General features: G+C 35.0%; 7 protein-coding genes and 2 long non-coding RNA genes across 14 annotated transcripts; 6 read left to right on the top strand and 3 right to left on the bottom strand.

Annotated features, from left to right (window-relative positions):
- Window positions 1–778: 778 nt before the first annotated feature.
- LOC124445681 (tripartite motif-containing protein 45-like) lies at window positions 779–6,615 on the bottom strand. Its single transcript, XM_046996431.1, has 4 exons — window positions 6,279–6,615; window positions 4,373–4,570; window positions 3,354–3,727; window positions 779–2,972 (listed from the first exon to the last, which is right to left on the bottom strand). The coding sequence occupies exons 1-4, from the start codon at window positions 6,279–6,281 to the stop codon at window positions 1,166–1,168; spliced, it is 2,382 nt and encodes a 793-aa protein (XP_046852387.1). The 5' UTR covers window positions 6,282–6,615; the 3' UTR covers window positions 779–1,165.
- On the top strand, window positions 4,515–6,710 carry LOC124445691. Its single transcript, XR_006948225.1, has 2 exons — window positions 4,515–4,578; window positions 6,122–6,710. It is a non-coding gene; the product is annotated as an uncharacterized LOC124445691 (long non-coding RNA).
- Window positions 6,711–10,073: 3,363 nt separating this feature from the next.
- LOC124445772 (mediator of RNA polymerase II transcription subunit 12-like) lies at window positions 10,074–46,228 on the top strand. Of its 2 annotated transcripts, none has more exons than XM_046996535.1 (41): window positions 10,074–10,293; window positions 10,375–10,446; window positions 12,352–12,396; window positions 12,472–12,576; window positions 13,491–13,577; window positions 14,008–14,094; window positions 16,234–16,309; window positions 17,213–17,361; window positions 19,664–19,771; window positions 20,762–20,955; window positions 22,600–22,873; window positions 23,018–23,111; window positions 24,037–24,161; window positions 24,698–24,829; window positions 24,961–25,084; window positions 27,248–27,471; window positions 27,597–27,747; window positions 28,236–28,572; window positions 29,189–29,386; window positions 30,042–30,150; window positions 30,225–30,361; window positions 30,700–30,816; window positions 31,445–31,592; window positions 31,876–32,005; window positions 32,360–32,590; window positions 33,352–33,459; window positions 33,806–33,954; window positions 34,354–34,470; window positions 34,965–35,036; window positions 35,744–35,985; window positions 37,073–37,205; window positions 37,533–37,601; window positions 37,768–37,880; window positions 37,967–38,096; window positions 39,413–39,577; window positions 39,802–40,087; window positions 40,512–40,959; window positions 41,456–41,642; window positions 41,749–41,908; window positions 43,070–43,309; window positions 45,773–46,228. In XM_046996535.1, exons 1-41 carry the CDS (start codon window positions 10,180–10,182, stop codon window positions 45,958–45,960), a joined length of 6,375 nt encoding a protein of 2,124 aa, XP_046852491.1. In that variant the 5' UTR covers window positions 10,074–10,179; the 3' UTR covers window positions 45,961–46,228. The 2 variants fall into 2 exon arrangements, with proteins under 2 accessions (XP_046852491.1, XP_046852490.1); XM_046996534.1 differs by having other exon boundaries at window positions 29,024–29,386.
- Window positions 46,229–48,502: 2,274 nt separating this feature from the next.
- LOC124447410 lies at window positions 48,503–65,696 on the top strand. The gene is made up of 4 exons (XR_006948722.1): window positions 48,503–48,513; window positions 49,740–49,743; window positions 50,348–50,350; window positions 65,630–65,696. It is a non-coding gene; the product is annotated as an uncharacterized LOC124447410 (long non-coding RNA).
- Window positions 49,248–50,061, bottom strand: LOC124447409 (ATP synthase subunit g, mitochondrial-like). Its single transcript, XM_046998320.1, has 2 exons — window positions 49,931–50,061; window positions 49,248–49,618 (listed from the first exon to the last, which is right to left on the bottom strand). The coding sequence occupies exons 1-2, from the start codon at window positions 50,016–50,018 to the stop codon at window positions 49,359–49,361; spliced, it is 348 nt and encodes a 115-aa protein (XP_046854276.1). The 5' UTR covers window positions 50,019–50,061; the 3' UTR covers window positions 49,248–49,358.
- Window positions 50,113–55,346, top strand: LOC124447408 (quinone oxidoreductase-like). The gene is made up of 9 exons (XM_046998319.1): window positions 50,113–50,215; window positions 50,880–51,036; window positions 52,279–52,431; window positions 52,592–52,755; window positions 52,888–52,939; window positions 53,301–53,450; window positions 53,970–54,071; window positions 54,198–54,293; window positions 54,598–55,346. Exons 2-9 carry the CDS (start codon window positions 50,941–50,943, stop codon window positions 54,757–54,759), a joined length of 975 nt encoding a protein of 324 aa, XP_046854275.1. The 5' UTR covers window positions 50,113–50,215; window positions 50,880–50,940; the 3' UTR covers window positions 54,760–55,346.
- On the bottom strand, window positions 55,202–62,767 carry LOC124447407. Of its 4 annotated transcripts, none has more exons than XM_046998315.1 (12): window positions 62,635–62,767; window positions 62,088–62,272; window positions 60,227–60,263; window positions 59,254–59,312; window positions 58,786–58,812; window positions 58,401–58,529; window positions 58,075–58,169; window positions 57,826–57,891; window positions 57,678–57,738; window positions 57,525–57,587; window positions 56,654–56,827; window positions 55,202–56,206 (listed from the first exon to the last, which is right to left on the bottom strand). In XM_046998315.1, the coding sequence occupies exons 6-12, from the start codon at window positions 58,417–58,419 to the stop codon at window positions 55,668–55,670; spliced, it is 1,017 nt and encodes a 338-aa protein (XP_046854271.1). In that variant the 5' UTR covers window positions 58,420–58,529; window positions 58,786–58,812; window positions 59,254–59,312; window positions 60,227–60,263; window positions 62,088–62,272; window positions 62,635–62,767; the 3' UTR covers window positions 55,202–55,667. The 4 variants fall into 4 exon arrangements, with proteins under 4 accessions (XP_046854271.1, XP_046854272.1, XP_046854270.1 ...); XM_046998316.1 differs by lacking the exons at window positions 62,088–62,272; window positions 62,635–62,767 and adding exons at window positions 59,476–59,576; window positions 60,719–61,115; XM_046998314.1 differs by lacking the exons at window positions 62,088–62,272; window positions 62,635–62,767 and adding an exon at window positions 60,719–61,115.
- A 223-nt stretch (window positions 65,697–65,919) lies between the features above and the next one.
- On the top strand, window positions 65,920–89,604 carry LOC124447405 (arf-GAP with Rho-GAP domain, ANK repeat and PH domain-containing protein 1-like). Of its 2 annotated transcripts, XM_046998312.1 has the most exons (45): window positions 65,920–67,377; window positions 67,500–67,550; window positions 67,621–67,712; window positions 67,881–67,919; window positions 69,206–69,249; window positions 69,720–69,795; window positions 69,940–70,011; window positions 70,104–70,176; window positions 70,361–70,413; window positions 70,862–70,924; window positions 71,193–71,242; window positions 71,375–71,423; window positions 71,718–71,830; window positions 71,982–72,066; window positions 72,316–72,376; window positions 72,653–72,792; window positions 73,400–73,488; window positions 74,201–74,294; window positions 74,366–74,434; window positions 75,215–75,254; window positions 75,422–75,462; window positions 76,071–76,104; window positions 77,466–77,536; window positions 77,844–77,930; window positions 78,228–78,290; window positions 79,015–79,100; window positions 79,585–79,654; window positions 79,795–79,885; window positions 80,055–80,132; window positions 81,337–81,468; window positions 81,786–81,894; window positions 82,611–82,695; window positions 84,262–84,345; window positions 85,078–85,107; window positions 85,475–85,519; window positions 85,652–85,729; window positions 85,933–86,041; window positions 86,282–86,409; window positions 86,523–86,651; window positions 86,941–87,020; window positions 87,358–87,408; window positions 87,669–87,732; window positions 88,268–88,336; window positions 88,642–88,665; window positions 89,033–89,604. In XM_046998312.1, exons 1-45 carry the CDS (start codon window positions 66,114–66,116, stop codon window positions 89,126–89,128), a joined length of 4,551 nt encoding a protein of 1,516 aa, XP_046854268.1. In that variant the 5' UTR covers window positions 65,920–66,113; the 3' UTR covers window positions 89,129–89,604. The 2 variants fall into 2 exon arrangements, with proteins under 2 accessions (XP_046854268.1, XP_046854269.1); XM_046998313.1 differs by lacking the exon at window positions 88,642–88,665.
- A 2,794-nt stretch (window positions 89,605–92,398) lies between these two features.
- On the top strand, window positions 92,399–97,453 carry LOC124446883. The gene is made up of 8 exons (XM_046997765.1): window positions 92,399–92,532; window positions 93,892–94,044; window positions 94,151–94,379; window positions 94,731–95,023; window positions 95,536–95,996; window positions 96,192–96,624; window positions 96,865–97,086; window positions 97,180–97,453. Exons 1-8 carry the CDS (start codon window positions 92,451–92,453, stop codon window positions 97,221–97,223), a joined length of 1,917 nt encoding a protein of 638 aa, XP_046853721.1. The 5' UTR covers window positions 92,399–92,450; the 3' UTR covers window positions 97,224–97,453.
- Window positions 97,454–109,488: the final 12,035 nt, after the last annotated feature.

Here is a 109,488-nt window from a genome sequence, read left to right as displayed (position 1 = left end):
ACGCAGAAGATCGTTCCTCTGACTCAACAATAAACGTTTTCTGTTTTCAAACAGGCAATTTTTCATCAGCGAGAATCATTTGTGTGAGCCTCTATTTGACTGCGACAGGAAGTACAGCCACAAGTAACTACAAAGTGACAATCGCTAGGTACGTTTCTCTCGAGTGTGAACATAGAAACTACCAACAACTGCACAAATACATGCTTCGGAATTATAATATTTAGCATAAACGATGAGAGTTTAGAAAGAAAACACGCAAATTCAAGAAACGTTGTTGCGATAACGAGAGACTACAGCAGGTAAATACAATCAAACATGTAACACGAATAATGAAACTTTGTGCGATGGGCCAATAGGAAACGCGTTAATTACACGAACGAAACAGCTGCTTGCAGTAATTTATTTAATGCATGAGCTAATGAAAACGAAACGTAAGACTATCTTGAACTCGATCTTGTATTTTAGTAAGATAACTGATTATCGCACCGAATAGTTGAATATATTTGGCTTGGCGGTATGCAACTGCTGTTGGTTATTCAAAACTGATCCTTATTTCTTGCACTAGAATATTCCTGATATTACGTATCGGTAAAGTAAGCATGAAATCCTGATTAAAACTATTCAAATGACCTTGTGCACTATTTTTTCTTCTTTCAGAGGATATTAAAAATTCATTTGTTCGCACTTCGACATACGTCATGTTTAATTTTTGAGAATTATTTTTTCCCCACAACCTCTCTCAGTGACAAGATAATCCCACAGTAAAAGTCACACTCAATACGTTTGTTTTTATTTATTTATATCATTGAGTTTCAATATGAACAAGGTATAATTCATGTTTTGCGTTCTTATATCATTTTAGCAAAAGGAGCAAAACTTGATATTGTCATATGAGTTACAATATAAATTAGTAATTGCTTCTTTCCATTTTTCATAGCGTCAATAATTGAATCCCACGTATGCTACACATTGAGCAGCTGCATAAATTACCCGAGTATTGCTTCGCACTGGCTCTGAAGCCAAACAACAAATAGAGCTCAAGAATACAACCCGATGGCTAGCAATATGATGATGACGCACGTGTACACTTGTTTAGTAATACAACAATGATGCTGACGTAAGACTGCACATGTTATAAAGTTTGAAATGATTGGCAAGACATATTTCATTCATTTTCGTCCTGCTTACTCTTCACAAAATTTTTATTTTCATTGGCAACTGTTGAGGAATTTTTCATATCTATATCATCCAAATTTTGGACGGGTGCCATTGTGACTTCAAAAGGTTTATCGTCATTCATTTCACTCAAATGATTTTCCAACGAACTTTCTTCGTCAGCGACATTTTCTTTTGAATTATGCGAAGAAACTTTTCTTCTCTGAGTGAAGTCTTTCTCCGCAGAATCTGTTGATGGGCTTTCTGATTCTTGAGCAAATTTATGTTCTGGAGTGTTCATTTTGTATGGGAAATTGTGAGTTTGCGGATCACAGACTATGGACTCATCGTCCATAGATGGTTTCGTGTCGTTAAAATGATGTACCGAAAATTCTGGCGAATCAAGTTTTAAGTAGTTAGCTGCATTTGACTCAGTGACATGATCGTTTAATAAGACTGAATCGGGAAACTTATCTTTGAAGTTTTGTACGTTTGAAATTTCTTCTAAATTATCTGTCAAGAAGTTTGTATCTAGCGGCAAAGATTGCTCTTCAATAACAGGCCTTTCGGGAACAGGCTCAACGGTACTTTCTTGAATCCCGTGAGACGGAGATGAGATTTCCTTAACGGTAATAGCAGAGTGCGTCGCTAAACAACAATTTCTTGGAAAGGTTAACTTATCTACGGTGCTTTCCTGCTTGACACGTACCACATCAGGTGATGTCGCAAACAATTGGTCCGGAAGAGATTCAAAGTCGTTTGGCTCAAGCTTAAATTTCTTTGGAAAATCTTCACTCTCAATAATATCGTCTGGTTGCGCTTCCGCTTGACGTTTCGTACCAGAACTACTGGAAGAAACGCTTACTTCAAATGATGGAGAAGAGTTAACAAACTGTAACAGCGAGTCGGCATCTTCATTACTTTGAGAAATGATACAAGATGTGGTTGTTATTGTAGAAAGAACTGCTTCACTGTTATTGTCTAATACATTCACGGAGAATGGGCTGCCTTTTAGTAGCATACCATTAATAAAAATTGTGATTAAATGTTCTCCAGAGTTGTTGGTTGTATAAGTTGCAGAATAACAACCGTTTTGACGGTCTACAACTTGTGCTTGAAAGCATTTCTCGGTCTTTATCAACAACGACGTGTCATCAGCCGCTTGTACTGTGACGACAATACGATCCCCGCCTTTATTTCGAGGATTACCACGTCCGTCATAGCAGTGCACTGTAAAGCCAGCCATTTGACGAACAATGACTGGGGTATCCATGCCTTTGACAATGGAAGCTGATGGGCTAGTATTCGTGTCCTCGACTCGGCCAAGTTCTGAGAGGAGTTGCATGACCCTGTTATCCACTGTGAGACGAATATTATCATCCGCAACTGGAATACAATTGTGTTGAGCGCCAGTTAACTCCTTCATTCGATCCATGATGTATTTTTTCATGGCGAGAACCTCAACCTGAGTGCTATTACGCAACGTCAACTCCGTAAAACCAATGCTACTTTGTATTGAGCCGAATGCGTACTCCAGTTCCGACTTTTGAGCGTCCAAATGCAACAATCGTTCGTTGCGGATGTTCTGAACTTGATTGTAAAGAAAGCTGTATCTATCGTTTATTGTTCGCATGCATTGGGTGAAGATGTCGTTGAGTTCTTTTATCATTGATCGTGTTCTTTCATCGACGTTAGCACGCATCTTGCTCACTGCTGCTAAGCCTTGCTTCAGTAACAAACCAGTCGATCTTGCTTCACTGAGCTGTTCAGCGATTTTACTTCTTTCCGTGTTGTAGATCTCTTTTGCAAATGCGTATCTAACATAAAATCAATGGAAAACGTATCGGTTTTCCCTTTTCAAAAATGAGAAGTAAACTAATATGACTAATCATGGACTTGAAAGACCTATATGACCTATATGACAAAAATCATTAAATTTTACTTCCTATCGTCCCAATGGACAATTTATACAATTTTCTCTTCCCTTGCTTTCATTATTTTTGAATTTAATTAAATTGAGGCAAAACTTAAATTGAGCAACTTGAATTGCAAAAAGTTTCTTTTGGCAATTGTGCAGACAAACTGGTTCAAATGGCGAATTCAACTAGAGCATGTGACAAAACGTAACGTTGAATATATACAAATCGCTATCTTCTAACAATGTTGCTTATAATGAAAGCAATGTTATTTGCACTTACTTATGACTTCGATGCTCCATCATGGTGCAGTCTCTACAAACTGCAGATTGACACGACTCGCAATACAAAACCAACTTTTCTTTCTTATGAACGTTGCAAAAAAGAGGCTTAGCTAATTCTCCTGGAAGACACGAACGAACATCGTCCAGACTTAACAGCGGATGGTCTACAGTATCCCGAGAGCGTCGATGTGCCGTTGTGCAGAAATTGCAGAGAAATTTACGACACAGATTGCACCTTGACACTGGTGTCTCTTTACTGATGCAGTTCTCACAACTGATCTGATTCACGGTAGAGTTGTCCAGTGCGATTACGGTCAGCATGTTTTGAGCAAACAAATTGGTTTGCAGGGTTGAAACTCCTTCGCCAGGAATCTATGACGACATTAAATGAAGTTGTAATCGACTCAGTTTGACCATAAAACATACACCTTCTGCGGATGAAATAGAGTAAGTCGTTCTGACTTAGATGATTCTCTGAGCGATCAATCAGACAAAGGAAAAGATTGTTACAAAACCATGCTTTTGACTGTTCAGTGATAATTACAGATTTCAAAGTTTACTTCACACATCAAAAGACGAATTGGTAACACTATGATAAAAAAAATCGAAGCTCCAACAGAGAGGTAAATCTACGATATAAATTCTCAAATTTCACTAAGCAAATGTTCCAATGCGTTATGACAATTAAAACTTGCATTGTTTAATTAATAAAAAAGATCTTCATGAAATGTGGCTGGACCAAAATTTTTTTCTTAAGAGGGGAAAAAGTAGTGTAATAGCCCTATATCAAAGAGACATTGTAGTAATTTACAATCAGATGCAGGTTTTGGGTTTTAAATCAACTGGTCGAGTAGATAGACACCGTCATCGTAACATGTTTGCAGGTACATGTTTAAGTGAAACTTAAGAACATATTGCCATTCTAACATCGTTCTTTGTAAAACAAAAGAATTGGTAATTGTCATAGTTGTCTGTATGACAAATTGCATTTTCTTATACAATACTATTACCGTTTACCTGCACTCTTCGGCGACATTGTGGGCATATAAGAGATGACCGTTGTTGAGCATCAAAAGTAACCAGACTTTCCAGACAAGGCGTGCAAAATGAATGAAGACACGGCAGGATCTTGGGCTCACGGAACAGCAAGGCACATACAGGGCAGGTCATCAAGTCTTTCATTTGGTTCATGTCAGGTCTCTCGCGTTTTTCTTCCTGTCAAAGTAAGTATTCCATTGCTATAGTAACTTAAAACTCTCTCCATCGATGACGTCTTATGTTGAGCTGATTATTATTTTTGTGTATAGAAATTTCAATGGTTAGAATTGACGTTGTTTAGTCCCTAGATTACGAAGTTAAGACAAGTTTTCATGTACGACATCGTGCGTGCATATGTACGTACTGATTTCTGATCAGCTGAGTGTTAAAATTAGTATTTTGCCTAAGCATGCATGCAAGTGGGTTTACAGCGATTATCTCTCATGGACCGAAAATGATTATTTGTAGTAAGAATGCTTGTTCAAATGGTACCCACTTGTGGAGTATGTGTCTTTGATAGCAATATATTGCTATGCAATTATGCTACATCTTAAACAACTGCATGAAGGTGCAATAGGTACGAGTCAAAGGACAACTAATGAGACTTGAATAATCATCGTGACAAATCAATCACTTACTCCGATTTGAAAAACTTGCATCCTTCGCCATACTTTATATCGGAGACAAATATTTCTGTTTTAAAACTCAAAAAACTTTTAAAACGTGGAGGAAACAGTGATTCGTGCTCAAAATCGACAAAGATTATGGAAAAAGTTACCGTCACCGGAGAAGCCTTCTTACTATAAATGTTATCCGAAAAAATGCTCATCAGATTACTGTCAGCCTTTTTCAAATATTTATCAATAAATTTCATCACTATATTTATCAAGAAAGCATCATCATTGTGGATAATCTGCATGTAAAAAACTTGATAATTTTAACTGTTAAGACCTTTAATGACAAGTTCCATGCAATTTCTTGCTAAGTTTCTGAATTTATGTATATAAAATACAACGTATGCTGTGGACTAAATATATACCTCTGTTTTTCTGAAACTAGTGTCTTTGATTGAAATAACAAAAAAAAATGCAATGAGCTAAGTCAGTTGTGCAAATAGGCTCAAATCAGAATAAAGGAAAATAGCTTTTTAATACTCTAAATGATTTAAGATTAAATTAAAGAGCCTGACATTCTTTTCATTATTTCTCATACAACATATGAATAAAGTTTGAAAATAACCTTTGGACTGTGTACAAACATTGTCCTTATTTCGTAGTCGGAATTTGCGCAGGCGATACACAATTGACTTTAGGCCTATTTAAAACATCAAAATTGTACCGACCGCATTAGCAACAAATGTAATAAGGGTTCTAATACACTGGGCACATAAAAAGTTCAACATTTGAGAGGGTTAAATAAGATCAGCAAGTTTGCAAGAATGCGTATAAAACGCGAGTTACGCTTTATGCATTTCGATCATTTTTAGATATATGCTCTTATGTACAAGGTACTTAGTAGATTATTCACATATTAATTCCATGGCCAGCATGACAAATCAATATAATATTTAAAATTTGTGTTAAGAAAACCAAGTATTTCCTTCAATAAACAAATTTCGGGTAGAATTGAAAACGAGTGAAACCGAACACATTGCTTTAAAGACAGAATTATTTTGACAGCGTCTCGCAATACGTCAAGTGTATGATGTCTTTACGTTTCCCATTACAGCCACCGAACTGAAGGACGTTGTATGTAAAAGTACAATATTTCCATATTTGCGCGCGTCGTGAAAAAGCTTTTTCACAATGTCAGATATGTGGTCCAAGCTCAATGCATAAAAAATATCAGACAATGGTTCCTTGTAACGGAGTTATTGACAACTCACCATTTTGAAAAGTCTACCGACTGAAGCAACGATGGCAGTTTTGATCCTTTGCTGTTCTTCAATGTACAAATGATGGTTCGCAATTTACAGTCAATTGACTCGAAAGGACGTCTTGTTGATCCGTAAATGTGAGTTTGGCAGTGTTGAAGAAAGCAGAAACAACATTAGTTTGCGTGTTTTTATTGTGGTGTATTGATAAGACCTTTCAATTGAATGAAATTTGATATGCTGCTTCCCCAGGTCAAGCAGTTTTCTTGGCGGGTTCTCAATCACTTTGTCTTTTTTAATTTATTGCAATTGACAATGTAGAAGATTCAAAGTACATCAAACAAGCAAAATTCCCATTAATATAAAAGAGAAAATAACATGCAAATAACACAACATCAATAATGTATGACAGACAGAGAAATTAATGAATATTCACGACAATGATCATTGGTTTTAACTTCAAAATTTTAACTTCAATGACGGAGGAAGAACAAATACATATAGAGCAAAGCTCGCTGTGAGAGCACACGTAGGAGAACATAAATCACTTACTGATTTACATTCAAATACTTTAAAACAATGATTAACTGAAATCATTTGCATTTCAAAAAAAAACACACAGAATTATGCATGTACATATCGAATTAGTTTGCTTCATAATTTGCACAATTCTTGGATAGCAACCAATCTCCACGGAATGACGAAACAACCTGACCCACCCACGTCGGCTGGTGCCAACAATGGCATTCATAAAATATTCTTTTGTATTTGACCACCAACATGGCTGTCGTGACGTAACATGTAGCCCACGGATATTTCAAGGAAATAAAATTACTTTAGTGCATTGACAGTTTTTTCCTTTTCCACGGGAGGGGTTATAGCTTTGTTGATGCATGAAACTGACTTGCGTTTCATGAAAATACTGTTTGATTTATGTACAGCAAACGTATTCGATAAGCAAGTAATAGTATGTGTGTTTTATTTTTGCTGATACAGTCTGTTTTTCACGCTCTTAAGTTTATAAATTATCAAAACAACACTAAAACGTGTCACACGCGCATCAAATCATCGCCCTTTCCGCTGATTGATTGTGCCAGGTGGGCACCAAAAAAACTATTGGACAAAATCTCAAAATTGTACGGTTATCGGCTTTAGACGATTGATTTTCTAAATGTCTGGATGCTGACTTATTTTCCTTTTCTTTTCTCTTTCATTTCATTGCGTTTTGAAGATGAGTTTTTTTTTGTACTTCGATAACAGTACAAAATTTTCACACTTCTTGCATACAAACGGCCTCTTTAAGCCGAGTGCAACTTTGATGCCGAGGCAAATGCCGTCGCCGCTAGTAACACAACCACATTCGTTGCAGCAATATTTTCTCTACCCTGTATATGTAATCTTGTGCAAAATGAGGTCCTCACCCCGCACGAAGTCTTCGAACACAATTTTCGCTTATAGGGTCTCTTGCCAATGTGCGTTCGCATATGTTGCTTAAGACTTTTCACAAACGTCACATTTGTAAGGTACTATTCCAGCGAATTGCCACTGATGAGACAAAAGACTTAGATGATATGCGGAAACGACTTCTTGCATTAACTAAGTTCATATGGTTTATACACTGTATGCGTTCTATTGTGCAATTTGAGGTTTTGCTTTTCTTTGAATGACATGTCACATTTATCGCACTGGAAGTTGATGTGGTCAATTTTTTCTTGCCTCTTTAGATCGCTAGCGTTTCCGAAGATTAACGGGCACGTCTTGCATTCATAGAGCTGCATGGTGGGTTGCTTTATGTTTTAGGAGCTGTGATGGTGAAAAATACTTATTGCACAGGTTGCACTTTGTTTCAGGCGAATTCTTCCTCGTTCTCTTTTTTTCTTCTTTTTTAATCAATTTCTTTTTAGTCTTCGGAGAACGTAGAAATCTTGCAGCTGCCGATTTTCTTTCATTCCAAAATGCTTTAGTTGGTTTGCGCTCATACGAATGAACAGCAGATTGTTCCCATGCACCTCTTTTCCACAAGTTTCTTGCTCAGCAATGTTTAGTTGAGCGGTGTCTCGCTCCTCAATGGATTGCATTTCTTGTAGGCGTTTTTTGAGACATCGATTCTGACGTATCACTTGAATATACTTTCATTACTTTATTAACAGTTTTATCAATTCTCAATGTTAGATCTTCGCCAGCATTTTCTTGTTTCGATGCTTCACATTTCAAACTTTCAAGTTTTCCTTCTTGTTAACTGTGGAAAGACCTCCCATTTTACGTTGAATGGGATCTTCTTCTGATGTATCGAATTCAATTTGTTCTTTAACTAGTTCCACGTGATCTGTTTCTACTCTACAATCTTTGCAATCATTGATATTGATAATCAAATTTTCAAAAAATGATGGGATTTTACAATTTTCAAATATTGTTCTAAAGTAATCAACGGCAACCATTTCTTTTTCTTGGCTAGCTAATATTCTGTTTTCGGATTTCAAACGCTTCTTTCAAACGCGTGTTCCTGTAAAATTCGTTTTTTCTCTCTCACAATCTGCTCTTTCTTTTTCATGATTTATTTTTCTTCTTAAGAAATCTTTATTGTTTCTTCGGCAATCCTTAATTCTTCTATTTCAATCAACGGCAACCATTTCTTTTTCTTGACTAGCTAATATTCTGTTTTCGGATTTCAAACGCTTCTTTCAACTTTTTATTTTAGCGTGTTCCTGTAAAATTCGTTTTTTCTCTCTCACAATCTGCTCTTTCTTTTTCATGATTTATTTTTCTTCTTAAGAAATCCTTATTTTTTCTTCAGCAATCCTTAATTCTTCTATTTCAATTGACTGTAACATTTTAGAAAATTCTTCTTTTTCTTTTTTAAGCCTTTCCTCCTCATGGCTATATGGTCTTTCAATACTCTTGTGATGCTTTCTTCTTCCTCAATTATTTCAGATACAATGTACAAATTTGATAACATGTTGCTGTCACTCATGCTGCATTTTTGAAATTTCGCAAACTGCAAAAAAGACTTGGTTTTAAGTACACTCTGGCGAACTAAGGTAATGTAAACTTGAGATAATATATTCAATTAACAGACTTTGTATTCAAAATTTGTAGATAGAATGTTTTCTTATTTTTATCAGAAGTTTCTATCTTCAGTTATGGTCGATGCACTGCGTGAAAATATATTTGCAGGAGTGTAGTTTTCTAAATTTTTTCTGCTTCAACAATCATTGAAACCTTTTCAAATTTCTCGTAAATCTTGTTAGAAGTCTTTGACACAACGTGTGCATCACAGTACTAGTAAATGCTACTATGTTCATTAAGTGATTCGAGTCGTGTTCAATGTTTATCTGCCATCCATTTGTGTATCTGAGAAATTATTCATCATAAAATGCATTGTTTTTAACCATGTGCACTGTGTGGTAATGGTCGACATCACTCGATGCAGGGGCGAAACTAGAACGTTAATGGGGGTAAATATTCATATATTCATCTCTGCCATGCTGATTTCTTTTGAAATTAACACCACAAACAGCAGAGCAGAGCTAAATATATGAATATTTACCCACCCCCACCTCCCCAATTAACGTTTTAGTTTCGCCCTGACTGATGCCGTAGATTAACAACGATGTTTCCAATTTTCCATGCACTAAAATGATACAAACGCACAACCGCTCATTCGTCGCACACAACTATGCCCACAAACCTTGCTGAACCTGGTGCTCAAAAAAATTAGGAAACGTATATTGTACGTAAGCGCGTTGTCATCATCATTTGTTGGATTTGTTGGTACATACTCGTTCACAGCAACTCTCTTTTAGTGGATGGAAAATAATCGGAGTTCCAAGATGGTGGATTTAGTAGGAAATTTGCACTATGTAGTTTGATGTGCTTTTAACTTATTTGTAACCGTGTTCACGGTACTTTTAAAATGACAGAAGGGAAAATGCATCTTACTATACAGATGCCACCTTCTAGTCGATCACTTAGACGAGGCAAGGATGAAATTCCCGATTTTTACCCACAAAGAGATGGACAAAAAGAGGTGACGTACACTAAATTTCAGTTTATGGAAACTGTGAAACCTGTCCTGATTTACAATATGTTTGAAACTATGTATCTTTAGGATGAGCTTACAGAAGACAATGTCAAACGTGGATTCAGCAACATTGGTATTGGAAGTTTTTCGGCTCATGAGGTTGTTGAATTGTAATTTATGATTTATTTTAATTTGGCGTACTGTTGAAAATTCCTTAAAATGTGTATGTTGATAGCTTTTTTAATTTACAAAACCATATTCATTTTTTTGACATCAGTTGACTGTGACATTGCTCATGTATTTCTAGATAGATAGAGTTATGTAGATAAATTTTGATATATAGGCAATTCCATGTAATGGACATTACCATGTTCGCCAATAATGTAAGTATGAATTACCATGTAATTGTGGTGTTCAGGAGTTTACTCAGCTTACACAATAATTGGCATACTTATGAATGTAATGAACATTACACCAGATTTGACATGCAGTGAAATGCAGTTGTTTACCCTTATCTATTGTTTCATCCAAACAACTTTACATCACAAATAATTTAACTAGATTCAGGATTGATAGCTTGGAGCAGCATTCACATCAATGTTCTGTTTCCTTGAATAAATTATAGTTTTCTTGGTAGTTGCTGTAGCGGACATTACTCATTTGTCAAGTATCGATTAATATTGGTAATAATGCAAAATTTTATTTTGTTTAGCTTATTTCAATTTTTACAGTGAAAACTGAAAATTAGTGATTAAACATAGTTGAAAAACTTGAAATTGGCATTTTAAACTCAATAACAATATTCCTTATGGCACACCAACTTCAACTATAATATTATCTTAATATTTTTAAAAAGATGAAAGTTAACTTAGTAATTTAGGGGCTCTAGGGAAAGCTTCGCATGGCAAAGAAAATGAGTAATAATACAGGCCTAGGACATTACAATATAGCTAGTGTACAACTCTTCTACAGAGATTGCTTCTATCAATTTTTTTGTATTTGGTAATTTTTTGATTTTTTCAATTTATACTTATTTTGTAAAAGAGCCCTGCAACGAATTCTCATTGTCTTGTCCCTGGCCAGCACACACCTGAGTTTGTCTTAACAGTGTTACCATAGTATTTCATAATTTTATTTGAGGAATCATGAAGAATATCTTGCTAATGAAGAGTGTATAAGTTCAGTCATTTGAAAATTTTTTCTGTGATTGATTAGTGCTATGTAATTTGTCAATTAAAACAATTAATTAAGCCATTCGATTGTGTATTCCAATGCTTGTTTTAAATAAAACAATTATGTTTGAAAAGGTTTGTGAAATAAGTAGGGCATTTTGAATTAAAAATTAAATGTCTTGGTATTTTTTGTTATCAATTGAATTATCAATGAAACTTTTGATATACCTTACAAAACATGAAAACTCACAATGCAGTTTTAAATTATGTCGGAAATGTTATCATTTTGAAAACAATTTGTAATGTTATACTATATGAAATAATTAATTTAAATCATGGATCAGGATAGTTGGAGAAAGATAGAAAGATATCATTTAATGGTCCACTTGCAAATATGCATAACTGACAAATTGATACAAAGCCTGTAGCCTGATTAATCTCTTGGATACTAAAAAGTCAATCATGTGTATGTTAATAAATCAAATTGTGAGTTGTTTGTCTTGCTTTTAAAGTTGATTTGAAGTTTTCTTTGATTTTCAGTAAATTTTAGGCGTTTTTTTATTCTTGTTACCTATGAACCATTGCCTTGTTCATTGCTTATTCTGATTTGTGCATAGATCTCATTATACTTGTTCATTGGTCATTCAGATTTGTGCATAGATCTCATTATACTTGCTCATTGGTCATTCTGAGTTGTGCATAGATCTCATTATACTTGTTGGTTGGTCATTCTGATTTGCGCATAGATCTCTTTATACTTTTTGCTACTTATGTTAAATAACTGATTAATCTTTTAGTACAATTTAAGTAAACAATAGATATCTCTTTTTGCTCCTTAGACCATGTCATGTGCAGATTTTTAAATTATATCTCGTGTTCATTTTTATTTCAGTGTTCCTCAGCTCGAGATAAAATATCCCAGGTTCCGATCAGCAAGGTAAAACAATGGTCTTCCTAGTCAATTGGAAATTCTATCCCGTTTGTAACAAGTTTCATTTTCATTCAATCTTAGTTTGCTGCAGCTTTCAATAACATTCTTTCCGAGAAGCAAAAGTGCAACACAATTCAAGATACAAAAAGAAAACCATCGGCGCAGAATAAAGAATTGTTTTCACCGGTTAGTGTTTTGCTTTTGTTTTGACTGTCATGTGAATGTAACATAAAAGCAGTAATTCTTTTAGACAATTGTGAAAATATGTTTTAGAGTACTTTATGTTACGTAGCAGTTGTTTGAAATCAAAATCAAACGCTACGTGTGGTCAAGACGTTGACGATACCATTCACGAGTAACATACAGCTCACTTGCGCGTTGTGAGTACTCGCATCACTTGTTTGACGAGCCACTCGAGAATGAGCGAGTATATCTGAAACGTGATACACTTGCTTCATTCGCAAAGCAAATTATACTCGCATAATAGGTACACTCGCGAGTGTTTTGAGTCGATTGAGTCTAATCTGGTCTAATCTCAGATAAAATCTGGCTTACCCTAAAAGCACGATTATGTAATGTTGAATTTTGTAACATTTGCTCCAAACAAACAAACACCTGGCTTAAGATGTATGGCTAAGATGCTAAAAAATCTCACTACCCTCGTTATTCGTAGACAATTGGAGCAGAGGCATTTTTACCCAGTTTCGTCCATCTTAGTTAAAAAATCATTCTTTGACGTGTCTTTTTTATTTTAATTGTGCTCGTGTGTTTATTGTGTTCATTTGATTATTTGAAGTTTAGCCTCAAAGAAAAATTTGTCACGTGACAAGGTGAAAGCGTTGATGTTGAAACTACTGAAGCATTCGCTTTGGTATTCTTTACATTTAATTGTGAGTTCGTTTATCTCAAAATGCGCATGAAAAATCGCTGCTCAGTTCAAGTATAATGTAATCTTTCTATGAAATAGAACGTTTTCTTCGGGAAAGAGTAGAAGTGGAAAAGCGATTTCAACTTCGTTGAAGTTTCATCGACGGTGTACTCCATCAGTGGGAGGGGGAACACCAACATTGAAATTAATTTAGATATATGCTCCGATGTAGATCACTTCAAAGACCAGAGGCTCCTTTTCTGATTGGCTGCGAGATCTTGCTGGAAGTAAGCCGCTCACGCTTCTGGCCACTAAAAAAGTAAGTATAATTCATTGTGCATTCCGCTCATGCATTTAGCTATGAAGTAATGTTTTTTCATGTATATTGGGCCGTTGAAGATCAATTTTATCGTCTTTTCCTGGCTGCCCAGTGAAGTTCAAGCTATTGATTTTATCCCAAAATACATTTTATTTTACTTTCATCATTAAAATATTGAAGTCCCGCACGTCTGTCGTAGCTGCAAGGATATCCTTTTTCAATTTTCATAAGACTGGCAGGGGTACAATAGTTGTGGGACAAATTCCACACGCACGAGTCCCTTCAACTGAAAAATGAAGGCGGCACAATACTTTAGCTTCCTTTATATAGCGGGCTCAGCGTTTTGGGGTTGTATATGACGCTTAAATAAGCCCGACAAGCTTTTCACCCTCTCTTCAACATCATTAAAGACTTTGCGCTTCTTTTGTAGGTTCCAGTTTTTAATAAGAAAGAAGAACTTTTAAACAGCATGTGTGAACACAACGTGCCACTTGTCCGCGCTACTTGGTTTATTAAGGTAATTTGCTTTAACTTTTGCATTTATTTCTTCACTTTTATTGTGTTGCACGGCTTTTTTAGAAATGTGTTCGAAACTGCAGTATGTATCTTCAAACGGAGGATTATCATTTTTAGTGTTTTAGAATATATTTTTTTTGAAACTGGATCTTACTAATTCGAGGCGTTTTTTGAATGATGAACTGTTTTGTCTTTTCAATTTGTCACTAATTTTTTCGTGAAAATTTTGGTTTTCGACTAAGGGCCTGATTATATGGAGGCAAGCTGGCCCGGATAGCATAGCAAGCTAGCCCGATTATTTCAAAGGATTGAAAGAGGCCGGAACTTCAAGGTTAAAAATTAACACTGTTTGCAAAGCGCCACATGTCATTCCGGTTGTAATTCTCAAATTAGGGCAAACTGGTTGTTTTAATTTTAAATGTTTTAAGCAGTTATTAAATCAGAATATTGTGAAATAGCTTGAGATGATTTATCTGATGATAAGTATTGCACCGTTTCCATTTGCCAAAATCATTTAACTCTTGGCTGAATACCGGCTACCGGGCTCATGTAATCAGCCCCTAATAAAAACTAGTTGTAATATAGAATTTTTTATAATATGTTTCTTTATTCATTATATTACGCTCTGAAAAAAAACATGTATGCAAGCTACATACACGTTAGCCGTGTTCATAATATTCTGAACAACCTTATTCAGAACTTGGTATGCCATCCTGTAGCTGTAACAACGGCTTTTATACGACGAGGCATCTACTTTATGTACGTATTTAATCAGTGTGTTGGTGGGATTGTTGTTCCAAATGCGTTCTGTGTTTTTGAACAAATCATTGGCATTAGAGGCAAACATATGTCTGAAAGATCTTATTATTTTGCCTATCAAACATCTCCAAAGAAGACGGATGATTGTCTAACCCATTATAGTTATTTGGCTTAAAAACTGCAGCTTTTTTTTTTGTCGATCATGACGTTCGTTCATGCTATACCTATGTGGTAGCTACTTCTCCAGAAGGTTTCTCGTTTTGTAGAAAAGTTGTAGAAAAAACGTTGCAGCATGCAGCATGATTTGTTGGTTGCTCAATTTTTCTTCTGGAGAATAAAAGTACACCATTGTTTTTGTACACCATTGAAACGCTTTGCACCAACCTTTGTACGTAGTTATCATATGATATCCCATTGTAAGATCTTGAAACCTTGCATGGCTGAAGCTTCTCAAGCTGATAAATTTCAATGCCCAGAACAGCCATGAACAAATTTTCACATACATAATAATAGTTTTCAAATACATACATAATAATATTTTTCTTTTATACAAAAGTCCTTTATCATCTATTGTTGAAATTCGTCTATCATCTATTGTTATCAGAACAATGCATTCTAACTCAATTAACTTAACTAAGCTTAAACTGAATATGATTTTGTACTTGTGGAGCTCTGTGCTATACTCAATGCAAAAAAAAATATATAAGGAATAACTAACTCAGCGGATAACCCAAGACCTTCCTCCTTCTCAAAAGCTATCGAGAGTAATAACTTTAAATAATAGAGCGAACACGTTAATAATTACATATTGTAATTTCCAAAACTTCCAACGTCTTCATGTTGTACCGTATTACGCCCAGGCTTTGAATTTTTCTGTTGCATTTGACATGACACTTAGATAGCTGGAGCATGTGATCAATTTTGTAGCGATGGATTTTATGCATAAAAAATAAGTGAAGTAAACAAATAATGAATGATTTGTTTTGATTGGTTGTGTCGGCGTAAGTCTAACTCGTGAATACCAGAACAAACATACACCAACAACTATCATAAAATCTATAAAAACAGTTGGATAATCTGAAACAGCGGTCTTTTGGTACGATGTGAAAAGTAATGCTTGTTTGAGATTTTCTTTGTTTTATGCAATTACAGTCCAAAGCAAGATAAAATATCTATATAAGATCGTTTTATTGTTTTTGTTCATAATTGATGGTATGATAGCAAAATACCAGCTGGCATTTATGAACACATTTTACCCTTACTTACTGACACAGAACTTATTGGTATATTAGCAAATGTTGCCATAAAGTATTTGTGAAAGGAGAAGGAAAAGCGTGTGATTGTTTGTGATATCATGTTCACGCTTGTTTTATTGTTGTAGATGACTTCTGCTCATCAGATGGCTCTGGTATCAGAATCAAGAAATAAAAAACGGCAAGCGACAGAACCTGCTCAAGGTAATGAACTGTGTGATGAACATTACACGTCTAATGAAATGCGGTAACTTTACCTACGACACGTCTAATGAAATGCGGTAACTTTACCTACGACAAGACTACTTCATGCGGTAACTTTACCTACGACACGAGTACTTCATGCGGTAACTTTACCTACGACAAGACTACTTCATGCGGTAACTTTACCTACGACACGACTACTTCATGCGGTAACTTTACCTACGACACGACTACTTCATGCGGTAACTTTACCTACGATACGACTTTCATGCGGTAACTTTACCTACGACAAGACTACTTCATGCGGTAACTTTACCTACGACACGACTACTTCATGCGGTAACTTTACCTACGACAAGACTACTTCATGCGGTAACTTTACCTACGACACGACTACTTCATGCGGTAACTTTACCTACGACACGACTACTTCATGCGGTAACTTTACCTACGACACGACTACTTCATGCGGTAACTTTACCTACGACACGACTACTTCATGCGGTAACTTTACCTACGACACGACTACTTCATGCGGTAACTTTACCTACGACACGACTACTTCATGCGGTAACTTTACCTACGACACGACTACTTCATGCGGTAACTTTACCTACGACACGACTACTTCATGCGGTAACTTTACCTACGACACGACTACTTCATGCGGTAACTTTACCTACGACACGACTACTTCATGCGAAAAGTTACACTCTTCTTGGGACACATTCATAGTTGCATATGACTGTATCATTTAAATGGGTTTCACTCTGAATTTCTGTACTGACTGAAAAATGTTATTTGTATTATATGTATCATACATGCAATTATACAAAAAAGAAGTTAAGTGACACGATTCATTCACACGAATAACTCCATCACTAAGACATCGTGTTTCTGTAGAATGGACGAGCACCATCACTAAATATATGAAAGACCAATTAAATAAACTCAACGACTATCATCAACCGTTTTCACGAATGACTACAGAGAGTGATGTACCTCAAAAACAGTGGAATTACATGATGCGACTAACGGATTGGTTATATGAGGTGAGTACCCGTTTTTCGTGAATTTGAACTGCTAGAGTGTTGATTATTGAACATGCTACTCTATTATTTCGTGATATCTGTCGCAGAGTTGGTCGAACACATTAATTTACTCTCTGATTCTTTAAGTAGCTAATGGAACTTGATTGAGAAAAAATTACGGTACTTAAAGTAATCTCAGACAACTTAACTTTCTTATGGAATAAGTTGGTCGAACACATTAATTTACTCTCTGATTCTTTAAGTAGCTAATGGAACTTGATTGAGAAAAAATTACGGTACTTAAAGTAATCTCAGACAACTTAACTTTCTTATGGAATAAGTTAGTCGAACACATTAATTTACACTCTGATTTTTTAAGCAGCTAATGGAACTTGATTGAGAAAAAATTACGGCACTTAAAGTAATCTCAGACAACCTAACTTTCTTATGGAATAAGTTAGTCGAACACATTAATTTACACTCTGATTTTTTAAGCAGCTAATGGAACTTGATTGAGAAAAAATTACGGTACTTAAAGTAATCTCAGACAACCTAACTTTCTTATGGAATAAGTTAGTCGAACACATTAATTTACACTCTGATTTTTTAAGCAGCTAATGGAACTTGATTGAGAAAAAATTACGGTACTTAAAGTAATCTCAGACAACATAACTTTCTTGTTTAATAAGTTAGTCGAACACATTAATTTACACTCTGATTTTTTAAGCAGCTAATGGAACTTGATTGAGAAAAAATTACGGTACTTAAAGTAATCTCAGACAACCTAACTTTCTTATGGAATAAGTTAGTCGAACACATTAATTTACACTCTGATTTTTTAAGCAGCTAATGGAACTTGATTGAGAAAAAATTACGGTACTTAAAGTAATCTCAGACAACTTAACTTTCTTATAGAATAAGTTAGTTGAACACACTAATTTACACTCTGATTCTTTAAGCAGCTAATGGAACTTGATTGAGAAAAAATTACCGTACTTAAAGTAATCTCAGACAACTTAACTTTCTTATGGAATAACAGCTCTAACAAAAATTCTACTTAATTATACCTCTATTTATAGTCATTGTTTTGTGAAATAGGAAACACGCTATTTCGAGCAAGAATGACTTTAAAACATTAATGATGAAACTATGTTTGAGTGACTAGGAAACAATGAGTACATACGTACTTTGTTTATCATTTCAAGCAAAGGAAAGTACACTTAAAATTTCTTTACATAAGTGCACATAAAGCCATTTCTTATAATGATTTTAGTTAATGTATTCTTCAATAGTAAAACAGAAACTTGTTTGCAGAGACTTATATTCGATAGAGTCATGGTGGCAAATGAGAACTTAAAAAGCATGCGACGTTTGTAATAATAAGAAAAAGTTAACGTCATCTCTAAATTAGGAGATGGCGCTGAACACAGTGATAAATTAAACACGTAATCCTTTAGTCGGCAGAGGATGTAATTTGTCGACTTAATTAGTATAGCCTCCATGACGCATCACTAAAAGAACGAGAGTCGAGAAACATTTTTTATCAGCTCCAAAAATGTCGTAGGAATAGGAATTGGCACAGCGAGTGTGACTCAAAAGATGTTTCCCAATCGCTGAGTTGCGAATCAAATTTTTACTCCTACAATCACGTTTTTGTTGTTGTCATAAAGGGACAGTTTTATTCCTGATAGAAGCTTGTGCATGCTGCTTTATCCTATCACGCAACCTTTGTGAAGTTCTATCTACATAGCGAGCATTACACTCACATTTGATTCATAGCGAGCATTACACTCACATTTCATACATAGCAAGCATCACACTCACATTTTATATGTCGTGCATTCTAAATTACACAATAATATCTTTGTACATACATTTTTTGCATATAATATCTATTTTACTGTTCAGACTGTCTGGCTTGTGTATAGTTAAGGCATGTTTTTGTATGTATGGCTTTACAGGGCTGTGCTGCCCTTCTTTGTATGTGGGGCCAATTTCCATAGAAAACATTAATAGACCAAGCAATCAAGCTTAAACAATTGTGATGGTATAAGGGTATTAGAATTTAACAAAAGTATTTGACATGGTGCGACAGCATCCATGCACAAATTAGCCACCGAAATCTAATCAAAACAAAGCACTCTTCCTAAATATCATCCCGTATTCGTCCCTGGTTGTTTGTTTGTATAATGTTTTCTTTCTTTTGATGTACTTCGCAAGTTATAAACGAGTCCTGTGTGTAGTTTGCTTTTGGTTCAAGAGTGCGAACATCACGGTGTTTTGATGAGGAAGATCTTTATTAACTGATAAATCTTTGATGTAGGAAAATTTGCTGGATCGTCAAGAGTTTTTCCAATGGCTGGTGGAGCAAATGGATAAGATAAAAAATGATGATATTGTCCTGAAACTTATTCTACCTATTGTTCTTAGAGTAAGTGAAATGCAAGAGTACATTTTTGGACAACACTTATGGAATTCAGTTGCGTAGCCAGACATGAACTTTGTAGAGGGCATACTTTTTAACGCTTTTTGGGCTTTTCTGGGGGTAGAGGGCATGCACTCTTGCAAAATTTCTAAATTTTGAGTTCCTCAATAGCAATTTACAGTGTTTCTGCTGGGTGACTTTGCATAATTCTGGAAGTTATTTGCTACAAAAAACGTGATTTTTAATGTTTACTTAAAAATAGCTACTGGCAAAATGCTTGGATTTAATCTCAAAATTTCTTAGGGAGAAAATTTCACTTTAATAAGGCGACTTTCAAAATAAGTAGAGCATGACTGAAGTGAAATTACTGTCTCAAATAGTAATACTTTCATCAAAATCGTGAGCACGGTTATAATGGATTTAAGTAGTCACTGTCAACATAAACAAACATAAATACATGTTAAGTGTTTGCTCTTCGACACTCGCTTTTTAATAGCGTGAACTTTCTCGATTGAGAAAACAACAACAACTCGTTTTATCTTTTATAAGTATTATATAAATTACAGGTCTCAGGTCCGTCTTCTGTGCACTTTGTGATTGCATGGCTGCGTTAGTTTTTGGCCATTTTTTCTTTCTGTTTGAAGGACAAGTAAAACACAATTCTGATTGAGCAATAAATTTCGTTAGATATGTAGAAAACGATTAGGGTTCGCACTTTGAAAAGTCCTTCGAATCGGAAACTCATACTTAATACGCGTGAAAGTTTTAGAAAATAGGAAAAAATCTTAATGTCCTTGAAAACTACAGTACTTGAAACTTGACTCATTAATTGTTCTTTTTTGCACCGCACTCTGATTTCTTTGGTTATTTTGGTATACATTCATAGTTTGTGTAGTATGTTTGACGACAGCTTGGAGGGAGGGAGTGGGATGAGCCGATAACAATTTTACACTATCTATGACGTATTTAACGACTAAAAGTACATTGGCTTCTTAGTATTTGGACCAAATCGTACATTCTCAAGTTCTGTCAAGAACGCTTGCAATGTATTGTGCCAGAAAATTATCAGTCCTACTTTCTGCTGCCGAGCAAATGCGTGATGAACAGAAGCAAAACCAGCTCAATAATGCACCGACCGAAAACGAATCTGCATCGCCCTCAACGATTACGACAAAAGGTGCTCTGGAAGGGTAGGTAGACTTATCGTAGGCTTTGTGTGTAGGCATCTTTTTTAATAGTGATGAAATCAAGCCTAAGAAAAGATATGATTTCTAAACAGCAAAGAGTTTCTTCCTGAATTTATTTACGTATTGTATTAGCTATTATTAAAGTAAATGGTTTGAACCCGGGAGTATCGTTATATGTTTGTAAATGATGATCGTCCAGGTTAATAAAGTCCTGAGAAGGACTGTTTTTGATGTTGTTGACTGACGTTTCGACAACCTTAGCGGAAGTCATCTTCAGAGTCAAATGAGGAGTAAACGTCAGGTTAGCCGTATTTGTTGTCTGGTTCTTACGTCATTGTATTGTGTGTACAGGAAATGTGCAGGAAATGTGTATTGTCATTGTGGATTAGTGTGAAGTGAAATATTTTATTTTAGTTGTGATGTGTGATTTAGGTGTGACGTTTTTAGTTGTAGTGTGTGGGTGTCAATTGTGTATTGTCATTGTGAATTGGTTTGAAGTGTAATGTTTTTAGTTGATCGTTTGTTTGTATTGTGAATAAGTCGTTTGTAAGGTGCCGGTAATTGCTGTGATCTGTTCAGGGGGGTTTGTTCCAAGTTGGTATACCAACTTTCTAATGTAAGCCGTTGTCTATAGTCAGTACTGTAAGTTATGCATTTTGCCGAGTCCCAGTCAATGTTGTGCTTTGTGATTCGGTGATGTTCGGCAATGTGATTAGTTTTGTCTTGTTTCTTAGTAGCTCGTTTGTGCTCAGTAAGTCTTATGTTTAAGTTCCTGCCAGTTTCCCCGATATAGGAGGCGTGGCAGTCGGAGCAGTTTATTTTGTAAACTGCACCTTGTCGTTCGTTGGGTTGTTCTTTGTCCTTTATGTTCGTTAGTACTTGTCGTAATGTTGTGATTGGTTTATGTGCGACACGTATGTTGTATGGTCGTAAGATACGCGAGATAGTCTCAGACGTACCTTTGATGTAAGGTATCGTTGCTGTTGTCACTGAGTTGTTCGTTTCGTTGGGTTCGTTGGGTTTGTAAGTGTTGCGTTTGATAAAGTCAGAGTTATAGTTGTTTTTGTCAAAAACACGTTTGAGATAGTTGTTTTCGTTTTGTAGAGCGTCCGGTGAATCACATATGATTTGTGCACGTCTTGTTAATGTTCTGATTGTGGTGGCTTTGTGTGATGTAGGGTTGTAAGATGATTGGTCTAGTAGTCGGTCAGTATGTGTTGGCTTGCGATAAACTGTTGTTCCTAGTTTTTGATTGTCATGTTTTACCAAACAGTCGAGAAAAGGAAGAGTTCCGTTTTCTTCGACATCTTTGGTAAATTGTATGTGGCTGTTCTGTTTGTTGATGTGAGTATGGAAGTCATCAATCTCGTCTGCATGTAGTGCTGTAATATAGTAATAGCTATTATTATTAGCTATTACTATATTATATGTTTGTAATTGATGATCGTCCAGGTTAATAAAGTCCTGAGAAGGACTGTTTTTGTTGTTGTAGACTGACGTTTCGACAACCTTAGCGGTAGTCATCTTCAGAGTCAAAGTCATCAATTACAAACATATAACGATACTCCCGGGTTCAAACCATTTACTTTATTACTATATTAGCTATGTAAAACAAACACATTTGAATTTCGATGATGTCACTTTTAGCGTGAAACTCCAACCACCATTGTTCAGTCAGTACAAGGGTTGTTCTCAACACCAGTCTTTGGTAAGCGGATTTTCTTGCATACTTCAAGTGATCACAATATGCTGTCCAGGTGCATTGATTTGGAACCCCGTCCTAATGACGACGTCGAAGCCGGGATCATGTAATGAACAATCCAAAAGACATGTACCTGGTTCTGCTTTGGACAAGCTAGCATTATCGCCGTCAGAACTTCCTCTTCCTTCAAGTTTTACATCGCCCGTTATCAGAAAACAGGTTACTTTATATGTTTGTTTGCTAAGGGTCCTATTGGATTCCGAAGTTTGTTTGCAGATCTTTGTCTGAGTGCTTTGCCGATGCATAAGTTTGTGTCGGTTGGCAGTAGTGTAAGATCTTTGCATGTGTTATAAATATCCATAGATTGAAGACCTTCTTATATCAAAAGAAGAAGAAATAAAAGCTCGAAGTAAGGCTGTTGAAAGAAAATGGGCTGTAGACAGTAACAGAAAAACTGGTAAGAAATCGTTGAATTTCATGTGTAAATTTTGCAACTGAGGGGCATGTGTATGGCTTACAGGTTAAGAGGAAAATAGAGCAGATTTTATTCATCAATCCCATCTAGAGTTTTTTACACACTTTAATGACGCGACACTTGTTGACAATTATCGCCAGAATGTAACTCAGGAAAAATATTCCAACCTTGAGGAAATGTCCAAAGGCCCGTTTTCATTTAGGAAAATTTTCCGCGGAAAGTATAATTTTCCAGGTTGCGCATGCGTTTAGTAATGCAAGAGATGCGATCAAATTTTCCAGTGGAAAAAAAATTGAATGTTCATTCAAGTTGAAATTTTTCAACTTTGTGTATATAGTCCGGTGGAAAATTAGAAGTCAGCCAATCAGGTCCAAGATGTTAGAAACAATTAGTATAAAGTAATACAAAATGGTTTGAAAAGTATTCATGGTCTGCAACTTTATTTCTCCAATAAAAGTGGCAAAATCTCCGTTAGTTGTTTTTCAGCAAATATTTGTCGTACCACATACTTTTCCTGTATTTATTTTGTTTGTCTAACCTTGTGTAGTAGCGGTGACTTAACAACAATAGAAGTACTATACGTTAATTTAGGGCATGACTGGAAAATTGAAATCATTCATCATCACAAATCATCACAAGTGGATACGGGCCTTAATGAGAGTAGACTGTCACCTAAACGTGTAAACGTTCGTGCTGTTAAATTTACAACTGATTTGTGCATGACGAATTTTAGAGTCGCATATTATCAACAACAACAAAAACAGTCCTCAGGACTTTACCAACCTGGACGATGTACATTTACAAACATGTAACAAACATCAACGTTGTTTATTGGAACAAAGTATAAACTGTAACATGTTGGTCCTCTTAATTAACAAAATTGTTTTCCTTTGTTGTTATTCTGCAGTTATGGACGCCAGTAAGGTTCTGGAGATTTTGGAGTACCTTGACGAGGGGGACCTTCAAAGGCCTGTCAATGTAGATCTGCTTTACACCAAAGTCTTTGGCGAGCTGCCAGAAAACTGCCTTAGGGTTTGTTTTCTTCACTTTTTGTAAAGGTTTTCTAAGATAAAAATTAGAGAAGTATTTTTGGATAAAAGGCTCTCATCTTGTTTCATGTTATGTCAAGAAAACACGGAGCAAATGTTATAAAGCACCCTATTCATTTGTGGTCGTCGTGATAAAGTGAAATTTTGCTTGGAACTTTTTTTATGAAACAGCATAAACTTTTCGAAACTATAAATTACTATAAAACTCTTAGACTTCTATGAAACTGCGTCAAGCATGAATGCAGAGAACATCTAAGTTTCATAAATTTCTAGAAAACTTTATAAATTATGCTAAAACTGCATAAGCTTCTAAGAAACAGCATAAAGTTCTATGAAATTCTTTAAAATGCTGCTCGGTCACTAAGTATGTTTACTTTTACTGATTTTATCAAGGATTGTCGTGCTACAAAGTTAACTATTAGCTACATTTACATGACTAAAATCACGTGTTATTGTATTGTCAGTTGGATAGAAGTTTTCATCATTATTGTAAGATTTAAGTTTATAAATACTTTTAAGGTATCGGCAATGGATCAAGCAGTAACCATATTACTTATACATTGGGCTACGACTAGCCACCGTGTTGGAAAGTTTAGAGTGATAGTTGCGACTAGATTGATTAAGAAAAGGCTTCAGACGCTTCGTGACCAGGTTTGCAATATCATATGTTCAGATGAATTGTCCAGTTTTGTATCGACACTTTAACTATTTCGCTTCACGTTTGTAATTGCTAGTTGTCTTTGTCGAAGAGGACTAATTGCCACTTACTTACTAATTTCCAGGAACAAAATGAAGTTGCTGACGAACAGGACGAAGCATCGTCTAAAGTATCCCAAACATCTCAGAATATTGCGTACTTTCAAAACATCGCTTTGAAATACTTGGATAATTACGCGCCAATTTGGGGTTTGAAAATTCATTGTCATTTGTGTTGCATTCTATTTTCCGTATTATAAAACATAAATATTATTATGGCCGGTTTACACGTTCCTATTATTTCGGTTCCGACTTTGGTTGCTTATTCATACGGTCCGATAATTTTGTTCACATTTGTATTCGTTTAAATATTTATAGACTTGAGAGTGGGAGCAGCCATTTGTATTATCCAGTACATTTATCGATATATTTGCGTACTTTTGTTCTTGTGTTCAAGTCTTTTTAAAATCTAATTTTTCGCGGCAAATCAAATTTGTGAAGTATAGAGAGTAAAAAGTTTGAGGCTTGTCGGCTTCCTTTGATCTTGTAAATTATGCTAAAACTTTATAAATTATGCTAAAACTGCATAAGCTTCTAAGAAACAGCATAGAGCAAATTCTATTTCCATCCGATTTTTAAGACTGACAAATAAAAACTGTCGGGTGCTCACTTTATACGTGCTCAACACGATCCGTTTTTTTGGGATACGACAAAATCGGTTCCGACAAATTGGATCGTGTTAACGGGCCCTAAACTTGTGCGGATCAGGGATTTCATCCAGAGATCTGGGTGCGCAAAATTTTCACCGCGAAATTTTATAAGAAGAAAAATTTCATAGGATTGCATGCGTTCATGTTCTGGGTCTATAAATATGGCCGCTGGCATGAATTTGATTCTCAAATAAAAATGAAAGAATCGCAGCCGATAATCGTTACGTATGGATAATTTATTTCATGATAATTGTGGCGCCTTGCTCTATCGAGTATTACATTGCAAGTGTGCATTTGAGAAGCTAACAGTTCAATAAGTTTATTCAAGTCAATTTTCTTTACCAAATAAATTAAAATTTTGTAACATCAGGGTTGAAAGTGTGGTTCAAGTTAGACTTTTCTAATGGCCTGACTTATAATTTTTATCATTGTAAAAACTTTAAAGTCTGCTGGAATCACTTATTTATTTCAACATTAAATGAGACAAGGAAAACAGATAATTCGTGATTGTTATAAAGCCCATGAGTGCTTTTGTTCATGATGCATTTAACACTAAACTAGAGAGATATATTGTAAAACATATCAACTAATTAAAAGTGTATAGACATGTTTAAGGTTGGCTTAAATTATAAGTCAAAAAGGAACCATATGCAGTGTTTTTGGATGCTATAGTTTATTTTATGTCAAGTTTTCAGTCTTACGGTATGGGCACAGAATAGATATCTTAACACAAGTTCCACTTGTGTCGGAACCTCTGATGTTTGTGTCCCCCACTTTTCTGAAACAAATTCTAAGCACACACGCCTTCCAGCAAAATACTTCCGCTAGATCGCAATAGAAAATATAGACTTTTATACAAATTTATTGTTTTGCACCACAAAAGCTTGAAACCTTATCTTCTTCGCAAGATGATAACTCTTTGTAAAAATTTCGGCAAACTTTTGCTTTAAACGTGAATTATTAGTAAAATAGGATTCTCTTGCAATAATATTCCATATTGATTTTGCGGAAGTATCTTGCTGGGAAGTCACGCATGCGTAGTGAAAAAATACGCCACGATTTTAGCGTAGTGGGCCTTCTGTTAGATGTCTATCCTGTGGTATGGGCATGTTTTGTGTCTTCTTCAGCTTGTTTCACTAATGCATTTTAAAACTTCATACCTCAATGACCGTTTTTGGCCTGGCGTTCTCCCACCATGCATAAAAGGAGAGTAGGCATTATGCAACCATTATGATGCGGAGAAAAAGAAAATAGCTTACTTGTAAACCGTGGAAAACAAGACAACAATTGGTTATATTGACTATAGCTTCAGATTGGTTTATTAAGAAAATTTTTGTCCACTTCGTCAAGTGAATGGATGTTCACCTCATAATGCACGAATAGAAATTATATGGGAGTTTATGGAGAAATGATGAAATTAACGCTTAAAACATTTTCATGTTGATACAAATTACGAGTCGAAGGTCGTGTATTTTTTTAAACTTTGCGCGAACCTCGGATCCTTAGTCATTTACGAGCTATCATTTTGCACCCCTACACCCCCTAAAGATCCGCTCGTGTTTAATGTGTTAATCTTACTCAAACAATAATTAAAACTATGGTGTATAGTATCGCTACATCGTTCATCATTTTTAGGAAAAACTGATCGTATGTTTTTCCACAGGTGACGACGAAGAAAACGACAGTCGTTTCCGTCAGTTAATAATGTTGTATGGCGAACTTATACGGTTGGACATATTTTCACATAACTCTTACATGTGTACCTTGATATCACGTGGAGATCTGGAGCCCGCCTCAGCCAGCCAGATTGGCTGTGAAACGACGCCGGATTGCTCAATGCGAATGGATTGCAGAAATCAAGAATTTGTGAGTGAGACAGTAATCGAGGTTTGTCATTTTATAAAAACTTTGTCATTCCACTCTCTTCTAAAGGCACTTGCATGGTCGGTCGATCGGTCGGTAAGTAAGTAAGTAAGTAAGTAAGTAAGTATGTATATTTTCTCATTTAAAAGGAAAGCCGTCGTTCATCGGACAGTGCAAGTGAACTAAACAAACAGCAGTTAGAGCTTGATCACGAATTGAGGCTTCATCGTGAGCAATTACAAAAGCTGTTATACCAAGATACAGAGCCTCCTGACGATGGGCTTGAGTCGCCATTTGCAAGTATGTTGTCTGTTTTATAATTATAAATTTTAGATACACTATGTACTCATGTTTAGCTGCACCTAATCAAGACTTTTAAAACAACTTATATTCCTACGAATACCTGAAAATGTTATCTGAATGTTGAGACGTTGTTACTGAAAAGTTGTAGAAGTCTTAAAAATGGTTTATTTTGCAAGTCGTATGCTCTTTATAGTTGCATTGTATCTTGCGGTAAAATTTGAGTTAAAAGTAAGAACTCGATCTCCAATTACGTTTTTGCTACGATTTTCATCGTCTTACAAGCTTTCAGTTTTATAAGTTTAAAAATAATCACTGTACTTTGACTTAACTGGCCAATCTGTATAAAGTGGGCATTCTATTTTGAAAAGGTATGTTTTTTGTGGGTTTTTTGTTGAAAGTCATTGTTACAAAAGTCAATTATGTCCGACAATTTGGCTTGCGAGGAAATGATGCTAAATTGTAACTATGTATTTATTCGCATGTAGCAACAGCTGGATTCAAATTTGACGAATTTCGAAATGAAAAACCAAGCCAAACTGGCGTTTCTGTGAAAGAACCGTCTGCGAAAACAAGAGGAAAATCACGGCACGATCTTTATGTTAAACATTTTCCAATTATGGGAGAGGAAAATACTCACGAATTGAATCAACGTCTTGTTCTATTGTATGGCGTAGGAAAGCCGCGAAACGTTGCGACAAAGTCGATCAAAGATTTTGGCAAAGAGCTCGTGGCGTTCGTTAAGGAACTGGGTGAATTTGATGGCAATGATCTAGAGGATGATGCAATGAAGCATTTAGTCTATGCAAAGCAAGCAATCTACAGGTGACCACATGTATATTGTACAATTACTGTTTTAAATCAGTAAATGGCTACCGTCTGGCTTTGCTTTATGTAGCTTATACAAAAAAATTAAAGAGATCTATAGCAGAGATGTTATACACTCATTATAGTAGGGATAACAAACTCTGTACTAAAGATACTACGCATTTCATTGTTACTTTCAAAAATTTCATTGTACCCAAATGTTGGACGCAAGTTTGGTTACACAGTTTACCGCTTTTCACTACAAAGTGCTTATCTTTTGCGCGTATATGTAGTGTTTGACGTTTCTTTGGAAACACTGACTTTATTTTATAATCGGTAACCAGGCTTGTGTCAAATGCTGTTTGGCTTGTTGGAGAGAATGAAATTTCCCAACGCACATATGGCTTGGAAATATAATGCAGTAATTTCCAGCTTTGCTCTAACTTTGCAACGACATTTCATTTTTAAGGAAATATCGCTCATTTCCAGTATTTGATCAATGCACATGGGCTTCGAAATGTTTGACATCACTAAAGGATCTAGTGCCGGCCGGTAGTGCCAGTTACGGCATGTCCGAGTACTATCCCACGTACTGTCAACTGACTTTTGTAATCGATCTCTTCGATATGTGTAGCAACATACCTGACTTACTGGATTTTCTTGTCGAGCTGCTGGAAACCCGTAATGAGGTGAATTATAATCCTAACGTGCCTCAGGAAACTTCTGTGTATGGAACACTGCCCACAAAGTCTTTACTTGTGCTTGCTGCCTTACAAAAACATATTGCTGTTCTTCTCTTGGACTCTGAATTGGCTTTGAAGACATTTTTTGGGTAGGTTTGCTGACTGTTCTTGTTTCGCGTTGTTGAATTCTTTGCCATTATTGTTAAACACTTTCTTCATTCGCCGTTTCCTTTTACATTAAATCATGTCTCAGTTTTGAAAGTTATAATTAATCGCACTGAGTTGACATGTATAGGGCACATGTTCTACGTTAGTTGTAAGTAAATGCATAGGAATAAAGTTTGTGAGCATCACGTACGACATGAGTGATTCTATGGAATATAAATGTACGTGGTGAAGAATAAGTTAATTTTTTCAAATAGACTTAAGCGGTCTCGCTAAAGTACTTGACGCGAAAATTCTTTTAATGGAAAGCTCTCCTAAAACTTAATTGTGACTTCTATCAAATATTTTTCATTGAAAATTGTCTTAAAAATCGCATATACCATGTAATGAGTGGTTAAAAATACTAAAATAACTGTTTTAAGCCAAAGCACTAACTCAATAGTTCTAAAGGAACCGTTTTAAAGCTAAAAGACACGGTGCATTTCTGCTGACTATTTGCCTGGTAAATTTGATATTTTTCATTGTATGATCTATATGTATGTATACGACTTGCATTGCCTGCAATTTTTGAACAGTTTTCTTGTGTCTCAGTTTAAGCTCCCCAGACAGCATTTCTCCATATCATATTTAATGCTTTAGGCTACTTCGGACTGTGGAAAATATTTCGGATCCTGCATTTTGTACGTCGTCAGAAAGATGTGTTCTTACTTTTCTATATCATTTATACACTGGCTGTGCCTATGTTAAAGTAAGTAAAGACTATTGAAATTTATTTATGTCTACCATTTCAATTTTGTATTTGACGTTTTTCTTTTGTTGTAGAACAAATCATTTCATAGTTTTGACACTGCTTGCAACAGAATAAAAGAGACAATTTGTTATTCTGCAACGTCCCTGGTACCTCGTGGGCTGCAATGGGATTCGTCGCCCATTCTCGACACATTCCTGGAGGATTCGAGGTACGAGAGCTGTTTATCGAAGTATTTTATTTATTTCGTAAATTTGCAAAACAGAAAGTCTGAATTCTTTTAAATTCTCAACATAATAAGTTATGAGTATTTGTGACAACTACTTTCAAAAGAGAAATATGTATCAAAGTTAAATGGTAAGATTTTTAATACATACATGCACATACGCATAATACATACGCGACAAAAAGAGTACTTTGCAATTTTGTTTTCCCCACCCTACGACAAAACTGTTTCATACTCGTTCTAATAAATCGGGTCATGATGACGTATTAAAGTTCTCTGAGCATTCGCTAGCTGTGAAAACATTTGACGACATCGCATTGCAGGAGGGAGAAGTTGGACGTGATATGGAAGCATATAATTTCTCCAGAGAACGTTGTCCAACTTTACAGTGTGGTGTGCAACGCATTCGTTAATGTTGCCATGTGTCAAGATCGCGAAAGGTATAAATACTTATTAACTAAATATATAAGTATTAATTATGTTTCTATGTTTAATTATAATTATTATATATGTAAATATAATTAACTAAATACGATATAAAAGCCTTTTCTTTCCTTTAATCTTTATTGAGTGTGCACGTCTGAATGTACCATTTGTTGAAGTTATCCATGCTTAAATGTATAATATTTTGAGCGTTATCTATGCAGATTTAAGATTACAATGCATTCAACAACTGAATAAGCAACGCATATAGCATATGTCATTAACCTGAATACAACTGGACGGCTGCCTCCCATTAAAATTTGAAGCCAACAATTTAATTGGTTCCAATTTTGTCCGCGTCCGTCTAAAAGAAAGATGATTGCGACACTAACTTAAAATGCAGGAGTTGAAATCTCACTTCGGGTTACGCATGTCTCCCTTAATTCATGAAAGTTTCGGAAAATTTACTCAAAAGGTAGCCTTCAAGTCATAATTGAGTTCAGTGGTAAGTATTGACCGCAGTGCGAATATTCAGGACAATTGCTTTAGACGCGCAGCTTTCGAATTTTACGTTTTACCTTTGATTTTCAAATCGGTACCTTGTATTCCACAGCTCATTTTGCCACATTTCAATTTTGTTCACAGAACGTTGTACGACATTGGCGTTCTGTGTGCGGAGATCACTGCACACTTTCGTGGTTTATCGTCGCAATGGATAACTGCTGTCAAGGCTTTATGTTGTTTGGCTGGCTCTGCCGATATTGGATACATCGAGCTGCACGATGAAATCGATGTAAGATTATATACACTCTATAAATTAGTTTTTTTAATTAATTATTAATTAATTAATTATTGTTGATACTAATAATAGTATTATCGGTATTATTGATCTTGGTAATATTACTAATGTTGTTAATATTAAATATCAATCAATTGTTCTTAATTATTATTAGTTCTTAGTTATATATACTCCTTAAATTGGCTTTTGGTCTATTCATTAAAATTATTAATAAAATAGTTGATTTGAAATGGCATTACAAGTAGGTTTTTGTGCTATTGAAGTTCATTCTTTTTAGATCAACGAATCGTCGATGCATGAGTGTATATGTACCTTTATGTCCATCTTAATTTCAAGAAGCTGTTTCTCCCTCGATGATCTCATTGAGTATGCGTTGTTACCAGCATTAAAGGCTGCAGTTGATGAAAGTACGTTTCTGTAGTGTACGTAACAGATACCTTTTAACTTCTGCACGCTTTTCGATGTCGTTTGACATTTCATGTCACAGGCACGAAAATGTGTTTCACTAGTTTTTGATTTCATTAGGATTACTCTCGCGCATGGTCAGCAATCAGCCGACAAAGAAAACCGGTTCGCGGATTTTTATGTTGATTTTTCCCAAAGGAGCTCATGTCAAATTTTATCGATTTTTGATTGGTTTTGGACGCTTCACATGTCCATCATTCTCTTGCCAAAAAATTCATACTAGCAATTTCGCTGTGTTATTTCTCGTCTAGCGATGGAAGAAAAGACAACATTTTGATTCAATTTCTATCTTTCAGATAATAAAGTTATACCGGAAGCTGTGGGTGGCGCTCAACTTACTTGTCAGCTGCTTTACAGATTACTTGACTGCTTTCAAACCTCGTCCGTCTCACCATATCAGGGTGATAGATATTCTTGTGAAACCTCGCCGGACAGTGTTTTGCTCTCTGCTGCACAAAAGAACGTCGAAGTTAAAATTTTGTTTGCCGTGCTCAAAGCTCTCATGAAGTTCTCTGAAGCGGAATACAGTAAGTAACCGTCAACAAAAATGTGATGTAGGTAATTTATTTTTGTTGGTCAAGAAGTATGTTTTCTAGTCTGTTTCATCTTTGCGTAATGGACTCTAGTGGACGCAAGAAAAATAGACAAAGAGAAAACAGAACTACAATAACTTCAAAAGTTTGAAGTCAAAAATCGAATGTAATAGTAAAGGCTTATTATACAACACAACCATATTAATACATGTCGTCAATACAACACGTATCGCGTGTTGCCTTGACAAGTGCATATACTCCATTAAGCAATAGTTGAATTAGGTAAATATAAATGACGTTCATATCATCCGTAACTTTCTGGTATAATGGTTACAAAATGCATAGTGTTTGCGATAGTTATTGTAGTATATTGACGAACGGTGTCATTAATCAAACTACATAATTCTTTGTCAGAAATAACTGAACCCACTGCTTATACTGACTAACAGTGTCATTAATTAAACTACATGTTTCTTTGTCAGAAATAACAGAACCCACTGCTTATACTGACGAACAGTGTCATTGATCAAAATACATGTTTCTTTGTCTAAAAAAACCCGAACCCACTGCTTATACTGATTAACAGTGTCATTAAGTAAACTACATTTTTCTTTGTCAGAAATAACTAAACCCGCTGCTTACACTGACGAACGGTGTCATTAATCAAAGTACATTTTTCTTTGTCAGAAATAACTGAACTAACAGCTCATACTGACAAACAATATCTTTAATCAAACTACATGTTTCTTTGTCAGAAATAACTGAACCCGAGGGTAGCTTTGGCTATTTCAACAACATGGACGATCTTATTGACGTTGTACCAGGACAGTCATCTGATGTCTTTTCCATGTCGTCGAAGACAGGTAAGAATGGAAGAACTGAGGATGTTCTATCAGCAAAATTAGGTTGTATAATAAGCCGCGGTGTATAAAATCTTCAAGAAATCACCTGTTCTATGATTCCTCCTCTTGTAGCTAGTGATCAGTAAATGATTACCATTCATTCATATAACTTAGTACTTGATTTTGTTTCGCTTTTTGTATTTATTTCTCTATTTATTCATATTTTTGTGAATGTTTTTATTTGTTTATTTTTGGTTGTTGGATGTAAATGGTGCTGTCTAACGTTTGTGATTGTTTTAACGCACTAAATATGTAAAGGAAGGTTGCATTTACTTTGTGAACGATCTTTCTCGATTTTTATCTTCAGTCATAGAAACCACAAATGTGTGCACATTTGCCAACAGTGTCGTGCAGAAACTCTGCTCTCAAGATTGGTTGAAAGAGAATTGTCTGCGAAACGAAAAATTTCTCTTCTCGCCTGAAGGTCTTTTAGACCCGGAGATTTCTGAAGTTCAGGTAGTGCTCTATAGGAAGCTCAATGCAGCTCGATCAGCAATGTTTTTTATAGTGTTATTGAAACGAAAATTGTGTTGTCGACAGAACTTTTAAAAGGACAGTTCACAACTAAGTGACCCTTCTTGATTGAAGAAACATGTCAACAACAATTACACCTGATCATTCAAGCTTTCATTATTCGATCATTACAAAAACATCAACACCTCGAGAATGGATTTGAACAGAAAAACTCTCTTTTTTCAAGCATTTGCTAAAAAATAATTTACTTCACTCACAGCGAAGGGACAATATAATTGATCTTTTTTCGTAGTTTTCAATAACTCTCACTAGCCGATTATGAAAATTTTTCATTGTTCACATACTTGGCTTTTTTGGCTCATGACGCAATATGTATTTCAGGCTAAGAAACTGTTATACTTCATGTGTCATCCTAGCAGTAGTAACCAAAGCTTTGGCGTGAATGTGGACTCTTTTCCACCAGCGTCTGCCCTGGAGACAGCCAACAAAGTGCTTCAGGTAGCTATATGTGCGTGGTGTTAAAAAGAACATCAGAAAGCAATTATTTTGCTTAACTGCTGCAGGTGTAGCATTCCTTACTCACTGGCGCAATCACCCCGCTTATTTAGTCTTGCTGTGTTAATTTTTTGTGTCACTGTACTTTGAAAACACTAGATTGTAATGGATAATTCTAATGTACTAAAATTTACTTTGCACAACTAAAACTTGAAGTCTGGCTTCTTCATGCAGTGAGCGTACTGTATTCTATCATTCTTTCATGTTTTACTCATTGTTGGTTTTTAGAATAGAGGTTAGTTCAGTGTGCAGTATTACAGGTATATGCTAAATGGGACTGGTTTTTTTGTTTAATAAACCTAAAGAACAACTTCTATACAATAGATGTATCATGTGGCTGTTGATAAAGATTTGAGATTTATGCCAATTCAATGAACTATCGTGCTAGTGGAGGATCTTGCTCTGAACTTTGTGTTTGTTTTCGTTTTTCTACTTAGAACCTTGATCAATGGTCGTTTCGCAACTCTGTTTTTGAACTTTCGCTTCTTTTGAAGAGAAGTGAAGACGAGGTACATGAACAACACAATTTTCAAATGAAAAACGGCAGTTTTGCCGTGTAATGCATGCATTGATTTGATTTAATGGCTGAATAAGGAGCGAGGGGCGGAGGAAATCTGTGTTTATTGTCATAAGTTATGGGCCAGCTATATTGATCTAAGTTTATACCAAAAACCATGACCAGCCGACAATTTTTTAAAAAGAGTAAAAAACAAATTCCGAAGAAACAAGACATCTTGAGATTACAAAATATGAATCAGAAGAAGACGAGAAGTGATATTTAAAACCATACATACACATATATGATGTGTATGTACAATGTAAACACATGTTCATATAAATACATGTAAACACAATGTAAATATTTGTTCAATGTAAATATATGTTCAATTGTAAATACATGTTCAATTGTAAATATATGTGTATGCATGGTTTTCGATATCATTCTGTCTGAGAATGACTTTGAAATAAAGTCGAAAATTTGCAGTTCACTTCTCGTCTTGTTTGTATTCATATTTTGTAATCTCAAGATGTCTTGTTTCTTCGGAATTTGTTTTTACTATCTAAGTTGTTCATACAGTTCTTGAAATGTTTATGATCTATGGTCCTTTCCATGATGCATTTGCTGTGTGGGCTCAAAGCACTTATACTGAAATGCTCTGAATATGAAATTGCCTGACTAACTCAAAAGTAATTTTTTTGAATGTTCTATTCGTAGAAAACAGATGCTATTGCGGATTCTGTTTCATCAGCCTGTATTAACCTGTTTGTGAAACAAGGTGATTGCTCATATAAAAAAAGCGATGAAAAGCAAGAAGACTTTGATAATGGTCCGGAGTCACTGATTGAACCGTTGTTGAAGAAATTGCCCCAGAGCTTGCATGGACGTCTCCTAAAAGCTGCATGTAGTCAGGTGCTTGGGGTCAAAGGTTGGTGGAAGGATCAAAACGGTTACGGAGGGTAAGTTATTGATATGTTGCAGGTTAAATTATTTAGTAAAAGTCCACCACGTCTCTTTTCTCGTGGGTCTTCTCCAGGGTCTTTCCGCAGATTTTTTATCGAGGGTATTTTCCCTAGGGTCTTTTCCCGAGGGTTGTTTATCGAGGATCTATTGTCGAGGGTCTTTTCTCAAGTGTCTTTCTCCATGGGTCTTTTTCCTCGAGGGTCTTTTCTCGCTAGATTTTTGCAGAGGGTCATTCTCCGGAGGTCTTTTACCGCGGGTTTTCTCGCGAGGGCTTTTTGGTGAGCGTTTTCTCTCGCGGTTTTACCTTGATTTTTTTGCATCGAACCTTTTCCTTTCTTTATTCTTTGCTTTGTTTTGTTATTCTTGAATTCAGAGAGTTGTAATTAGAGAAATCTTTGTTTGCTTGCAACTCGCGCCATGTTTTTTTTTTCATTTGAAAAGAAGCTTTTTAGTTTTCAACTCTTTCCATCCAATCAAGTAATGGCTCGTGCCGTTTAATTATACATTTTACAGTGGTATTACAGTTTTTCACTGTGAAGTTATACATTTTTGCTGTGAATTTACAGATAAAATGCATTGAAATCAAGCAGTCGAGATTTATCTCATAGTGTATTAGTTTTGTAAAATAAAATTATTGTTAACTATCGCGTGAAATTGAGACATGTCTTTTTGGGTATTGCCTTTTTTTGTGTATAAACTTAGTGATCTTTTAAACGTATCTCATGCATTTAACCCCATAATACAATTTGGGACCATGCAATCAAATCGATCTTAAAAAACTCTGTTGCACATAACAGTGCTGTATTTTAATTGCACGATGCTTTGGGCTTAGTAATTTGGATATTATCACTAAGTCAAAAAGGGATGCATTGCTGGACGTGTGATACATGCGACAAAATCATTAAAACTCAGCAAGAAATAAGAATTAAGGGAGCGAGCAGCCATTTTGTTGTATACTCACTAGGGGTTTTCCAAAGGAGCAGTTTTGTGAGTTTGTTGCTTGTCAAAATTTACAAGCTAACGGCGAGTGTGCGGAGTTGCACCTATTTTTATATAATTAATCGTACGTGTATTTATTTCTAGGTCAACTCTAATTCATACCCAACCCTTCCTTCAACTCATATTGTCATGTTTGCAAACCTTGGATGATCAAAGAGAGACTTTATTACAGTCTTTACTCCGACAGTTTCAAGATCTTGTTGAAGCTCCAATTCAGGTGTGCTTCATTTTAATTGCATCGTTGACAATGTATTTTACGTACACAATGAGCGTACAGTACTTTTCTAAGATTTCAAACTCATATATAAACGCCAAGTAGGAGGTATTAATACAGCGTTTGCTATAATTAAGTATTATAAATTCATTATAATGGTGTGCTATTCTTATAATATTTTGATATGGATAGAGGTAGAATGAATGAATACTGACGATGGACATCGGATAAAGTGATATTAAGCGTTTACATGCATTTTCCTTTGGTATTTTAATGGAGACGGACAAAGTATTTTTAAAGTATGTTTACATTCTATTGTATATTTTACAGGATAATCATCCTTTGGACCAAAACAGCAAGAAGTTCTTGAAAGAATCTCTTGATTTACGTCTTCGTTTAGTGAGTGGATACACTTTAACTGAATCACACAAAAAAAGGCTAGACAAAAATTTTGGCCGTGGAAGTTGTTTTTCTCAATTTATATTAACTGGAGAAAATAAGATGTCCTAATTTGAAATTCCGTTTTCATTGCAAAGTGTTTGTTGTACCAATTATTTTTTATTAGGTAGGAGTTATGTTTGACTCGATTGCTAATCCTAAGAACTTACATTTGGCTACTGAATGGACCGTCGTTTTGTTTCACTTGATCAGCAGTGGCATTTTAACTATTGCCAACAGGTATTGTTGATGACCCAATCCTAAAATCTATACGTAGGTGAATTTTTCTTCCTTATTTGTATGCGTGCACTATACCAATTTTTTAGTCATCATTACACGAATATTCTCGATATGCTGTCCGTATTAATCAATTTGATCATTTCAACGGAATCGAGCACGAACCAAGTAGCTGAAGACGGAAGAAAATTCAGCTCTGGGTTGTTCAAGAAAATGAAGGTGCATTATTATATCAAGAAAGAAATATCGTAACACTCGAGTTTATTTTTTTTTTAGTATACGCCTAGGCACAAATTAGTCACAGAAATGCTTTTGTATTAGCTACTTGGTTGATAGCCAAAGACCAGTGCACGTGTCTGGAAATGCCTTCAAAGTTAGTGAGCAGAGACTTTGCATGAAAGGGTATAGTGACCTGCATGCTCTTAACAAAGTACATTTACCTGAGATATATCAAGTCTTATGATATCATGTCAAGTTATTGGTGTTTTCAAGTGTAGATCTATTGTGGTCAGGTATGCAACGAGGCAGTTTACATATGAATGATAACTGAAACGGACTTCATTTCCAACTGAACGTACACTCACGTGAATATGCATCCAATAAAAACATCGGCTCGGCGGTGGTTCGAGGCCACTTTTTTGTTCTTATCACACATGACGTCATACCCGTGTATATATAACTGAACTGACAACGGTTAGATGTAATCTATATGTTAATTACATATAGCTATTTACATCAACAATGATCTAATGAAATCATTTTTATCCATGCATGCACTAATCTACCCTGAAAATACTCAAGTCTTTACTATGACCTGTTGACAGATGCTTCAATTTGTCAGGCCATGTAGCCTATGTAACTTACTGAAAGGTTTAAACACTTAAGTAAGTTCTAGTAGAACTTATTTTTACATATTTTCTCGATGTTACCTAAATAAATAATTATCATATTATTAACACCCGTCATTAAAGTAAAAATCATAATATTCATAAAGTTCATAAATTTCATATATTATATTACGAAGCACCTATGTAATCATTGAAAGTGACTTTTTACGGAGAAAAATGCTTCCATTTATATTACTTTGAAATACCCAAATAGTGATTATTGGTAAAGACCCTATCTCCGTGCTATTTTTTAAGATGAGATTTATATGATATGATTGCCAATAGAAAATCGGGTGTACACATTTAATTTATGCGCTTGCATTTTCACGATCGAAGTGGTCGCCAAGAATTCTTGTTCGTTTATAGCGTATGTATTATAACAGGATTACAACACTCATAACCATCACAATAATACATTTTTTTTGTCAAAAGCAAAGAACTACAGGCACTAAGGATGATACTAAAAATCATTTCAACGCTTCTGATCTACAGTGTTGTATTATACCGAAAACATGTCACAGCGCCAACCTCTAAAAATTCCATGTTGACCTCGAAGGATTAATGGACTCCGTCGATTTCGACATATGAGGGTTCCACGAAGTGGAACATCCTGATTACTTAATGTCATCACGTTTTCCATTACTTTAGCGCGTGCTCGTAGAGAACCCACGTGACATCGACAATTGCAAGCAGTTGCTTCCATTTCCTGGCCGCTCGATTGAAGTTGTTACTGTTGAGAAGCGTCAACAGAATGATTTCTCTGTCGTATCAGAGTCACAGCCCTCTACTTTGGAAAATGATGAAACGAGTGAGGTTAGTACAATTCGCATATGCACATGGTCAACTGTGTATATAATGCGAGTATTTTATCAGTTGGTTGACTTTGAAAACAATTTTTCTACTTGCTATTCAAATGTGCAGTTTTTTATTTGCTCGACAAAGCAGAAGTTTCATCTTGTATAACAAGGATTTTTCTGGTATTTGCTGGCAGATAACCAGATCTTGAAACAAGTCAAACGTCGATGCCTTTTTTTCAGGGATTGCAGGTAAAAGGTCGACAAAAGATAAGTCCTTGGGAGTTGATTGAAGGAAACAAGAATCCGGCACCCATGCTTTTTTCTTGGTTTGGTGCCGTGCGTCTTGAACGCAAACCACTTCCTCACGAGACAGACCTGCCTCGTACTCGTTATCACAATTTTGTTCAGCGGAAACCGCTTAGTTACTATCTCAATCCTACCGATGATTCTGATGATGACAGCCTCGATTTACTTACTGGATCGCAATCTCCTGCTTTAAAACTTCAAACTCCTATTGAACAAAAAGGTAAAGAATTGTTATTGTTTACTTCCTTTGCTGTTACAACATTTGCTGCTGTATGTGGATATTCGGCTTTATATCTATGCATTTCTCATATGCGTGATTCGAGATTCAGTTGACTAAAAATTCCCCACAGACAAAGTTAATATGTATAAGTTTTGCAGCGCTGTATTTGTGGTGAGTCCGAATACGTTATGGCGTCTATTTTGAATTCAAAATACGATAACAACATCGTTGTTGGTTAGAAATTTCTAAACAATATTTTGGAACAAAATATTACCAATACGGCTGTTGTATAAAGTGTTTCCAATGGGAACTTTCGTTATCTTAAATATAATAAGAAATCATTTTGTTCGATTTTGTGCTACAAGTTTTATAAAACAGTGCATCTAATTGCTCGCTTCTGTCTGTTTTCAATTACTATGTGAAGGTTTGGAAAGGCAATATAGTTCAATGGTGAACCTTACTGAAAGTGCGAAACGGGAAAGGTTGGATATTGGTGAAATTGGTCTCGACTCTCTGATAACTGATAATCTTTCATCTCCAAAAAGACCAAAAACCATGTCAAGACCTTTAACGCAACTTCACCAACAGCACCCACAACATTTACAAATACCATTGCAATCCAAGCAACTGCTTCAACGGCAACAATTTCAGAAACAGCAGCAACAACTATTACAGCGAAAACAATTTCATCAGCAACGCCAACTACAACAGCAACAATTACAGCAACAACAACAAATTATGTCACTATCGACACTGCAACAGCAACAACCACAAAATAAATTGCCACAAGAACAGCAAAGTACTTTCCTGAATAAGCTGAGTGCTCAGTTTCCCCCTCATAATACCGTACAATCACAAATTGATGGTAGGAGGTCAGTATTAAGGTGTCAAATAGTTTTAAAATTTTGTGTGCTAAATTTTTATGTATGATTGCATTTGAAGAATAACTCTGATTGCTTATCCTATCATGCAATAGATAGCGAACAGAATGATTATGAAAGTATGTAAAGCAGTTGAGATAGAAGGGTCAGGGGAGGTATGTCTAAACTAAAGTCGCTCCAATTCGAAAGAGGACCTAAGATTTACACAATTTTTGTAATTTTGATTTCTACTTTACGTTAGTGCTGTTTGTCGTAGAGGTTTTTTCATTGAACTTCTTACATCGCTTTGGAATAGTTAACTTGAAACTTTGACGTCTTAGTGTCCCATGACAAAAGTTTCTTTCTCGGTTTTGGCCTTCTTATTGGTTGAAACGACTTTGTGTATTTCTAATTAAAGTGTCTTACCGTTAAAAAGACTATTTTCTAAACGTAACAGCGTCCATTATTGTTCATAAGAGGATGACGTGTATTTCTTTCATCATTTTAGGTTTCAGACAACTCAGCCGAGTCAATTTGCCGGCGTTCCTCAAAATGTTTTTATAGCAAAGTCTCAGGGAGATAATTTACGTCCACAAAGACCTGGCATTCCTATAATGTCGAACAAAACCCTGGTCAACAAGGCACCTCCAAACGTGAAAGTTCTGCAGAACAGAGGAAGTATCCATTTCAACAATGTATTTATAAAAACTACATGCTTGCAATTATGTCTTGTCAGTTTTCCCTAATTTTGGTTCACCTCTTTGCTTAACCGTATTTCTTTTCTTTCCATTTGTTTTGTAGATCGATAATTCTATGCAACAGATACTGCAATCTGGCCATGGTTTTGCGTTTACAAGTAATCAAAATACTCAGCTTATTAGTCAGTCAGGACTATCGGCTTCCAATACAATTGGTACAGCACTCTCGGCTCCAAACACGTTTGCAACGCAATCTTTTTCTGGTATTTTTTTATTTTTTCTTTACGCTTAAATTTACAGACATTATGAAAGCTCATTCTCATAGTAGATTGGTTGTATATTTTAGTATATGACAGCCTTGATTTAGTTGTCGTCGTTATCCTAGTTGAATTTATTCGCATGAATAATCGGGAATTTAGTATATTTTCACCTGCACCTGAGCTAGAATTCGACGCTGTTGTCGTACACAGGAAGCTCTTATTTGAGCTATACTAAATTTTTGGTGAATGTCTGACTCAATGAATGTTCGAAGTCCGAGGAAAAATTGTCCTGAATTTACAATATACGACGGATCATGTCCATAGCACCTTCATTGCAGATTATTTTTGTTCTCTACCTTACCGATCAGATTATGTTGTAGTTTTAAAGAGGCTGGAAAAAGCACTTGCTCTGATCCAATAATCTGTACACAGGGTTATTCTCCAATGATTTATAACCCAATCCCCACGATTCCAAACTACCGTGTCAAGATGAGGCAAGAAAGCCATCTTAAACGATGGCAAAAAGCAAAACTCTCAGTCAAATATAAGATAAAAGAAACTTTAAAAAAACAATTCTCTCAAGCATTTTAACAATCAAACCTAAACTGGAATCTCTGCAACTGTACATTTATCAAGCAAGAAGCACAATTTAGTTGCATATGTCGTTTTGCCTTTGTTCAAGATGGCGGCTTGCCTGGTTCGTAGCTCTTGAATTTTGGCGGAGTCAGGTGTTTAGTATATTAGGGTCTATATCATTGGTTATTCTCAGAGTCGCCTAAGCTGGAAACGTAAGCTGTTGGTGGATATCCTATCTATTATAGTTGACACAAGATAGGATAGTTGTTCATTTTTCTTATATGGAAACAACGCTCGTATTCTAAAAGCTCATTCGCACTCACTCTCACGGTGGCACACTAATCGCAATTCCACCAAACAATTACAAACTCTCTTCTCCACTATTGTCAAGAATTTTTCTAAAATACTTCAAATCGAGCAGTCAGTGGAGTAAAAATACCATCTTCGAATAATTATGATGTTATTTCAAAGCCCTACTCGGTGTGTTCGAGTGTGAGCGAGCTTTTACAAACGTGCGTAAGTTTCGAAATTATGTTCCATCATGAATAAAAACATTCTCGTCAGTTGACATGATTTTTCTGTGTTTAGCTGCAAACAGCGTTCAGACATCACAACAGTTGCAAACTCTGGCACATCAGAAATCTCTGAATCAAGAAAGCCTTCAGCAAACTTTCATGATGTCACAGCTAAACTCATCACAATCAACCACGCCCCTGCAGCATCCGAGCACTGGATCAAACTCGCTAAGAATGAACCCTCTTATTGCCGTGCAGAAACCTTATACACAACCTGGTATCGACTTGAATAATATTTTGCGTCAGAGCGGAGGTAATGTAATGGTATTTAATCCAACAAACTGTATTGAGTTTGATTCTGTAGATTAGACAATGGGGGACACTTGACGAGATATTGGTGGAGAAGGGCGACGAGCAAAATGAGTCAAACGATAATCTGAAATTTTGCCCGAACGACGAGTCTTATTTGTTAAAATTAGTCATATCTAAATGACTAAATATTAATAAATGTTAAATTATCAGCTTCTTCTGAATTGTTCAATCATGAGAAAATAAAAATAAACAAAATATGTTCTAGAGTCTAACGAATGTAACGGTAATGATTCCATGTTCGTGAAACGCAAAATCAATTAAAAAACCCCAACATCAAAGCTTCGTACAGAAGAACAAGTTTTCTTTGGCAAGTTTTGTTCGGAAAAGACACTTGTTTGACAAGCTTTGTTTACTTGTTTAGCTTAAAAAATTAACTAGATTAAGTTTTGGGTTTGGATTAGTGATCAATTATGTCATTTGTTCGAGTTTTTTGATGTTACTACACATAAAAATATTACCAACGTAACCTTGACATTTCAGGAACTTTCAGAATGCTCACCATATACGGAAAAAGTACTGGATCGTTGGGTAAATTAAAACGTCCACGTTGCCCTGTTTAGCTAAATTACGTGCTGATTACTCTATTTAAGGTTTAAACCTCGGAAATGAAAATGTTCCAGTGTTTTTTCGTTTTTAATGAAATAGTTGGTTAAAACATTTTTGAAAAAACATAGGGAGGGTTACCGCCCCCTCTCCTCCCTCTCCAAGTGTCCGCCACTGAGATTAATATTTCATGTTGTTTAGAGATCACTCTTTAGAAAGGTCTTTAAAAGCTGATAAGACCCTGATTGTTTCGGTCTTTACCTTAGTATAAGCAATAAACAGTAGGTCCACTGCGCATTGCAACACGATGCTGTATATTTAGCCAGTCTAGCGGCAGCAGTTAGCCATCTCATCACTCCTATTGTTCAGAAATGCAAATGACTGGCTGTCATGGTATAATCTCGTGTGTTAAAAGATATGCATCATCAAGATAATTTCATGATTTGCTCCCTTTCTTGTTGTTTTCTCCTTATCAATGTATTTTTCAATTGAGATCTCAAATCATTGTTGATCAATAATAGATGACTTCGTAATTGGGAAATTAAATCGACAACCGCGAAATTGGCGGATCCAGTGTACGTCAAAATAAATTATAGCTCCTCAATTTTAAATTCAAATTACATTCAGAAAAACACTATTGGTTTTTAATTTCTAAAGAACATAATTTTACCAATGGATTTTCTTCTAAGGGGTTTAGAAATGTAAATATACGCCAAAATGTGCTGCAGTAATTTATTTTGACGTAGTTTGGATCCACCACAGCGAAAACACTCTGTTGCTATTTTTTGACCTTGAAAGAAACTTGTTTCCTGTTTTTTCATAATACTTTTAATCAATTGAACCTCAAGAGGCATGTTAATGTTTCATAATGAAAAATACGTTTATCGCGTGATAAACGCATTTGTCGACGGGCTCACTCTCATGTGATCAGTCGATGAAATATTAGTAACCATTATTTATTTTCTCTTGCTGAAATGTTCGAATTTAAGTAACGCAAAGGTCTTATTTCGAGGAACCTATTCTTTTGGTTGCATAGCGAGACTTTCAACCATTTTAAATTCTCAATAGATAACTTTGTAGTTTGAAAATTCGTTCAGCAAATAAAAAAAACATTTCATTGTTGTTTTTTTTGACATTCGAGAAACGTGTTTCATAATTTTTATATTTTTAATCAACTTAACGTATATTGAGTAATAATGAACAAATTAAAATAAACTTGATCTTGTTCTCGAACATAAAAAAAGTCTCAAATCGACCTAAAGTTTTGGTTTTTGTTAATATAGCTATAGAATAGTTTAGAGGCAGCTATCACTAAGTAGCCCATCGTGCAAGCTTATTGACGGCTCCAAGAGATCTCTAAGCTCTGATAACATAAAATTAGGACAATATGAACGACCCTGCTAGTCAACATGAATTTAAAATGCGATGACCAACTCATTTTTTTTTCGACTAAAATGTTTAAATTGCGTTAATTTCATTATTAATTTCATACTGGATAACGTGTTTTCAATCAAGACCTCATGCCATTTTATAGATTTTGATACTGAATGACTTCGTAGGCTCCTAGTAAATTAGTATTACCTGTGATGAATAAATAAATTCTTTGCAATAGGAAGGGTCAGTAGGTGTGACATTTTCTACAAAAAACTAATATACCCACTAGCTATAATTAAGCTATTTCGATTTGAGTTAAATTCAGCACATTTCCAGTTTAAAACAAAGCTCAACAAAAAAATCTGACACGGCTGGGTGACACTCAGCAAGTAAGCCGGGAAATCTTATGCAAATTGGAGCCATCTCCCCTAATAATCCATCCCTGTCAGTAAACATCTAATTAAACTTTCTGTTTTATTGCATTTAGTGTCTTGTTCAAGTCCAGTTACAACTCAAGTAAGTATTCAACGTCAGATATCAGCACCTGCAAAGATCGCTTTGACAGAACAACTGACGAATGATTTGGGTCTGCAAGGACAGATTTCTCAAGCTCAAAATTTAAACCAGACATCTCAAAATCAACAGTATCCCAATTTCCAGCCACCTTTTCACTAAGTGCATACGGGCTTTTAATTTGCTCTCAAGGTCCTGAGAGTTCCATAAAGACATGTTTCCATTTAAGAGGTCCAACTTCGCACAACTTGGGTAATTGCATGCATGGATATTTTTTGAGAATTGGACGTTTGTATAAAGTGTTGCGCGTAAGAATTCATGGCTGAGTTTAGAATATTATAAAGCATAATTGTACATAAATGCCAGGCGTTGTATGTAGTGTTCAGAGGCAATGAAAACAATGTTAAAAATTTTGTGTGACAGTCATAAACATCGAATTCACTTTGGCTTCGACTATTGCCTTGCTAAAACTAACGCATCCAGTAGTACATTAATCTTCTGGTATATGCATAAAAGAAATTATCAGGAAAAACATCACTCGTCCAACTTTGTAGGACTTCATCGGTAAAAGATAACTTCCATAGAAATAATCCCATTTCTTTACTTTCTCTTTGTTGAGATTGAAAAAACAAACCCTTTCTCCCCACAACCTTACATTTAATTTGATCCGATAAACTCAACGGATACACTTTATAATGCTTGAGTGAAATTGACTCTTAGCTTGAAAACATTTCCTTGAGAAGATTATTCTTAGCGTGGAATATATTATTAATATATATTACAATGTTTTATTTATTACCCAATAAACGATACAAAAGTAAAATTTCTTCTAACAACGCACACGGCATGCAGTATGACTATATGAGTATAAAGTGTGCTGTTTAACTTATTCATCTGTGCAGCTAACTTGCTTACTTATCATAACCCAATTTAGATGTCATTTGTTCTACGAAATGGTCTACATGTTATTAATGATTGTCAGTGAGAATTACGTTATTCTTTCATCGTTTCATTGCTTTAAATTATCTTACTTTAATGTTATATTTTAAACAAATGAAATCTTGCCCCTGTGTTTTAATTTCCATCTTGACGTGGACAGTAACGTGAAAATGGGAATTTGGACCGTCCATCGACAAGGACATCGTTACTTCTTCGCCGGCTTTAAGTGGACATTGGAGTCCGTGATGGCAGATGTTTTTATCGGGGATCTCGACATGATGATTTATCATGCCCACTTTTCCTACAATCGCAATTGTTCCATTCTCAATATCTTTATTCGGTATCATCTTAAGCTCACTAGTATACTTATGGCCTTTTGAGACTATGCAATAGTCCTTGGTAGAACCTTTATCACAGTTGATGCTAAATCCTGTAACTTTTCCAAGATGACTACCGCAATCCGTTGTCCTCAATTCCATGGCGATCGATTGCTGAAGGGCAACAGCTAGCAAAACAAAAACAACCTTTTCCGACCATTCTTGTGATGTAGAGTACTTATACTTTACTAAGACTTTAGTGCTCAAAATGTTAACCATCTAACAGAAGAATGACCTCATCTCATGAAATACCACTGTATTTATAATATAGATTCGTGCCCAGTCACCCCGTGCTTTTTGCAATGTTGACAGGTAAGCTGACAGTTTATGTGGACTTTGACATCATATGATGTTACGAGTGGCGTGAATCGTTCGTTAAAAAATTATCGTACGATTCACGAGATAATCTGCTATTCAAGTTGAAGTTGATTTCTTTTCATAACAATTCCACTTTCAAAAGAAATCAGCCTGGCATAGCAGAATATAGCTATAAGTATGTTTCCCTCAATCAAAGTTTGCGTTGACGCCAGTGGATGTTGGCGTTGTACTGGCGTTGCACAGTTTCAGTGGACTTTGACTTCATATATTACAAGTGGCGTGAATCGTACGTTAAAAAATTATCGTACGATTCACGAGATAATCTGCTATTCAAGGTGAAGTTGATTTCTTTTGATAACAATTCCACTTTCAAAAGAAATCAGCCTGGCATAGCAAAATATAGCTATAAGTATGTTTCCCTCTCGATAAACGTTTGCGTTGACGCCAGTGGATGTTACTCATTTACTTAAGAAATACGTTGTTACAAGTCATCGTGTTTTCACATGTTTTCATTTGAGACCTCTTAAACTTTGTAATTGGGAAATTCAGTCTGCAAAAAAACCCTCGTTTGCTATTTCTTGTCGTTCAGTAACTATAAACAGCACAAAGAGAATTTGATTTGTCTTGCTTAGATGTCTCATGATTTCAGGCACCTATTAGTAGCTAGAATTAAACAGAAAATCTTCTCGAACATTGAAAAATCTCTTTCATGTGAATGTAGTATGGAACCCATGTTACCCCTTGCGCAAATTCATTAATGACGTCAGTGATGTAGAAACCTTGATAACAAACAATATGGACAATCGCGTGATAATCATACATGTTGATGGGTTCACAATCATGTGATAAAGGCATTATAAATAGCGATAAAATGACCAATTCATTATACATCAGTTATTTGAATAAAACGTTTAAATTGAAGAAACGTACATATCATTAAGCCATAACTTTCCACAAATTGCTTGAAGGAGAAAGGACTCATAGCGCCTTCTAGTTATTTCAAACTTTAATATTTTCTCATGTTTCAGATGTGAGATGTCTGTATTCCTAAATTTAAGATCACTAGCCAAAACGCAGACTAGTTAACATGATGATATGCTAGATACCTATGTATGTGGCATGGCTGTTTAGCCAAGAGCTAGGCGTGCTTATGATGCAACAATGCAATGTGAGCAAGGTCATAGCACAGTATAAAGAACTAACAGCACGCAGTCCTTTCTACTGGAAATTTAAAAAAATTTTGTGCAACGCATACTTCTTACGCATGTGATTATCATAATGGAGCCTGGTCAATTAAATCTTTTCTGACAGATAGGAGCGAAGGAGATGGTCAGCCGCTGTCTTGCACACCCTGTTCAAGTGGACCTACGTACTGGTTGTTCTGTATCTAAAGCCACGGAGCGTTTTAAAAACTGACAGGGGCGAGAGAAAGAAATAACGAGATGATAGATAACGAGTTAAATAAAATCAGAGGCTAGTTTTGAATTTACCATAATATTGACTATCTCCAGCACTTGGAGTAAAATTGAAAGTGAAAAGATCATGCAAAATTGTTTTCTGATTTATATTTTAAAACCTCTTCAAACAACAAGTGTACAGTTACATTTTGGCAAAATTTTTTTTCAAAAACTCCTTGATTGTGTCTTGTAAATGATTATCATATGAGTATTTCTACGTAAACATGTTTTTGATGTGTCACCGTTAAAACAATTGATTGGAAACAAAGTAATAGGGTGTATCATATGATAAACCATTGTGCATGAAAACTTAAAATGAGTGTTGTACAAAACTGGTTTCACCAAAAAGTAACATTGATTTTTAACACTTAACAATTTCAACACTTTTTATTATTGTTTATTTAAAAAAACAACTTAATATGCTCAAAGTAATGTGAAAACAGTGCATACTGTCTAATGTTCTTGTCCATCAGACTTTGTAGCCAATGATGCTGCGTCTTCCAATCATTTCTCCAACAATGAACCAGAAAAATATTTCAACTCCAACAAGAGTATTTGATGCAGCTTCTTTCATAGTCAAATTCAGGAACTTCCCTTTTACCAGACTATTTTTCACATTCACAAAGCTTTTTTGAATGAGTGGAAACTGAGACGGCATTGGTGGAGCCAATTCGACCTTGGCTGTGCTCCAAAATGTGGAAAGATGAGGGCGAGATCTTTTTCCCAGCTCTAGGAATCATAAAAACAACTGACGACAACCATTGTTGATATTTATGATTTTAAATTATGAATGCATGATAAATAAAATACTGTATATCAATGAAAATCAAAGGAAAAAACCTAAGTGAAGCATGGTTTGTAAACTTCTCAAAGTACATCACATTTACAGCTAAGTTGGCCTTTTTTGGGAGCAGTATTATAGCTTCATTATATTTATATATTAAACAATAGATTATATATTAACCATAATCAGTGTAAAAAAGTACAAATTTTGTATTAATTTTTGTAAGCACATGCAAACACGAATTTTTTCAATCTTACCAAGTCCTTTCATTCCGATTTTAGTAGACACAGAGATGCTTTTTGTCACAGCATTTTCGGCAATTTTTGCTATCTTCGACGCAGCCATTTTGAAGTTACATTCGCTGTGATGTGCCCGCAGTACAAAGTAAAAATAAGCGGTTGGTTGGTTTAATATGTGATACTTCATTGCAGATAAATACAGTTAGCTATCAGTGAGTTTTTAACGAATATTGGGTTCCGTTTTGCTTTCAAAGGGAAGAGGAAGTGGAAGATTTATATTTGCCAGCTTACCATCGATCCCTAGTAAGAATGAATTTTTTGAAGTGCAATTTGAAAGTTATTTTTGAAATACTGTGTGGTAGAAACTAGTAATGGCACACAGGAAATCAATGGGGTGTTAATCGTTTTTAAGACACAGAAAGTGGGAGGCTGGAGGGGGTGGCCTGTGATGTAGCTGCTCAATGGCTACTGGCAGTGGTGCAGCGGTTCAGGGTTGGTGTTACTAAATGTGTGTAATTCATATTTATTACTAAACAAATCTGATGTTTTAAGACTTGTCTAGCTATTATTAAATTTCCAGGTTGGATTAAAACAAAGCAAAAAAAATAACTCCAACCTTGTTGAATTGTTTTACTCAGGGGCTAAGATTTGGGTTATGGTGAGAATAACAGTTATATGTTCAAATTCAAGATGGTGTCCGTGTCAAGTGTGAAATTTGGTTGTCACTTGTGTCAACTACAAATAGTAGAAGTCACCTGTGAGCAAATCTGTTTACATGTCACAATGGCATTGTTCTCAGTTTGCCCAAATTTGAAATACCATTTACTTTTTTTATTTCTTGGTTATCCTCTCCTATAAACATGGTTTTAAACAATTTTCCTTTCATAGAAAACATCTTTAAAAAAGAGACCAGTTTTGGTGTGTGGAAGGAGGTGTGGAGATAGTTCTGTTTTTTTTATTAATTTAGTAATACTTGGGAAATTGATTTGGTATTATCTCTCAAAAAATCTGGTTACATTGATGCCACAATGCAGACTGCAAAAGCAATTTGTGTTGCTACATTTGGTGGTCCAGAAGTTCTCAGAGTTTGTAATGTTCCCATTCCGAGCACTGGTGCAGGGCAGGTATTGTTGTTTCTTTTATAGTTTGTAATTGTCACATACCTATATCTGAAATGTTGTTTTCACTGACCAACTTAGAAGTCAGAGATGAATCAAAACCAAGATTTATCTAGTTGTTTTAGTTGTACTAAATATTAAGTTTAAATCAAATGTCAGCAGCACATGGAACGTGATATCATTTCAGAAGTATAGTTCAAATGGTTAGCGCTTTCAAGTACCTGGTAATATTGTCATTCAATAAATGTTAGACAAGCCAAGAGCATAATAGTTGTCAACTTGTCATGCAATGCTAGCCTAACAAGTTGCGTGCTCGAGATGATTCACATATACTTTGTACACTCCATAGGATCATCACAGCCTGCTCTAATTTACAGTAAACATGATATCATTTGTAATCAACTAAGAAAGGCTATGCTCAACTGCTTTGCATTGTATACAAGAAATAATGACCTGATATACATCTTCTGTTAAATTGTAGATTTGCTAAAATTATGTGCGATCACACTTTTTTCTTTTTCAGTTTTTCACAACATACGGGGTGCATAAAAAAAGAAGACTTGTAGAAATTTATTGATAATGATAATTTAAATGCCTGATCACTACAGTATGCTAGCTCTGTGGTCCTATAAAGTATATTGTCAAATAAGTGCATATTTTAGATGATATTTTATCACAAAATCTTTTCAGCTCCTGGAAATTTGACATAAATGTCTAACAGAAAAGCATAAATGTTAATGGCCAGTACGTACATAGGATTATTTTCACATAAGATCAATTTCTAATTTAAGTTTTTTTTATACATACTGTACAATTTGGAATTTGGACTAAAAATTAACTAAATCCATGTAAATCTGGTCTAATTTTGTTCTAAGGGCTTTTTATGTATTCACTTTTTGTTTCATAAGCCATTTGATTTTTTCTTTTACTACTTGTACACATAGCATTTTGTATAAAAATAAAAGATTCTCCGGAGTTTATAAAATAATTAATATGATTGGACTCCATCCAATCACATTAATCCACCTGCTAATCCAATTAGACGATCTAAGCATCTACAAGCTAAAAGCACATGTAAATAGTAATTCCTCATTCTGATGAAGGCTCAAAGCAACCAGTCGAAAGCTCAATAAAAATCATTTTATACAATCCGGAGAATCTTTTATTATTATACATTAAATATGCCTGGATTACCAATCTTTCAACTTACATAGCATTATGCGTATCAATAATTTTGTTTATTTAAAGGTACTTGTAAAGTTGTATGCTGCTGGTGTAAATCCTGTTGACACATACATTCGAAGCGGATCATATGCTCGTAAGCCAACCTTACCTTACACTCCAGGTGCTGATGGTGCAGGGGTTGTCAAGTCCGTAGGGGATGGGGTTTTGGATTTCAAGGTAGACATTTGAATGATTCTGTTAAAGCCAATGACATCATGTGAAGTATTGTGGCTAATGTTGCTTCACATGTTGCAATGAAGGCTTATTGGGGAAGTTACAACATAGCATATTTGAAGTGAAAAAATTGAAGCATGTTTATAATCTCATAATTTTAAAGGAAGGTGATCGAGTTTTTGTGCATCAAATTTCTGTGGGAACATATAGCCAGTATGCAGTTCTTCAACATGAGAATGTGCATCATCTTCACCAAAAGTTGACATTCGACCAAGGAGCAGCACTTGGTGTGCCTTATTTGACTGCATATCGAGCTTTATTTCACAAGTATGTCAAAGTGAAGTACATACCTAGTTCAGTACATTTGTGGTAAACATGTTTGATTTGAGGTGACAGTGAGATAAGTGTGAAAAATTAAAATAGTTTTCTATTTGTTTATTTGTTATTACTTTTATTTAGACTAAATGTTGAATCAGAGAGGACCATATTTATTCATGGGGCCAGTGGTGGGGTGAGGTCATTTTTTCATAACTAGATTCCTATGCGTCAAAACTTGACACTAATTATAATGTATTTATCTCTTTTTACAAAGCCGACAGTAGGAAAGGGGATCTTGATTAAGAAAACAGTGTTTGAAAATGATGAGAATAGCAATCTGTTAATGCTATCAATGTGAAAAAAAATGCCTGAGTTTAAACCTCTTTTCAACAAGTCTGAGTCAAACTTCAACAACTCAAAAATATGATAACTCAAACAATTTTCTTCTGTGTGGTGTACTAAGAGAGGTCAAGCACAACTGCCAATGCTTTTTCTGCTTTAAATAAGTTGGTCTATATTTTTTAGTTGTTCAAAGTATTTTTCTGTGTATTAAGGTTGGTGTGGCAGCTGTGCAGCTTGCCAGATCTCATGGCATGCGAGTCTTTGGCTCGGCTGGAAGTGCTGCTGGCTGTGCTGTAGTTAAGGAAGCTGGTGCTCATGATGTGTTTAATCACAAAATCGATGGATATTTGGAAAAAGTTATGGTATGTTCTGTTATTTAATCACTAGCTTTGTAAAGAGACGTGCTTTTTTAACTAGGCAGGCCCCAACACACAAAACCCTATTGACTACTTTGCTGTGCTAGTAGATGCTGTATACGTGTTTAATTAGATTAATGGCTGCAGTTAACCATTTTATCGTTTCTATTGGTCAGAAAATGAAATTTACTGGCTAACCACTATGGTTAATAATATGATAACGCGTGTGTCACAAAAATTCAATGAAGTGTCTCTACTGCATATTCCCTTTTCTGTGGAATTACTTAAAGGGGCAGAACATGCAGAAAATACCCCCAAAGGATGGAACTGGCTGCAGCATTTTTTTGTTGATGCTGTAAAGGGAAACCATGCAGTACCGATAGTTAGAATATACACTCAATTATTTCTCTTATTGCTAAAAATCGAAAGATTTTCAGATGATATGAAAAAGGCTTCCAGTTGTAGATACAAGTAAACAGTATTTACCCGGAGTCCCTCTGGAGATAACTGCATTTTTGGTTTCAGGAGGCGACGGAAAACAAGGGTGTTGACTTTATCGTCGAAAATTTAGCAAACGTTAACTTGGAGAATGATCTTAAATTATTGGCAGAGTATGGTAAAATTGCGGTAGGATAATCATCTATTCTTTTAGTTATTTCTCTAACGTGAATTTTGTACGCTTTTCGTACCAAAATGTTGGCTTCCAATTCTTATTGCGGTGAATATATTTATCGACCCGTGATTATAATACAGGTTGTTGGAAATCGTGGCTCGATTGAAATCAATCCTCGCTTGATGATGATGAAAGAATCCAGTATCGTTGGCGTGATGCTATCTAAAACAACACAAGTAAGAAAATTGTAAAGTTTTATTTTGCGCAGTGTAAGTCTCGCATCTGGGGTAGTTTCACCTCGTAAATGACCTGCACTTGCTGCTGTTAATTATTAATTTTGACATTTTTTGTTTCTTTCCTTTGCTGTAATATAGCTGTTATAGTGGGCTTCGATAGTATGACGTATGTTTTCAATGTTTACTTTCAACATACTAAGTTTTACTTACGTGACGAAAACAAAATTATTTAACTCCTATGGATAACGTTATGTAAGGTCCGTACAAGTCAATGTCTGGTATTTCAAAATCGTTATTTTATTAGGATGAAATTAAGGAGGCGGTCTTTAAGCTTCAGAAATTAGTTGAAGGTGGACACCTTAATCCCATCGTTAAAAAGACTTTCAAATTGCACGATGCACCTAAGGCCCACAGAGAAATAATGGAGGGTTGTGCCAAAGGAAAAATGGTGCTGGAGATTGATTGATACAGCTCCTCTCAATGGACAAATGACAATCCTTGAAGAAATCCAATTATACGATCCGAAGTAAGCAACGTTTTACTAGATTTCACCCAAAAAACTTTTCGCTACTCAAATATTGACTGTCGCTTTCGATAAGAATGACTCAATTATAGATTGTTGCCTTGAATTGTTTTGAACTGAAAAAGTATTAGATCGAACTGGTGTGCATTTGAAGTGCACTTGATGTCAAAATTCAATGAAAGTTTTTAACGATAATTTTACGTACATACTAGTAGTTGGTCTTTAATCGCGTCTAAGAAGAATGGGGATAGTAATCTCTGTGACGTGAATTCCGGAGAATGCCTGCTGAATGATTCTATTACAAGTAAATCGTAAAATCAATGTTGCAACCCGCCATTCAATGCTATATAATTTTTTGTGTTCAGTAACTGTGAAAAACAATAGGTTTTCATTGCAATGATTACACAATTTTATTATTGCAGGCATATTACTTTCTTTATAGTACATCATAATTGTCTGCAATATACAATTTTATAGTTGGAATAGATTATCCAAATTTTTCTTGTAGTAATTATATTCATAAGATCGTATTCATACCTTTATCCATTTTCATCATTATATTTTTACACATACTCAGTTATAGTTAGAATATTATAGTTGGAATAGATAATCCAAATGCTTCCTGTAGTAATTATATTCATTGTATTCATACCTTTATCCATTTTCATCATTATATTTTTACACATACTCAGTTATAGTTAGATTATTATAGTTGGAATAGATAGTCCAAATGTTTCTTGTAGTAATTATATTCATTGTACTCATACGTTTATCCATTTTTCATCATTATATTTTTACACATATTCAGGCAAGCGAATGCAGGAAAGAACATCAACTGAAATTTCCCCCGTTTAAAAAAATGAGGATTTCTTGTTTTCGCTAGCGTTATTGACTAAACCTTCGTCTATTACAATTTTGACGAACTTGTCGGTCTTTCGGTCATCAGGCCATTTTACGATTTCCGTCAAATTCAACCACTTTGGGAGTTGATCCTCTGAGACTTTGATCAAAACAGGAATGAAACGTATACGTTGATGTTTCGTGGTTGTGCTGAGCTCACTCTTGATGAGGCTTACCTCGCTGAACAGCCTTTCTTCGTTTAATGAACTAAATCTCGGCACGGCCTCAATATTCACGGTTTCGTCCCATCGGCATATTCTAAGGTAACTCTGTGTCACGATCATAATTACTTTGCCTGCTTGTCTGAGGAATTTTTCACCGAAACGTTTAGGTCCGAGCGAGTGGTAGAGCTTTTGGTCGGCATACATTTGATCCATCACCACATCGATGTGGTTCGATTTCAGGAAATGGTAAATGTCATTTACGTGATTGATTGTCCCCTTTTCCGGGAGATAAGACACGTAGATCTTCCCTTTCCCCATTGTGTCTTCTGCAAACATATGAAATAAATAAGAAATTGTGTCTGGACATTATATTAGCGCCACAAGAGGATGTCACGTGCATGTTCAATCTCTAAATTTGCCTTTTATATTGTGGGAAAGTTGGGAAATTTCTCGTTGCACAGCCATCGCGCAACCTTGTTGAAAACACGATTGTGCTCCTGTTTAACTGTAAACCTTCCCCTCCCCCACCGTCGCCTCGTATCATGCCGATGTGGCCTATGACTGAAGACAGCATCGTAGAGAAATATGGAGTCGTTTTAAAATAGTTTGGTTAAGGGGAGGAGAGGGAAAACTTAGAGTAACAAGCTCGTGATTAGTATGCATGAAGTCTTAAAAACATGGAGGGCTTTTGACGAACGTGATCTATCCACTTGTATTGCACACACACATACACACATTAGTCTTTTTTAAGCTAGTTGGGACAATGAACTTACCCTTTTGGGGCATTTTTAAATCATTGTTATCCGTACGCCTTCGGTGTATCCATTTACCCAATAGTCCTACCGTAGCAACAATGACAAACACCACCACACTGAGCGACAATATGATCGTTATTGGTAAGTTTTTGTCCGGTTTCTCGTTGTGTTTTCTCGTTTCATTTGATGGAACTACAAGATGGCACATGATGAACTGTTATTCACATGAAATGCAATGTGGTAAAGTTATGTGTGAGTTCTCAAATATGATAGCTAATTTGCTTCAATTTCCGTGCACTAAGAGTGTGTTGTGAAGTGAAGCCAAGTGAACGATTTCAGCTCGATAATGTAAGATTTTGTATCACGCGAATAAGAGCAACTGCAAACTCTTTGCCAACGGGGTATTTGCAAAAAACTGAAATAGCCAAGACATCAAATGAAACGAACGAAGTACCCAAAATAGTATAATTTAACAGCCCGCTGAATTACCATGGAGAACGCTTATCATGGAGGACAAAATAGCGAAACTGGAAAAAAGCAACTTAATTCGATTCAATAAACGTCACAAATGGTATAGAATGGGCTGACAATGTAGAATTTAGGTTTTTTCCGAATATGTAGAATGGTAGGTTGTTAAATTAAAATTACAATTCAATTTGACAACCTAACTCATTCATACATAACTGTCGTGCAATCCTCGATAAATCGAATGAATGCAACACTCGAAAACAGGAGATTTACCAACATGAACAATCTTTGGACTGTCATTAAAGAGGATAAAGAAAGTACATCCAGTAACAAGTGCGAAACACCCATACAGTGTTGTGATATAATTGCATATTTGGACGTTTACGTAATGCTTTTGCTGCGTGTTATCGCCATGACTTACCATTTGTAAAGATAGCGGTTGACGGATGGATTGGCTTGTTACTTCTAACGTTGCCATATTGTTCTAAAAATAAAATAAGTTGTGTACAACAGTACAAATTAAGGTACTTTAATAATGTACAGGTAGTCACGCAAGAAAAGTGCTACTTCTTACCTGGTGGAGTCAGATAAGATAAATTCAATTTGTTCTTCTTCCGAAACGGAATGACTTTTACCTTGTTAAAGGAGAGTAAAATTCGTTAATGTAATATGCTCTATGTTAGGTCGTAGACGAGTCTGCACCGACTATACATCAATCTTACAGTGACAGCAAAGTTTCTTTTGTCTCCATATCCCATGGTTTCGTTCAGAATGAACTCGTTAATATCCTGGAAATGAGCGAATCAAAAATGAAAAATATAGCATCATTTGTCTGCATGAGCAATGGTTGGCAATAATAGACTAAACTAACTTGACTACGCGATTCCGTTGCATTCAACTTGCTTTAATAATAATTTACTTACATGCTAAGTTCGTGTCACCTAAATCTGCTTTGTTACATAGCACATCACCTTAGAAACTTTATGGCAGAAAATTCTCTCCTTGATGAAATCTACTCCCCACTTTATAAAATATCCTTTGCAAAGATCTTGCTGCTTATTGCACTCTATAATGGAAAGTTCTGTATTTTAATGATACTTTTCAGGCCGCAGGATTATCGTTGTTTGTACTTTTTAAAAAACAAATAGAACTTGTTTAAAACGCCATTTGACGATAAGTTTTTTCCAAAATATTAGAGCTCTCTATTTTATATTGTTGGTTAAAACAAAAATTTTGAATGTTTGAGCTGTATCGCCAAGTATTCAGGATTCTAAAATAGATTAAATGCAGTACATACCTTCAGGTGGCTTCCACATTATCTTTGGAATTGTCTTATTACGGGATGTTCTATACTCGATCCGAAGTGGGACATTTGGGTTTTCAATACCGTTCTTCTTTTGGAATTTTAGATATTCAAAATAACAATCTGTTTTTAAGAGCACGCAAAACATATATATTAATACATAACTATTGTAACTACATATATTAGTTTTTACTGTATATATTACGATATTACTATATTATTTCTATGAATGAACGATTTAGTTCAATACTTATTTTTGTACTTTCATAACGTATTAGCTGAGGTAATAAGATTAGTGCATATGACAGAATTAGAGATAATATTTATATAGGGCTTAATGTTTATAAAAAACAATCCATAAAAATAATTTATTTCTCACAATTGTGATTTCTTTCTTTACTCGCATCTAAAAATAAAGAGAAAAAAAAGTTGGCCAGTAAGTTTACAAAAAGATTCAAAACTTGCAAACGACTTTGCAAATAAAACAACAGGTAAGAAGGTAATAAAAAGTTTTCAAAGCAAGTGCTCTTGGGGTAAAATATTAAAAACAAATTTTCGAAACTTATGCCGATTAACACATTGCCCTGCCGAGAAACATGACAAATTTTGCCGGAAGTTTTAATTAAAACGACAAACTTCTTCAGCCATCGTCTTTCTCAAAAGTTATCAAAACTTTACCCATGCAAAGTTTATGTTGTATGGTCAAATACATTGTCCTTTAATTTATTTTTTTAACGGAAATACATCAAAATTTATTTTAAATTTCAATGATTTATCTAAAAAATATAACGCATAAATTATTTCAAAAATTCAAAAATAACAGAAAATGTCAAGGAATCACAAATACCTCATCTTTAATAGGGTTGGTGTTGTATTTCGTCTTTCGTGGAATGCCATGGGATATTGCTAGTCATAACATTAAAGCATTAAAGATTGTAATTAACAACGAAAAATACAACCAGTTATAGTGACGTTTTATTACTAATTTTTACAACTTGTTACTGTTACAGCTTCTCAATGATTACATTTAACGATAATTACTTGTGTTACTAACTACACAGATATTTACCTGGCGACACCTGAGCATAGTTGTAATAATAATGAATTGTATGTTCAACAATTGGGTGAAGATGACATGTTTAGCTGTTGATCTGCTATTTTATGTACAACCTTAAGGAATTAATGTACGCTAGTTGGTATACGCTACTTAAGGGTAGTATAGTTTAAACTAGAAGTGGCGTTTTTGCCTGAGGCTGTTTTACGTTAATTTGTTCTCTACAAGATTCAATATTTTTCCAGGTCCAGGAAAAAAACAAAAAATTGATTATTCGCTTCTTATTTTTGTTTTACATGATTAAATAGAATCAACCGTTTTGTACTTTTTGGGATGACGAACCTAATCCCTAAACACCTACGGCACTGATTCGTTTGCCTCCTCAATTATACGGTAGTTATTATCTCTGCAATAACTACAGTTATTATTTTGGGCTCTTTCGGAGCTCGTTCATGTAGAAAAGAAACGCAATTTACTATCATTTTTCACATCACGTATTTTTCACAGTTTCACTTGGACGGCAAAAAATGGGGAATGGAGGATCGAGTAGAAGTCAAGTTTCACTCAAGGTGGAAATTAAACATTCACCCCATCACTACATAACTAATGATTACGATAATGAGAATCTTCGTTTTGTAGTTAAATGCTTGTAAATTGTTGTACACTGCAGTCTAGCGTTTCAATGTAACACCATATATGTGCATAAATTATTTAATACTATATCATACCCATGCCTTTTATAAAGCGTATCACGCAGCCTGCTCACCTGTCTCATTGCATTTGCGACGACATTCATTTGAAGTCTATATTAAAAGGACAAAAACAAAGGTATAGCAACAACAACGAGTGTCAGAATATCAAATTATCTTCAATCTATAAATTCATTATGAATGTCGAGTTTTGAAATTTGTTGTTATTATCCACCCAGATCAGCCGAAGAAACGTGCGTTTCTGTATGAGCAGTTGTGTATCGTATAAAAATACGACGGCTTTGAGAAACAAAATATAATGCAGTATTAAACGTATTTTTAAAACATAAACGCAGGTACGTCCTTCAACTTAGCAATGTTGACGTCAACGGTCGACTTCTGGATGTTAAGTACTGAATTGAAATTATCATTTATACTAAATACTCATGAAAAGGGCGGAATGCCTCGACATGTTTCGAACACATTCATCTTGAACGTAGTTCGCCTTGACGTAGATGCTGATATTTATACAATAGACAGTTCATAGCAATTTATTTTAAGACTATTACGGTTTTATTCCATGTCCTGTTTCCAACTTTGGATTCACGAGCGTGAGAACAAAGACAGTTAAAGTCATTGATCATTGTCGCACATTGCTTGAGAAAAACCAACAGAATCCAAATTATCGGGAGAAAGTATACGTTATATTTGCGCTGTAAAGCCATGTTTTAGTCTTCCGAGTTACTTCAGCTTCTTGGAATCACTCAACAGAGTTGTGAAATTTGACACACAGTTTCAAGGTCAAGAAACACTCAGACGATCGCTGCAATGCCATTTTATATGTCTTAACATGATACAAGACTGTGAGTTATAAAATTGACTTCTCGTTGCTACACCGCAATTGGAATCTTTGTTAATCGTTGGGAAGACTTTGTGTTTCTTCTATAGTCTTTCACAATATTGTAAACCAATATATCATCTTATATATTCCCTTATTTGACATGAAATTATTAGGCAATTTCCGTTTCAAAAATCAAAACAGCGTAGAATGACGATGTTATTACGAACTTTGTGCGGATGCATCATGTTTTTTTGATGCTTTTACTTTAAACATCGCTCTCTTAACTCAGCCATATTCCAAATGCAGGTAAACTTTTTTGCTAAGGTACAATTCACTTGTCAGCTTAGTGACAGACTAGTCGTTGATGTAATGATAACTGTTTTATTGCAACACTGTCTAGTTTTATATACATACAAGTTATTATGTTATTGTTGGTGTAATCATTATACTAACTACATATATTGAAACGTTGGATTCATATCAGCGTCAAATCGGTATCATCGATTGATTAATTGATTGATTGATTGATTGATTAATTGGGTGGGAGATATTGATATTGCGTGATTCGTGTAGGGTTATTTCTCGCTTTTGATCATTCAATGAAAAATAAAATAGTACTGAGTTCATTAACATTGAAATTTTAAGAAAAGAAAGCTTTTGAGCTGCTCTATTGATTTGATTGACAGTATATATTTTTTCAATAAATTTTGTGAAAAATTGTGTTTCTTTATCGACTAAATTTTGTTGAGCTCAATTAGGACTCAATTTACTGTCGACAAGTACGTATTTTCAATTTTGTTCTATCATACTTTGTACTTGTAGTATCTAATAAACCCATTGTGAATGGTAATTGGTGCCATGAAGGCATTACAATGACAGTTATGACACGAAATGCGTGCAGGCAACTGACGAAAACCATTCACAGGAAACTTAAGATGCAACTATATATCAGTTATGAAATATGGCTATTCCATCGTGCCTCCTTCATCATATTCAGACATTAAACTTCATCTACCACTACGTACATAGCATGTTACTCCTGCACTCATTGGGCCGATAGTTGTCACAACTCAGATAAAACAACAAAAATCACTTACGTCGCGAAACTGGTCACATTTTTTCTCACATGGACTAGTCAAATTTTTAGTTCGAACTTGATTCCTTACGCTGGTCATGTCCAAAACATTGCCAATCGCCAGTTGAATGAAACAAAGTACGATAGTGCTTCTGTTGAGATGCTTCATGTTTCTGGTATTCAGTTCAACGCTCGAACTCTCGCACTCTATATAGTAACATATGACGCCAAATCTTCAATTTAAGACCGGTTTCCATGGTCGAATCATCAATGATCAATCGTGCGAAAAACTCATCTTTCTATTTAAGCCCTCTTGATTAATGTATACAAAGTTCTTCGCAAATTTACGCAGTACAAAATGAACTTGTAGAACAAGTTACCAAAAATTAAAACCTGGTTTGTTAAGCTCGCCAGGTAGAGTATCTCCCGCACAGCAATTGGCATTGAGAATAGCAATAAAGAGGAACACATGTGTTTAAAAAATGAATTTGCTCGAACGATTGGTTTTCGCACTGGTCTGTGTCATCAATGAACGCAAACGTGAGTCAAAGTATGACAACTTTGCTTACCTGTTGCCAAAATTTCCCTTTGATATCTTCAATAATTCTAATGGTTCCAGTAAGTTTATATTATTTAATCTTGTTTGCTCGTAAGGTCGGTTTGAATACGGAAGGTTATGTATGTAAAACGACGTCAACTGCAAATGTTACCACGTGTTGCGAACAATGGAACACATGGTTGGAAACTTTCATAATCATTTAGGCATGAAAACATGTCAAGATGCTTCCTTGGAACAACGGGAACTTTGTTTGAAAGGGAAACCCTAACAAACGCTGCCACAGTATAGGAATAAACAGTAGGGTCACTTCACTGCACAACTGGCTGTTGTACATTAAATTAGTTCACTGGCTGCCGTTTGCCATATCGTCAATCCTATTGGTCACACAATGCAATTTACTGGCTGCCAATATGGTAATCACATGCGTGGCACGAAAAAATTCAATGTAGTGGCCCAACTGTATGTTCTCTATACTGTTGCGACGCTCTGCTATATTGAAATATGAGTGGACAAAAGACTTATTGCGCAACTTACCAGGAATATCGATTATCTGCGCAACTTTGTCGGGGATCGCCTGCGCAACTTTGTCGGGGATCGCCTGCGCAACTTTGTCGGGGATTGCCTGCGCAACTTTGCCATTAAAGATAACCTGACAATTTGAAAGTAGACTTAGCATAAATTTTTAATGGGTGCTTTTCCTCTAAAACAATTTAAGAAATTTAGAAGAAATTATTTTCAAAATATTGTTTGTATGTTGCGTTATTATTTTTACTATTATTGCTAAATGATGGAATCGAATAGTTTAAAACAACGCTTACCCTTTATTGTCCACTTTTGCGATATATGCAACAGTGACGAAACAAAATGAAATTCAACTGAAAAAAATCATCTATTAAAGAGTTAGCCAGGTTAATCCATCTCAACCTGAACCAGTTGAATAAAATTTGTCATTACATTCTGTCATAAATAAGTGTTAGCCTTTGAAAACTGATCTTCAAGGGGGGAATTATCCAGTAGTCTGAGTAGGTTTAAACCTACGGGCCCGGGCTTTCGAGAGTCCCGTTGTATCTTGATATAATTAGAATTTAGACGTTTTTACTATTATGGGCTACCTAAATGTACTTAAGTTAGACCATTTATGCTGTTGAAAACCTTACGGGCAATCGAGTGCAGAGGAAAAATGGCTTTTGTAGTATCTACTGTTAAAATGCGCAATGCTCAGAACTCATGAAGTAGTGGGTTTTTCCCAGTTTCCCTGACGAAGTCAATGATTTTCAAAATTTCGTTTGAGCTTTAAAATGAATTTTCCCCCATTTTTTTACCTTATATGGTTACAAGCAGGAAACGTATAAGCAAAGAAAACTGATCTTAGAAGTATATAGTAGTTTGTTGAAGTCGCATTGTGACGTCCATAAAACAAAAAGAAATGTAACATCAATGATACATTTATGTATAAAATTAGTCACAGAATGGTCAGCCCGGCGGGCCGTATATGGTGTATAACAAAAAATATCATAAAGCTGCAATCATGAGCGAAATGAGTGAGTATTGAAAACAAATTTTATCAGCTCATTTAAATGTTGAAAATGCTGAAATCGGCTTAGTGAAACTGAAATTTATCGATTGTTTGTTATAAATTAAAGACAGAAGAGTTGTACATTATTCTCCCCGGCGACGTACAGGAATGTGATGCTATTGGAAGCAGCCATTCATAAAAATTTCACTGCCCCGATTTTTCTTGTTCGCTTTTTATTGACATATTCCATAGTTTAAATGTACATTACCGCCCCCTAAGAATATTTCTCTGCACAGGAGCGCTACAGCCACAACACTTTTTCTGGCAATTTTATGCTAATGCAAATATTTTCAAAAATGAAACAGTAGCAATGTTTTACTTTATTTGAGTTCAGTTGAAAACATAGTAGCGGTACTCTAGCCGTTTGCCACCTGATGCACTGCATTTTTCATTACGCTAATTTACAATTTTTACATGTAGTGTTGCATTTGAAAAAATATGCAGTACCTGATGGATGCTTAAACAACGTTTATTTCTACAATTTTATCTTACTGGGAAGATTTTGCCCTGAAGTGATGAAGTTCAGCAAACAACCACAAAGTCGTAAGATCCTTTGAAAGAATAGTACGATTTTTAAAATTACTAATGTTGTACAGAAATAAATGTTATCCTCAGGCCTTGCAAAAGAGCGTAAGAAACTTATAAACTAGTTAGTCTTTAGAGATAGCCTCAGCCTAACCTACTTGATTGTATGAACAAGAAGACCAAGACAATCAGTTAAAATAAACAACACGAAATGATAATATTCGAGGCTTAGCAAGTTTCCCTAACATAGCAGCGAGCATTCAAATTGAGGTATTCTTCACCCTGATAGTCGACAAAATGACTAACAGATGTCTGATGAAAAAACCTTTTTATATAATTTAACGCACAAAATGAATTGTTCGGACGAAAACTTTAATGTTTGTTTCTTTTATTCCCACTGTTTCTTATGGCTGCCCAACTTGCAAAATCGTTCCCGCGGTCCTGCCCATGCTTTTCATTGTAACAGGTGTATTTTTCGTTTTTTTTTAACTCCTATGAATATTGAATATAATGCTAATTTATTTCTTTTATTATCTTTTATTTTTAAAATCTGTAACACATCATTATCAATAAAGTACATCGCTCCAAAATGCTAAGGCTCTCATCCATGGGTGATTATGAAAGTTTGACATTTACTAACATTATGGATTCGGATTTTAACTGTTTTTATTTTGTTTACTGTAACATTGTTGACCTTATTTGCGTCTTTCCCTCATATTGAGCAAATTGAATATATTTTATTTACTGGCTGTAAGGTCCGTATGGAAAAAATATTTTCACGAGGTTTAAATGAAGAAATTCTCGATATAAAATGGCCGATGCGGCTTGATGTTGAGACTTAAAAAGTGTTTTCTACAAGTTTCACTTCGTTTTTGATAGTGAAATTCACTCTTGCCATGATAAGTACTATCTGAATACACTTTGCGCAATTTCAAAAATTTAAATTTCACTTTGTAAAGAAATACATTGCGATAAAATATCACTTTTGGCCCACGGGCAATAAATCGTAAAAAGCTGCCGCCGAGGCACCCAATCAAATTGCAGGAAATTACACATTATCGCTTCGCATACATAAATAAAAAAATAATAGGTGTTATTGTTGTTGTGGTTATACCATCATCTGCGACCAGCTTTTTGCCATAATTACCCAGTCTTCGTGTATGTCACGCGTGGTGAGTGATTCGACCTTTCAAGTTTCGAGTCGTAAATTATCATTGTGGTATTTCGTTGTTTTGCATTCCATTTACTAAGAATTTATCACTTGTGATGAATATTTGTGACAATTACGATTAATGATGTCCAATTGGCAACGGATATTTTGTTGGGCATCGCTGAGTTGATAAACAAAGAAAGTCAAAACTATGATTATATAAGTACGTCAACGCCATATGATGAATATATCTACTCCGTGCACCAGGAAGCAATTTGATGTTAGCGAATGGCTTACTAATGATGTAAAACTGCCACAATATGTCAATGCTTTTCTTCAGAACGGATTTGAATTACCATTAGAGTGCTCTCGTATCGATGAAAAGGTGTTAAATGCTTTGGGGATCGACAAAATTGGTCATCGAAAGCGACTACTTGTGTCGTGTCAAAGGCTTGCAGAAAAGTACGGTTTGAATTGTTCAATAGAACAACATAAAACAAACGATGTACTTGAGAAAAGTCAAGTGAAAGGAAAATACAACAGTATAGGTTTCAATCAAGTGAATGACGAAGATATTCCTCCGATACTGCCACCGAAAAAAGGAAAAAGATTGAAGCCTGTACCTACTCCTCGAGATATGGATGGAAATGTACAAGTATTTGATGATAATACCACAGTCAATAACAGTGGAAACTTTTCATCTTCTTCACCGAACCTAAATAGTTCTAAAATTGGAGAAGTAACCATCATCCAGAAATCTCATTTAAGTAATCCTGTTGATAAAAATGAAAGGATTAGAAGCGAAGATCCCCACTCACCTGGTTTTTCTCCCGAGGAAAAAATCAGTAGCTATGAACACTTGTGGCAAGCAGACGAGGGAAAGCCACCTCATAACAGCTCTGCCATACCCTTTCCTGTGACAACCCCTGAAGGTCAGAAAAATACTTTAGATGAGGATAACAGTTCAAGCTTAAAGAATATGCCAAATGCTCAATACGAGGACAGAAAAAATGAAAACAGTACACAATATGAAAATATTTCGACTTCTAGTGGAGTAAAGTTTGCACCAGCTATTCCACCACGATCAGACCTTGAAGAGGATATCTATGCTAATGTAACTATTGTGACTTCTCAAGAAAGAAAAATACCTCCTTGCAAGCCACCTCGACCATCTAAGCCAGTTTTTGTTACATCATCATCGTCATCCACTGAAACATCTATAACGATGAGTCGTAAGAGTGCTAGCAGTACTGATCTAGTTAGGAACACCACAGATACCCCCACGAATGATGAAGTGATAGAAGCTGTTCCAGTGCCAAATCGTCCACCATCAGCAGATAGTGCTTTTGCTAATTCAAATCAACTTCTTAAAGTGACTTTGCGACCATCACATTCTGAAACAAAAGAAAATGCTTGCAACAGGAGACCTCAACCTGTTCCGAGAAGTCGAACATTATCAGGTCAAAATAGAAATGATGAAAATCTTTATGAAACAATTCCAGGTAAACAGCAAAAATTATTTTTTATAATATTAACTTAAATCAATTTAATTATGCTTTTCTTATGATAATGAATATGCTACTATGTATTTCAAGCTTATTTTCATATTATTTCTGATGTTCAGACAAAGTGCCTCGATCCAGCTCTGTTGCTACTGGTGCTCAAGAATTTTCGGGTACCTATTTATTCACCATGACTACATGGCTTGTTTTCTTTCCTTGCTAACACTTAAAATTTTCTCTCAGGTCATTTGCATGACAATGGCAGTTGCACTGAAGATGATTTGTCTGGAAGTGATGAAGAAATGCCAGACAAAGATGTCTCCTCTGAATATGAGGTACATACTGTGGATTTTTTCATGATGATTGCATTGTTGTGATGCATGCATTCATTTATGTTTTTATAATTTAATAAAATTTGTCAGCGCAAGGTAGGTAGTTTAAAAAGTATCAAAATATTTTACATGTGATAAATGTGATTAACAATTATTTTATGTACTTTTCAGATTGTCAGCTTACCACCTAGAACTCACAGTATGATTCAGGTTAATTAAATCATTTTTGTTTTTTATTTATTTGCATGTTTTATTGTTTTACAATTTGTATGTTTTATTGTTTTACAATTTGCATGTTGCTTAAGATGAATTGCACTTCCAATAGTTTGACAATAGCATTGAATGTTCCTTAGTTGTATCTTTTACCCACTGTACTTCTATAACCAACAATGAACCTTATTTGTATATAGGCATCGACAGTGTGCGAATTAACGGTGTGCAATGTGCAATTTGCACATCGTTTTAGCTAAAATGAAAACAATTGCACATCACTTTTTCAAACGATGTGCAAAAATCAGCAGTTTTAACGAAAAACACTGTCGTAAATCATATGAATTTGTTCATGTTTAAAAATATTAATTTAGCAATTAGCGCTATATAATAACGTAATATTGATTTGATTATGCCTCTAAAGAAACACTTTGTCAAAAAATTGCACATCGGTTTTTCTGAACTAATTCGCACACTGGGCATCGATACTGTTGTTTAATTACATTTTTTTCCATTTTATACAGTCAACTAAAAATAAACCTTCACAGTAGAGCAATTCTCTGAAACTGAATCTTCATGGAAACATTATAAAACTACTTGTAGTGATATGTTTTTTATGTTATGTTATTACACCTATTAAGGATATTACCAGTTTAAATTAAGGATTGTTGAATGTAGTGTTAATTTAGGAAATGCCAATTTTAGTGGGTCAGCATGTTTTTCTTTGTACAATATCTTCGAGAAAGATAGTGAAAACTTTAAAGCATATGTATGTTTTCATTTATAGTTACCCTAATACACAATAAATATATATACTTTGTGAGGTCTTCATTAGTGTCTACACTTGAAGCCAGGAAGAACTACAGAATCACAAATTACAATGTAAATGTCACACACTTGGTAGGGGAATCGCCTAGTCGTTTAACTTCCATATTTAAGTCCTTATTTTGGCACTGGTTTTTTGTCGCACTGGGAACCAAAATACCAGATTGTCATCACTCAGTATGTTTGTGCTATATATCTCCTGTAATATGTTCACTATTTTAAACTAAGTTGTTACCAATTAGGGTGAAACTTTTACTTGTTAACTTTTACAATTAGTTGTTACTGATTTTCAATGGTTGACATAATGACTTTCGTGAATCTGTAAAGTACGTTTTATTGAAAGATTTTTGAGGAAATTTGATTCCTTATAAAAAAAATGCAGAAATAGACTACAATTGTTTCATTTTTTTTTTTCATCCTGCTTTCCTTGCATGCTTTGATTTTAATTTGAAATACTTTAGAACCGTCACACAACAAAAGAAGGATATCTTTACAAGCAAGGAGGGTGAGGCTTTTTGAAAATTGTCAACTTTGCACGTGTGCGACAGTTTTCGTCGACCAGTTTTCTTAGCGAGTCTGCGAATTCCTCGCATTTAGTACTGTGTGTGTATTTGCAATTATTGAATGAGATTAAACACGTTAGGAAAAAATTTGCCATTCTGATGACTGGTGTTTCTTCGTTCTATATACGAATTTTTACGTCTTACACTAACCAGACATCGGAGCAGTTGCTTCTGTAACTATATACTACTTATACGGCTTACAAATCGTATGTAATTCGATGAGTTGAACAAATGTGCAGCTATTTGTTGAACATATACAGAGGTACGGACGATAAATAGCTGGAAGCATTCCCATAAAAATCGTATCAACGAAAACCTTGTCGTTCAACCGTGATTTTTACGATTGTAACGTTCAGTTGCCAACTCTTGGCTAGCGCGTTCGTAAATTCGTTTTGGCAATTCTTTTTTTCAGGCAGCAAAACAACAAAGGCTGGAAAAAAAGATGGGTGGTTTTCGATGGCCAAGAGCTTCGATATTACAAGGATAAGGTGATGTTTACGTATACATTTACCCGATAATTGCGACATCTATTTGGGACATAATTTTGTCATTTGCTGTACAAATCAGATACTGATGGTAATAAAAGTTATGTATATTGGTCGTCTGTAATGCTTGTTGTCCTTTTTTTAAAGGATCACACTGACGAAACCCTTCAAGTCGTTCCAGTTGCAATAATGAAGGAAGTTGCAATTGTTACCGATGATGTAAGTTCACTGCATGGCTTCTTATATAATGCCTCTTTTGGTTCTTCACTATTGATATTTTTGCCATTTCTGTTTTCTTCGTAATTTTTCAGGCCAAACGAGCAAGATTCGATTTATTTTGCGCTGGTAGAACGTACATGTTTGCACGAGAGACAGACGAGTGGGGTAAGTAATTTGTTATAACATGTTTAGCACGAAGTGAGGTGTTTGTTTATAAAAAATGGATCAAATTGCAACTCCTATGTAAGAATGATGTTTGAATAAGGGTTTAAGTCAGCGGTTAAGACATTGAAACACAACAATATTACTTACGTAATTTGCTTATTAATAAAGTACTAAATCTTTACAGATGTTATTCAAGTGTGGGCGCAATGTCTCATGGGAGCAATCATTCAAGTTCGAGTAAGATTTGGTTTGGAAAGTAATTGCAAAATTAATTTTAAGACAAATAAATACGATCGAAAATTTATTAATTTACAACGTTTCGATGCTTATTCCTCCATCATTTTCATGTAATAAAATAATAGTTATAGGATGCATCAATTTATTCAATCAATAGTTGGGATTCATCATTTTATTCAATCATTGCCCATAGCTTGATCACGAATGTAATAAACTAGACGTTTGTGCGATAAATTAATGCATTCTAACTATTATTTTATTTGTTGAAAATGATGCAAGAAGCATCGAAAGGTTGTCAATTGATAAATTTTAGATCGCTTTTATTTATCTTAAAATTATGTTCTGAAACTTTATTGCTTAAATAATTGCCAAATTGTGCTTAAAACTGTTGGAAAACGATTATCGTTATCGAACAATAATAGTCCCATTTTATGTTAATGTCGTGTAGAAACAAGATCAAACGAATGTTACACAACCACCTGGTGGAAATATGTTTGAATCAGATAAAAAGGTACATACACATGTTTCAGTTTGAGACCTTTGGGTTTGCTTTTTGTCGTAAATTAGTCGCAGATTAAGTTGGGATGCCTTGAATGAATATATTCTCAAAAGTATATGCAAAGTTCATTTTTGCAGCATTATGTTGTCAGTTTAGCTACTCCATGTCCTAAACATTGTTCGAATTTGATTTAAATGAATTTTATGAATTACAAGATCTTATTCCCGTCATGACATGATTACAAAAGCTTAACTGTGTCAACTTGTCCACGGACGTTTAGGGATATCTTAAAAAGCAAATGAACACTGTCGTTGGGGATTTCAGAAAGAGGTAGTAAATGGTGAATTAGTGTAGTTTATCATTAAATAAAGTGCATATGGTGTTTAAGTCGTATGCATTATAGTGATGGTTTCAGTTAAAATATCACTAATACTTTGATAAAGTTTTGGATATTTTGCTTAGATACGTTGCTGTGAAAGATGAGATGTTTGCATACTACCACAATTCTGAGGTATTTAATATTTCTACACACAATGCCGCGATGTTTTAACGTGACAAAAAAATACGGCAAACCTGACGTACGTATACTCCTCACTTACACTTGACTATGACGATCACGAAGGTAGTGGAAACATCAATCAACGCCAACAGTTCTCAGGACTCCACTAACCTGGACGATCTACATCTACAAACATGAAATGCCATGTATCTTATAGCCGAATAAAGTACATGTTTACCTTCTACTTGTACGTACACAATTGATAATCGTATTGTGGGGAATGTAGTTATGAACTTTATCTTTCAGGACTTTCTCGTTGCAAGCCCAATTAATACAATCGAGATGAAATTCGCCAAAGTGAAAGTCGACCCGAGAACCCCGAATCGGTTTCAACTAATAACCAGTCGCAGAACTTACCTGTACGTATGTCGTGCTTTATTCTCCATTTTACACAATTTCTCTCGTGACTCGCTTTTAAAACTACATACCGCAAAATAATTCTTTTTTGACCAGCTTTTTGTGTAACGTACATTGGTACCGTACTATTTTTTTTCGATACTGTTTGCCTAGGTTCCAGTGCGACGATGAGAACGAGATGCGGCAATGGGTCGCTGCTTTAGAAAAATCTATACAACTGGGTCTGGGGGATAAAACGGTAGTGATTAGTTACGTAGGCGTCCCGTTAATTATTTTGTGAAATTAATTTTCACTGGAGAAATGCAAGGCTTCCCATGGGCTGCATCAAAAAACTTTGATGCAATGTAATGAAGAGATTTGCTAAAACTAAGAGAAAATGTGACTTGTGACTTGATGTGTGAACGTTTTCGTCCAAGCCTCCCTCGTTAAATTTGCATGCATGTTTATTGATTCGATATGTTTTGTTATTGTTTTTTTTTTAATAAAGGTACTCAATAAAATAAGGGAAAATCCTAGCAACAGAAGATGCGCTGATTGCGGAGCCAAAGGTAAAGTTTGAACTGTTTTTGAAAGCATGTTTTGTGAATAAGACAATAAGTATATTCATATATCTGTGTGTTATTTGTTGTGGATGTGCCATTGTGATTGTTATCGCGTTTTAAATAATGAGCTGATTATTGTTGCTGTCGTTTGCTTTTGCATTTTTTGTATGCTTACCGCTGACACTAACCCTAAACGTATTCTTCTGTACCGCTTCTTACGATATAACCTGCTTTTTGTTTTCATATTTGAATTCATGTTGACGACGTGGTCATTTTTTAAAGATCCTGTTTGGGCATCAGTCAATCTTTTGGTGTGTGTATGCGAGAACTGTATTGGCGTGCATCGACGTTTGGGCGTTCACGTATCAAAAGCAAAATCAATTTTAATGGATGTAAAAGTTTGGACTCCTTCTCTTGTGAAGGTTTTTGTACATATTTATTTTTTATTTGTCAACATTGCAATAAGGATTGTTCACAACAGATTACAGTAGTTATTTTAAAGAGTTATGGGTTCAAATCTCGTCCAAGTCACATGTTTTTCATGTGCGTATGAAAACCGTGTTAGGATTTATATTATGTGTAGTTATTTTGATGTCAGGCATTTCAAGTGAACGTCAAGTTTTTTTAAAGTAAACATGTTTCGGCATGCTTATGCCATCTTCAGTACAAGGAATGACTATGCTATCTATTTACAGTTTTATTTATATTATTAAAGGGAGAGTGTATCGAATTACTTTAGATGATGGAATTATTTTTGCATATGGCGTGCAAAACCACGAATTATTTTTGTCGTTCACCTGATATATATAGTGGTATTAAGAAATTATTTTGATGTAGTTCTATTGAACCATCCTTTTTTTGGAAATCACTATCAGAGAAAAACTTACGTAATGATTTTGCTAAGGTTCTATTAATCCTTGCCATCCTTTTTTACGTTTTTTTTTCTTATAACATCTTAGTTAGCGTTCTACGTTTTTTTCGGTCATTCATTTGCCAATTTTTCTAAGTGGATCTCTTTCTCACACTTAGCTCTTTGTGAATGTTGGAAATGAAGTATCAAATCGATTTTGGCAGCACAAATTACCTGAAGACGATGCAATCACACCGAATTGTTCGAGGTGTGTATTTCTTTTCAAAGTAATTCATACTCAACAACATGCTAATAAAATAACATCATTGGCGAAGTCCTTTCGAATTTCTACTCCTGCTATGCTTACATTTTAGCGAACTTTTTATTTACTTCATTGTTGTTTCAGTGGGGGAATCCAAAAATATTTGAGTAGCGGAGTCATTAGTCGATACAACCTTTGCCATTGAAACATCCAACATTAGTTTGAGAATGTATTTGTAAAGTATTAACGGCTTAGTACATGAAGTAAAAGACGTTATTGATTCACAGATTTGCTCTCTGCGTACGTAGTTTAAGATAGCCTTCAAAAAAATCCAAGGGAAATAGAAATGTTGACTCATGGAACATTTGAGACTTCCATTATTAAAACTTGAAACTTCAAGGCAAAGCTTCTATTTGTGGAGCCAAGTGTTTTAACAATTTACGTACATATATCTCAAAGAAAATCTTTGGCTTCGCCTTATGGATTTTTATACTGTTTTTATATTTATTTTTGTTTCTACAGTCTTTACTTACGTTTTTGTTTAGTTCTGTTCATTTTAGTTTTCATTTTTAGTTATATCCTTAATTGTATTTCAATAGGACAAACATTGATATTCTTTCTCAACTGACTGAAGTTTCTATCCTGTAATAAACATTTGTTAATAACAATAATAATCATCGGTGAAATTAGTGATATAAGATTTTCTTTGGTATTACAGTGAAGCAAGAGAAGAGTTTATTCGTAAGAAGTATGAGCGACGACTGTACCGTAACGTTTCACCATTCTATGGCGACCCCGATGCTCTTCGAAACGTAATTTTATTATGAAGGAATTTCATCGTTGTTATTACACATTTCATGAACATTTTAACTGGTTTATGCAGGAGTTAAAAGCTGCTGTTTGTACAAACGACGTTGGAAAAACGATGCTACTCGTTTTTTGCGGTGCAGATGTAAGTTTTTTCTTCAGTTTTTCTCGAGTGTTATTTGATAATTTTTGTGTGTGAAATCGTGAATTTCGCCGCAAAATGTTTGTCAGTTGTTGCAAATTACATAGCTGCACACAATGAGTTGTATTACTGGATAGAGAAAAAGATCATGAATTTTTTTGTTGAGTTCATTTTTGTATCGTTTTTATTTCTGTTATATAATTTTTTTGTATTTTTATATATGTTTTTCATCATTACAGCATATAGTTTTGCATTACATATAAAAAGCACAAATACACGTGCTATATAAAACTCAATTACGTACGTGCCTTCGCGCTTCGGTTTTACGCATGTTGGCCTCTAAAAATTGCTAATGTGTAGCGAAAAATACGCCGATGCTCGAATCAGAATTATTGGTAGAAAGCTGGTCGAAAGCCAAAACTGCAGTTTATAGGATTGTTTCATTAATGAAGAGTCGTCCTTGTATATTCATGCATGGTGCCTGGTTTCAATCAATGGGAAACCCTATAAAATGGATTTTTTTACCATATGAGTTAGAACCAGTTAATACGTAAGTCGAATGGCCCTCATGGATGCGTGATTGAAGATATTTATATGATTTATAAGACATCACAAGACATCAATTGCTGTCTAGTTAAACTATATATTAACGGTTGAACAATCGTAAACATTGATTTTTAGGAAGTATTATATGCAACTATTGTCTTTGTTGGTCGTTAGGATTGACTAAAGTAGATTCGACAAGATAACAGTACGTGTTTCATGTGTTTTTATTTTTTTTAGGTTAAAAATGAATTTAACGGTGGCTTAGATACTGAAACTCGTGAGTTTTTTATCCTTCATTAAATGCAGTTTTCTGTGCAGTATATTTTGCTTAAAATTCTGTAATTGGCGGATTGCTTAACCTGCATGCAAATGCATCCTATACAACTGTGATTATGGCGGCATTTACGATAATTCTAATATGTTATGGATTTTTTTGTTGTTAAGCGTATGATTTTGCCCGGGCAGCTGGACAAGAACTTCAAATGGTATGATTGCACAAGACCTGTCGAATTGTCTATGTTGGGGGTTAAAATTAATAGGGATGGATCCAATATGGTTTGACGAGAGGGGAGGGGGTTGGAGTTGGGTTAGAGGGCTCTCTAGTTTGAGTTAGATTTCGATGGATACTTGTTGCCGTAGCATGCCAGACTTAGAGATTTTTGAAGATAAAACACTAATCCGAGTTGCTTCTGCTTTATTGTTTGGTACACATATGTATTTCGTTATCAAATTCGCACACCCCTCTTGCAACCCTTCCTGTCAGGTGTAGGTACGTCCTCCCCACCCAACCGCTTTCCTCCTCTTAGTGATTCCTGCAAAAAAACTGTCGTTCTGTTGGAATCGAATTTTCATCGATTTTACCAAAATTTTATGCCTAAGTTTTTTTGCCTAAGTCATTTTAGGGAATTTTGAAAAAAGGAGAAAAGAATGTATGCAACTTTAAAAACAGTCAAAGTTTTTATTGAACATCATATGTTTAACGTCATATGTTGAGTCGTTTTGATTGATGAATTTACTTTGGCCACAAATGTCAAACACGCCATTGGGGCTAGTAACGTGACGATATTTATGAGTGAACTTCTTCATTCCTTAGGAATTTCTCCTGCAGAACGGAGCAGTCACAAAAGGTACGTTGGAGATCTCGCGAAAATAAAAATGACGCAACTTGTTACGTACATGCGTATGTGATGATGTGTGTATTTTCTCGTGATTTAATGCAGTAAATCGGTATAATCAATCACATCGAATATTCATTAATCAGTCCACGAAGAAGGGCTCGGGCAGCGTTGTTTTCGGATGTAACATTTCAGGCGTGACAATTAATTTCATTTAAGTAAATCTTCGAGAATTTACACATTATAAATTTTGTTATGTTTATGTTTTATGCGCATTCAATCCTGAATGTAAGTGCCAACCATTGACTGATAAATCACCTATAGCTTGAAGAGATTAGATATAATTTTGGCTGAAAGCTAACAATATTATTTGAACACAACAAATATTTACGTAATAATTCGACATGGATTATGCTTTATCGATACATCTCAGTCTTCTAGCTGTTTATATGAATAATATAAACGTTTATGTGTCGTACAATGTCAAATATTGTGGGTTTTTTTTTCATAAACAATATAAGACGAGGAAAGCAGTCAATCCATATTTGTGATAAAATTCGATGCATGCTTTACTCGTGTTATATAGATCAACAATATATTGCCGAATTGTTTTGTGAAAGATGTAGGCTTAATACAAATTTTAAAACTGTTTGAGATCAACTAAAAATGCAAGTCAAAAAAACCTTTTGTTTTTTAAAACTTCGCACTTCCTTGGACCCTACAGTTTACGAAAAATTCGTTTGTACTATTTCATCAATGATTGCCGAATCTTTGTTTACATAATATAAGTCAATATTTTCATTTAATTATTTCAAAATTTACATAAAAAGCAAATATTTTAAATTCTAAACCATTATGAACCGCTCTCTATTAGCGATTTCTCCAGTCGGAACCCTCGAATTCAAGTTAGCATAACATGTGATGGGTATGTGTCTTTATTAAATAAGAACTGTTACTAGTCCCTTTGAGATTTTTGTGGATTTCTGAACAGGAACTACTTCAAATACATGATGTTATTGTATTGATGTATGAATTGGTCTAAATTCAAAGTGAACTTGCGATAGGTCTCATAAAATATGTTCTTATTTGCCATAAAGTCAATGGATGTTAACTCCATGGTACATGAATCAAAATTAGATGGGAGCTTTGGCAGAAATGAAATAAATGTATAAAGCATTTTATGGTTGGTTAAAATTACGAGTCAAAAGGCAAGGTTTTTTTGAAACGTCGCACTATCCTTGCATCCTTAATTTTGTTTTGACAGAAATTCTTCGCCTTAACTCTATTGGTTTATTGCAGAGCATTACTGGTGTCTGAGTTGACATTAAGATTCAAATACTCGTTAATAAACACTCTATATTTGCTATATTTAGAACCTGAACCTGCGAATCATGAATATGCTAGCATCTATGAGCTGCCTGAAAAGAACGACGTTTTCCATGATGTGAGTGCTTTTTCGAGTTCTTATTCACTTATTGATATTTACTATTTAAATTTCCCTGTCAATGGCACTATGCCTGAAGAAATGCAAACATGCGGAAGTGCATTGCATCACACGTATTCTTTGTTTCCATACTTGCTAAATTGGCATGTAAAGTATGTAGCACCGTTTATGATGAGAGGTCCAATCTTTTCATATTGAGCGTAAAGTTTGAGGGTGTTGTGTCGTTGGTTTTGTTTTAATTGTATTTTTTCTTCGCTTGCTGTCACAGGCTTGTAAAATTAAAATTCTTGTTTGACTTTTTCTGTAGGCCAGCAGCCCTTCGTTCCAGGAAAAAAGTTTAGTTCCGTATGAAAAAGAAGGTTACCTGTATAAGAAACCGCCAAATACAGCTTCAGTATGTTTTGTATCTGTTTTTAGTTTCTGGCGGGACTTGGGAACCTTACTTTGACGTTTAAAACAAGTAAAAGTTCATGAGTCGGTCTTTATGCCGAAAAAGAGATTTATAAATCTTAAAAGTGGTAAATTACACTTCGAAGCATCATCTCGCCTGTTTGCGATATTGAAAAATTGCTCAATTCTACTTGTTTCCTTTACAATAAAAGCAATTGCTATTTGTTTTTGAAATTTTCATCTCTTTAAGCAGGGCGGGAACTCTAACGATGCTGATAGTGAATGATTTGTACTTTCACAGGTCTGGCGTAAACGTTACTTCATGTTAGCAGGTCGTGAGCTCTGGTATGATAAAGATAAAGGCGTAAGTTGAAATTTTCCACACCATTGATAGTATTATACGCTGGCTATCGCCATTTAAGAAATAAAAGTGTTTACTTTGCAAAGGCTCATGCAACAGTCTGAGGAGACCTTTGGGTGAACTCGAGAGCAGATCAGCTTGCACCTGCCCGAGAACTGTCACAAATGTCTCAGAGGATTGCATAAGCCAGTGGTAAAACGAAAAGTATTTTTTATTTCTCTTATTAAATTACAACATTGTGATACAGATAAATTTAAAACGAACGTTTTAATACTTCCTCAATTATGTATTCATGATTGATTTGCAAAATCTCTTTGATCAGTTTGATTGATTGAGCTTAGATCTGTTTGCACAAGCCTATGCAAACTCAGCTATAAACCTCACGCGTTTTATTGTTATTTTATAAAGAAACATGCTAACCAGCTCATGACAATTAATTATTTGGCTATTTATGATCACGTGACGTTAGCTAAAAACTGCATTCTAGGTAACACCACTACATGGCATTTTACGGACTGCTGTACGATGTAGCTGTTGTGCAAATATTTTGAACCATGTTTCGTTCGTGCAACATCATATTTTATAGCGAGTCTTATGTGGCGAGCAATCGTGTTTTATAAGCCATAGAATGGCTCTTAAAGCGCTCGACAAATATTTTATTGCCAATGTTCGATTTTGCCTAATTTAATGCTGATTTTTGTTTTAATGAATTCTTGGTTCCCTGAAGGAAGAGTTTGGGCTGATCAAACTAAAAGACGTCGAAGATTACGTTTATAACGACTCTTTAACGTTGGATATTATTACCAATGAAAGGTACACTAATTTATTATTGGGTCATGCTCTAGTGTTCTTGGTGAACTGACTGCATCAAAACCAATGATTTAGAACCCAATCCCCTCGATGTCTAACTACCTTGTCAAGGTGAGGCTAGAACGCCATCTTGAAAGGAAGCAAAATAAAAAACTCTCAAAAAAGCTGGAAGAATGTTACAAAAACCAAACCATCAAATTTTTAAAAAACCAAACCTAGAAAGCTATACTATGTATGTAGAATATAGGTGGAGTCAGGTATTTAGTAGATTGGGCTCTAGGTAATAGATCAAAACTTAGACCGAATGACAGTTGAGCAGTGAAACCCATTGTTCTATGGTAACTGCTAACGATAAATAAAATATTTCATTTTTTTAACAATTTCGAATTATGACATGAAAAATGTTTGTATACTGTACAAGGATAACATGTGTATGAGTCAAAGTCTTGGTTATTTGTTGCAAATCTCCATGTTTCCTTTGTTCTAGGACATACTATTTGAGGGCAGAAACGAAGTCCGAAGCGCATGAATGGTACATTGCTTTGCGTAATAAACAGGTTTGTTTAATTCCTGACGAGAGCATCATGCTACACTATTAATCACAATATAGATTCAGATTCTACAATGTGTGAAATCGGTTTTGACAATGGAAAAAGCATTGCGTTTGTGCATTTTCTCATTTGCTGATGCATTTTAGGTTTTTCAAGTTTCCTTGTCTTGTCAAGAGCTTGGTTCAGATGGCATACCTCATTTGGTCGCGAAAGCATTGCAGTTTGTTGAAGCTCATGGTATTTATTATTTTTATGCATGAAGTCATTGATGATGTTCCCTTTTTGTCTGAGTTTTGTTTTTCAATTTTTTCAATCAATGAATGTGGCTACATTCTGCAACTGCCTGACAGAAGTGTATCTTCGATTTACTTTACATGATAACTGACTAGAAGTTTTCTTTCTATAGGTCTTGATGCTGAAGGCATATATCGAAAAAATGGCAACAAAGCAAAAATTCGAGTGCTACGAAAGCTTTTTAATCAAGGTTAGCTATAGCAGACGAATTTTTAATATAAGTATTGATATTATTGTAAGCGAACTAAATTATTTCTTTTGTGACATGTACAAGAAAGAAATCAAAACTAACGAAATTTCTGTTAACTTTGTTTTCAAAAATTGTTTCAAAATTAGTAAATACCATAGTGAATGGTAAAAATAATGACGTACGTATGTACAGTTCTTAAAAGAACTTTTAGAACACTTACTCGATAGCTCTAAAAGCAGTTCTTTTAAGAACCATTACGTCATTTTATTGATCATTCACCATGGTATTTACTATTTTTAAAACAATTTTTACATTTGTCACCACGCTGAAAAAGTCTCTATTTTACTACTTAAAAAAATTGTTTTTGCTCTTGTGCTCGTCTTGTGCTCATGAACGAGGGTTGTGACAAAATAAAATGTGATGCAAAAGTATATTTTCTTGCTATATATTCAAGAAACAAAACTAAAGAAAAAAATGTTTATTTTTTTTTAATATACCTAACCAAGTGGTGATTATGTCAAACTTGATTCAGTAACAAAATCGATACCCAAAATAACATGCGATATTTTATACACAAAGATTACTTCGACAAGTTCTTTTATTTTATTGTTCTTCTCATATACATACACTATAGGCTTCTCTTATACATACACAATAGTTTCTCATATACATACACTATAGGTTTCTCATATACATACACTATCGGTTTCTCATATACATACACTATAGTTTCTCATATACATACACTATAGGTTTCTCATATACATGCACTATCGGTTTCTCATATACATACACTATAGGTTTCTCATATACATACACTATAGGTTTCTCATATACATACACTATAGGTTTCTCATATACATACACTATAGGTTTCTCATATACATACACTATAGGTTTCTCATATACATACACTATAGTTTCTTATATAGATACACTATAAGTTTGTCATATACATACAATATAGGTTTCTCATAAACATACACTATAGGTTTCTCATATACACTATAGGTTTCTCATATACATACACAATAGTTTCTTATATAGATACACTATAAGTTTGTCATATACATACACTATAGGTTTCTCATATACACTATAGGTTTCTCATATACATACACTTTAGGTTTCTCATATACATACACTATGGGTTTCTCATATAAATACATTGTAGGTTTCATATTTACTTATATCACTTGTTTAGACGCTGAGACTGTGATCATATTAAGAGAAGAATATGAAGCGCACGATGTTGCTGGACTTTTGAAGGAATATTTTCGTGAATTACCTGATCCACTAATGACTGAAGATGCTTATGCTCACTTCATTACTGCAAGTATGCCTACGCCACATTACTCTGCGAGGGGCCTGAACGCGGCGCCTACACTAGTGTGAAGACGTTTCTTCTCAGTTACGTCATATGTGAAGTCTTCTTTTCTTTTCATGAACATGTTTCTGACAATTTATGTTAAGCGTTTTAGAATGACGAAATGTATATTTAACCGCCACGTTTTGCGCGGGAAGCCAGTTTAAATCGTCGTTTTGTAGATTGTGTTGTACAAAACATTTTTTTCGAAATGTGAGAAGAAGTATAACCATTGATAGAAATTTCATATCACGAACGTTGTATGAATGTTGCATTCGTTTGTTAAGGTTTGTCGCCAGTTCATGAAAAAAAACTACGCATGTACAAGGATAGTCTCGGACGTTTACCAGAGGTAAATCGCACGACGCTGAAATCTGTGATAAACCATCTTGTGAGGTCAGTGTTTGTAAAATGAATCGTACGTATATAATTAAGCACGTCACTTGGTTTCTTTAAATTTACGAAAACCCAAGAGTAGCTAATTACGTTGAGAAAGTTAGGGGCCGATTATAGGGAGAAATTTCAGCCCGGGCCTGTTATAATATCCTATCAAAAAAGCGTAAGTGATTACATATGAACAATTCCATCCCGGGCTGAAAAATCTGTCATGTAATCGTTTCAACCCGGGCTGAAATCACAGCTAAAGTATTCACGCATGCGTGATTGCGTACGTATTTTTTATGATGACGACAACAAATTAACTACGACTGGCGATCATGCCTTGGACGAGCTTCGTAACTTTCAGCCAGGTTAAAAACCTGGCTGAAATTGACAATATAATCACACAAACTCAGCCCACGCTGAAATTGCTCCATGTAATCGGCCTCGTAATCTAATAATTGCGAGATGCTTGTGCCTATATATGTTGTGGTCTTGAAGTGTAATTTTTAACCTTGAAGTTTTGACTCCATTCAATCCCTTGAAATCATCGGGCTAGCTCGCTATCCGGGCCAGCTTGCCTCCATATAATCAGGCCCTGGGAATAGTTTAGTATTGTTTTCGTATTCATAACTCTATGATATTGTTTTTGTTGTTATAGTTGATAATCAATATCTTCTTCATAATTTTACAAAATCCAAATGGTAAAATGTTAAAACTCATTTCACTTTTAGAGTTTGTGCGAGGAAAGAGCAAAACCTTATGAAATTGGAGAATGTCTCTCTCATTTTTGGGCCTACGCTGATGTCAAATGAAGAAGTAAGTTGGGCATGTGTGGGCATAACGTTTATTATATGTGATGAAATAACAAATTTTTAAAAGTCAAAAATAACGGAATTGTAACAATCGGAATTCATCGCATGAGTGCTGTTCCACTTCAAGGAAATTACTGAAATATTTTACCAAACCATTGTAATGCATGTCTATTATCAGCGCTCATGAACGCCTTTGAGGACAGTTTTTCAAAGAATCATTAAATGTATATACAACTCGATTTCCCTACAATGTACAAACATCCACACGCGCAAAAACGTGTTCATTTTAATATTTAGTTTGCGAGTTACAGACGCAAAAAACTAAACGAGGACTGTGCAAAATTACAGCTTATCCCGCTCTAAAGCAACTGTGCACTTTTTTATCTTTTCTAATGGTATAATAATTCATGGAAAGTATTAATTCATGGAAAGTAAATAATAATTCATGGAAAGTATTTTGCAATGAATTTTCAAGTGTCTTATAAAACTGTTTTAGCTACTTTTTTAAGCTTTCTACTTGGATATATAATTTAGTTGCAATGAAAACCATAAACATGTATAAAGAAAGCCATAAATATATTATTTTACTATATAACTATATCTACCGCTTAATTGTGTTGAGTGCAGAGTAAGTGCAACTTTGTAAGTCCCTTTATCTGATATGTGATTGACGTTTCCCCATGCTACATATCTTTTAAGCAAGCCAAGAAATATTCTACCCCTAAAGAGTCTTGCCAGCAATCGCTTTCCCTGCTTCCCCTCTTTTCCAGACGTGTGGAGAAGTAGCTCAATTATATAAAATTATTTCAGACGGTGGTTGCCAATCCATAGGTTGTACGATTTGTACGTAGTTAGACTTTAGCAGTTCCCCCTTTAGCATGAGAAGAAAATAATACCTGGAGGGGACAATAGAATACTAAGTAATTCTATGAAGAAGATTGTTTTATGTCACTCTGTTATACTTATACTCCGCAAATAGAAATAATTTTTTTAGTATTTAATTTTTAGTGGTAAGATTTAATATGAGTAAACAACTTTAATGTCAAGTAAATTCCAAATTTCAGGTCTAAAGCTGCAGTGTAATTTTGACTAATCGATACATCTATTTTTGTCATCGTTATTCACCCTTATATGGTTAGAAGCTAACAAAAAGTCTTTGCTTGTTTGGACATTTTTGATTCACAGTATTTTATAAATTATACTGTCAAACGTATTTGAAGTACGCGAAATCTAGATCCTTAATCCTCCGTGCATAGCATTCATTTCACATCTAATTAAAATATTGTTGAAGAATTGGGTTATTTTTATTGCATATAAAATTAGTCTTCGACTAATGATAGCGAAAATGCCCATTTTTTAATGTTTGAATGAAAATTTGTAATATTTTTTATATTTTCTGCAAATTAAGCTATAAACGATCAGTCAACTTTATAAAGCAGCATAAATTCATCGTAATTTTCATGTTATTAACTTCGACTACTTTACTTTCTTGTTGACATTCAAGCAACTGCCCGAGATAGTTGACATACCTCTTTGCTGTTTGACTTTATTGAATCGTTTTTATTTGTAGATGGGTAGCATGGATTCTGCAACAATCAACCAAGAATTCGCCGTCATTGCCGATCTAATTACATATTATGAATGGCTCTTTGATGTGAGAATAGCTAAAATTCTTTTTATATACATACCTTAAATTTTGTTCCGCGGCTGGGACTGTTTAAAGAGCCAAAGGGTTGCTCCTGTAACGTACACGGTATATATAAAGGATATAACTGCCAGTTGCTCTACAGATCGCATTTAACACAAATGTGTTCGGTTGAATTGTGCCTTCAAATTAATTCAGCGTTTCCCAGCTGGAACCCATACGTGCAGCCATGGATATTTACCTTTGCATTTGCCAATTTCATTGCAGTGGTAAAAATCGTTGAACTTCGAGTGTGGGATCTGCATGCCAGCTAGTTCAACACAATATGTAAATTGTACATGCAACTGCCTGCTTATCCTCACTTTTAATGCACAATACACACAAGGAAACAACAATGGTCACGATTAAAAAACAGACTGCCTTCCTTAATATTAGCTTTTTTGCTCTTAGAGGTTACTTCGTATGGGAATAAAGTTTTCAACATTTAATGTTTCATGTTTGTAGCTTTATGTTGGTCAACTAGATAAGTGTTGTCCTACAGGTACTGTTGATGTTTGTATTGACTGACGTTTCGATGACTACCGCTAAGATGTCGAAACGTCAGTCCATACCAACACTAACAGTCCTTTTAAGACTGCATTAACCAGAACGATCAACATCTATTTAAGCATACAGTACCCCCAGGCTCAAATCAATTCACTTTATTTACTGATTTGCGACAAAGTGTGATTACTTTTTAAGGTCAGTCACACAGAAAGAAACAAAGATAAGGTTCGTACATATTAGCCAGAAAGCTGGTTTACTTACAAAAATTTACGTAAATGTAGCGCAGGAAATTTGTGTGGCAAAATGAGCTACTTGTTTTGGAACAACGTTCAAAATTGATTTAGTTTGACATGTTTGTGCTATGCAAATGTTTGGTGTTCTCTAAGTGTAGAAACAACTTAAATAAGTCGTGATCATGATCTGATATTTACTTAGCACGACCAAATTTGCAGGCTGGCTATGCCATTGTACATATCAATAGTTAAATGCCCATTGCATGCATTGTAACGTTGCATTAATTTCTTTTAAAGTTGCCCGTCGTCATGTGCATTTTGTATGTTTTTATGAAAGATTATTTTTTAAAATTATTTAGAAAATTGAAGAAGCGATGCTGAAATTGAATAAATTGTCATCAAAAGTAAGAGCAAAGAAAATGGCAGTCATAATTCACAATGCTTAATATATTTGAGTCTGTATACGTCATCTGTCGTCTACCGTGCTCACTTCTTTAAAATGATATCGTTACATTGTGTGTATTTTATATATTTAGCCGGACCTACTCAACTTTTCCGACATGAATTTGGATATTTATCCGCTTGATATCAAGAATGAATGTGTTGGAATAAAGGTAACATTGCTGAACTTACTATATTTGCTGACCTCAACATATGAACTGGACTCAAATTTTGTGGCCTCAAATCTCGTGTCACACTGTGTGGATATTTTCACTTTGTTTATATAGCGTTTCGTACGACGTTGAAAACATCTTAACTGTCATTATTGTTTTGTTTTTCATAACTGTTCTATATGTATTATCTTCTCTGTCATCAGGTTTATCCCCATACGACGGCCGGTAAGTTATGTCAAGAGATCGCTTTTAGAAGAGGTATGCCTCCCGATGTAAACTGGGCTTTATTTCAGAATGTGGACGGAGAAATAGGTAAAGTAAAATGTTGTCAAGATTCTTTTAACGTCATACTATTTCAAAACTTTTTTTAAAACCTGTTTTAAAACCATATTTTATCAGTGTACGACTTTATAAAGTTGTGATAACGATAATGCTTGTTGGAAGAGAACTTTGATTTAGTGTTAAATTTGCACTTATAAATAAAAAAGTCTAAATTTCACTACTTGGTGTAGTATTGATAATGTGTGTGTTATAGCGTTATTTACTCTTTAGAGAGAGCGTTTCCAGCGATGGAGAAGATCCTTAGCACTGTTATTCATACTGGAAAATACAGTCAACTGGTGAAGGGATCCCATTTGGTCGTCAAGGAAAACTACGTTATACCGAAATTAGAGAGCTTTGTGAGTAAAATCGTTTGTAATTTGTATGACGATCATGAATGTAATACAATTGTTTTGTTGATTTCATGACGTATTTCACTAGCAATCCAAATTACTTTTGATTTTGTTCGCAGGCGCTGGAAAATGATAAGTCTGGGTATATATCAGGTATTTTTGCAACTATGAAGGAATCAAAAAAAAGTTGGAAAAAGAATTTTGTTAAACTGGATGGAACATTTTTGACTGTGCAGAAGAATGCCAAGGTCTCTTCATGGTTTTTTCCTTGGAATTATATCTCCTTCTTGTATTTCCTTAAATTTCTTGTCTGTCGCATGTGTCCAGCTGTGTCATATTTTGTCTTTTCAACTCCACCACCACCACAACTACCAACACCACCACCACAACCACCACCACCACAACCACCACTACCACCACCACAACCACCACCACAACCACCACCATTACCACCACAACTACCACCACCACCTCCGGTTTTGTTTTATGATGTTTTCTATATTTATTTGCACACGCAAATACAGTCTTTGTATTTAGGGCGGCGAACTCGATAAATGGCCTGTTGCAGAGACGGATTTATACATTGGTGTGGATCGTGTCAAGAAACCACCAACAGCGTAAGTTCTTTTCAGAGTGGTTAAATCAACAAATTTCTAAAGCTTTAAGATTTATATCAGCAATAATTTGGCTTAATAAGGGGGAGTATAATGAAATAGTTAAACGTGTAGGAATGAGCCAAGTGTTATGTTCACCGGAATATTAATCCAAGTTGATGTATACATGTCTGATGTCTCTCCACAATGTATGGTCATTTTGTCATGTGAATCCGAAATGTCATCGTATTTATGTCGCTGTAATCTTGCACATCTCAATTTTTTTATTGATATTTAAATAAATGAAACTGCGATGGAAGATGTCCAACTTCATTTATGCTATTTTTTTGTACACTTTTAGAATGGGTTTTACCATTGCTAGATTGACTACGGAAAATCATTGCTGTTACAGGTGAGACATGCTAACGGATCTTTTTTCATGTTGGATATAGAAAAACAAATAGTGACCACTTGAACTATTGTAACGATCTTTGTCATGGTTATTAAAATCTTAATTTCGAAACTTTTGTTTCATACGAAGCACTTTTGTAATGCAATGTCAACGTCGATAAATTTTCGATACTACTAGAATGCTCAACTATCTAACGGTCTGATTATTTTATGTACAAATTTTCGCACGGAATAAACATTAATACGTATGTTTTTGTGCAGATATATTTGCCTGGAAGATGAACGGGATCTCTATCGATGGATAAATATATTTTTAAAATCAAAGGTTTGTGAAGTGTTGAATATGTCGTAGATTTGTGACACCAGGGCAGAGTGTTCTGAATGTTTTTGTTCATACCGTTATTTTTTCTGCAAACATTTGAACAACAAGCATTCTGTACTGATTGCAAAAAACAGTTGGACCACTTTACGGCGCAACTCGCTGCTCAATGTTTAATAAGATAACTGGCTTCGGTTAACTCTCTCAGCTCTCTCATTAGCTAATCGGAAAATGTAATTTACTGGCAACCTTTTTGGTAAACAGATTTGTAGTAAGATGCATGATACCAAAAATCTCAATGGAGTGCCCTGTCTGTTCTCAAAACTGTAATTTGCAGGATCGATTTCTTGCTTTTTCGATTGCGCTCCAGTGTTTCCTCTTTGCCACCGTTTGTGTTTGAATGTTTCTCCAATGCTACCCAGTTTTATATTATGTTAGATTTTCTACCTTTGCATGATTCATGATCTATTCTATTTTCATCGCTGTTGTAGCATAATGAGCTTGTAGCGTTTTGTCATATTTCTTGTTCCTTCATAAATAGTATTCTGGAGTAGATGATCTTTGGAAAGATCCAGACGTACAACCAACAGCACTCTACGAGGAAGCTTCTGTATGTATTTAATCTCTTTAGCGTAATTCGTCAACTGCTATATTATGTGACATTTCAAACTTTCGTTAATAATAAAGTATTGTACGTATTTTCAATTGTATGTGGTGTTTCTGAAAATTGATGTCCTTTGTTTTATGGTAAAATGTTTGGCGTGGTTCGTCAATCAAAGCGTTCTATTTGGGCTTTCAGCTTGAAAGAAAACTGTATTGTTGCAATTGAATAAATACCCTCCCCCCCCTTCCCTTCAATGTTTGTTAATTACTGTTCAGAGCAACTGGAACATGAATTTCGTTTTCGTTTATCAGGTAATACCTTTGATGCCTCGTCAGGTAAATTAGTTTTTGTTGTATGACGGACAATTCCTACATTACAATATTTGAAAACAAGCTCAAGTCATCTTTCCAGAGAGAAAGGGCATCTTATAAGTAGTGCTAATGTTACTTCCACCAGTAACAGGGGATTATGTGTTTCTCGAAAAAAAATGATAACGCCTGTGAAACACGTGCTGCAAATAATATAGGAAATTTGCGAGGTTTATTTTCCTCGTGGAAAATTCCCAAACTCCACAGTGTAGAAAATTTCCTTTATCCCTTGTAGTGATTGATGCTATTATATTTTTTATATTTTTGAAATTACTTTGCAATTGTTAATCATTTCATTTTTGATCGTTATAAAATTGTATTTTTTACCAAACAGAGTGGGCAAAATCGACAAAGTGTTCCTGGCTTTTCAACAAAAGTTGTGAATGAACTGAAACAGAGACATTCTAGTAGCTCTTCTAAGAAATCTTAGGGAATTTTGAATCAATTCGTTTTAGTTTGAGTAGTGGTGCAGTAGTCTTGACACATCGCTTTGTAAAATGTAATGTTTGTTGTGGTTTTAACAAAGTAGTGTACATTATTTAACGAAAGGATAAAGCAAAAGGATAAACTGTCATCTGTCGTTTTGAAGATAACGGTATATGTTGCATTGAGGGTCACAAAAAGTCACCGTTGAATGTCGATCACCAGCAAGCTGCTAACTTTTTTCAAGTTTCTGGAGATGTGGAGGGACTTCAGTTATCAAAATTCTTAAAATTTGACGATTCTATCGATAATAATAAATCTGTCTGTTGTATTTTTATAACTAATTAAATGAGTACTGGTAATGTTTAGAAATGGGCGTGGCAGGATTAGAACAAACCGACTAAACCCTATTGTTAATATAGTAATAGTATAATTGTATTGATAGTTCCAATGGTTTGAACATTAAATCATTTCAACATTTGATGTGTTTTACTTAATAATTACTGCGAATTAGCTGGGGTACTACGTCGAGATGGGCATACGTATAGCCAACACATACAAGGGAAACGAGGGGAAATGTTCTGAAGCTTTATTTTCGCGCTTGAGCAATCGAAATTGGTACTCAGTTGACTTTGTATGTTTGTTCTACGATACCAACAAATTCTGGTTAGCAGACGCGTAGCCAGCCCGTTTATTTAGTCGTGCGATGCAAATTTTCCGACGATAAGTCACTGTGAAAATAAAACATTTCGCTAAAGAAATGAGCGATGATGATGTTCTGAAATTTGCATATGTAGCGTGACTAAACTCGCAGGCTGGCGACGCTACTGATGATTTATAGAGGGAGTTTGGATGTATAAAATTTTAAATGATGGCCAGCGGTTGGAGGGTCTGCCACACCACGTGGAGAAAAAGTGCCCCACCACTATACACGTATTCTAAGAGTTCACTCACCCTCACTGAGTTAGACATAAAAATTGCATGGCGGGACTAAGTATTTTCTTTAATCAATGACTAAGTCATTTCTCCTTCGATAACAAGATTTTTGCCAAAATATCTCAAATCTAGCAAATGAGTAAAGAGAAAATGTCGTGTTCAAATAACTATGAGGTGACTTGAAGCCCCACTCAGTGAGCACCCAGCTTGGTGTGAGTGAGCTTTTAGAAAACGAACGTTAGAAAGAAATAGTTTGGAGAGCACTTCTTTAGATGTATACTGTAGAACATTCAATTCACCCAACAATAAGCAATGCCTGTCTCTTCGATTACACGGGTCATACACTTAATTTGTGCCTATATATGGAGATGTTTCGAAAGTTGCATTCAAGTGCCTTTCGATGAATGATTTGCAATCGTTCGAACGACGTTTTCAATTGAAAACGAGAAAAAATCACTTGAAACGTTTTCCAGGTAAGCAGTATTTAGAGGTGGTTGCACCTAGGCGACACATTGTTATAGCCCGTTACCTATTTTAATGTTTTCTGTTAAGCACACACTAGAATTTATGTCCGTGACAAGCTCTACGCCGTCGAAATTCACTGTTCCGTTTCTTCCAAGATGATACAAGAGTTTTAAAAAAAACATGTTGTAATATATCGTCTTTATTCCAAAGACATCATCAGACTAATAGTTGATATCATTAAAACCATTAGTCTGATGATGTCTTTGGAATAAAGACGAAATATTGCACCATCTTTTGTTTTAAAACTCTTGTATCATCTTGAATATCAAGAAAACGAGATGTCTATTTTCGGAATTTGTTTTATTTTGTTTTACTTAAAATTGTCTGCTTGTCCTGGTTATCGTTCTCTTCCAGGGCTCTGTCACCCACCTAGCGATGGATTATCTTCTTACGATAAGTTGGCCTTCGAGTTGGAATATATCATCACAGTGGGTACGAGTTTATCCTTCTAGCGTTCGGTTATCTTCTAGAAATAAATTATCCTTGAGGTAGCACAGCCTTCAGCTGTAGTTTAGCGTCCAGCCGTGATTTTTTTCTTCTAACGATTATGAACGATAAGCGATCCTTATAACTGATGGTTGTTCTTATAAAGAACGCACTGTTAAATGTTGAACTAATAATTGAATGTAACGAAAAATTGACAGCGGACGCAATTTTCTGTCATTGAATCGTTTGATTTTAACTTGATATATTTTTAAATGCATTATATTTTCCATAAAAATTTCTTTCTTTTAGTGATTTTGATTCTTTTGTGAGAAAATTCTTCTTCAAACAGACGTCAGGATATATATCATGGGAAAACGAATTCGAATTCTGTGTTCACAAGATGAAGAAGAAAAAGCTTTTTTCTTTGGACGTTTAGCTTCGAAAAAGAAATACTGGGACTGTCGAGATGTTTCATAAAAACCAGAAGATTTGTTTGTCCTCCAATTTCATAAAGGTAAAAAAAATTCTTGTCAATGAATCGGTAAATTTACCATTTAATGTTGAACTGTTGAAATGAAGCAAGTATTTTGTATCCATGGTGAGTTAAAACACCGCCATTAATCTATAGTGACCACATGACGTATATTGTATAATATAGAGATAATCTTTTTACTGCTAGCAAATTCTTTTGACCACAAGAGATATACCGGAAGAGGTTTTAACTGTCGAACTTTAATCTCGAAACGCTAAAGGGTAAACCTTAATAGCTTAAACAACAAGATCTAATTTTATATGAAGTACACAGATGACTTGCCTTGTATACGTTTTGCTGGCAGCCAAATTTGGTCATCTCTGGTTACAAAAATTCGCTGTAAACATTTTGCCTCTTTTATAGTTATCGAGTTCCTTTCCTCTACTTATATAACGAACGGATCTTTTAAAGTATTTCATGACATTAGTATATTGCTTTTTTATGGCTTGCAAATGCTGTAGTATCGACCAAATTTACAAAGTAGCAACACCTTGCTAACAGAAACAATTTTCTATTTTCTTTAAGAGTTCGGGTTATCGAGCTCTAATTGCTTAAGTTGTGTTTGTCTGTTGCCATAGGTGTCGAGAGCTATCATTTCTGGCGAGGCAGTAAATATTTTCTACCACTCACAATGAAGGTGCTGCTATATTTTCGTCCGACAAACGCTTAAAATTTGCCCAACTTTTCAATCTTCACGCCTATGTCTGTTGCAGTGCTATTCTCAGGAAAAGAATGTAGATAAGTCCAAAAACAGCTGGTGTGCAGCTTGTCTGCATGATTATACTTTATCCACAATGATTGGTTTGAAAGATGGACAATAGAGCAGGCTTCCTATTAGCATAAATGTGTCAAGCTTGCGACAGTATGAAAACGTATTTCAAACTAAGTGCTTGATGTTTGATGCTTGATCATGGCGTTAGTTTCACAGTTCCTTGTTGTTAAGTTTCTTCTGTTATGCAACTTGTTCTTTAATGTTGAAGGAAATGTCGAAGGTACAAATCAAATATGTATGAGAATGAATGTTATCAGTGTAGCTTTGCTGCAGTTCTTTAGTGGAAAATAGTGGAAAATAGTTATATAGTGGGAAATAGTTTAACATATATGATAATAGGGACGCGAACAGCACGATCTTATTTCTTTGTTAACCTTATCGATAGCTATAGCATTTGTTGAATTCATTGTGTTTTACGTACATATTAATTATTACCAAATCGAAGGAAAGAGGTTCTCTTAGACACTGCGACAAAATATTGAAGTTTTATTGTAGAAGGCGTCTCTACGCTAAATAATGAGTGTATTGGATGCAAGGGAAGAGGGGGATTGGTACTAGGGGGGAAAGCTAATGGGTTATATTATTAAGTATGAGTATGATCCTGATCTACTCAGTTTCCAACCAATCATGCTTTTTGTGATGATTAGTTGTTGATATCAATTTATGATATTGATTAGACAAGTGTAAGGAGAAGAAAGTGTTGCAGGCTCAGTCACTACGTGAATGTGGCTTCTCGAAGAGTTTGGTATTTAATTTGTAGGAAGGACATTGATACTCTCATAAAGTTTTTTTTGTTATTATATCCTTGTTGCTTGCGCTTCTACTTCCTTCAACGCATGTTCGAAAAAGCCATATTTTATTTGGTGAGATTTAAGTTGTCTTAGCAATGTTTCTTTAATCTATGTACTCTATTGGAAAAGCTCATTCGGTTCAACATTTTAGAAGTGAAAATCCGTTCGGCATGGCGAACGCGTTTCTATCGTAGATAAAATAGTAATTTTTATGCTCATCACAAAGAAAAAATCGGTAACTGTCTTGAAATAAAATTTAATGTTAAATTTGGTTTGTTTGTAAAAGGGGGACTTTGTCGTTCTGCCATTCTCAAAAATCGTGCGCGCTTCATTTAATCATTTACAAAAATAGAACAATAAGGATTACGCGTACAAAATAATCCTTGATATCAAGCCCTTGTATTTGTATCCACTATGATTTTTCATCTCTAGTTTTAAACTCAAGCGAAAAGTTGTTTTGGCCATTTGGGTTATTTCTGTATATATTGCATGCAAAGTTTGTTGCAAATCGCAAATATGTACACAGCTGCTTCGAAAGACTTGATTAATTCTTCGGATACTGACATCAAAGAACAGTCAGTTATAACAGTTATCAGTGATAAATGTCATTCGTTCAATTTGCATTAAAATAAACTCTATGGTTTTGTCACTTATTTAGTTTTTGCAAGGATCCTTTTTTGGTGATTTGGTATATTTTATTGCTTCAAAAAACTGTTTGTGAAACTAAAATGACCGAAAGATTTTAGCGCTTGTAATTTGCAACACTTTCTGCTTTTTACTTTCCTCAGAAAATTTCAAAGCTATTGGTTTCTCTTCGAATGAATACGATGATTATAAAAAAATGGAGACACCTGAAACAAATGAAGACACATTCCGCCGCAATTACATGCATGAAGCAAAGATCAGCAAATCGCGCAATCTGAGACAAAAAGAAGTTCAAGGTACACTTGTCGTAGAATCTTTGTGAAAAGTGTATGGAGCGATGTCCATAAAAAAGATGTGTAGCTATGTTTATTGCATGAGAAGAAAAAATATTTTTCTTTACAGATCCTTCAAAAGTAGATTTTGCTATTCTTGTTGATGAATACTCGAAGAAAGGACGGCAAAGCTTTGACTTTCGCAAACGTATCATCAAGGAGCTTTTGGGCTACTTGCCAATCTTTCCCAACAGGGTACGAGTTGCTGCTGTGTCTGTTTCATCGAAAGTTACTTTGGAATTTGATTTCAAGGAATCGATAAACAAAGAGTGTGCTTTGAAACGCATCGATAAAATCAGGTAAATTCAGTGGTAGAGCCAAGAATAGCCGCTTTCACTTTGTGTTTCTTCAAGCCAAGGGAAACCTTCAATAGCCATTTGTTTCCCCATGCAGTTAAGCTGCGTAGATTATAGCTACTGGCTAGAAGCTTTATTTACGGAAGAGTTGATTCATAATTTGAAATTTTGCATATATAAGAATTTGGGATCTGTTTGAAATTTAAATCGCATCCAAGCATTATTTTCTGCAATCCTGAATCTGCTAAAAGTTGACTGTACAAACACATTTAATTCTGAATCTAGTGGGTGAAATCTACAGTGTAGGAATCAAGATTTGATGAGCAGGACTTCTTACGCAAACTAATCTTTTAGATACAGAGAAGGATTAAAGACCTTGTTAAGCGATGGACTCAATTATGTCGTAGAAAACGTGATCTTCAACTCGGACAGAAATGCTCGATCAAATGCCATGAAAATAATTGCTATTTTCTCTGAACGCGTGCCTGATGTTGAAGAGAAAAGACGCTGGAAAAACATTTTGCATCAATTGAATGTGGAGCTCATTTTTATCAAACTGCGTAAAATTCCGGCTCAATTTCAAACATTAAGATTGCCTAGTGAGCTACGTAACACTTTTAAAAGAATTGGATCTTTGTTAGGAACAGGTAAAGAGACAAAATTTTTATAGTGCTGAACTATATTGGAAAGGATTGTGTACAGACTTAATAGCGCTGGATTTTCATTTGAATCATACAAATAGGCACACATGCAGTAAATCTCGATTTTGAGTTTACAAGACGAACATCTGTTTTGAAATATGCTTCTCCATCCAATACGTAATCCTTTTCCAATCAACAATTTAGAGAAAGTTTAATAAAGATTTTGAAAAAAATAAGTTTGACGAAATGATGATTTTATATTTGTCTCTTGTTAACATAACTCGAATCTTGAGTTTATAACATCATGTTTTTGGATTATGTTTTCTATTATATACTATGTTTTGCTATTAAATATGTTTCATGCACTTTTTTTAAACATTGTCAGAAAGCCCTCCAAAAAATATTGAACGATGACATTTGTTTATCAATCAGAACTTCTGACATTTTTTTTCAATTTTTGTCCATGTATACAATATTGAATCATTCAGAATGCATCCAATATCATTCTGTATTTTCAGAAATTCCATTGAACTGTAAGTCTGGAAAAATCGTTTATGATCAATGTAAAAGACGCTGTAAATGTGTGCACGGTAAACTTGTAGACTGTTGTCGAATTCGCAAACCGTTCACCGAAATGAGTGAAGAAGAAAGAAAGAGATACATTCAAGTCATAAAAACAGCTTCGACACATGATCATTTCATTGAACGCTACGAGGCATTGCTGACAACACACAAAACACTTTTTCGCACGGGCATACACCAACAAACATTCTTTTTACCATGGCATCGTTGGTTCATTTTACAATACGAAAACATGCTGCGCGAGATTGACTGCAGTGTAACTGTGCCATATTGGGAGTCGGCTGAAGAGGCTAATGATGCTTTGTCCAGCGATGTGTGGAACACTGCTGAGCATGGACTTGGTGGAAATGGCACTGGTTCTTCAGGTTGTGTTCGTGATGGTCCATTTAGAGCTGAGGTACTCATGGCAGTTTGTATATTTTTTGAAATTGGAAGACTATCTCATTTTTAGAATTGTCTTTGTTCTTCCACAATGTTCTGATGTAATCTATTTTGATTTTGACCCCAAGTTAAGTAAAGGTCATAGTAATGCAGTATTCAATGTTCATCAACTACCAGAGAACTTTTTTTTATAAATACTGTAATCTTAAAGGTTTGGTCAGTCATTGAAAGTGCTGGAGGCGGTTGCTTGACACGAAACTTCAACGGTCGTTATCCTGATTGTGTAGCCGTTATGCAGGCAATACTCGAGTTTTCAAATGCAAGTAAGTTTGAAGACTTTGAGTATTTCCTCCACCGGGAATTCCATGATGCTGTACATTGTGTCATTGGTGGACTTATGTGTACGGATAACTCTGCAGCTGCTCCGGAGTTTTTTTTGCATCACGGTTTTGTCGACAAACTGTGGTCCGACTGGCAACGACAGAGCAGGGAGCACACTGTACACGACCATTTTGTGTCTCAAAAAAGTCCAATGCCAGGAACGGACTTGTTGTCAAAGGATTTGCTTGATCTTCGCCATCAGCCGGAATGCGTATGTGTAAAGTATCGTGATCCTGACGACAGTGTGTATCGGACGTTGATGGGTACGTGTTTTTGCATTAGCTTTCGAAATAGCTTTGTCTTCTTTTAATACTTTGTTTTTTATCATTCTTATTGGGTTATAGTTGTGTTTTCATGTGTCGGCTTTTAAGAATCAAATGTTCCTCTCGCTAGTCAAACTCTAATTAACTTCTCACTTGATTTAAATAATAAAGTGATAAATTTCCTTTCTCACTTATCTCATTAAAATTTGTCAAGCGTTAAAGTAAATTTCCTCTCCATAGCTTTTTCCATGCAACAAATCGTGTCCATGCCAAGAGTGAAACTCCCACCCTATCCAGAGCACGCGAAGAAACTGTTTCGCATCTCCGAAAGAGATATGAAAAGAATGGACAGAGTACGATCGTTTTTGCAACCCATTCATGAACTACGTGAAAGCGATCTTACTGGACGGGATCGGATTCTTGGTTTTAAAAAAGAGGATCTCATGAGGGAATGGGAACGAGGTTGGACATAACAAGGATTACAATACAATTCATTTTTGAATATTTGCAACTTTTATTGCTTGAATAATAGTTCTTAAAACGTTTTTGTTTCAGGACTTCAAAAGCGACGTCTCCAACAATCAAGCGACGTGATTTAAAACTATTTCTACTAAGTCTTCTCTGTGTTTAGTAAAAGAACAACGTGCTTTTCAACAAAGAGGAAGACGAAAAATAACTTTTAAAGTGTATTTTAAATTTATCATTCATTTGTGGAAATTACGTATGTGGGAGTAAGAGAAAAAATGATGCTGGAATTATTGGAAATACCTTTGATCTAACAATGATGCATTTGATCCTCAATAAAATGTTGTTACTATAGTCTTCAAAACATAACGATTTATTTAGTCTTGTCTCGTCTCCTCTCACATCTTATTTCATCTTAGCAGCCATGCTGAAGGATTATATTAAAGTTCCAATGCTTAACAGAGTATGAAATGAAATTTTTGCTCAATTTGGGGGATTTTCCTGAAACATTGTTGATTGATGCAGACACGCTAGAATATCCGTCATTAAAATAACGTCAGGTGTTATGAGAAGTGGAAACTTAGCTACGGAATAGTGTTTCTTCAACATCATATTTTAATTTCTGTAAATGTTGATTCTTGCATAAATACAGCAATGAATCAAGCAAGAATTTTTATGGTATTTCACGCATTGTTGTTGAAAAAGACTATAATTCAAGCATTTTCATACATTTTCACACAAAGACTATAATTCACGCATTTTTACACCAAAGCCTATAGTTCACACATTTTCACGATAAAGACTATAGTGTATAAAATTTTACACCTAAGACTATAGTTCACACATTTTCACAACACAGACTATAGTTCATGAATTTTTACACCAAAGACTATAGTTCATGAATTTTTACACCAAATACTATAGTTCATGAATTTTCACGCAAAAGACAATATTTCATGAATTTTCAAGCAAAAGACAATATTTCATGAAATTTCACACCAAAGACTATAGTTCACACATTTCTACATCAAAGACTATAGTTCAAACATATTCACACCAAAGACTATAATTCACACATTTTCACATAAAAGACTATAGTCCACGAATTTTCTAGCAAAAGACTATAGTTCATGAAATTTTACACCAAAGATTATATATTTCACACATTTTTACACCAAAGACTTTAGCTCACACATTTTTACACCAAAGACTATAGTTCACAAATTTTCAAACCAAAGACTATAGTTCATGTATTTTCACACCAAAGAGTATAGTTTACACATTTTCACACCCAAGACTATAGTTCATGAAATTTCTAGCAAAAGACTATAGTTCATGAAATTTTACACCAAAGATTATATATTTCACACATTTTTACACCAAAGACTATAGTTCATGAAATTTCACACCAAAGACTTTAGCTCACACATTTTTACACCAAAGACTATAGTTCACAAATTTTCAAACCAAAGACTATAGTTCATGTATTTTCACACCAAAGAGTATAGTTTACACATTTTCACACCCAAGACTATAGTTCACAAATTTTCACACCAAAGACTACTGGTCATGAATTTCATAACAAAGACTATAGTTCACGAATTTTCACACTACATTTCACACATTTTCACAAAGACTATTTCATATTTCACATTTTCACACTATTCATATACACATTTTCACACACATATTTACACCAAAGACTATAGTTCACACATTTTTACATCAAAGACTATAGTTCATTTTCACACCAAAGACTATAGTTCGCACATTTTCACACCAAAAACTATATAGTCCATGCACTTCCACACCAAAACTATACTTTATGCATTTATACGCCAAAGACTTATACTTCATGCAATTTTACACCAAAGACTATAATTCACGAATTTTCATACATTTTTACAAAAAGACAATACTTCACGCATTTTCATACATTTTCACAAAAGACTATAATTCACTCATTTTCAAGCAAAGACTATAACTCACGAATTTTCACACATTTTCATGCAAAGATTATAATTCACCCTTTTTCACTTATTTTCAAACGTTTTTATAAAAAGACTATACGTTTTTCACACAATTTCAAGATACTTATATTCATTAAAGCGATTTCTGCATTGCTCTTAAAGTCATGTCATCAGTGAGCATCATAACAATAGTTGTCTTGACAATGTTACTGCCGAAGCAAAATTGAGGAGGATAACACTGACTTTGGACAAAATAATACTGCATTGACTTTATGCGAAAGCCGAATTCAATTTACTTTTACTATTCACTTTTAACTAACTGAAATAGCTAGTAAAGAAATCTTCAAGACCTCAACTTATTTGTCTTTTTGAGACGTTTTATTCAATTACCTCTCCCTTAGATATGTTGTAAATACATTCAAATCCAGCTTCGTTGCTTTTTTGTGTTTTCCGCATCCTTTTCGTCCAAAAACTTCTGCATATCGTTTTTAGGATTTATGGCAAATCTTGCCATTATTTGATTTCTTCAGAATATCAGAATACCAGGAGTTACTAGTAAGCATTTATTTCTTTGCAAGCAAGTTGACCGATCAAAATAGAAATTTGTTTATATAGTGAATGATAATGAGGGATTCACAGGATTAATGACATCGACTGGTCAGAGTACTTCATGTCAATTGTCATGGAATCTTATACTAAACAAAAACAAGACTCGTAACAAAAGGAAGAAAGGCCTGAACAAGAACATGTAAGAACAATAGTGAAAGAAAAAAGTGCATTTAACAGTGCATTTGGCAGGGAGGAAGGGGGTCACATCCTCTCACGACCCCCTTTCGCGATGTCCCTAAAACGATAGCAAACTAAGAGAGTGAAAACAAATGGAAATATACCATTAAAGAATGACTCCGACAATGTGGTTCTATTGTGTACCGTATGTTTCACAAGCAGGACAACATGTGAGGCAGCAATTGACAAGATTTTTGCCGTGTCTGGGAATGCATGACCATATTCAAAAGTTGCAACGATGAATAAAAATTGCAAAGCAATATGTAGCAAAAGGCTGCAAAATTCGTTGCAACCGGGTGGATTATCACACGAAATATATACCGATAGTGATAATTTGAAGGTTAGATGAATCAATGAAAAATGTTAAATGAACACGTAAGTATGCATGGTTTGACTACATAGTCCAAAGAGTTTCATCCGTCTTCAACATATGGTCAATCGTTAACGTTTTCAAAAAGTTGTACCTACCCGTGAATACTTAATATTGGTGCATGGATGCCTTAATTTTTGCAACAAGTAAAGTTACGTGTAAACGCACTCAACATTTTCTCTCAACAACGGTCAACAACGCTCAACACCTGTCAACACCACACAACAGAGCCTGCAATTGGTCTCAACATGTTGAGTCTAAAATGTTAAGCATGTTTGGTTAACATAATGAGTACATTTGCAAGTAGCTTAATTCTTGTTAATTACTTTAAATAATTGTCAAATGACATCGTTTACTTTAAACTACTAAGGTTAGCACAGCACGAGTTGCATGTGTTTGTTGCTAACAAAACATTCCGGTCCTCTTGCATTGATCTGTATTTACAAGAGACATTCCACATCACATATTGGCAAGATTTGCCAATCAAAGGATGCAAAATATAACACATGAGGCAGAAGTTATTCATCCACAGTGGTATCTATGGATGGGAATCTTGCGCAAGCAAGAGAGACTGATCGACGACTATGGGATATACGTCATAATAGTTCTATATACTAGGGCGTACGGTACGGGACAGCAAACATTGGGGGTGAGACACTTTCTTGCCGGACGAGAACGAAAATTGCCCGACATGAAATTCATTGACATAACAAAACACTATCATGCCCGGTATTGATTGGCTAGTGCATATTATTACGGTCAAAATAAACGCTGTGTATATATTGCTTGAGTACTTAATTTTTACTAACTGATATCGTACTTTACTTAGCTACTTGTAAATGTAAATAAAATATTTTGGCCATTTATAATAAGCTTAATGGTCACCGATTATTGCTCATTTTCAACTGGTGGGAAATTTTGCACAAGGTGGCTAAAAGAATGCATGTAAGAACGACACAATAGAAATAATTTTTAGAAAATACTGTTTAGCAATCTGGATGGTTAAAAAGTAGCAAAAAGTAAGCAGTGACGAAGGAAGAGGAAGTTAGGGCCGTGGCATCTAGATTTTCTAACAAGAAAAAAAACCTTATAATTGTGATCTTGTAAGTCTTGCTAGCATAATAGTCTACAATCATTACGTGTAAGAAGTATTAAACAATGGTGACATAGCTCATTATGTGACTATGAATTGATTAGTAATGCATCATACCAGTGAGATCAGTACGAATTTGTCAGCTGACAACCATAGTTGATTGTCTACTGTTTTGGCTGGAAAGGACCAAATATTTCCCAGCGTTTTGGTAGAAACTACCCAAAGCTACCCCTTAAGCTCAAAATTAAGGGTTCTCAGCCTTTTCAAGAATCTATCCTTAAATAATCTAGAAAATTGAAGGACAACTAAAAATCAATTCTGTACATTCTTAGAAAATAAAAATTTAACGAAGATTTTGCGTGTATGTATGTTTTTTATTAATATTTAGAAAAATTACTAGTTTGCATGCAGATTTATTTATATCATTACAAAAAAATGACGTGGTGAAAAATTGGTGAAGATATATCTATTGAGAATTTTTTGGTACGAAATAATGAAGATAAGTGGATCAAAAGTCAAAACATTCGTATTTGACCATCTTTCAGTATAGATGTCTTTTGAGTGAAATAATGTCAAAGAAATTTGTGTCCACATACGCATTTGTCAACAAAATTATACCCTAGAATTTATTTATTATATATATTATCAATATGCATCTTCTAAATACACTTCCTATGTTGACATCATTTATGTTATTGCAAAGAATAAGATAGAAACCCTTTCTATAAAAACACTTCTCCCTCAAGGCAATTTCAGATCACATTAAGAAACAACAGTGTGTTGGGAATCGAACCCAAAGACTAAATTTGTACCGCGGCTTCAAGATGACCTTAGCTACCATTATTGAACATTGGATTATTTAGATAGTTTAGAAAACTTGGGATTCATTTAACACATTTTAGTTCGATTTCAATATTTCAAGACTTAATCTTTGTAAAATTCCTGCAGCTCAAATTTGGTGCATTATGAGACAAAAACCATGTCGAAGTACAGATATGATGTTAAAACGAATACACGCTTCTAGAAAATATATTTTAGATAGAATCTATTTAAGAGCATAGCTGGTTTCGTCGTCCTATAACTTTACAATTTAACGTCACAAATCTATACCAAATATTAAGCTTTTTCATACTCTTGGTTCAAAATTAAAATGCCAAATGTCCCAACTTTGAGCTACCATACACACGAAAATCACATTTTCAAAATTAAATACTTGCAAAAGTGTTGAAAATCGTCTAAACTATTCTAAATGGCCAATTGCAAATATGATATTCTTTCATTAACGAGAACCCGAAAAGATAGCTGTTATTTTATCTGAAAGGTTTACCAAACTTAGAAAATTTTCAAATTGTATTTCTTTTGGTTTCATAGCTAGGTTGTTTAGCATAAGTAGTACAAGTTTAGCACCAATCCAAGGTCACTGTTTTTTTTAAACCTAACCGAAATAAAAATCCCTATATGGAAAAACCTGGAGAGTAGAAACCAAGACCGAACACAAAGAAACGAGAACTTGGAGAATACTGAACAGGAAAAAACCACTAGGGATTTTGGCCGAAGTTCCGCACCCCGGGGGACCCTTACGAACAATAAACTTTACATACCTTTGCAACGATGCACAAAGCCAAAAAACATCAAAAATTCTTGAGAAAAAACCTTCTAGTCCAGAATATATTTGCCTTTTTTCCAGGTAATTTTGGAAGAAATTCGCCATTTTTAACGTACACATACACCAAACCGAAGCCGTTACATTTCAGTTTCACCCCACGTGAACCGATCACCGAGCCGGACAATTTTCTATTTTGCTAGAGAAAATTGTGTAAATTTTGGGAATTTCTTGTAACGTGTGTTTTTTTTTTATCTAATCCACATCGCAGTCACTCGCACCTAGCGCCACCTAAGCGTTCCTATTTTGCACTGTTTAAGTCAGTGCTTTGCGCGCCCGGTGCCACTAAAGCCTAAAATTAGAGCAAATGCTTGCATCATGATATGGATTGGATTAAAGTACTTCAAGATATTTTGTAGAGCCAGACGAAATTAAATTTTTTTGAATATGAGTAGTTATATTCAAAAGAATATTTTTAACATTAATCACTTGAAGTAACACACGTTGAGTTTGGTTACCGAGGGACTGGGGATAGTCAACCAAACAACCGGGAGCGCGTTTGATTTAAATTATGTTTTAATGTGACAATCATCTCATAGATGACCTAATAGCAACGCGACTGGTGAACATGGAAACCTTCGTGTAACTATTAAGTAAAATACGTGATAACGTCTGCGGTTTGTCTTCATTGTAACAGTTGTAGAAAACAAGCAATGAACTTTCTTCAAAACTGTGTTTCTTTTTAGGTTAATATGAAGGCATTCCGCATACTTAGACCTGGTGTACTAATCGTTTATTTTTATGCTCGCTTGCGTTGTGGCTTGCAGCATTGAAATTCCCAGGAATGAAGTTATCTTTAAAAGAAAACAACATAACCATTTCCACATTTACAGTAATTGCCACGGCGCTCCTATACTGTAAATGTCATAACAAATTGAACACTTTTCATGTTTCAAGTTGTCTATTTGAAAATGACTGATAAGATTGGAAGTTTTCTTCCAGAGATTTTAAAAAAATTAGTCATTTCTGTTGATAGCAGAGTTATCCTCTAATTTGATAAAGGTATTAACTCTACGTTTATTGTCTGAGCGTAGCAACTACCCGCCGCAACTACAGCGCATGTCTAAGCTATCTAAACTTCCTACCTGCGCATGGCACCGGAATTCCGCCCTGGAAAGGAATGCCCCTTGAAGGAGGTAACCCATCATGCCCTTAACTTAACTTAACCTAGTGCATGTCGCACCTACGGGTGACCTCCAACTGGGGTGGGTTGAACTACTCATGCATTATAGGGGATCCATGCAGGAGTGCCTTAATAGTCACTGTAGAAAGCCGTTCATGAAATCGGCAAACTACAACGACTGCATGCTTCTACCGTACTAGGGGAGAGACTTTTTTATTTCCACCAAAACCACCATCTTCCCTTGATCTTCAATTGGTCTTGCTCGCTTGATCCAGTCTTCTAAGGTCTTCTTACAGATGCTATTTGCATCCTCTACGCTAAGGTACCATTTGTACCCACTAACCCCAAGTAGAAGTCAACTTTTACAGGTCAAACTTCACTTGCATTTCCGATTTAAGCTGCGTGTTTCTGTCTATCCTTCCGCGAGGCAACAAGCGCCGCGACCATGCGTGCTTCTTTAAGCAGTATATTCACACAGAGGTTTTTTGACTTCGAAAGTAAATCGTATTGAACAAACACAATTGCAAGTTGAAAGCAGTTTCATATCCTTTGAAACAATTACACACTCATCAATATACACATTTTACAAATAACTAATGCAACCCCGACACTCAAGCTATTCCATATTTGAGTCGAAAAACACTTTTATTACCTCTAAATCAAGACTATTTTTGAAAATGCACTTGAGAATTGCTTTAAAAATTATTAATTTGCATTCCAGCATTAAAAAATAGCCTTTTAGTGGAATATACTGCACACCAGTATTTTTTGTGGCGATTGCCCGAAATGTATAAGTGATTTGGCCTGTACACAGGCTTAACTAAGTAGAAAGGTATTTTTACTACACTCACGGTTTTCGACGAATCCCAGTTTGACGACACGGTACAATTAAAGACGAATCCCTCGCCAATCGTGTGGATTAAATGATCTGACGCTGAGCACGGACAGTCACATAGAAGCCCAAAATAGTTTTTTAAAAAATTCTAAACGTTGATGGTGAAACCATCGTATCCAATTCTCAGGCTACCTGGACAAACATCCCCGGTTTTATGTCGACGACGGCAAGCACAGAAACAAGATTGGCCATTTCTTACAACTGCGCTTGTCGCATACGGCATAAAATCGGAAATATCGTCAGTCAGTCGGAAAATTATGATTTTTAGGTTTTGTATTTTCATGCTAAACAAAATTCCATGTTTCATCTCGAGAAATTTTCAATACAATTTTTGTCGAAATGTGGGCGTTCGTGATTATTGACGTTGTTTATCCATTTGTGCCATTTATGGATGGTAGGAAACGACAGCATCGTATATTTCTTGGGTGAAACATTCCCAGAAAAATCGTTTTTGAACAGCCATAGTCCAATAAAACAACGATTTGTCAATGGACGCATGGGGACACAGCTGTTGGAAATATTGTTCAAGAGCTTTATTTAGTGTTCGCATTCGTAGCTTGTGATGTATAGACGTCTTGGAGGATAGAATTCAAAGCTTTTAACTTCATTAGAGAATATATACAGTACATCTTGATTGTTGTTCATTGTTTCTATATGAGAAAAACAAAGTTAAAGTGAGTTTACAATATGCTTCTTGCCACACTTAGTTACGTTTCTTTACAAAAAATACTTACTTTCAAGATTTTATTTTGTTTCAAAGCAGTTCAAGGGAAGTAGAATTTCTTTCAAAGATATAGAATGTAAATTTTTCAGCATAAATTGTTCTGTTGTGTGTGCAGCTCAGCCACAAGGGATTGGTCAACAAAAGCCACTTCAGTAATCACCGAGAACAACGACCCCTTGCTTTTACTAAATGAGTCAAGCATCGTGGATATAAAGCAACAACATCTGTTTGCTGCTTCAAGCCTTCATTGATGTTATTTGGTGATCAGAATATATTCATTTAGATTCACCATAGAACAATTATTAGAAAAGCATAAAGAAAACTTATTAAAACTAACAACAAAGCACATATCTACCTGAACTTGGTATGAAAATAACTCAAGGAGATATTTGAAAGATTTGGTTTTCAATTCTTCTAACCATTCTTCGTACTTCTACTGCTGTACATAGTCAAAGAACATGTTCTCATTCTGAGTTCATTTTATGTATGGCACCAGTTGCATACACGTGTTGTGTTCTTATTGGTCATTTCTTGGGTGTGTCGCAATTATACATGATATCCAGTCAAAAATGATTTGTAATTGCGTCAATTTTACATTCGGTGTATAAAACAGATCACCTTAATGGCGAAATCACGATGCCTGATCACTATGCTAATTCCCCTAGTGCATTATTGTGCATATTTTGTAGTTAAAATTTACGTTGAATTCCCAGAAGCAGAAAGATTTTTTGCTTTCAATGAAGATATGTGATTTAAGTAGCTCACAACACAGATTTTCTCAGGGGCTGCTGACATTATCCCGGCTAAACGCGATTGAGTGAGGCATGAAATGATTTCGAGGCATTAAGGGGCTGTTCTCATAAGCCCGGTAGCTGGGATTCAGCGAAGCTTTAAATCATTTTGGAAAATGGCAAAGATTAAGTACTTCAAAACAAAAAAACTCATTTGAGAAATTTCTCAATGTACTGACTTTGCAAATTCACAAAACCTTTAAAATAAAACAAATAATTTAGTCTGATTTAAAAATTACGACTAAAATGACTTATGACGCTTAAGAAAAGGTTGTAAGTTTTGCGCTTGAAGTTTTTACTCCTTTTAATGACTCAAAATCATTTCACGCCTTGCTGAATCCCGGTTACCGGGCTCGTGTGAGCATCCCCTAAGAGGAGGAAGAAGTTCCAAGCGTAAAAATTACAACTGTTCATTAAACGCCATAAGTCATTCTTGTTGTAATTGTCGAATTAGGCCAAATTGGTTGTTTTGATTTTGAATGTTTTGCGTAGTGTAAAATTTCGAAATATTGTGAATATTTATTAAATTCAACGTACATACAAACTGCAGTTTAGGAGCAATGAAATAATTTATGTAATGACACTTATTTGGGGACATGCACTAATCACACAATGTATATATAAAACGGCTTCTATTTGAATTCACCTATTTGCTGAACGATATTTGTTTGTGGGGGGTAATCTTGCATATATTGCTGCTGCTTTTTCTAATCCAAAATAATATAGGCTGTCAAGAAAAATTTTCAGCTATGTAATGGCTTAGCCAGAGATGATTGGGGGGGGGCAATTCTCATATATGCATTATAATCTGCAGAAAACAATCGATTTCAAAGGAACTTAATACGGCAGAAGATGAAATAAACTAAACAAAAAATAAATACAAAGGCAGACAAAAATAGACATAGATAGTGGTATTAGTAAGTGCACACAAATATAGCAATTAAATAAATAGAGTCAGAAATACTTTGGTTTAGTTGATTTAATAGACTCCATTTTAACATATTGTAAGTACAAAGGAGACCTTCAAAAAATAGAAAAAACAGCACAAGTGAGACACAAAAAATTTAAATGCAAAAACATGACATATATATTAATTATTATACACCAAATAAGAAAAAAAGATAAGAAATAAAGTAGACATTAAAGATAATACAATGCAAACACAAGCTGGATTGAAATATTATATACCTTTTTAACGAGATACTACAAAAACAAACGAACGAGAACAAATATGCAAGTGTATTCTAATTTATTTTTGCTTCTAAAAGAAAAGTATAAGAAACAAGCGTAAGAAACGTCAGAAACATGGAAATAAACACGAACCATGATCTTCTTCTTAATTGAACTTGATAAAAAACAAGTTTAAAGAACAACAGAAACAAACGAAAACCATATTATCTGATTTTCTTTTTCCTCTAAAAGAAAATGTAAAACTGTAAGTGAATGAAACGAAAAAAACCCACATACACGATGTGCAAAAGTATGTGTATGTTAAAACAAGAACACATGTACATAATTTGAATATTTGAATTGTCATCCAACCTAGCTTAAATCAATAACAACAGTTATAGGAAATTGATTATAAAGACAAATTAAACCTAATCAACCTGCTAAACGTTCATAAGATTCAGTATACATGCTCTGATGCAGCGATACATGCTCGCTTGACATGTATGTAAAATGTACGTGTAAGTAATGTAACATATCTTTCACTAAAATTTTGCTTTGTAACGTTGTGTTTGAGGGATTTCTTTACAGCAAACTCTTTCATTATGGACGACATGTCAATGTTGCGAAGCAGATAATTTTCAATGCTAAGTAGAACAGGCTGTTTACTCGCTTCTGCGTCATACATGATAGGAGCTGATTCTAGATTAGCTTCAGTTTGGAAAAGGACAACTCTCCAGAACAGTTCGAGATCATGAGACTAAGATAGACCCACAGTGAAATTACAATGTTCGGAAATACAGTTTCCAGATTGTTCTCCAGAAGAAGTCTGTACATGCCAATAAATCCACGTTGTGACATGGTTGTCATCTTTCGTTGTGTAATCTTCGCCGTCATATTCATCAGAGGATGTTTCGTTCATCCTCGTTCACCAATGCGCCGAGAAATATTAGAACTGAGTAAAGCGTGGGGTCAGTAGGTGGACGTCCCTTTTGCCTGATATGATTAAATCGGCCATGAGCACATACAATAATGGAAATTTTCGTACCTGTAAATGAACTAATGCTCGAGCATGCGCAATCCACTCCACTAATTGTTCATTGTTATGGCAACGACTAACTAGATGCACTTGCACTACTTTCATGGCAATTAGCTCACTTAGTCGCAAATTATCAAAGAAATCATCTGGGCATGCGCAGTAATGACAATTATACCACAACTTTTGTAAGTCTTTGAATTTGTGTATATATATAATAACTGAAAACTTCATATAGTAGATGTCAACTAGCAGTGGAAGCTGGGTGCGATTAGGTATGCTGTGGCTTAGGGGCCCACACTTCGGTGGCGACCGCACTCTCCCTGCGTACACCGAGCATTGCCCATCGCAGGCGATCTCGGCGTCTGATGGGCGGAAGCTTGCTACGTATTTGCATCCCCAAGTAGAATAGCGTGGAGGGACCGAAATCTCCTACCGAAACGTTAACATGCAGCGTTCTAGTGCCTTACGCTTAAGAAGGTATTGGGATGCATGGACCGAAAATGGGGTTTTTTGCTTTCGAATTTATCTTTCTGTTTACAAGAGTTCTTCGCATAAAAGAAACTAGAACATCCTAGTATAATGCAAAATTTCAAACAACTCCTTTTTTCTTATAATTTAAACTCTAAGCATGTTTATACGTTTTTTAACTTATAACCTTTTACAATGTAGCTTTCTAATAACTTTCTCGTGAAGAACGAGAGCCTCCTTATACAATTTAACTCTCTCATCATGAACGAAAGCATCCATGGGCTTCATGGAAGAAAGGGATTATCTACTT

The sequence above is a fragment of the Xenia sp. Carnegie-2017 genome, unplaced genomic scaffold (assembly GCF_021976095.1).
Source record: "Xenia sp. Carnegie-2017 unplaced genomic scaffold, XeniaSp_v1 HiC_scaffold_22, whole genome shotgun sequence".
NCBI lineage: Eukaryota > Metazoa > Cnidaria > Anthozoa > Malacalcyonacea > Xeniidae > Xenia > Xenia sp. Carnegie-2017.
Note: the sequence above shows the minus strand (reverse complement) of the source record. Positions and strands in the feature narration are given on the sequence as shown.

What these genes read in the sequence shown, in the direction of transcription:
- LOC124445772 (XM_046996534.1), top strand. Translation starts at nt 10,180, where the DNA reads ATGACAGAAGGGAAAATGCATCTTACTATACAGATGCCACCTTCTAGT. An exon ending in GAAGTTTTTCGGCTCATGAG is followed by an intron (nt 10,447 to 12,351) that starts GTTGTTGAATTG and finishes TTTTTATTTCAG; the next exon opens with TGTTCCTCAGCTCGAGATAA. An exon ending in GCGCTACTTGGTTTATTAAG is followed by an intron (nt 14,095 to 16,233) that starts GTAATTTGCTTT and finishes TTATTGTTGTAG; the next exon opens with ATGACTTCTGCTCATCAGAT.
- LOC124447409 (XM_046998320.1), bottom strand. Translation starts at nt 50,018, where the DNA reads ATGGCTGCGTCGAAGATAGCAAAAATTGCCGAAAATGCTGTGACAAAA. An exon ending in AATCGGAATGAAAGGACTTG is followed by an intron (nt 49,619 to 49,930) that starts GTAAGATTGAAA and finishes TATGATTCCTAG; the next exon opens with AGCTGGGAAAAAGATCTCGC.
- LOC124447408 (XM_046998319.1), top strand. Translation starts at nt 50,941, where the DNA reads ATGCAGACTGCAAAAGCAATTTGTGTTGCTACATTTGGTGGTCCAGAA. An exon ending in TTCATGGGGCCAGTGGTGGG is followed by an intron (nt 52,940 to 53,300) that starts GTGAGGTCATTT and finishes CTGTGTATTAAG; the next exon opens with GTTGGTGTGGCAGCTGTGCA. An exon ending in TGCTATCTAAAACAACACAA is followed by an intron (nt 54,294 to 54,597) that starts GTAAGAAAATTG and finishes TTATTTTATTAG; the next exon opens with GATGAAATTAAGGAGGCGGT.
- LOC124445681 (XM_046996431.1), bottom strand. An exon ending in AATGTCGCCGAAGAGTGCAG is followed by an intron (nt 3,728 to 4,372) that starts GTAAACGGTAAT and finishes ATGTCGTCATAG; the next exon opens with ATTCCTGGCGAAGGAGTTTC. An exon ending in ATGGAGCATCGAAGTCATAA is followed by an intron (nt 2,973 to 3,353) that starts GTAAGTGCAAAT and finishes ATTTTATGTTAG; the next exon opens with ATACGCATTTGCAAAAGAGA.
- LOC124447407 (XM_046998315.1), bottom strand. An exon ending in AAAGAAACTTTGCTGTCACT is followed by an intron (nt 57,739 to 57,825) that starts GTAAGATTGATG and finishes TCCTTTAACAAG; the next exon opens with GTAAAAGTCATTCCGTTTCG. An exon ending in TTTAAAAATGCCCCAAAAGG is followed by an intron (nt 56,207 to 56,653) that starts GTAAGTTCATTG and finishes ATATGTTTGCAG; the next exon opens with AAGACACAATGGGGAAAGGG.
- LOC124446883 (XM_046997765.1), top strand. Translation starts at nt 92,451, where the DNA reads ATGGCGTTAGTTTCACAGTTCCTTGTTGTTAAGTTTCTTCTGTTATGC. An exon ending in TGTTGAAGGAAATGTCGAAG is followed by an intron (nt 92,533 to 93,891) that starts GTACAAATCAAA and finishes TACTTTCCTCAG; the next exon opens with AAAATTTCAAAGCTATTGGT. An exon ending in AAACGCATCGATAAAATCAG is followed by an intron (nt 94,380 to 94,730) that starts GTAAATTCAGTG and finishes CTAATCTTTTAG; the next exon opens with ATACAGAGAAGGATTAAAGA.
- LOC124447405 (XM_046998312.1), top strand. Translation starts at nt 66,114, where the DNA reads ATGATGAATATATCTACTCCGTGCACCAGGAAGCAATTTGATGTTAGC. An exon ending in TCTTTATGAAACAATTCCAG is followed by an intron (nt 67,378 to 67,499) that starts GTAAACAGCAAA and finishes TCTGATGTTCAG; the next exon opens with ACAAAGTGCCTCGATCCAGC. An exon ending in GTGATAAACCATCTTGTGAG is followed by an intron (nt 81,895 to 82,610) that starts GTCAGTGTTTGT and finishes TTTCACTTTTAG; the next exon opens with AGTTTGTGCGAGGAAAGAGC.